Source organism: Cavia porcellus, unplaced genomic scaffold (genome assembly GCF_034190915.1).
Source record: "Cavia porcellus strain 051 isolate PalLab524CR breed Dunkin Hartley unplaced genomic scaffold, mCavPor4.1 scaffold_27, whole genome shotgun sequence".
In the NCBI taxonomy this organism is placed as follows: Eukaryota; Metazoa; Chordata; class Mammalia; order Rodentia; family Caviidae; genus Cavia; species Cavia porcellus.
In genome coordinates this window covers 32,413,414-32,557,592 of record NW_026947510.1, presented here as the reverse complement: position 1 = coordinate 32,557,592, position 144,179 = coordinate 32,413,414, and the positions used below count along the sequence as shown (strand labels likewise).

General features: G+C 36.3%; 1 protein-coding gene and 1 pseudogene across 1 annotated transcript; both read left to right on the top strand.

Moving 5' to 3' along the window:
* Positions 1-10,456: 10,456 nt before the first annotated feature.
* On the top strand, positions 10,457-11,500 carry LOC100718314 (arfaptin-1-like; annotated as a pseudogene).
* A 22,076-nt stretch (positions 11,501-33,576) lies between these two features.
* On the top strand, positions 33,577-118,252 carry Mug1 (murinoglobulin 1; the record flags this gene model as incomplete). Its single annotated transcript, NM_001173061.1, is given in 36 exon segments — positions 33,577-33,683; positions 35,344-35,527; positions 36,606-36,765; positions 36,870-36,922; positions 39,122-39,142; positions 39,399-39,567; positions 39,951-40,035; positions 61,296-61,425; positions 62,283-62,400; positions 62,542-62,651; positions 75,393-75,554; positions 76,962-77,189; positions 77,382-77,445; positions 78,550-78,692; positions 80,303-80,452; positions 82,222-82,374; positions 82,865-82,946; positions 97,357-97,471; positions 98,716-98,944; positions 103,568-103,694; positions 103,926-104,047; positions 105,078-105,129; positions 106,904-106,987; positions 107,259-107,435; positions 107,658-107,745; positions 108,570-108,726; positions 109,026-109,100; positions 109,503-109,683; positions 110,719-110,942; positions 112,534-112,752; positions 112,925-113,052; positions 114,987-115,077; positions 115,699-115,767; positions 117,057-117,159; positions 117,740-117,781; positions 118,110-118,252. Coding segments are annotated over 36 exon segments (4,395 nt in total). The 3' UTR covers positions 118,124-118,252.
* Between the last annotated feature and the right edge of the window lie 25,927 nt (positions 118,253-144,179).

Below are 144,179 nucleotides of genomic sequence, written 5' to 3'. Positions count from 1 at the left end.
GGTGGCTGACTGATGCCACCATGGTGCTGGGCTCTGCCCCACTCCAAGGTGTCTTCAGGCCAGTAACACCTGTGGTGGGATCCAATTTCTAGCACTCACCCTCGACTATTACAGTTCTCTACCTTGGCTCCATGCTGTGCCACATCCTCCCTCCAAGAGCCTGGGACTCACCAATTCCCATTATCTATGTCCATGGCTTCAGCATGACCTTCAATCGCCTGACTCCTCAGTGCTCCCAGCACAGCGTGGACCAGTCTCAGTGAGTGTGTCAGGCTCCAGCCCTCCACTTGCTTTTTTCCTTCCTCTTCCTATTTTTCTTTTTCCTTTAGTTTCCTCCTGGATTTGTGAGAGTCCCTCTCCATTCATCTGGACCTCTCCATGTTGTTGAATTCCAGCGTCTGAGCTGTTTTTCCCAGAGAGGCTCTGCACCCAGCTACCTATCAAGCCACCATCATTTCTAATCTCCAGACTTTTCTATTTTCTTTAATTTTCTTTTCTTTATTTGAAAAAAGAGAACAATATGCAATATAGCAACCATTGTTAAATTTCTTCATTCTGTTTTGAAGAATTGTATTGTTACTATTTTGAGTCTGCTGTTGTTGCTTATGTCTTTTGCTTTTCATTTTTCTTTTCTTATTTCTCTCTTTTTTAAATAAAAAATAAAATGTATAATACATTGTTGTTAACTATAGGTGCAAAGTTGTGGAGTAGATCTCTAGAACTTACCTATCTTGCTGAATACAAAATTTACACCTGATAAATAGTAGTTCCCATTTCTTCAACCTATGCAATTGCTGTTCCACTATTTGATTTTATGAATGAAATTTTATTTAGGCACATACTCTAAATGGAATTATGTAATATTTGTCTCTTATTGTGACTAGTTTATTAGTAGTATAATGTCCTAAGCTTCATTAATCTTTTAAAATGTTGTAACATTTTGTTTTTTTGAGGCAGAGTAATATATGTATATAAATATTTCACATTTATTTATCCATTTATGGTGTTTTTCTTTTTGTTTATTCATAATAATCCTGTAAAGAACAGAGAGTACAAATATATATTTTAAGTTGTTATTTCAATTTTTAAAATTTAGAATAAGCATCTAAAGATAGAATCGCTAGATCAAATGGTGTTTGTACTTTTAATTTTTTGAGGATTGCTTATGGTTTTAAAATTTATTTATTTATTTTTAAAAATTTTGTTTAAAGAAAGAGTAAACAAAACAGAAACTGGGTAGAAATAATAGATACTTCAATGAAAAAAAAACAGTAAGAAATCACTAGTTGATGATTACAGATTGACCTCTTAAAAATAGTTATTCAAGATACTAGAGTAGAGCATATAAAGTGGGAATTCAAACAGTGAGACTACAACCAGTTCTGTGCAACTATCCAACAAAAACTTAGAAATATGGTTATCAATCCTATACACTTAAACATACATGCAGTTATCCATATCTTCAATTATGTTGAGATTGAACAAAACCAGGAAGGCTAATATCACTCTGAATAAAGAATAATACTATTGCTGGGTTTTGCATTATTACAGTCCAGAATCAGTGCTGGGTACTTTTGTGTCTCCTTTTCTTCAGAGTATCTGTTCATTTCATCATGTGTCATAGATGAGTTCTCATAAACTGTTTATAGATTCTACACATGCATGAGTCTTAACATGTATTTCTGTCTTTTCTATATTAGAGGGAGAAACAAAACAAAACAACACAAAACAAAACATATTCCTATAAGCACATGAAATGAAAAAGACATATAAGACTATTGTACACGGAGTTCTACCATAGTTCCTGTGCTGTCTCTTGTTATCTTCAATAGAATTGGCTATATCATCAGAGATAGTATAATTGAATACATCAGTACATAATATTGTTAATAAAAACACAACTTTGTATATAATATAACACTTCAAAAACAGGCAGTTATCAAACCAGAATGTGTATTGTAGAGTCCTGTCATCTTCAGTATAGTTGCCTATACTCTCGGACTTGATACTATCAATCATATCAGTTTTGAATAAAATCAATCATATCTGTTTTGAATAAAACCAAACAGCAATCAAACAAACCAGATTTAACTAAGATCACTCATAATAAAACAGTATAAGTGATACAAGGCTCCAGATTAAGATAATAGGAAATTAAAGATGATTACTGTGCTATGTCCTTATGTTTTTGTGTTAGCTGTCTGTGCCCTCAAATCTAATGCAAGTAGACAAACTGGGACAGAATAAAATCTTTCCAAAAAAAAAAAAAAAAAGAATAAAATATATCTAAGCAGAGTGGTGTGCGTAATGTGGGTTCTAAATCCTGATACACTATTCATAAAATCTTCTGCCATCTTTTTTAAGACTTTCCATCCCCTTTCGCTTCCCCAGAGTACACTGTGAATTTTTGGGTCTGGCCGAGACCCTTGGTTTTAAATTGGGGGCGGGGGGCAACCTGCTATTCACCTAAGTGGTTCTGAACCTTCTCACTCCTGGACATGATCTCCAGTTGTATTCCTTTACCTATTAAAGCCTGTCTTTCCAATCTGTCCACAAATACTGGACTAGTTGCCCCTGTTACTCTCTGGTTCTCTGTCACATAGAGCATTGTTTTCTTAGGCCATGATTTTCAGTCCATGTACTCTTTTTCATGTTAATTGTATTTCCTATCAATAGCATCTTTAAAAAAAAAAAAGAACCACACATGGCGCCTTTGGTCCTCCTGATCTGTGCCATGTGTGGTTCTTTAAAAAAAAAGAACCTACCTCCTGATCTACTCCATGTGTTGTTCTGTTTTTTAAATTTAGTGCATTAAGGCCATCTATATTAGAGATTATAACCAACCTTCTCTGCCTCATTTCTGTAATGCTCTTTTTTTGCCATCAGTTTCCAGATTATCTTCTTCATTCTGCTCCATTCATTGAGGCCTCTCTGCCACTGTTCCTGGAATCCTAGTACTTTTCTCTCTCTCTCTAGAATGCCCTGCAGTTAGATTGGTGGTTGTGAATGTCCAGAGTTCCTCTTTGTCTTGGAAGCATCTTTTTTCTCCATTAATTTCTAGTGACAGTTTAGCAGGGTATTATCTATCTGGGATGGAAGTTATTTTCTTTCGGGGCTTGGAATATTTCACTCCAGGCTCTTCTTGACTTGATGGTTTGTGTTGAGAAGTCTGCCATTATGCTGATGGGCCTTCCTCTATAGGTTATCTGTTTCTTGTTTCTAACAGCTTTTAATATTCTGTTCTTATATTGAATTTCTGGGATCTTGATTATTATATGCCTGGGTGTAGCTCTGCTTTGGTTGTAGGTGGCTGCAGTTCTGTATGCCTCATACATCAGAATATCATTTCCTTTTCCTGTGTTTGGGAAGTTTTCCTTAATTATTTTGGTGAATGGACTTTGTAGTTCCTCTGTTTGTACCCCTGCTTCTTCATTCACGTTCTTTATTCTCAAGTTACAGATTCTCTTGTCATTTTCTAGCCTTCATATTGTTATTGCTTGTTTCTTTGTTATTTTAAAAAAGTATTTCCTTTCATAATCCCACATTGTAAAACTGTCCTCTAATTTGGATAATCTATGCTTAGTTTCTTTCAAGCAGGTTTTGCATCTTTCCATAGAGTATTGAATTTCCTGGTAATCTCTTTGAATCTGCTTCACGTATTCTTTTTTTAAAAATTTTATTTAAGGAGGAAAAGAAAAAAAAACAGAAAAAGGGTACAGGTTATACAGAATTTCAGAAAAACTAAACAGTAGGAAATCACTAGTTAATAGATTACATATTGTCCTATTAGAAATAGTTGTTTAAGTTACAAAATTAAAGCATATATAGTGGACATTCAAACAGTGAGAATGCCAACAGTTCTGTTCAGTGATTCAACAAAAACTCAGTAATATGGCTATCTATCTTATATGCTTAAATATACATGCAGTTATATCCTTTAGAGTACTTTCCTTTCTTCTCTTTTGTACAATGACAATTACATATTTTGGGTTTCATTACTCCCACAGTTCTTATTACTTTTTTTGAAGAGAGTAAAACCAAATGTGACCTAACAAACCAGAGTCAGTCAAATCAAAAGGCTGGACATAATACATAATGTAAAACAAAATACAAGGTGATCAACAATGGTTACCATAATGCTTCTTGCTATCTTAAAAAGAATTGCATATATCATCAGTTGTAATAAAATTGAACAAAACGGTAAAGAACAAAACCAATAAAACCAAAACATTGGAGATATTACAGAACTACAAAAGAAGATAATAGTCAACAAGAATGGGTGTCATAATGAATCTTATTGTCTTACAGTTGTTGCCTATACTCTTGAACTTGGTACTATCAAGCAAAACAGAATAGAGGAAAATCAGTCAAAACAAGATGGTGAGAGCAATACAGGGTTTCAAATCAAGTTAATGGGAAGTCAAAGTGGGTTACTATAATATATCCTGGTATTTTTATTTTTTTTGGTAAAATAAAAGGTAAAAATAAAAAAGTAAGTAATAAAAAAGGAGATGGAGACAAAAGAAGGCATAACAACAAAACAGCACAGGTCAAAACATGACCATTTAAGCAAAATAGTGTTTCACCACAAGATATCCCAACATAAAAGTAGTTACCATAGTGTCTCTTTTCTTGAAATCTTTGAGTACAACTTCGTATACTCTAGTATCAAACTTATCAAGACAATGTAAATCCATTCAAGAGAATGACAGTATTACAGGGTATTTAGAATCAACTAACAGAAAATGAACAATGGTTTCTGTATAATCTCCTTGTCTATAAAAGTTTTTGTTTATATTATCACATATAATAAAATCCAATGAAGATACAACATGTTAAGACTGATGGAGACAGAAGAACAAAAGCTTGATTGGACTTCAAAATAAGATGATATTAAATCAGCACTAGCTATTATGATGTCTTGTTTTCTCCAAAATAGCTATTCCTATCATCCAACCTTCTCTGCCTCATTTCTGTTGAGCTCTTTTTCTGTCATTAGTTGTCAGTTTGTCTTCTTCATTTCGCTTTCTGCTCCATTGTGGCCTCTCTGCCACTGTTTCTGGAATCTTTGTATTTTTCTTTTTAAAATCTCCTGGAGTATTCTCTGTAGAGTTGAATTGGTGGTTGCAAATTCACCAGTTCCTCTTTATCCTGGAAGCACCTTGTTTTCCCATCAATTTCAAGGGACAGTTGTGCAGGATATATCAATCTTGGCTGGAGGTTATTATCTTTCAAAGCTTGAATTATTTTGCCCCACGCTCTAGTGATTTCATGGTTTGTGCCAAGAAGTCTGCTATATTTCTGATGGATGTTGTCTTGTAAGTGATCTGTTTCTTGTCTCTGATGGCTTTTAATATTCTGTTCTTATATTGTATTTCTGGAATTTTGATTATTATATGCCCAGATGTAGCTCTGTTTCGGTTGTAGGTGGCTGGGTTCCTGTATGCCTCATACTTCTGAGTATCTTTACCTTTTGCTAAATTAGGGAAATTCTCCTGGATTATTTCTGTGAATAGCCTTTGTAGTTCATTTGTTTGTGTCCCTACTTCTTTTATGTTTTTAATTGTTAAGTTATAGATCCCCTTATCCTCTTCTAGCCTTTGTATTATTGCTGTTATTTTTTGTTATTTTTAAGAAGTTTTTCATTTCATGCTCCCATATTACAAATCTGTCCTCCAGTTCAGATAATCTATTCTTAGTTTCTTTCAAGCTGTTATGGCAGCTTTTAATAGAGTTTTTAGTTTCCTGGTAATCTCTTTGAACCTGCTTCACGTATACTATGTTTTCTCTAATTTCTCCATCAAACAATTCTCCCCTTTTTTTCTGTTCTTCCATTCCACCATCTGTTTTTTTCTTGGCTGGTGCTTTGCATTTCTCTAACTATTCTACTTATATCTTGCTTTACTTCATTAAATACTTCACTTTTGAACTCGTCTATGAGGCTCTGGAGATATTGCTTTATGTCTATTGGTGCTGTGTCTGATATTGCATGTTTTCTGTCCTCATTCTCCTTTGCATTTACCTTTCCTGGATCAGTCTTCTCAGAATTGGGGACTCAGGACCCTTTCTTGTTGCTCCTTCTTCCCGTACTTTTTGTCCCTTCCCTACAAGCATGAACAGGATGCCCAGTTTCTGTCTTTGTTGGTTATGGTTTGTTTGAATTGTGCCGGCTAGGTGTTCCCACCCACTGCAGTGTACTAGGGAGACACAGACCTGGAAAGCCTCTGCTGGGCCCACCCCTCCAGGTCAGTCAACCTACTGAAGGCTTCACTGCTAGGGTGCACTGCCATGTGCTGGGACCTGGTTTGGGCTAGCCTACTGGGTCTTAGTCCATGGCATCACCCAGGCCAAGCGCTCCCCACCAATCCTGCTAGAGAGGGGAATATGTGACTAAAGTCACTGCAGCGTCCTGTTCCGGCTAGTCTGCCCCATCCCAGAATGTTCTGTGTTGAAGCCTCCTTATATATGGAGGGGTCCCAGTTCCTCTCACTCACCGTAGGTTGATCCAGAGCTCCCCACCAGTCCTGCTCTCAACTCTATTTGCCAACTCCTGCTCTCAGAGCTTTTGCTTCTCTGTGCCTGCCGTACTGATTCAGACACAGCAGCGGTGGCAGGAAATTCAAATTGCGTGGGTTCCAGCTTTGGTGCTGAGATTTTATCTGTTCCTGTTATAGCACTGGGATTGCATTTCCAGTTGGTTTCTCTCAGCTTAGTTTATTCCTGGGTTGGCAGGGTATATCTCCCCTTCTTTGGACTCCTCACACTGCACCATTCTGGGATTCTAAGCTGGCTTTCTCAGAGATCCTCCATAGCTGCTGTTATCTATCTGCATGTTCTCCTAGAAGTCTGCTTCATGTGTTCTATATTTTCTTTATATTCTTCATCAAATGGTTCTCTCCTTTGAGTTCCTCCCTTCTTCAATCTGTATCTGCTTGAGGGGTACTGAATATCTCTTTTATTAATCTTCTTATATCTTGTTTTACTTGGCTAAATATTTCCCTTTTGAACTTGCCTATGAGGTCCTGAAGATATCTCTTTATGTCCACTGGTACCAAGTCTGATATTGCATACTTGCTGTTCTCATTCTCTTTGCATTTACCTGTCCTGGGTCAATGTTCTCAGGGTTGGGGCCTGGGGACTTTTTGTTCCTTTCTCTTCCCATGCTTTTTGTTTCTTCCCGGAGGCCCCAGTTTCTTTCTTTGTTGGTTGCAATTCTTCTGAAGCACACTGGCTAGGTGATCCTTCCCACTGCAGTGTGCTAGTGAGTTGCAAACAGGGGCAGTGTATACTGGCCCCTCCCCTCTGGGTCAGTCAACCTGCTGATGCTTCCACTGTATTACTATTCACAGCCTCTCCTCTGGGTCAGTAAACTTCTGAAGCTTAACTGCAACCACCACCATAGGGAATTGGTTTCAGATAATCTATTGGGTCTCAATTAGGTCAGGTGACCCAGGCCTAGCTCACTGCACCAATCCCGTTTGAGAAGGGAATAACTGACTGAAGTCACTGCTGCCCCTTGTATTTGCCAGTCCTGTCTTGTCCCAGAATGTCATCCGCCGGTGTCCCCCTTTCTGTGGAATGGCTCCACTCATGTCACTCACCACAGGTCCATGCAGGCTCCCCACCAGCTGAGCTCTCTGTTCAGCTGGCTGACCCTCGACCTCAATGTGACTGCGCCTCCAGTGAGTTGAAGTGGTGGGACCTCGGATGGCTTGGCAAGTTGCCTGCTGTGGCAGGAACACTGAACCTTTAGCTATTCCAATAATAGCACCGGGACTGTATGTTTGATTGGTTCTTCTCACCTTAGTTTCTTCTTGGTATGAGAGAATCCATCTCCCTCTGTTTGGGGCTCCCTACACTATATTTTGTTGAATTCTAAGTTGACTATCTCAGGGGGCCTCTTTAGCAGCTGTTATCTATCCTCCATCTTTGCTCTGCTATTTATTTATTTATTTTTTAAAAAGTGAGACCATTTTTATTTTATTTATTTATTTATTTATTTGATACTAAGGGTCAAACTCACAACTTTGTGTTTACCAGGTGGACACTTATACCACTGAGCTAAATCCCTGACCCTTAAATTTATTTTTTATTGGTACATGTTTGTAGTATATGTTTACATTTATATGTGAAGTTGACACATGTACATAATACATCTTAATTTTTTCTTCCCCTGCCCTTCCCCTCCCTCCTTACTCTTTCCACCTCTTGTTTTTTTCCATTTGCAAGTGCATGCTGTGTACAGCAGCAATACCATCTTGCGTTCTCCTCCACACTGTGCAGAATCTAATGTCTCTATGTTTTTGCCAATGTTTGCCTTTTGATAATGAACATGTTGACATGTGTGTTTGTCGTTTTAATTTGCATTTAGCTGATGACTAATAACCTAATTTTTCATATGTCTTTTAGCTTTTCATATTTTCTTTTTGTACATGTCTATTAAGTACTTTTTTCACTTAAAATCTTTTTTTTGTTGTTGTTGGGTTGCATATGTTTATATATTTTGGATACCATCCTCTTATCATAGATAAAGCTTGCTAATATATTCTCTCATTCCAGAAAATAATTTTGTCAGCTAATCTTCAGACAGAGGAATTTTATCTAGAATATATAAAGAAGTTAAAAAAAGGAAAATCAGTCCCCACAACAAAATGTCCAGTCAAAAATGGTTAACTGAAAAGAATAGACTATTCTCTGAAGTACAAATGATCAATAAATACATGAAACAATGCTCAATATCTGCAAAGTTTTGCAGGCTAAAAAGTAGAATTCTTGAGTGAGATGGGTCATCATGCATCTGAGAGTGAAGAGCTTGGTCTAGCAGAGAGCTTCTGCTGATATACGTGGTGGAAGACCCAGGAGGGAGGACACAGAGGTGAGACAGATGAAGGAGAGGGCTCAGTGATGGAAGCTGACAAAGACCAGAGTGCTGGGCAAACTATTTCAAATTCTCCTTTCACCAAATTGATTGAGGTGATTGGCTGCTAAGACAGAGACAGAGGTCTGCAGATAATCATAGCCAAAGCCTGGCTTGCTGCCAGGAGGTGGATTCCAAGAGTCACTGTCTTCACCACTTCCAAGCAGGGAGTTAAGCAGCTCACAGGCAGGGAGGAAACTATATTGCTGCTTGCAAGTGACTGATGACTACAGTGGAAGGGAACTGAGTAGACACTTTGTGTGGTGTAGCTGTCGTGTGTGTGTGTGTGTGTGTGTGTGTGTGTGTGTGTGTGTGTGTGTGTGTTCTTCTGTGACTGTTTTGGGTTCCCTTTTTTCTCTTTGTTTTTTGCTTCTGCACCGATGATTTTCTTAAACTTTTTGATGTTTCAAATTTCCCCTGTATTCTCTACACACCCTCTTTCTCAGTGTTCTTTCTTTTATGTGCTTTTTACTCACATTCTGTATTCTATTTGGTTTGGGCTTTCTCATTTTGCCTCTCCCCCTCCCCTTCCCTTGCTTTTTTCTATATCTCTCACATGACATACATATGGTAGGTGTTTCTTTATGTGCAAAGAGATTAAGAACAGACCAGTGCTTCAACTTGAATGGAAACATTTATAGTCACATTAAGGCAAAATGTAATTGAATTGATCTTAGAGGATTCTTACAAAACTAACCAAAAATGTATTAACAGATTACACAACTTCATTGCTTCACTCAATCTCTAATTCCACCTCCCTCCCCTCTGCATCTATCCTCCTACTGCCACAAACCCTTTCTGAAATGTCCTTGCCACTAACCCTTTACTCCATTAAAAAAAACCTCAACAGAGCCTGAAGTCCTATTTTTTTTACCTATTAGTATTTCTCTCTTCCTCCACACATACTTATGACTTACCTTCTTCATTTTCATCTTTCTCTTTCTTTTCCTTCTCGAATCATTTCCCAGAAAAATCACCACTAACAGTACAGTACAATCTGTGGGGGACACTGATAAAAGAGTGAAAATATCAGGACAAGTTTCAATGTGTATGACTGATGTATGGTTGGATCTGTGAATGTGTTGGTATCAGTAAAAAGCATCTCCTTACAACAGAGTGATTTGTGACTGAAGAATATCCATTGTGTACATATACCACATTTTCTTTTCCCATCATTTGTTGATGGCCAGCTAGGCTGGTTCCATATTCTGGTTACTGTGAATTTGCTGAAATAATTATTAATGTGTAGATATCCATACTCTATACTGACTTTAATTCCTTCAGTATATGCGTAGTAGTGGAATAGATGGGTCATATGGTTATTGTGGTTTTAGTTTTTGAGGAATCTCTGTACACATTTTTATAGTGATTGCATTAATTTATATGCCCATCAGCATTGTGATAATATTCTTTTTTAAAAATTCATTTTATTCTTGCATTTTAGATATATGCAATGATCACATTAATCATAGGGAATTTGTAACTGTACAACATATATGTTGAGTATTTCTTCTCACCTCTTGCCAGGTTGAGGCCAGTCCAGAGAGTGGTGGCAGGGATAATCCTTGATTTGGGAGGTGCTGGGTTCCATGCAGACAAGTCTACCATGGCTCAAAAGTCTCCCAGAAATTCAGCAGCAGAAATTCCAGTCACTAGTAAGGGAGAAGTTGATGATGCTCACAAGCATAGTTTTAACAGGGATTTGAAACATGCATTGTCAAGTTGACTCCATCTGTCAGAAACTCAAATAACACCAAAAGGTGCTATTGAAGCAGGAACATATCACAGTGGCCAGAGAACACAAACAAAAAGCAGAGCAGTATTCTAGCAGATGAAACAGAAAATCCTGCATTGGAAAAGTTAGAACTTGTCCAAAAATGGAATCTGAACACATACAAGTGTACTCAACAAATTATCTCTGAGAAGCTAGGCTGTGGCTCAAGAACTGTGGACTTTGAACTTAGAGCTCAGATTGATATATTAAGAGATAATAAGGAAAATATCCTCAGACTGGCTCAAAACTGTCAACCTAGCTTTTCCAGATGGTACACACTCAGAGGCAGTTCAGAGATGCATTTGCTAACCTGAATTTGAAGTCCAGAGATCACAAAGAAGCTGCATATAATGCAGATACCAAGATGTTGCTGGATAAAAATGGAGAGACTCTTCTTGGGGCCATTAATTTTTTTTATTGCCAGCACAAACATTTTAATGAATAAAGCAATTGAAGATACAGTAATGACTGAAAAAATACAAAAGTGCCAAGATGGAATAAGTTGCTTATAGCACTGATTTGGAAGAACTGAATCTTGGATCACACGCAGCAAACACTTTGCCAAAAACTGAACAGTCATGACATCTGTTCCAAGCACATAAGGAAAAATATACTAAAATGCACAATGATATTTCCATCATATTGGAATTTCTAGAAGAAAATAAGATTAAAATATTGCACTATCAGCTGGCCCTTTTGCATAATGCCATTGCTGCTTACTTTGTTGGGAATCAGAAGCAGCTCAAAAGGCCCTTAAACATATCAAATTGAAAACCCTCATAGTGGATGTCTCATCTTGGCTTGAATAACGGTAATGACTCACCTGGAAAGAAAAGAAAGCTATATTGTTATATTTCTAAACAAACCTAGTAAGAATTAAGTGGAGTTGGGGGAAGCGGTGAGGAGTGACAACCATTGTAGTAATTCTTGCACTACACCTTTAACTTTTCCCTTTTTCATACCTTTACAATCGAACTGTTCATTTTGATAGAAAGATGGGTGGCTTAAATGTAAACACTAGTTCTATATAACTTGAACACAGTCATTTTCCTTTTTGAGAAAACTTTGCATTGTGAGGGTTGATGGCTATTTCTGTAGTTTGACAATATCTAATACAGATTTGCACTGACAAGTTAAAAATTTAAGTTTTTTGGTCCTAGAAATGCTTTTCAGTTATAATTTTTTGAAAGGGAAGTTTATGTGATTTATATCAACATCAGATATTTTATGAGTATATTAAATGTCTTTATTAGAGACATTTGTATGTATTGTTTTAAATGAAAAAGAAATTATGTTACAGAATTAATTATATAGGTTGTATAGCGTCCACAGAGATGGTGATGCTAATGAATTATTGGTTGGCTCATGAGGTTGTGGCAGACACTTTTTAAAAAATGACCCCTCCCACTAGGGGCATGAAATAGGAGAAATGTGGAAGTATTCTTTTTCTCCAGCATCCTCACCAACATTTATTGTTCAAGTGTTTTTGGTGGTTGCTATTTTGATTGGGCTCTGGTGGATTTTCCCAGTTGTTTTGATTTACATTTCCCTATTGACTAGAAGTGTTAAACTAATCAGTTTTATAGTTTTCTGAGTTCTTTATATATTCTGGATGTAAATTCACTGTTGGAAGAGCAGCTGGAAATTATTTTTTTCCCACCCTGTAGTGTGTTTCTTTACTCTGTTAGTTGCTTTTCTTGCTATATAAAAACCTTTTGATTTGATGTAGTCCCATTGTTGGCTCCTGTTATTACTTCCTGTGCCTTTGGAGTCCTATGCAGGGTGTTTTTGCCTGTGCTCATGACAGAGCTCAAGTGTTCCCACTTTTTCTTTTTAGCAGTTTCAAAATTTTCAATTATAGCTAGGTCCTTGATCAATTTCAGAATTATTATTTTAGAGTGTGAAGTAGAAATCAAGTTTTAGTCTTCTAATATGAATATCCAGTTTTCTCCAGCATGTGCCTTTTCTTTATTTGTTCAGAATCAGGTGGTCATAGCTGTGTGAATTTTCTTCTTCTATGTCCTTGGTTCTATTTTGTTGGTCTGCACATCTATTTTTGTGCTAGTATCATGCTGTGGTTGTTATGGTTTTATATTATAATTTGAAATTGAATCTTGTGATGCCTCCAGCCTCACTGTTTTTTTTCTTAGAACCACTGTGAGTATTTTGTTTCTTCATGGTTCTAAATTAATTTGGGGATTTTTTTCTAGTTCTGTGAAAAATGACATTGATATTTTGATGGCCATTTCACTGAATCTGTAGATCACTTCTGGTAATTAGTCCATTTTAACAGTATTAATTTTGTTAATCTGTCAGCAGAGGAAGTTTTTCCATCTTCTCACATCGTCTTCAATTTTTCAGTGTTTTGTAATTCTAATTGTAGAGGGTTTTCACTACCTTGGTAATTCTTAGATTGTTTTGAAAGTTACTGTGGATGAAATTGTTTTCCTGATTTTTTTCTCAGCTTCCTTATTTGTGTAGAGAAAAGCTATGATTTTTAATTCTGATTTTGTATTCTGCAACTTTGCTGAATTATCTTATTAGCTCTAAAAGTTCCTTGGTTAAGTTCTTAATATATTCTAATTATAGGACCATATCAAGCACAAATAAGAGTAATTTTATTTCTGTCTCTATTTGTGTTTATTTAATTTATGTTGCCTAATCGCACTAGTGAATTTTAAGTCTGTCTGGAATAAGAGTAATGTGAACATTCATCATTGTCTCATTGCTAATTTTAGAGCAAATGCTTTCAATTTTGTTTATTGAGTTTGAAGTTGGCTCTTAGTTTGTTGAATATGGCCTTTACTTATACTGAGGTATAACCCTTTAAATTTTTTTTATTTAAAGAAAAAAACAAAACAAAAATAGGGTAGAAACAATACATAGTTTTAAACAAAGAAATCACTAATTGATAATTACGTATTGTTCTCTTACAAATAGTTGTTCAAGTTATAGAAGTGAAGCTTACAAAGTAGACATTCAAACAGCGAGACTGCAAACAGTTCTGTTCAGCTATCCAACAAAAACTTGGTAATATGATTATCAATCCTATACACTTAAACATACATGCAGTTATATTCTTTAGAGCACTTTCTTTTCTTTTCCTTTTTACAATAGCAATTACACATTTTGGGTTTTATTACTCCTACATTTCTTTTTACACTAGAAACACATTTTGATATTTATAAATGTGATTCTTGTTTATTTCAGTAATGAGGATTGCCTCAAGTTGTCTCTATTTGCCTACGAAGGCCTCAAGATCATCCTGTTTTATAGCCATGTAATATTCGATTGTATAAAAAGACATCATCTATTTCATGTACTCTGCAGTTGATGGCATCTTGATTGTTTCCAAGATTTATCTATTACAAATTGTGCTGCTATGAACATAGGTGCATGTGTATCATTGTGATATGACCTTTTCAGTTTTTCTGGGAAAACACCCAGGAGGAGAATAGCTGTGTTGAACGGAAATCCTAGTCTTCAGAATTCTCCATACTGATTTCCATAGTGGTTGCACCACTCCACCAGCAGTAGAGCAGTGTTCTTTTTTCCCCACAGTCTCACCAATATATGTTATCACTTGATTTTTTGATGGCAGCCATTATTTCTGGCGTGAGATGAAATCTCAACGCTGTTTTAATTTGTATTTCGTGAATGACCAGTGATGGTGAACATTTCTTCATGTATTTATTTGCCATTTGTGTACCTTCATCTGAGAACTATTTGTTCATCTCAGATGCCTTTTTTTTTATTTAAGGAGAAAAACAAAAAAACAGAAAAAAGGTACAAGTAATACAAAATTTAAAAAATAAACAGTAAGAAATCACTAGTTAATAGATTGCATATTGTCATCTTAGAAATAGTTGTTCAAGTTGCAAAATTGAAGCATATGAAGTGGACTTTCAAACAGTGAGAAGTGCAAACAATTTTGTTCAATGATCCCAAAAAAAACTCAGTAATATGGTTATCTATCTTATACACTTATACATATATGCAGTTATAACCTTTAGAGCATTCTCTTTTCTTTTGTACAATAACTATTACAAATTTTGGGTTTTATTACCCCCACAGTTCTTATTACTTTTTTTGAAGAGAGTAAAACCAAATGCGACATATAAGAACAGAGTCAGTCAAATCAAGAGGATGGACATAATAGATAATGTAAAAACAAAATACAAGGTGAGCAACAATAGTTACCATACTGCCTCTTGCTATTTTAAAAAGAATTGCCAGTTATAATAAAATTGAACAAAACAGTAAAGAATAAAACCAAAGCATTGGAGACATTATAGGACTTTAAAAGAAGGTAATAGTCAACCGGAATTGGCGTCATAATGAATCTTACTGTCTTCATAGTTTTGCGTATACTTTTGAACTTGGTACTATGAAGCAAAGCAGAATAAGAGAATCAGTCAAAACAAGATGGTGAGGGCAATATAGGATTTCCAATGAAGTTAATAGGAAATCAAAGTAGGTTACTCTAATGAATCCTGCTATTTTTTTATTTATTTTTCCCTTAATTAAAAAGATCAAAAAGGAAATAATTAAAAAAGGGGATTGAGATGGCATAAAGGGGATAAAGAGGGCATAACAACAGAGCAACACAGGTCAAAACATAACCATTTAAGCAATATAGTGTTTCACTACAAGATATCCTGACATAAAAATAGTTACCATGGTGTCTCTTTCCTTGAAATCTTTGAGTATAACTTCGTGTACTGTAGCACCAAACATATCAAGACACTATAAAACCATTCAAGAGAATGACATTGTTACAAGGTATTTAGAACCAATTAACAGAAAATGAACAATGGTTTCTGTATAATCTCCTTTTCTATAAAGGTTTTTACTTATATTATCATATATAATAAAATCCAATAAGATACAACGTTTTAAGACTGATGGAGACAGAAAAATACAAGTTTGATGGGACTTCAAAACAAGATGATACTAAATCAGCACTAGCTATTATGATGTCTTTTTTCCTCCAAAATAGCTGTTCCTACCATCCAACCTTCTCTGCCTCATTTCTGTTGAGCTCTTTTTCTGTCATTAGTTGTCAGTTTGTCTTCTTCATTTCACTTTCTGCTCTATTCATTGTGGCCTGTCTGCCACTATTTCTGGAATCTTGGTATTTTCCTTTTTTAGAATCTCCTGCAGTATTCTCTGTAAAGTTGAATTGGTAGTTGCAAATTCCCCTAGTTCCTCTGTATCCTGGAAGCACCTTGTTTTTCCATCAATTTCTAGGGACAGTTGTGCAGGATAAATCAATCTTGGCTGGAGTTATTATCTTTGAAAGCTTGAATTATTTCCCCCCATGCTCTTCGTGATTTGATGGTTCGTGCCTAGAAGTCTGCTGTAATTCAGATGGGTGTTCCCTTGTAAGTGATCTATTTCTTGTCTCTGACGGCTTTTAATATTCTGTTCTTATATTGTATTTCTGGAATTTTGATTATTATATGCCTGGGTGTAGGTCTGTTTGGGTTGTAGGTGGCTGGAGTCCTGTATGCCTCATACATTTGAGTGTCTTTACCTTTTGCTAAATTAGGGAAATTCTCTTGGATTATTTCTGTGAATAGCTTTTGTAGTCCATTTGTTTGTGTCCCTACTTCTTCTTTTATGTTCTTAATTCTTAAGTTATAGATCCTCTTATCATCTTCTAGCCTTTGTATTGTTGTTGTTTGTTTTTTGTTATTTTTAAGAAATTTTTCATTTCATGCTCCCATATTACAAATCTGCCCTCCAGTTCAGATAAATCTATGCTTAGTTTCTTTCAAGCTGTTATGCCAGGTTTTGATAGAGTTTTTAGTTTCCTGGTAATCTCTTTGAATCTGCTTCATGTATTCTATGTTTTCTCTATTTTCTCCATCAAACATTTCTCCCTTTTTTTCTGTTCTTCCATCCCACCATCTGCTTTTCTTGGGTGATTCTTAACATTTCTCTAACTGTTCTACTTATATCTTGCTTCAGGTGGTTAATAACCTCATTCCTGAACTCGTCTATGAGACTCTGGAGATATCGCTTTATGTCTATTGGTGCCATGTCTGATATTGCATATTTCTCAGTATTGATGGCCGAGGACCCTTTCTTGTTGCTCCCTCTTCCCATATTTTTTGTTCCTTTTATACAAGCATATATAGGAGGCCCAGTTTCTTTCTTTGTCGGTTACAGTTTGTTTGAATTGCGCCGACTAGGTGTTCCCGCCCACTGCACTGAACTAGGGAGACATAGACCTGGGCAGCCTATGCTGGGCCCACCCTCCAGGTCAACCTATTGAAAGATTCACTGCTAGGGTGCACATCCAGGCACTGGGACCTGGTTTGGGCTAGCCTACTGGGTCTTAGTCAGGGGTGTCACACAGGGCAAGTACTGCCCACCAATCCCACTTGAGTGGGGAGTATGTGAATGAAGTCACTACAGCATCCTGTTTCAGCTAGTCTGCCCAGTTCCAGTATGTCCTTTGCTGAAGCCTCTTACTCTATGGAAGAGTCCCAAATCTGCTCACTCACCATAGGTCGATGCAGTACTCCCATCCAGTTTTGCTCTCAACTCCATTTACTGCTTCCCATTCTCAGAGCTTTCACACCTCTCTGCTTGCAGTGCTGATTGGGACACAGCAGTGGCTGCAAGAAATTCAAATTGCAGCTTCCAGTGGCTCGGGGTCCAGCATCCATGCTGAGACCATATCTGTTCCTGTTATATCACCGGGATTGTGTTTCCAGTTGGTTTCTCTTAGCTTAGTTCTTTCCTGGGTCGGCAAAGTATATCTCCCCTTCTTAGGATTTCTAGCCCGGCAGCATTCCTGGATTTTAAGTGCAGTTTCTCAGAGAGCCTCTGATGCTGCTGCTATGTGTCTGCCATGTTCTCCTGGAAGTCTCCAGATGGCCAGTTTTGGAGAGGTTCTTTGAATTTGGGGGCTTGATGTTTTTCAATCAATTTTTTCATTTATAATTTACACATTTTCATCATAAAAGGATATTGAATTTTCTCAAAGACTTTTCTGCATTAATTGAGATGATTATATGATTTTAATCCTTGACTTTATTTATGTGAATATATCATGAATAGATATTTTGGTTTGTTTATGTTGAAGCATCCTTGCATCCCTGGGATGAAACCAACTTAATCATGGTTATGATCTTTCCAGTGGTTTTGAACTCAATTTGCTAGTGTTTCAATAAGAATATTTTACATTTAGTACCTCCCCGGCAAGTGTGAAGTCATGAGTTTGAGCCCCAGTACTAACCCCCCCAAATTTACATCTATATTTATCATAAATATTGAGCTATAGTTTTATTTTTTTCTCTCTTCTTGTCTGGTTTTGATATTAGGGCAATAATGACTGTCTTAGTTACTTTATGCTTGTTGCTGAGAAAAAATACCTGATGCCCAAGTTGGGAAGGGAAAGGTTTATGTCTTACAGTTTTTGGAGGTTTCAGTCCACACTCAGTTGGCTCCAAGACAGGCAGGCATGGTTGGACCGCCATTCATGGTCGCTGCAAACAGCAAGCTCAAACCAGCAAAGAGAAAGACACACCTTCTTCCTGCCATTACATCACATCCTGGCTCCACCCCTATGTGGGTGGTGCACTGACACCATCAATCCAAGCACTGTACAATGGACCATCACATATGAACAATGCAAACTCATGAGGCCTGGGGGACACAAACATAAACCATGACAATGTCTTCACAGGATGAGCGGGAGTGTCCTTTTACATTCTATTTCAGGTAACAGTTTGAAGGGTTTTGTTGTTAGTTACCCTTTAATGGCCTGATAAAATTTAGCAGTGAAGCTATCTATCTGGTCTTGGGCTTTTCTTTGATAGAAGAGTTTTTATTACTTCTTTAATCTCATTGCTTGTTACTAATTTATGTTTTTATAGATACTTTTGCTTCAATTTTGGTATGGTATATATATAAAATTTATATATTTCTTCTATATTATTGGTATATAGGTTTTCAAAATAGTCCCTAATAATTCTCAGATTTCAGGTTTTTCCCTTATAGTATGCTATTTAAAAATTTCTGGTTGTATTAATTTGAATCTTGTCTCTCTCTCTCTCTTTTGGTTAAGTGGGTTGAGGATTTCTCTATCTCATTTATCTTTTCCAAGAAAACTCTTTGTTTCACTGATTATTTTAGTTTCAATAATATCACTAACTTTGACTCTATTTATTGTTTTTTTTTTCTGTTGGATTTTATTTTGGCTTATTTTTCTAAGGCCTTAAGATATATAATTATGTTATATAATTTTTATCTATCTGACTTTTTTGATGCAGCTATAAACTTCCCTCTAAAAACTGCTTTTGAAGTATTCCAGAGGTTCTGATATATTGTTTTCATTTTTATTTGTAATAATTTAAATTTCCCCTTGATATTTCCAGTGACTTACTAATTGTTCAAAAATGAATGATTAAATCTTCATTTGTCTTTAATTTTCTGTATTTTCTTATGCTGTTGATTTATAGTTTCATTCTATTATGATCTACTAAGACAAAAAATTATTCTAATTATTTTGTGTTTGTTAACATTATTTTTAATGAGTTCTGTATTTTTTGTTTTATGGAAAAAAAGAACAAAATTTCATAGCAAAATAATAGGAGAATAGCAAAAGTTACTATGTTGTGTGTTGTTATCTTTAAAGTAGTTGCTCAGAGTATAAGATATGGGCATAAAAATTTCACCAATTGATGTTAGCACAAAACATTCTTTTAATGAACTAAGTAATACTAAAAGTATAACTGACTTGCATGTTTTCCCTTTTCCCTATTATTCTTTCCCCTTTCACACATCTTAGTTTCTTTTTCCTTTTGAACAATGTCTTCCCATTTCACAATATATATTGTATATTTTAGATTTTATTTACTCTTTCAGCTGCACTGTATTGCTGGGCCCAGGATAAAATAAATCAGAGCTGGTTTGTAAAATATGTTTTTGCCTCATTTTTAAACTTGAGTTTGGGGGGCTCATTTGTGGATCATAAGATTTGGGGGCTCATCCAGGATTAATGGGGAACCCCCCCAAATTATTTTTTTACCAACCGATTGTCTAAACATCTGTAAGTATTTGTTTTTTTTGACTGTTTGTAATCTGAGTGCACACGTTTATAACTTCAGATAAAATGAGACAACTTCTGGGAGCTTCCCCCCCTTTTGTATTTTAGGGCTTTTGGGGCCCATTTGTAACTTTGTTGGGCTTTGGCCCATGTGAGGGTTTTTGCCCATTTGTAATTGGATGTGCGCAATGACTGCAGACGAGTTAGGGCTCCTTCTGCACCAGAATCTGGGGGCTATTGCCCATTTGTAATATGGGGCTTTGGTCCATGTGTGTGGGTCTTCAGTCCATTTGGGGCTTCAGCCCATGTGTGTGGCTTTGGCCCTCTACTCCTCATTCTTCTCCTCAAGCTCTGCTGCCACTTTGGGAGCAAGCTGGCCCTGAGGGACTTGTTAATATACATGCGCCTTTTTCTCTTTCTGATCTGTCTCAGATTACCCATAAATTAGGTAGCTTCTCTGTTGACCCACAGAATTATATCGGGCAATTTGAATTTATTATTAATTGTTATGATTTACATTTTAAAGATGTTTATGTGATTTTAAATACCACCCTTAGCTCACAAGAGCAAAATCAGCTGTGACAGGCAGCTCGAGAAGAAGCCGATTGCAGGCATAGGGCAAACACCACTGAAAACGACCCTGGGCCTGTAGCTGTGGCAGACCAAGATCCTGACTGGAACTATCAGAATGGACAAGTTCAAAAAAATTACTTAAGATGATTGAGTGTCTGATTGTGGGCCTTAATAAGATTGCTCACAAGCATACTAACTACAACAAGCTTTTAGAACAGGTTCAGGAGGCTAATGAAAACCTGGCTGTGTTTTGAAATTGGCTTTGGGAAACCTTAAGCAAGTATACTAATGTAAACCCAGAGTCTCATGAAGGGATGATTGTTGTTAACTCTTATTTTATTTCACAGTCTGCTCCTGATATTCGTGCAAAATTACAAAAGGTTGAACATGGCTCTTAAACTCCACAAGGGGATCTTCTTAAATTAGCTTTCCATGTGTTCAACAATAGAGATAAGGTTCAAAAAGAGGAAAAGCAAGCTCAAAAATTAAAGTTTGCTAAATATCAGTCTGACCTCTTACCAGTGGCACTTGGAGCTCCTAAGACAAGAAATCCACAACAAGGTGTGGCTGCCTGAGTCCTGTCTGGACCATGCTTCAAATGCAGCAAACAAGGACACTGGGCAAAAGATTGCCCTAACCCTGGCATTCCTCTAGGACCATGTCCATACTGCAACATTAAGGGGCATTGGAAGAGCGACTGTCCTAGCTGCCAGCAAGCGCATATTGCCATCCTCTAATCCCTCACCCTCACAGGAGACTCCATCAATGCCAGATTTGTCATTGACTGACCTGCTTGGACTTGCTGCAGAAGATTGACAGGGATTGGGACTCACAGCCCCCATTCCGGTAACCTTGTCGGAGTTCTGAGTCTCACTGGAGGTCTCAGGTAAGATAATATCTCTGCTTGTGGATACAGGGGCGGCTTATAGTGTACTTTCTGAATTTTCAGGACCTTGTAGTAAGTCCTTGATTTCTGTTTTGGGCATTGATGGCCAGCCAAATCAACCTTTGTAGACTGGGCCTGTCCCTTGTAGATTCCAGACTCTTTTCTTTACCCATAGCTTCCTAGTAATCCCAACATGTCCCACACCCCTATTAGGTAGAGACCTTCTTCAAAAGCTTAATCTTTCCTTCACTTTCTCTCTTCCCACAGCCCTAATCCTCCAACAGCCTCAGAACATCAACCTTGGCCTCAACTTTTGCCCTTAGCCTTAGCCAAGCTCAGGGCACTTCTCTGGGCTCCTACTTTCTTAAGTCGTTTTGAACTTATGTACAGCAGGCCATTCTTACTCCACAATCTTCCTACTCCCCCAAATCTCCCTCCCCTGGCTGACTATGTCCCAGTCCTCTCCTTCCTCTGACACCTGTTCCCACAACATGCTGATCTCTGCCTCCACAACCCTCTGGAGAAAACAAACGAGATCCTCGCATATCCCCAGGGAATCTAATTTATCTCAAATGTTCTAAATCCACAGGACTACAACCAAGGTGGAGTGGCCCCCATCTGGTCTACTTGGCTACTCCTACAGTGATCAAAGTTGCTGGACTCCCATCCTGGTTTCACATCACTCAGGCTAAGAGGTGCCCTCCCAGCCCTAAATCTGATCATTCTGAGTGGTCATCTCATCTTCTGTCACCCACCCGTCTCTGTCTCACAAAGGCCTCAGAGCCACATTAACAGGCTAAGTCATGTTTTGTTATCCACTTTGGTTCCTAATTCCTTACATTCTATTAATGATCATTTTTACAGCAGGACTCTTGAAAGTCTTTCCTAAAGACTCCCATGTCATGCATAAGATTATCTTTATAATTTTCTATATGATAACATTTGCAGTTGTTTCTACCCTCAGCTGTCTGGTTAAACGTGACATCCCTGAAAGCCTAAGCCCTTATCTTCCCTATACTGGTACAGCCACCACCTTCCCTGCTCCCCCTATTTTTTCCAGTTCAACTCCTGGACCGGAGACAAGTTTTATACACCTATCCTCCTAACTTTTATTCTTTCAGATGGAGTAATCACCTCTCATAACTTCACTCCTCCTAACCCCACATTAAATTTCACAATTCTGCCTTGCCATGGAAATGTTCCTACCTCAACGTCGGCCTGATATAATGACATGTCTAAATCAAAGGCACCTTTTCCTCTACCTCACCTGGGTCCTTAAATATGACAGTGCCATGTCTCCTCATAACATCTTGTCTCTTTGTTTTTCCAGTCTAACATATGTGCAATCACCAGTGAAGTTGTCCTGGCTAAAACACCTCGCACCAGCATCTACCTGGGCATCAACCTTCATCCTGTTGACTCCCCTAGACCACAGTACAGTGCACTCTGCCAGTAGGAAGCAGTTAAAGAGAGAAATCTTTGCCCCTTTTCATAATAATAATCATAAGATGGGATATGAAAGGCTTTTGGCCCAGGCCAGACACTGTAACCAGAACGAGGAAGCTCTTATCTCCCCTGCCCCTAGGAATTTACCTGTGATGCTGTCTTCCCCGCCCCTGGGAATTTGCCTATGGCACCAAGCCTAGGACCAATGGGCTACCTGTGCATCCCTGATGCTCCCTTAGGTTCCACCCCAAATTGAGGCAACTTTCATATCCCCCACGCCACGTGTCCATCAGAGAGATCGCCAAACTCCAGTGGTGGGGGGTGCTGGTCATCTCTCTCTGTGTTCTCAGAATAAAGGACTCTTTTTGTTTTATACTTCTCATCTTTTGGAAATACTTTTAATCTTTTGAAAATAATCCTATCAATGCTATTGGGTCTTGTATTGTAAACAAATTGATAAACTATGTCAAAATCTTAAAGCTTATGATTTTAAAGCTGCATGCAAGGTTATCAGCAGATAACTATGAGTCAATGATTTGACTAACTAAAAATCAGTGGGGAAACCTACACCACGCAATGAGCCCCCAAATCTTATGATCCACAAACAAGCCCCAAAACTTGAGTTTAAAAAATGGGGCAAAAACATATTTTAAAAAGCAGCACTGATTTATTTTATCCTGGACCCAGTGACACAGTACAGTTGGAGATTGCAAAAGCTGTGTGTGTTCTTCCTCTACACTTGCTGCCCTTCAGTACATATCACAGCTCACAAAGTAAAGGTCATGGGCATGGATCAGGAAATGAGAATATCCTTGATCCCCTAAGGAATGAGGAAGACCTTTGTTTCCCTTAGGAGAGGACAGAGAAGTCTCACAGGAATTTACAATTCTTTACAGAGGAGAGCATTGATTAACATATCAATTAGGTCACCCAGAGGAAAAGAAACATGCATATAGAACAGTAGGCCACATTATAGGTATTTTGGTATAATACAAATATAACAAAGCTTTTTGTTAGTGTACAACAGTTTCTGCCTCCTGGCCCATAAGGGTCACGCTTTTGCAGTTTCTTTTGCTGTTAATTTCATATTTCATTGCATTGTGGTCTGATAGTGTACATGGATTAATTTCAATTCTTTTGACTTTACTTAAGCATGTTCTATGGGTTAGCATATGGTCTATTTTAGGTAACATCCCCTGTGCAACTGAGAAGAATATATATTCTGATGTTGGGTGGAACACTCTGTAAATGTCTATGAAGTCCATTTGATCACAGGTTTGGCTCAGTTCTGATATTTCTTTGCTGATATTTTGTCTGGTTGACCTATGTATTTGTGACAGTGAGGTATTAAGGTCCCCCCTTTACAGTGACAGTGAGGTATTAAGGTACCCCCATTACAATGTGTTATTGCTCATTTGATTTTTCATGTCTATTAATATTTATCTTACACAGTTGGGTGTTCCCATATCTGGTGCATACATATTTATGTCTTTATCCTCCACTCAAAGTTTTTCCATAAGTATCTAGTGACCTTCTTTATCTCTTTTGGTCATTCTTGGTTTGAAGTTCATGTTGTCTGGCAGCAGAATAACTATCCCTGCTTTTTTGTTGGTACCTTTTGCTAGAAGTATTGTTTTGTATTCTTTGGTTTTTAGTCTATGAATTTTCCTTTGAGGTGAATATTTTTCTTGTATACAGCATACTGTTGAATCTTGTTTCTATATTCAATCTGTCAGTCTATTTGTTTTGATTGGTGAATTGAGGCCATTTACATTAATGTCTATAACTGATATACATTTGTTTATTTTTGCCACGTTATTTTCCTGATGTTGATTGCATGCTTTTCTCCCCTCTGTTTGTTTTCCTTGCTTGGTGGTTTCTTTCTGCTGTTGTTTTGGGAACTGTGATCATTTTATCTCTTTTCATAATACCTTTCTGTAGCTTTTGTAGTCCTGATTTTGTGGTCATGATTTTCTTTAGTTCTTCGTTGTGGAAATACCTTTATTTCTCCATTAATTTTGAAAGATATGGTTTGAAAGTTTTCATTTTTAGGGTTTTACATACTTCAAGTTTTTCTGGACTTGAGAGTTTGTGCTGAGAAGTCTGCCATGATTCTGATAGACTTTCTATTATTGGTGATTGTTTCTTTTTTCTAACAGCTTTTAATATTCTGTTCTTGTGTTGAAATTTTGAGATGTCTGGCTGTAGATTTATTTTGGTTATGGCTAATTGGAATTTTATGTCTCTTCTCTGTATGTTAGATTTTTCTACACTTGGGAAATTTCTTGCCATTACTTTTGCAAATAGTTTTTTAAATATCACTTGTGCTCACTCTTGCTTTTTCATTGACACTAATTATTTTTATATTATTATTCTTTGCATTGTCTTGCAGCTTTTGAATTATTATTTGGTGACCTTTTGTTATTTTCTTTCCTTCCCATTTGTTATTTTCAAGAGGTCTTTTCTTTCAGCTTGCTAGCTGCAATCCTGTCTTCAAGGTCTGAAAGTCTGTCTTTAGTTTACTTCAAACAGTTTGGTAATCTTTCAATTGAATTTTTAAATTTTCTGGACATCTGTTTAAATCCATTTCTATTTATTTCTTATATGGGTCATTCATGGTTTCCATCCTTTTCCTATAATTATCTATTTTTTATCTATGCTTACTTTAGATTTTCTGAGCAATTCCTTTATATGTGTTGACATTTATTTTTTGTCCAAGAGATTTTTTTGATCTGATTTCCTCTATAACCTCATAAAATTTTTTCTTTATTTCAGTTGCTATCATTTCAGAAGTTTCAGATAAGTGTCTTCCATTTTCCTCTGTTTCATTATTGCTTGGATTTGTTCTGGGAGGGCTGGAGGTCTGAGATTGTATTTGCTTTTTCATCTTGTCATTTTATATTTCAAAAAAATTTCATGTTGTTTTCTGTGATGATACTTATGGATTTTTCTAGTAAGCAGCTACTAGTATCACTAGTTATCAAGGCCTCTTTAGGCAAGGTTTGTCCTTCAGGGAAGTCTTCTGCATGTAGGAAGTTCTGTGGTTTGTGTCTGTTCCAAGATCATACCTTACCAATTAATTAAAAGTGAGATGCTGGTATCTGTTTGGCTCAGTCTCCAGCCCTTTGGTGCTGGGGTGTGGTGAGGCTATTACCCCGGGACTTTTCATTTCTGTTATAAAAGTGAGAACAATTCATTACAATACATGTTGCATCCTAGCTATAGTAGTAAAATTAGCAATAACAATACCGTCAAGCACAGTTGAGAAACTGACAAAATGTTGGCAGCTATTAATTTTGTACCTTTAACCACAGAAGCAATAGCTACAGTTATGTAACAGAACCGAAGTAAATTGGGAGCCTGTGTGCAAAGTGTTTCCCTTTTGTAGGGTAGGTTTACCCTGTGGTAGGGAAATTTAAGAAAAATAGTGGATAGAACAGAGATAACCGAAAAGAAATAAAGTAGAAGCCAAGCAGGAGGCTTGGATGAGGGATGATTACACAAGCTTTGGGAAACTAGAGAAGAGGGTAGAAGAGAAAGAATGAGGGAGTAAACAAGAGATTATTGAAGTTGGCCAGAAAATTAGAAAGATGAGCCACTCACAAAAACATGATTAAGTCTACAGAGGTAAACTGAGGAAAGAGCACAAGTAGATTACAACAAAAATACAGGCAAAAGGCAAAAGGCAAACAAGGCAAGTGATACAAACCAACAACAATAACAAACTAAAAAAGCAAAATTTCTCTGGGGTCCACTGAGTCCAAAATTACTGGATAACACTGCCAAGTCTGCAATAGCATTCGTGTTGGACTTGAGGCTGATCTTAGCACCATCTTAGCAGATCTGAGGGCATGGGGTGAGAACTATCAGCCAATACTTTCTGTATGACCCTTAGTGGTCTCCCACTCTTTACCCTGTTTGTCTTGATAGCCTCTGTCTCTCAATCCCTATGCTTTTTTGAGACAGAGTCAGAGGACTATTCCCAGTCCTGTACATTGCTGGCTCCTCCTGGTCATTGCTCAACCTTCAGTGTTCCTCTTCTACTGGCAAGTGTCTGTCCTCTGAGGGCATTTGTTTCATCACATGCTGTGATGTGGTCTGGTCCTCTGCTCCTGCTGTTGCAGTCCAAGGCTGCTCAGTCCCAATTCTTACTCTGCTTCTGAGGTGGGGTGCTAACTTTCCATTCATTGCTTCTTAAGCTCTGCTGCCACCCACTATCAGCTGCCTCTGCTGAATTGTGTAACTTTATGGTTTAGATGGGGATGGTGGTGTGAGGTGACTTTCTGCCCCTGCCCCAGTAGTTTGGAGACAGCCTGGGACTGCACAGTCCTGAGGTGAAAGGCTGATTAATTCCTTATGCCTCTCTAACTGTTCCATTTACTTAGTTGTTCCTGTAATCTTTAGTCTTTTTCCTGCCAGTTCCAGTTAACATTTTGGTGGACAAAAGAAAAGGGAAGAAAAGAAAAAGTAAATGAAAAGGAAAAGAAAGAGGACAGAAAATAATGAAAAAATGGAAACTTGCTGATCATCAGGGTGAGAGCAGTTCATGTTGGCAGAATTTACTGTTGGACTGCAGTATCTTCTGTTTGGAAGAAGGTAGAAGAGGCTATGACTTGATTTAGCCACAACATTTTAGTACATACTCTCCCCCCGCCCCTCTTTTAAGATTTCACATATGTCAGGCAGTTGTCTCTATCTGGCAACTCCTTGGCAGCTGGGTGGGCTAGCTGAGCATTTTACTAAGTCCTTTATCTATGTTTGGCTTGATCTATTAGTCTCTTATGTCAGATTGACTTTAGTTTCAGTGTGTATGTCCCTGCCCTTTCTTCCAGTTATCTGTGTTTCAGTTGAATTCCTCTGAGTAGTTCTGAATGAGGCTCCTCCTCTGTTTATCCATGTCATCTCTGACACTTGCATGATGGCATAAAACATGATCAAATTTGTTGTACATTCCATGAGCTGCTTAAAAAGTGCATCATAGTTTAATGGAATATTTTGTAGATGCCTGTTAAGTCCATTTGATTGATGATATAGCTTATATCTGATGGTTTCTTTATTAATTTTTAATCTGTATGACCTATCTATTGGTGAGAGTGAAGTGTCTGAGAGGCCATTTATTATGAATCCCTCCAAATCTAGTAGCCTTAGCTTTATGAGATTAAGTGCATTGATGTTTGGTACATATATATATATATATATATATATATATATATATATATTTACAATTATTATTTCTACTTGTCAGATTGTTTCCTTTACTAATAGGATATTTGCCTTCTTTGTCTCTTCGGATTAATTTTGTCTTTAAATTTGCCTTGCTAGATATGAGTACAGTTACTTCTGCTTGCTTTTGGATTCTATTTATGTGGAATATTTCTTTTCATTTTTCACTTTTTTCTTTGTATTTTTTGCTATTGAGGTGTCTTTCTCATATAGAAACAGACAGATACTGTTTTTTAGTCCAACATGTTACTGTTATGGCTTGTTTCTCATGTTCCCCCAAAACCTTGTGCCATAATTGGTAAGACTTTTTCAGAAGTACTTGGATCAATAGTGTGTGATGCTGGGATTAAGTGGGTGATGTTGTGATTAAGGGTGTGTGATTACTTAATTAGTTCACTGATTGATTTGGCATAGTTCTGTATGTGGATAATGGGAAGGTCCATACTGGGTGTGAGTGCTATGCACTTTATGGGGATATAGCCTGGATAGAATCTCAGGACAGAAAGGGGACTGATATTGTTCATGATGCTTTTCTACTTTGCTGTTTTCTGGCTCTGCCTGACATTACTATTTCTCCTCTGTCCTGCCTTGAAGCCAGCCATCTATGGGCTGAAACCTCTGTAAACTGTGAGTCAAAGTAAGCCTTTCCTTCTTTAACCTTAGGTGTTGGGTATTTTGCCTCAGCAATGAGAAAAGTAACTGATACAGTCACTATGTATCTTTTGATTGTAAAATTCAGACCTTTTACATTCTGGGATAATATATATACATATATATATATATATACATACATATACGTATACATATATATAAAATTGTTGTAACTTTGTTTTTCTAATGTTTGAATCTTTCCTAATTCTTAATATCTTATCTATTCTTCCTCTTCTTTGTATAGGATTTTTTTTTAAATTTTTTTAATTTTTTTTGGACCGGAGACTTAACTCAAGACCTTACACTTGCAAGGCCATTGAGCTAAGTCCCCAGCCTTTGTATAGGATTTTATAATTCTGACTTTGAAATTCTTTTTTTTCATTAGATAAAATTCTTGACTTTCACATATCTATTGTAAATTTCATTAACCCGGGTCAAAGAAGAAACGAATCATAGAAAAAAAATCAAAAGAAAATTTTGTGATGTTTCAGGCAAATGGCAAATGCTAAATACAGTTTCTTTTTATTTGCAAGATAAAGTGGCTTATGTGATTTGTTGTACATCTTGGAAAAAATAAAATAGAACTGGGATTATATTTTTTTTAGTTTTGTGTACTGTTATATAACTGACTTTGTTCCTGTGGAATTTTTCAAGAGATACCTCTCATGTGCCCTTAAAAACCATCACAGATACATGAACAGTTTCATGGTCAGAAATATGACAGGGAAATAAACAAATCATTATTTTCCTTGGGTAATAGGATTGAGTCAGTTCAAGTATAACATTCAACAAAAGCCTTTAATTTTTAGATGCTGAAAGTATTACAAATGTATTCTATATTTTAATCATTTTTTCAAAATCAAAGAAATTAATAAAATCATTTACAAAGAAATAAATTATAACTATAGATTCCAGTAACTTGAGAAATATTATTTTTCACTTTGTATGTTCTAATTAGTTTCTAAATAAAACTAGTTAAATGGGTTAATGTGATTACATAAGTGGGCTCATGACCAAGAAAAACTGGTCATGTCCAGTAACTGAGGTTTCTGCACTTGAAGATTGTTAATATTTAACCAGACAAAATGACACTCAGCAGTTTGTTCTCAGGCCAAATACAGTTAAATGTACCCTGGTGTGTGATTCATTTGGATAGAATTCAAATACAATATTCAGATTTGTGGGCTACAAGAAGACAGGAGAGTCAATAAATCACTGCTAACAGTTGTGGGAGAAGTTCACTTTTTAATGTTGATTTATGGCATTTAATTTCATAATCTTTATTTTGTCTCCATATCGAAACACAGCTGCTTTCTGTTTCAGGACAGTGAGGCACATATTAATTCAGCAATTATTTATTGCACAGCCACTAGGTGATGTAGTAGGAAATACAGCTAACAAAATTTCCACTCTCAGAGATTTTCTTCATCGTGAAGAATGATAGCAATTCAAATAAGAAAATAGAGTTGCATGCAAAAGGAGTTTAAGGCTTTGGCAAGCTAAACAAAAATAAATAAGAGAATTAGGGTGGTGATTGGTTACAGCTCTAAACACAGAGCAGAAAGAACCCTATGAGGGTTGACTTTTATACAAAGGTTTGTAAGAGACAAAAACAAAAACCCATCATGAATTTTTTCCTTGTCTATGGCTCTCTAATTTTTTTTGTTTTTGACTTCTTTTTTTCTTTTCCATTTTCTCTTCTAGAAAATTCATGTGATGAAATACAGTAATACTCTGGTTCATGAATGCTTCTGCTCACCAACAATTTCATTCACAAACTGAAGATTAGGCAAAATTTTGATTCCATTTGCAAGCTATGCATTGGGTGATGAACACGACTACAGTCATCTTCCTCAGAACTGTGGAAGAAATAAAGTTTATGAACCAAGGTACCACAGTTACTGTTCCAAATGTTCTAATCTTTGTTGAAGTTATACTATCCTATTTACAAAAGTAATCTAATTTATGTTTTCTGGAGTTGTGCTGATATCAATAGCAAATTGATAATTATTCCCTTATCAACATTTGAGAATGGTAATAACTATTTTATGAGTCTAACAATATTATTATAAAAAGAATATTATTATCAGGGGGAGGAGTGAGAGACACTAACACCACTTGCTCGTCCCGAGTATATAAGATGACACTACTACAGTCTTACTGAAGTAATCCTTGACATTGGAAGATAAGAATTCAGCTTCTTTTTTAACCAATTATTTTCAGTAATCAATTGTGATGAGCACTTTTTCTGACAACTATAGTCTATGTAATAATTTGCTGATACTCATGATCAAATTAAACTTTGAATCTGAAGCATATAATTCCTTCCCTGTGTTAAGTACATTTCATGATGGTTATGGTTTATATTTCAATGTTGTCACAAAGCCTTATACACTTACAAGTGGAGCTCTGGGGAGGTGAATGCATCATAGGAGTGTGACACTCCTCAGTAGATTAGTCCATCAAAGAGTTTGTAGTTAAATGTGATACTCATCAATGGATTAGTCTGCTGCTAAGTTAGCTCAATGTGATATTGGGAGGTGAAGCCTGGTTGGAGGATGTGGGTCACTGTGGCAATGCCCTGGAAGAGTCCTTTTCCCTCCTCCTCTCTTGATCTTTCTCTTCTTCTTGCTGCTAGACTATGAGTGGTTTTTCCTCTGCCATGCTGCACTCCCTTGGAGCCAGTAGACTGTGGACCTAAACCTCTACAACCATGAGCCAAAATAAACTTGTCTTCTAAAGTGTGGGCTTTGGGTATTGTGTCTCAACACTGAGAAAGCAATGCAAACTATGACTTTCTTCCTGGAGCCCTCTTCAGACTTCTATTTGGTGAATGCTACTATTACCTACATTTTGGGTTTGAGGAACTAAGACATGGGGACTGTAAGTAAACTGGAAGAGTTAGGAATGCAGTCCTGGCAGTCTAATTCCAGAGGCTACATTTTCAATCTCTATGCTGTTCTTATACTTTCAAAATGAGTTTTTCAGAATTTTCATTAAATAAAACCTGGAGTTTTATTTGTAGGGTAGAGAAAAATACTGCTGTCCCAATGCAGTTGTTCAGAAAGCTGAAGCTCAGGAAGAGGTCAAAGCCTACTTCATTAGAAGTTCGTGGCAATGGAGAGGTAGTGAAGCATTCAGATGCTGGTGCCACACGACCTGACTTCTGATGTTAACTCATTCACTTAGAGCTGTGAAATCTGCAGTAGATTACATAATCACTGGTTACTCTGTCTGCAGAATAGGAGCAGGAATCGCTCTGTGATATTGAGAGAGTTAAATTAGGTTACATTAAAAATAGCATATTACAACAGCTCAATAAATAGCAGCTAATGAGTGCAAAATCAGAAGCAAAACAGTCGAATTTCCAGTTTAGTGAGGTACACTTAACACTGTATTCCACAGACCTGATGAAGAAAGGAATCTCAGCTAGTTAGTTTCCTGTCACTGTGATGAAATAATTGAAATAAATGCCTAAGAGGAAGGGGTTATTTTGGCACTTGGTTCCAGCCCATGGTTATTTGGGCCTGCCCTGTTAGGTCTGTGGTGAGGCAGAACATTATGATGGGGAGCAGGTGGCAGAGCAAGTCTGTTCACTCTGTGGTGGCTGAGAAGCAAAGAAAGGGGAAGAAGGACCCAGGTCACAATGTCCTCTTCATGGCGATGTTTCAGAGACCTAATTTCTGCTCATTTAGCTCTATCCCTAAGGTTCTACCACCTCCCAATAGCGCCACCGCCTGGTGATCAAATCGTCAACATATGGACTTGGAGGAATATTTAAGATCCAAACCCTAACAAGAAATGAATTTTTCTACGCTGCATGCCTTGTCTCCAGGATTATCCAATTGCTTCTCCTCTGAATGTTACCTTTGCTTCCCAGTTAGCACATAGCCCACTCTGCCTCCATAGTTTTATTTCTCACCTTTCTTAGCAATTCAACCTTTAAATTTCATCAGCCTTTAAATACCTTTCAGTAGGGAAGGATATGGAAAAATTTGCAATCCCTCTCCTGTGCCTCCCCTTCAAGAAAACTTATTGAAAATCTTTTAAGTTGTGAAATTTGCATATGTAGGCTGTCTCTGTCTTTTGTGTAATCCTTAGTGACTATTTCAGCAATGTGGTTTAAGCCCCCCAAAACTGCAGTATTAGTGAAATAATTTCTGATGGCACAAAGTGGTGATAATGGTAGCTTCCATTTATAATCAAGTATCTTTGATAACCATTTGCTAAACTCACTTCCTAAGATGTAAATATATAATAGAGTGAAATTTGTATTTATTGCATCACCTATCAATCCTACTTCTCTAGGTATTTCTCCAAGAAAAATGAAAAATATATCTACTTGAATATTCATGCATCATGCATGTGGCTTCATTAATAATTCTTACAAACTAGAAACAGCACAAATGTACAGGTAGAGATTGAAGTATAAATAAACTGTCATATGGTTATATAGTAGATGTCTATTCATCAGGAAATAGAAATCCACTACTGATTCAAACCACAAAATGTGTGAAAACCTAAATGCATTTTGCTAAATAAGCCAGATTCAAAAGGCAACACATATTAGGTTTCCATGACTCCACACATACAATGTCATAAAAAGCTGCCCCTAGAGAGACAGAATACACATTATTGGTGGCCAGTAGGGAGTGGAGGTATTGCGAAGTGGCTTAAAAAAACTTTTTGGGGTAATCAAAATACTCCATGTACTGTATCTTGATAGCTGTGGGTAGGTACTGACCATAATTGAGTCCTGGGTGAGCAAGTTATTTTTGATGGACATTTCATAGTTTCTAATTGAGATGATGAAAAAGCTGTGATACACAACTATTCCAGCACCACTCCTGAGCCTGTTTCGATTCATCCTGGGATCACTGTGAGAGCGATGACTCTCAGAGAATGCTTGCCAAATTTTACATGCTGTTTGGAGGTGGAGAACTGAGCTTCCTGTTTGCACACAGCACACTCACAAATAAATCCCTGGGATTCAGGGAGTCAGTGGGGCCAGGTGCCATAAGGAGGAGGACGCCATGCTCTTACCTCTTGCACTTTTCTCTTGCACCATGGGGAAAGGCAGACATGCTCTGCCACATTTTGTTCTCATTTTTCTTGCCCTCCTAATGACAGCAGCCTCAGTCCATAAAAAACCGTGAGTAACATCAGGGCTCATTCCACTGTCATTTTCTACCCGAACCTCTCCTACATGCTTTTTTTTTCCTCCTTAAGTGACAAGTACTAATTATATGTTTTTATGGAATAGTGTAATGTTTTGATATTTGTGTACAAAGTGGATTAATTAAATAACCAATGAACATAATAATACTCTCATTTACATATATTTTTGTGGTGGAGTTTAAAAATATTGGTTTTCAGTAGTTTTGAAATATAGGGTATAATATGCCTAATTTTAATCACCATGATGCCTGATTGATAGTCAGACTCTATTTTGTCCTCACTAACTGAAGCTTTGTGTCCTTTGAATAATATTCCCTACCGCCTCTCTCCAGCCTCTGATAGTCACCATTCTACTTGTTTCACTTAAATTCTTTAGCATCCTTTCCAGCTTTAATATTTCATGATTTTTTTTGTCCTTTCCCTTTTTATTAGTACCGGGGATCGAACTTATGACTGCCTGCTTACAAGGCAGGTGCTTATGCCGCTGAGCTAAATCCCCAGCCCCCTATTTCATGATTTTGTAGAACTGTTTTTTCAGCTTTAAAGTAATTAAAGTAGGATTAACTTAGAGGTGATTTGACTTAGGAAAATGCCTTCTTTTTCATCTGCGACTAAGGCCTAAAATTCCAGGGTTCAAGACCCATTTTCTTGTGCTCAAGCCATTTCAATACAATAATCCTAAAATGAATAGTAAGGACCGGGGGTTTAACACAGTGGCACAGTGCCTTCGTGGCAAGTATGACCTCGTAAATTCAATCCCAGGTACCAAAAAAAAAAAAAAAAGTAAATACCATTATTGTTTGTTAATGGATTAAATATTAGGACTGGACTTCAATCTGAGTCAGATAAACTTTAGGCAATGACTCTTGGGTCCTGGCTCTGTGTCTATTAAATATTGTTACCAGGTGTGCAGGTTTATAGCAAGTTTCAGAATACCCTGACAATTATGAAGTACCAATAGGCCTTATATTTTGTGTCAACAGGAACATTAGCAAGAATTGACACATCACTCCCCCTTCCAGTGGGTTGAAGAACAAGAATATTTGACTTTAGAAGAGGTATAAAGGAAGATAATCTAGTAGTACTTAATATGCTTTAAGAGTGTCAGTCACTGGCTTCCTTACAGACAATTCAAGGACTTTGAATATCTCTAAAGATGGAAAAGAATGCCTCTGAAGTCCAGTTTTGTGTATTCCTCAGTCAGGACTTGGGTCAATTATACAACCCTGAACTCTACTCATGATGACGTGAGTTTAGGTTGGAGACACTGAGGATAAGAAGGAAGCATTGGGTTTTCCCCCCAAGAATTAAATATAGCATTTGAGAATAATTCTAATGGAATATCTTTATGTAGTGAATAATTATTTCTCTTGTTTTGTCTTTAAAATGTAAATTTAGGGGTGTGAGGTGTGGTGGGAAAGTGTAGAAGTATCATGCTATTATCACCTATCTTGAATGGGCCCCCACTGCTGACGCTGCTAATGTGTGTAGATTTCCTTGCCACTCACCACACTGCCATGCTGTCAGCCTGCTCTGTCAAGGTATGAAAGTAAGGGTGGTAATAATTATTGAGATGAAATTATAGTCATGAAAATATATCTCCCCTGTCTTGGTCTGAATTGCTCCCTTTTTAGGCAGTACATGGTGCTGGTTCCCACCCAGCTCTACACTGAGGTTCCTGAGAAAAGCTGTCTCCATTTGCACTATCTGAAGGAGACAGTGACTGTAAGTGCTTCCTTGATGTCCAGTATGGGAAAGAAGAGCCTGTTCAGTGACTTTGAGGTCCACGAGGACTTGTTCCAATGTGTATCCTTTACTGTGAGTACACCTGCTATATATGAGACAGGGGACTGATTTTTAATATCAGAGAATTAATCTAGAAAGGTATCAGTGATCTCAAAGAACACAACATAGAAAATTTATCACAGCCAAAGGGGAAAATACAGATTTTCCCACTCAAACCTGAAGCAGTTAGTAGTTATATGTATGCTAATTTTTATTTAACTTCTACTAAAATTTGGTATTTACCACTAAGGTGTGAACTGAAATACTCTTTCTAATAAAGGCTGAATCTTCAATGTATATTTGATACATTGAATTTATTTCTAGCTTCTTCAGGCAATCTATTTTCAAGATATAGCTCTTACCATTATTAGCATATTAAAAATTCTCCTTTCCATTATTTTCAGGGTTGGATTTAATTTTTAATTAAGATATATTTATTCCACAAAGTTAACTATGTTTTCTTTTTTTAATGAAAAAAGTTTAAAAATGATATAGAATTTGAAACAAATAATAGATTAATAGTGGTTAATAGATGTTGTGCATTTTTATATTCAAAATAGTTGCTCAGATTACAAGATACAGGCATGAAAAAATGATAAAACAATGAAAAGACAAATCATTGTTTTTGATGAACTAATAGAGCTTAATAGAATAGTTATCTAATATATATAATACATATATCTATATCTCCATCTATGTCTATCTATATCTATCTCTATCTCTCTCTCTCCATCTTTTTCCCTTCTTTCTTTTCTCCTTTCCCCCATTCCAGTTCTTTTCTTTTGAGCAGTTTCTTCCCCTTTCACTTTCACAGTGTCTGTTGTACATTTTGGTTCCTGTTTACTCTTTCAATTTTTTTACACTAGGAAGACAGTAGGGTATCATAGGTACTGTTTTAGTCTCATGAAATTTTGGGCTTTATTTGTTACACCTCTTTCTGACTTGCTCTTCTTTACCTTATATTTAAATAATATTCATAGAAAATAAGTAAGTAAATAAATAAATAAAATGCTGGGGCTCACCTACAGTCCTAAGCAGCGAGAGGCAAATAGGTAAAAGGGAAATGCTAAGGCAAGATGATGATGGTTCTTTTGATTTGTTTTGTTCTCAGCTTCCGAGAACCTCATCTCCTAATGAGGTAGCCTTCCTGTCTGTCCAGATAAAAGGACGAACACACACATTCAGTGAAGAGATGGCAGTGGTGGTGAGGAATACGGAAAGCATTCTCATTGTCCAGACAGACAAACCCATGTACAAGCCGGGACAGACAGGTACAGGGCTCAGCGGTGGCTGGCTTCATAGATGAGCTGTCCCAGGCTCATCTGCCCTCGAGACCTGGATCTCTGGGTCTACTCAGAAAGCTTTTCTTTTTCAGTTAAGTTTCGAGTTGTGTCTGTGGATAGAAATTTGCGCCAACGGCATGAGTTGGTGAGTATTTTATGACTGTGTGTCTTTCAGTGCTATGAGTGGCAGAGGGGAGAAGAAAAAAGATGACTGGATGGACTTTTAACTTCAACAAACTTGGAGTCAACTGCAGAATTTTAACTCAAGCAGAAAATCAGGTTGTCATAGAAATGACATCAAAGGGAAGGAGACAATGAACTCTCTTTTGTACCTTTCAGGCACTCAGATATCAGTTAATGCACTGACTGTGTAGGAAGCTCTGTAGTGCCAAAGTGTGAGCATTGTAACACACATGGCTAGGTGCTTCATATCATTTAAGGACACAGTTCCTCAACACTGTTTACATCTCTACTCTTTTATAATTTCACTTACACTTCTACAAAACTATATTAAACTAGGTGTTCCTTCTTCAAGATGAAAATGTTATTATTCACCAGAAGTATCTCTTGTGTGAATCTTTCTCTGTGAGTTCAGGGATGCAATTTGGGTAGAATTATTTTAAACCAATTAAACCTAAGAAAAGCTGATTATAAAAATTCATCATTTGACATTTAAAAAATGCTTCATCTTCCCCAGAACACAAAAATAATCCAGAAGTTTTATACAGAACTTAGAGAAAAAGTCCACTGGAATTCAGTTGCTGTATTATTCTTTGTTGACTTTAACTCAAAATTCATAAAAAATATAAGATTACATCCCAGTTCTTCTAACAGTTCTATTTTTTTGTACCAGGGATAGAACTCATGACCTTGTACTTGCCTTGTTATGCCACTTAGCTAAATCTCCAGCCCAGTTCTATGTTTTTACCCATATTCTCTTCTCTGCTTCCTTTAAAATTAAAAAGTATTCATGTACTAATCAGGGTGAACTCCTCATGCTTTTGGGTCCATCCTATTTTGCTTGTTTATCAACTCCCTAATAATCCTTTTTCTTTCTGTCATCATTGTTATTCCCTTTTATGGGATAATTCCCTGTAGACTACACATAGTTGCTACTGTCACCTATCTTATGAAAAAGTTAAATATGGGCATTTTCATTGGCCTGCTGCCCATCTCCAGATGATAATTCATTTCCCTATCCTTCCAATTGAACACACTCTCTATTTCCTTCCTGCAATATAGGAGAGTAGAAAATAATGCACTTAGCTTTTATAGTCCTCAAATAGTACCCTTTGGGGGCAGGGAGAGTGTTAAAGGTAACTTTCATTTTCATAGTTTACTTTCTGTGGACACTTCAGAGACTGTCATTAATATATAACCAACTGTCCATGCATATTGCCACAGTGCTCTTGTCCAATGATTGTTTAGTCCTTCCCCAGCTGCCCCAAATCCACAGGTCCACATCCAATGTAATCTAAAATGATGTTTTGCCGGCTTTCTCTTCCTTATGGTATTTATGTGGTCCATGGGAAGTGCTCATGACTTCATTGTTTACAAAATCTCTGAAGCTGCAGCCCAATCTCAAGCAGTAGCAATTCTCTACTGCTTTTCATCCATAAGAAGTAGTCAGTAATTTTTGTGTTTACATTCTAGGGTAAGAGTTAGGTGCTGGTTCTTAGTCTGTTCAAGTAAGTGCTCACAGGAATCCATTTTTTTTGGAGAGGGTCTCTCAGTGTAGTTCAGGCTGTCCTGAAACTCACTATGGACCCAGGCTGGCCTCAAACTTGCAGTGATTCTTCTGCCTCAGCCTCTCAGGTAACATTGGGATTACAGGCATGCGCCACCATGCCCAGCTCATAGGAATCCTTTTTGAGTTCATTAGATTGTGAGGGGAGTTTTTTGCCTTTCTTAGGATAATCAGACATACTAGGTTGCCCAACACAGCCCCAGTTTATGTATGTTGTCTAGAAATAATTTCAATTATGACACATTTCACTCTCAAAAAATTTTCTGATTTGTGCAATAAATTACATAAGCACTTTAATCTTATGGCTAGCGATGGACCTCAGTGTACTAGAGAGAGCCTCAATTTCCATTCCTCCTTACTTTTAAAATTAGCAATGTAGTGTGAATTCTCCACCTTAATCCTTGATTTCTACTTAAACTTTTTTTGGTGGTCTATATTACTGTTAACTTTATTGCCTGACAACAATTTGATGAATTTTAACTAAAACTCCCATTGTAACATCTGGTTCTTTTAGTGAATTAGAGTTTGGTGTACCTGTGAAATTTCTGTTTGGTGTATCTGTGAAATTTCTAACATATTGTTTTCCTTTTGTTTTAGTTTCCTCTGGTTTATATTGAGGTAAGAAACTGAAAGCATTTCATGTTCAAAAGAAATCAGTGTACTGAAAATAAATTGATGTTTGGAAAGTCACAACAATATGCCCAGAGATTAAAAGACTGTATCTGAAAATTTCCCACATTCCGGACAACTGATTTGTTATATCCCACACTTCTATTTCTTTCTTTCCAAGTAAAATTATCCAAAACTTCCCATATAATTAATGATTAATACAGCAGTCTCCTTACATGTATTATTGTATCATTTTATTCTGTAGGATCCCAGAAAGAATCGAATTATGCAATGGCGGGATATTACATCAGAGAATGGAATTAAGCAGTTGTCCTTCAACCTATCATCGGAGCCTATTCAGGGTTTCTACAAGATCATGGTACTAAAAAAATCAGGAGAAAAGAAAGAACATGTCTTCAGTGTGGAAGAATATGGTATGGTTTTGGAAGATTGGGAAGAAAAAGTGGATGTCATAGTGTCTGGCAACCAGAGTATGAATCTACTTGAATGTATTTACTGTATATGGATAGGGATGAGCTTCAATTAACTCTATGCAGTACTCTTACCTATGAACCCAGAATTTCATATTTGGGATTTTTGAAAGCAAATTGCATCCCCTCATTTGATATTTTTTATTATTTAAGTGGAAGCTCCTAGGATTTGTTAGAATTAATATAACATATGACTACTCATTTTAGTAGCTTTGTATGGTGTTACCTTACAATTATAAAGTCACCATTTCTGAGCACTGGTTTTTCATTTAACCAACCACAAGAATATCTTGCCCACATGCTGCATTTCTGATATCTTTCCACAGTACTCCCCAGATTTGAAGTGCAAGTAAAGTGTCCAAAGGCAGTCACATTTCTGGATGAAAAAGTGAATGTTACAGTGTGTGGAAAGTGAGTTAATTTTGCTTTCTTTCTCTACAAATTAAAAGATTCTCATATATTTAAAATGTTCAAACGTTTGTTACTAGTATATGTTTATAACACAATAATTACATTCTCTTAAAGAATTGGTTGTATCATACAATAATTACATTCTCTTAAACAATTGGTTGTATCATTTTTATTTCCTCTTCCATCATTCTTCTTGAGGTCCTTTTCCAATCTACATATAGTCTACTTTCCTGGTTCCTACTATATCTCTTTTATTTTGTCCTTTAAATTACTTATGTTTTGGGTTTCTCATATAAGAGAAACCATGTGATATTTAACTTTCTTTTTTTAAAATTTTATTTAAAAGTAAAAAGTGAAAAAATAAAACAAAACAAAGTGGTGCAAGGGTACAAGTAATACATAACTACAAAAAAAAAAAAAACCAGTAAGAAATCACCAGTTAATAGATTACACATTATCATCTTATAGATAGTTGCTCAAGTTTCAGTATCAAAGCATACAAAGTGGTCATTCAAACAGTGAGACTGCAAACAGTTGTGCTCAATGATCCAAGCAAAAACATTAATATGGTCAGCCATTTAACACCCCTAAACACACTTGCAGTTGTATCCTTTAGAGCACTTTTTTTTCCTTTCTTTTTTACAACAAAATTTACACATTTTGGGTTTTATTACTCCTTAGTTCTTATTACTTTTTTTGGAAGAGAATAAAGTGAAATATGGCAAAACAAAGCTGTCAGTCAAAGCCAAGGATAGACATAGCACATTATGTAAAAACAGAGTCCAAGGTTATCAACAATGATTACAATAATGCCTCTTGCTTCCTTAAAAAGAATTGTCTACCTCATTAGGTATTATAAAGTTAAACAAAACAGTAGAGAACAAGACCAATACAACCTAAACCTTGTAAACATTACAGGACTTCCAAAGAACATAATAGTCAAACCAGAATGGGCATCATAGTGAATCTTATTGCCTTTAAAATAGTTGCCTATACCCTCAAACTTGATACTATCATACAGAACGGAACAGAATCTAATCAGTCAAAACAAGATAGTGGGAGTATTACAGGACTTCAAAACATGTTAATAGGAAATCAAATAAGTTACTATAATATATCCTGCTAATTTTTTTGATTTTTCCCCTTAATTAAAAAAATCATAAAAAATAACTAAATAATTTTTCAATGAATAAGGGAGAGGTTGAGATAAAAGAGGACATAAAAACATAACAGTACAGGTCGAAGCATGACAGTTTCAGCAACCTAGTGCTTCACCACCAAATAACCCGACTTAATAGTAGTTACCATAGTGTCCTTTTCCTTGAAATATTTGAATAAAACTTCATATACTATCGCTTCACACATATCAAGTCAGTGTAAAACCATTCAAGCAGATGAAAGCATTGTAGGGTTTTTAGAACCAGCTAACAGATAATGAACAATGGTTTCTATATTATCTCTGTGCTTATAACAATTTTTGTTTATACTATCACATATAATAACATCCAGCAAGATACATCATGATACAACCAGTGGAGACAGAAGAGCCATAGTTTGGTGGGGCTTCAAAACAAATCCAAAATGTGTAAATTTTGTTGTAAAAAAGAGAGGGAGGGAAAAAAAAAAAGAGCTCTAACGGATATAACAGCAAGTGTGTTTAGGGATGTTAAATAGCTGACTATATTAATGTTTTTGGATCATTGAACACAGCTGTTTGCAGTCTCTCTGTTTGAATGTCTACTTTGTATTCTTTGATACTGTGATTTGAGCAACTATTTCCAAGATGATAATATGTAATCTATTAACAGGTGATTTCTTACTGTTATGTTTTTTTTTTGCAGTTCTGTATTATGTGTAACCTTACACTGCTTTGTTTTGTTTTGTGTTTTTCTCTTTTTCCTCTTAAATTAAAAAAAAAAAACCGGATGATAGTAAATTATCACTAGCTATCATGATGACTTATTTTCTTCAAATTAGCTGTTCATTTCATCACAGGCATTAATATCAAGCAGCCCAGAATAAAGCCATTCCAACTAATAAGTGAAAACTTTATATGGCTTCAAGGCCACATAATGGGGAATCATGATCACCACATACTTTTATATATTTGAATCATTACTTACATAGAGAAACTATTCGGTATTCACACATGCGAGATTGATTTATTTCACGTATGAGTATGGTCTCAAGCTGCACCCATTTATTGATAAATATCTCAATACGATCCTTCTTTATAGCTGAGTAATACTCCATTGTATAGAAATAACACAACTTTTTTTATCCATTCCTCAGTTGGTGGACACTTGGGTTGTTTCCAATATCGGGCGATTACAAATTGTGCTGCTATAAATATAGGTGCACATATGTCACTGTGGTATGATGAATTCAGTTCTTCTGGGAGTATGCCTAGAAGTGGAATAGCTTGGAACAAATGGGACTTCCAATCCCAGCTTTTTGAGAAATCTCCAGACTGACCTCCACAAAGGTTGTACCAGTCTACACTCCCACCAACAGTGTAGGAGAGTTCCCTTTTCCCCACAGCCTCTCCAGCATTTGTGGTTGTTAGTTTTCTTGATCCTGGCCATTCTTTCAGGAGTGAGATGGAATCTCAGTGTGGTTTTAATTTGCATTTCTCTAATGAACAATGATGATGAACATTTTTTCATATATTTATTTACCATTTGTATTTCTTCATCTGAGAAGTGTGTATTCATCTCAGATGCCTATTTTTAGATTGGAACTTTGAATTTTGGGAGTCTGAGTTTTTTTTAATTCTTTATATGTTTTAGACAGAAGTCCCTTGTCTGAGAGAGAGTTCACTAAAATCTTTTCCCAGTTTGTGGGTTTTCTTTTCACTATGCTGGAGATTTCGTTTGACATGCAGAAATTTTTAAGTAAGAAGTGGTCCCAGTTATTGATTCTGGGAAGTATTTCCCGTGCGGAGTCCTGTTCATGAATTCTCTACCTACTTCTATGTCTTCAAGGTTTCTACCCAATTTCTCTTCCAATTCATTTAGTGTTTTTGTTTTAATATTCAGATATTTAATCCATTTAGATTTTAATTTAGTACATCGTAATAGACATGGGTCTAGCTTTAGTTTTTGGCAAATGGAGAGCCAGTTTTTCCAACACCATTTATTGAAGAGTGTCATTCTTCCAGTGAACCTGCTTGGCTCCTTAGCAAAGATAAGGTGGTTGAGTGTGTTTGTAGTTGTGGTTGTATCTTCTAATCTATTCCATTGATCTTCGGATCTGTTTTGATTCCAGTACCATGTTGATTTACTGTTGCTTTGTAGTATAACTTCAAGTCAGAGATTTTGATGCCTCCTGCCTCGCCTTTGCTGCTTTGAATTGCCTTTGCTATTCTAGGTGCCTTCTGGTTGCAGATGAATTTTAGGAGTGATTTCTCTAGATTTATAAGGTATGTTGATGGTATTTTTATTGGGATTGCATTGAATCTGTATAACAATTTTGGGAGAATGGCCATTTTCACAATGTTTGTTCTTCCTATCCATGAGCAAGGGATGTCTTTCCATTTTCTGAGATCATCTTCAGTTTCTTTTTTCAGCGTATTACAATTTTCCTTGTATAGGTCTTTCACTTCTTTCATTAGAGTATTTCCTAAATATTTCATTTTTTTGCTTACTAGTGTGAAGAGTGTGGTTTCTCTTATTTCCCTCTCTGTGAATTTATTGTTCGTGTATAGGAATGCTATTGATTTCTGAGTATCGATTTTCTATCCAGCCACATTGCTGAATTTATTTATTATATCTAGGAGTCTTTCAATGGAGTTTAGGGGGTCTTCTATGTAGAGTATCATGTCATCTGCAAAAAATGATAATTTAACTTCTTCTTTTCCTATCTTTACCCCTTTTATTTCTCTCTCTTGCCTAATTGCTCTGGCTAGTACTTCCAGTACTATATTAAATAGGAGTGGTGATAAAGGACCTCCTTGTCTATTGCCTGATTTTAAAGTAAAGGCTTTCAATTTTTTGCCATTTAGTATGATGCTGGCTGTTGGTTTGTCATAGGTGGCCTTTATTATATTGAGGTAAAGACCATCTATTCCAATTTTCTCTAAAGTTCTTATCATGAATGAATGTTGGACCTTATCAAAAGCTTTTTCTGCATCTGTCAAAATACCCTTGTGATTCTTATTTTTGGCTTTATTGATATGGTGGATTACATTTATTGATTTACGTATGTTGAACCACCCCTGCATTCCTGGGATGAATCCCACTTGGTCATGGTGTATAATATTCTTGATGATTTGCTGCATCCTTTTTGCCAATATTTTATTGAGGATTTTTGCATTTGAGTTCATGAGGGAGATTGTTCTATAGTTCTCCTTTCAGTTGGGTCTTTCTCAGGTTTTGGTACTAGGGTAATATTTGCTTCCATGAATGACTTAGGAAGGATTGCTTCCCTTTCAATTTCATTGAATAGTTTGAGGAGTGTCGGCATTAGGTCTTCTTTGTATTTCTTGTAGAATTCTGCAGTGAATCGATCTGGGCCTGGGCTCTTCTTTGTAGGTAAGGACTTAATTACATTTTCAATTTCATTAACAGAGATTGGGTTATTCAGCAGTTTTACATCCTCTTGATCTAGCTTTGTTAGTTCATATATTTCTAAGAATCTGTCTATTTCTTCTGTTATCAAACCCTTGAGGGTAGATGTTTTTGAAACAGGTGTTGATGATCTTCTGTATTTCTGTAGAGTCTAAAGTGATTTCACCTTTTTTGTTTCTTATTGCATGAATTTGAGCTTTTTCTTCCCTTTTTAAAATAAGGTTGGCTAGTGGCTTATCGATTTTATTTATTCTTTCAAAGAACCAACTCTTTGATTCGTTGATTCTTTGGATTGTTTTCTTAGTCTCTATTGCATTGATTTCTGCTCTGATTTTTATAATTTCCTCTCTTCTTTTGTCTTTGGGCTTGACTTGCTCTTCTTTTTCTAGCTGTTTGAGGTGTAGCATCAAGTTATTTATTTGTATTTGTTCTGTTTTCCTGATGTGGGAACTCAGTGCAATAAATTTTCCTCTGAGGACATTTTTCATTGCATCCCACAGATTCTGGTAAGTTGTATCTGCATTTTCATTTGGTAGGTATTATTTCATTCTTGTAGGTATTGTTTAATTTCTTGTGTGACCCACTGATTACTAAAGAGTGTGTTATTCAGTTTCCATGTGTTTGTGGGATTTTTGCTGTATCTTTTATCATTAATTTCTAATTTCATAGTGCTACGATTCGATAACATGCAAGGGATGATTTCAACTCTTTTGCATTTGTTTAAATATGTTCTGTGAGCTAATATATGGTCTACTCTAGAGAATGACCCATGTCCTGCTGAGAAGAATGTGTATTCTGATGTTTTTGGCTGGAACATTCTGTATATGTCTATCAATTCCATTTTTTCGCAGGTGTAATTCAGTTCTGTTATTTCTTTGCTCATCTTCTGTCTGGTTGATCTGTCCCTTGGTGTCAATGGCGTATTAAGGTCTCCTGTTACAATTGTGTTACTGATAATTTGAGTTTTCATTTCTGTTAACAGTTATTTTATATAACTGGGTGCTCTGGAGTTTGGTGCATATATATTTAAGATAGTTATCTCTTCCTTTTGGAGTTTTCCCCTAACGAGTATGTAGTGACCTTCTTTGTCCTTTATGATCATTGTTGGTTTAAAGTTCATGTTGTCTGCAAACAGAATGGCTACTCCTGCTTTTTTTTTTTGGATTCATGCTGCATGAAGTATTTTTTTCCATCCTTTGACTTTCAGTCTGTGAGTATCCTTCTGGGTTAGATGGGTTTCCTGTAAACAGTATATGGTTGTATTTTGTTTCTTGATCCATTCTGCTAGTCTGTTTCTTTTGATTCGTGCATTGAGACCATTTACATGAATAGTTAGAAGTGTTATATATTGGTTTATTGTTGACATGTTATCTCTCTGATGTTGTATCTTTATCTTTCTGTTCTGTTTAATTATCTCCTTTGCTTAGTGGTTTTTTCCTTTGCGTATCTAAACTGTCTCTCAATATTTTTTTTGCAGGGTTGGCTTGGCATTCATGAAGTTCTTCAGCTGTTCTTTGTCATGGAAGTACCATATTTCACCATCAATTTTGAATGATAGTTTTGCAGAGTACTTCAGTCTAGGTTGGAAATCATTTTGCTTTAGGATCTGGAATACTTCACTCCATGCTCTTCTTGACTTTATTGTTTGTACTGAGAAGTCTGCTGTAATTCTGATAGATTTTCCTTTATAAGTGATCTGTCTTGTCTCTCTGACAGCTCTTAATTATCTATTCTTGTGTTGCATTTCTGGGATAGTGATTATTATATGTCTGGGTGCAGTTTTATTTTGGTAATGACTATTTGGAGTTCTATAGGCTTCACTGATCCTGATGTCGGTTTCTGATCTCATGTTTGGGAAATTTTCAGCTATTACTTCTCTAAATATCCTCTTGATGTCCTTTATGTTGTCCCCTTCTTTTTCATTCATCCCTGTCAATCTTATGTTTTTCTTTACATCATCTTGCAGTTGTTGAATTGTTATTTCCTGATTCCTTGTTATTTTTAAAAGATCTTTCCTTTCCTGTTCACTAGCTGCAATCTTGTCTTCCAGGCCTGAAATTCTATCTTCACTTTCATTGATGTGGTTTTTACAGCTTTCAGTGAAGTTTTTTATTTCCTGCATATCTCTGTGCATCTGCTTTATGTATTCTGTTTGTTTCTTATATTGCTCATCCAGAGATTCTATCTTTTTGTTTAGTTCATCCAATTTTTAAACTGTGTTTTCTTTAGATATATTCGGAATCTTTTTCATTTCTTTTATCATTTCTTGTTTTACCTGGGAGATTATTTCGAGTTTGAATTCCTTTAAAGCTTCCTGGAGTTGCTTGTTAATTTCAGTAGCTATTATGTCTGATATTTGAGATGTATGGCATATATTTTCTTTTATATACATCGCTCCTACGGTTTCTTGAGATGGGCTGGAGGTTCGAGGTTGTAATTTGCTCTTTCATTTTGTCATTTTCCTATGTTTCTATGTTTCAAGTGTTATTCGAAAGCTTCCTCAGGCTCTGTTGGAAATCCACTTCTATGTTCGCAGCTCCTGGGACTCTGGCACCCAGTTCCCCCAGGCACCTGGGCCTCTGGAACCAATGGCCGTCTTCTGCCTGTTTAGAACTCTGTACTTCCAGATAAGCTGGACTCCAAGGACACTGTGCACCTGCCTGCTTGCTGGAAACTCCACAGTTCTCCGAGAGCAGCCAGGAATGGGGAGGTGGATGTCGGCGTCTCAGACCCACTAGCCACTTCACTGTACCTGGAAGCCTGGAGGGTCCCGAACAGTCTGGGCTTGGGGCAGAGTGCACTGGGTACTTACCACAGGCTGTAGGACTGCTGGAACTGGTGATGCTCTACTGCTTGCTGAGAAATCCACAGTCCTTCAGACACATGGGGAGGCAGGTTCAGGCTCCCCAGATCCAACCAGCCTTCACTCTGCACCCAGCCGGTGCAAGATTCCCAAATAGACTGGGCTCCAGGGATAGTGTGCGGCAATATTTAACTTTCTATATTTTATTTTTTTCACTTAGCATTGTAGTCTCAATATCCATCAATTTTTTTCTTTAAGGCTAAGTACTACTCAGTTTTGTATATATACAATTTCTTTATCAATTAATATTTTCATAAACATCTGGCCACTTACTCTAGTTTAGTTATTGTGATTTGTGATGCTGTAAACATGATTATGCATGTATCAATGTATAAGATGTCTTTTAACTCTTCTAAGAAGATATCCAGAAGAGAAATAGCTCCATCAAATAGCATTTCTACTTTTAATTTTTTGAGGAATCACTATACTGATTTTCATAGTGACTGTACTACTTTACATTTCCAAAAATAATATGGAAGAGTTCTCTTTGCTTCATAACCTGGACAGCATTTGTTTTTTGATATCTTAATGATACATTCTGACTAAAGTGGACTCACACTGTTATTTTGACTTTCATTCTCCAATTGCCAAATACGTTGAACATTTTTTTCATATACGTATTAGCCTTTTCTACATCTTTTGAGAAATGCCTATTCATTTAAATTGCCATTTTTGATTGGGTCTTTTATTTAATTTATGTACATATTCCAGATATTAGTCCTCTGTCAAAGGAGTAGCTGGCAAAGATGTATTTCCCCCATTCTGTAGTTTGTCTCTTCAAACTTTGTTTCTGTATAGATGCTTTTGAATTTAATATAACACCATTTGTTATTTCTTGGTATTTTTTTTTTTTTGCATAATTGTGTTTCTATTTAGTAAGTCCTTGGTTGTACCTGTCTTCAAGAGTTCTCACAGTTTTTTTCTTCTATAAGATTCAGTGTTTGTGATTTAGTATTTATGTCTGAGCCATTTTGATTTGATTTGGCAGTGTGAGAAGTATGGATTTAGATTATACTTCTGCATGTGGATAACCAGTTTTCTTACTACACTCTGCTAAAAAGTCTTTTTTAGCATCATCAAAAATCAGTGAGTTGAAGGTGCTTGAGGTTGATCATCATGCCGTTTCACTGGTCATCACATCTTTTTGTGCCAGCATCATGCTATTTTGTCACTGTAGCTTTGTAGTGTAACTTGAAGTAGGGAATTGTGGTGCTTCCTTTTTTGTTCTTGTAGCTCAGAATTGCTTTGGCTACTTTAGGTCTCTTCTGCTTCCATGCTTTTTCCAGCTATCATGGTTTATGTTGGTGGTCCCCAGGCCTCATGCATTTGCATTTTGCATTTCTGGTTGGTTCATTATCTAGCACTTGGATTGGTGATGTTAGTGTTACACCCACCTAGGAGTGGAGCCAGCATACAATGTAATGGCAGGAAAGAAGGTGTGTCTTGCTCTCTCTCTTGCTGATTTCCACCTTGCTGTTTATAGCCACCATGAACTGTGGCCCTGCCATGCCATCCTGCCTTGGAGCCAACTGTGTATGGACTGAAACCTCCAAAAACTATAAGAAATAAACCTTTCCTTTCCTAGCTTTGGGCATCAGATATTTTGTCGCAGCAATGAGTAAAAAGTAACTAAGACACAAGAATTGTTACAATTGCTGTCAGTATTTTGATTGGGCTTTTATTAGATCACATGCAATTTTTGGTAACTTGGCCATTAGATAATATTGATTATGGCTATCTAGGAAAGCGAATGTCTTTCTGTTTTGTGATAGTCTCTTCAATACCTTTTTTTCAAAGCAGTACGGTTGTCATTCTAGAGATCTTTCATTTCCTTATTTAGGTTAAATTGTAAGCATTTAGTTTTTTTTTTTCTGAAGCATTTGTGAGTGTTATTGATGTCCTGTTTTCTTTCTCAAGTGGGCTCATTGTTGATGTACAGAAATGGAATGTGAATTGTTTAATCACTTGCAAGAGTATTGCCGTGGAGCTTTGATGTGCTAAATGTGAAAGATTGTGTTCTGTGCAAATAAGGATAGTTTGATTTCTACCTTTCCATTTTATTTATTTACTTTTTGCCTGAGTGTTCTGATTAAAGGTTTAGTACTATACTAAACATTAGTGGTGAGAGTAGACATTCTTGTTTTTTCCTGATTTTAGAGAGAAACACTCTCAGTTCTCCTGTTTAGTATAACATCGCCATTGGGGTTGTCATTAATTGTTTAGTTTGAAGTAAGGTTCTGTACTTATTTTATTCAAGTTTTAAAAAAGAATTTAAAGTCATGAATGAATATTGGATTTTGTCAAAGGCAATTTCTTCATCTATTGAAATGGTCATGAATTTTTACTTACTGCTATGGCAACGATTACTTCTTGGAAGTGTCTTCCAACTGAAGCTGGCTTTTGGGTTTTGAGTCTGCTGCAAGATCCTACTGCTTCAATTTTTTTTTGGAATGAGAAGTTGCTCTCTACTTTGTCTAGCCCCTGTTTATTTGGCACTGGATGATAGTAGTTTTTATGATTGTTAGGTAATCTTAATCTTGATATACCAAGAACAACTGATTAGGACAATTATGTCACTTTGATTATAATGGTCCAAATACCAGTAATGATAGCATCACACACAATGTAGAAAATGACAGACTGTGGTAACTGTTAATTTGCCAACTTTAACTGTATAAACTAGATTCATGGTTATATAACACAATCTAAAATGAACCAAAAAAATTGTACATAATAAACAAGCCCTTCATATGGCAGCTTAGCCTCAGGGGAGAAAATTTAAAATTGGTTAGGAGAAAATAGAGAAATAGAAGAAAAAGAAGAGACTAGAAGCAAACCTAAAATACAAGGGAAGATCACGTAAATTTTGGGAATCTGATGGAAAAGACAGGCGGGAAAGAGAAAAGAGAAACAAAAATTAGAACAGCAACAATAACAATGAACAGAAGCCATATTCTCACTCATAGAAAAATAAGAACAAACAATCAAGTAAAAACAAAATAAAACAATAGACAAGAATAGACAAATTAAAAAAAATGAAGAAAAATGTCCACTTTGAGGTTGTCTTTGGTGCCATTGTAGATAACTTGGGCAGACAGTGGCCAGATTCAAATTTCTTAATCCCAGGAAGCCGGGTGTAGCTTTATGGTGGGGAATGTTATTTAATTTTCATGTGCAGTGAGTCTGCACCTCTAGTTCCACTGATACTGAGATCTGGCCCTGAGATTAGAACAAGACCTATTAAGCCTGAAGCAGTTCCTGTGCCTCCTGCCAGCTTGAACTCAGCTCCTTGATGGCTCAAACTTGGCTCTCTGTCCCCTTGCTGGGTTGAAATGCCCTCCTTTAGCCAGACATTGGGAATTACTTAATGGAACCAGCAGCTGCTCAGCTGACCTACCTTCAAGATGGCTGCTGGTCTCTTGTCCTCTCCTGAGAGACATCTGAACTCAAATAACTTACTACAGTCCACTGACTTCACTCATCCATTCCACTAGTATGTGTCTTCTTTGGAGGCCTCTGAGGTTCCTGTAGTCACCCTGTGTTTGCAGATTTGAGTCATCCCTCTTATGCAGTGAGTACTGTCTGCCACAGTTTCTCTCTTCACTCTCCCTGTGGACTTCAATTCTTGCTTCAGATCCTTTCTAGTTCACAGAGATCCAGTTCCCTCCTTCTCTTCATGCTGCCATATTTTATTGTCTGGACACCACATCCCAGGGAGGCTGTTTCCCTGTCACTCTGCTATATTCCAGAAATTTCTCTCATTCTTTTGGGCTTGGCTTTATAGGATACTTACTGTTTTTCTCTAACAACTTTCAGTATTTTCCCTGTACTTTTTGGGATTTTTTTTCTTTTTATCAGTACCGGGGATCGAACTCATGACCGCCTGCTTGCAAGGCAGGTGCTTATGCCACTGAGCTAAATCCCCAGCCCCTGCTTTTTGGGATTTTTGACTGTGCTTTGTCATGGAGAATTTATTTTTTGGTCATGTCTATTTTAGATTCTATGTTCTTTGTTTACCTGTAATATTTTTAGTGAATACATTTTTATATCTTTTTTCATTCTCTAATCTTTCTATATCTTTTAATTCTTAGGTTGAATTTTTTGAGTCATCTAGCAGATGTTGGATTTAGTTTACATGGTGTCTTATTGCTTTTAGGATATTACTGAGTATGTGATCTATCAACTTTGTCTTCTAGTTCTAATACTGTCTCTTCACACTGGTCAGCTTTGTTGTCCATACTTTCAACAGAATTTTTTATAGTTTGAATTTTTACTTGATTTATCTTCATGATCACTAATTATTTAGTACAGTGGTCGTTTATATTTCTTACTGTTATTATTGTGTTTAATTCAATCAACTTTTTGTGTCTTAATAATTATTGAACATTTTATTGATTTAACCTTTCCCTGTTATTTACACACTTTTTGAGCTTGCTAATATCTTTTGGATTTGTTTGTTTGTTTCTTCATTGATCTCTTCAAATTTCTTTAAACCATTTGGTTTTTTGAGTTCTTTGCTGTGAATTACTCCACGTTAAAGCCCATGAGATCCATTTTGAGTGAGTTTAAGGGGGTCAGTTTTGGAGGTATCTTTCTGTCTTGTTTTCTCATGTTTCTATTGTTTTCATGCTGGAGGATCAGTTAGGATAGAAAAACTGTTGCTATTGTGGATATCTCTTTAGTAAATGTATGCTTCCATTTGATGTGGCATTGGCTTTGTTATATTTTGGTATTTATATGCTTGTATATAACCTACTCAACAGAAATTTAAAATGTTTTGTATGACATCATTGTACCACCATAATAATATACAAATACCTAAGCTAACTTTTCCTTTTTAAAATTTTATTTTGAAAGCAGTAAAAATGCAACAGCACAAGACAGAACAAAGCCAATGGAGACAATGCAGTGAAATTGGTACAGGATTTCACAGTAGGATACTGGGATAGTAGTAATAGCTACTATGATATATCTCTTTAACTTCACAATAGTTGTCTAGTCAATTAGCTATAGCAAAATCAAACCAAAACTAGAACATTATAAGACCAATTGAGATTTTTGAGATTACTGAATAGAGCAAAAGAAGCATAACAAAACAAACAGTGAAAACAACCTTTGCCTTCAAACAGAAGATAGAAGAAAATCCCCCATATTTGCTATACTGCAAATGGTCATCCTCCCAAGAGATGCTGAGACCTCTATCCTCAGTATAAGCTACCTCTTCTCAAAAAACTTCCTTTTCATGACAATCTTTATTATTCCTCATCAATTATAATTTCTGCTTTACATCATTAAACCAAAATAGCCACTGTATCACTTGAATGAAAAAGCAAGTTAGGGTAATTTCAGTAATGACATAGATTTAAAAATGATGAAATGAATGGTTTCAGGCAACAGTACACTCTGGAGAAGTAAAATATACTTGTCCTAGCATGCAAAGACATTCAGGAAACAAATGTGGCATTGCAGTGACCCATCATTGTGTTGAGACAGAACGTAAATCTCAGAGATCACAGTTCCTTGGTTCAAGTATAGCATCTATAACTAAGTCACTTTAACTATAAGCACATTTCTATCTTGATTTCATGCTTCATTCACATATCAGAAAATATTGGTCTCAATAATTACAAATTGCTATTAAAGCTCACAGGAATGGAAATTCAGAACAGAGCTATTAGATTTAACTTACACATCTCACTAAAGAACTAACACTAAAAACTTCAGTCACCAATTCTGTTTTAAAATTCTTTCAAGATTCTAAGAGGAATAAAGAGAAAGAGCAGAAAAGAGATATAATAGACTAAAGGAGAAAGACTGAGAGGTTTTTAATGAGTGATTATGTCTATGCCTTATTTTCAATTAATATGAACCATGTTCCAATAAGACTTGAAGGCACAGACAGCTAAGAACTAAGTTGCCCAAGTTAAAATCTCAGCTCTACGACTTTACCAGATGAGCAGCTTTATTGGGTTATATAACCTCAGAGTGTACCTCATTTTCCAGAACTCCAAAATGGAGAAAGTAATATCATTTCCTTCAAGGACATTAACAAGATGAAATTATGAAAAGTACTCAGAAAAAATTTTATTCATAGTCATTTACTTTAGCTATTGTTATTATCATGAAACTACTTGGAGTAAATTTATTTATTTATTTATTTTTATTTAAGAGGAAAAAGAGAAAAACACAAAACAAACCAAAGCGGCGTAAGGGTACACGCAATACAGAACTACAAAACAAAACAAAACAAAACAAAACAAAAAACCATAACAGTAAGAAATTACCTGCTAGTAGATTACACGCTATTTTCTTGGAAATAGTTCCTCAAATCACAGTATCAAAGAACACAAGGTGGACATTCAAACAGGGAGACTGCAAACAGCTGTGTTCAATGTTCCAAAAACATTGATAAAGTCAGCTATTTAACACCCCCAAACACACTTGCTGTTATATCCGTTAGAGCTCCTTTTCTTTTTTTTTTTCCCTCTCTTTTTTACAACAAAATTTACACATCTTGGATTTTATTACTCCTTAGTGCTTATTACTTTCTTTGGGGGGGGGAAGAATACAGTCAAATATGGCAAAACAAAGCTGTCAGTCAATACCAAGGATAGACGTAGCACATGGTGTAGAACAGAGTACAAGTTTATCAACAATGGTTATCAACGTTGTCCCTTGTTTCCTTAAAAAGAATTGTCTATCTTATTAGATATTATAAAGTTGGACAAAACAGTAGAGAACAAGACCAATAAAACTTAGGCATTGTAAACATTACAGGACTTCCAAAGAAGACAATAGTCAAACCAGAATGGGTGTCTTAGTGAATCTTATTGTCTTCAAAGTAGTTGCCTATGTCTTCAAACTTGATACTATCATATAGAATGGAACAGAGTCTAATCAGTCAAAACAAGATCGTGGGAGTACTACAGGACTTCAAAACAAGTTAATAGGAAATCGAAAAGAGTTACTATTTATATATCCTAATTTTTTTGAATTTTTTCTTTAATTAAGACAAACATAAGAAATGACTAAATAATTTTTTTTTGAAACAATAAGGGGAAGATTGAGATAAAACAGGACATAACAATATAACAATAGAGGTCACAGCATGACTGTTTCAATAACCTAGTACTTCACCACCTTATAACCTGACTTAATAGTAGTTACCATAGTGTCTTTTTCCTTGAAATATTTGGGTAAAACTTCATATACTCTAGCTTCAAATATTTTCATATCAAGAAGCCCAGAATACAGCCTTTCTAATTGATGAGTGAAAACTTTATAAGGCTTCAAGGGCACCTAATGGGGAATCATGATTACCACATATTTTTATATATTTGAATCATTACTTACATTAGGGAAACTATTCGGTATTCACACATGCGAGATTGATTTATTTCACTTATGAGTATGGTCTCAAGCTGTGCCCATTTATTGATAAATATCTCAATGTGATCCTTCTTTATAGCTGAATAATACTCCATTGTATAGAAATACCACAACTTTTTTATCCATTCCTCAGTTGATGGGCACTTGGGTTGTTTCCAAGATCTGGCGATTACAAATTGTGCTGCTATAAACATAGGTGCACATATATCACTGTGGTATGATGCTTTCAGTTCTTCTGGGAATATGCCTAGAAGTGGAATAGCTGGAATAAATGGGATTTCCAGTCCCAACTTTTTGAGAAATCTCCAGACAGATCTCCACAAAGGCTGTACCAGTCTACACTCCCACCAGCAGTGCAGGAGAGTTCCTTTTTCCCCACAGCCTCTCCAGCATTTGTTGTCGGTTTTCTTGATCCTGGCCATTCTTTCAGGAGTGAGATGGTATCTCAGTGTGGTTTTAATTTGCATTTCTCTAATGACCAATGATGATGAGCATTTTTTCATGTATTTATTTGCCATTTGCATTTCTTCATCTGAGAATTGCATATTCATCTCAGATGCCCATTTTTGGATTGGATCTTTGAATTTCGGAGGTCTGAGTTTCTTTAATTCTTTATATGTTTTAGACAAGAGGCCCTTGTCTGAGAGAGAGTTCACTAAAATCTTTTCCCAGTTTGTGGGTTTTCTTTTCACTATGCTGGAGATTTCTTTTGACATGCAGAAACTTTTTAATAAGAAGTGGTCCCAGTTATTGATTCTGGGAAGTATTTCCCGTGCGGTTTGAGTCCTGTTCATGAATTCTTTACCTACTCCTATGTCTCCAAGGTTTCTACCTATTTTGTCTTCCAATAGATTTAGTGTTTCTGTTTTAATATTCAGATCTTTGACCCATTTACATTTTAATTTAGTACATGGTGATAGACATGGGTCTAGCTTTAGTTTTCGGCAAATGGAGAGCCAGTTTTTCCAGCACCATTTATTAAAGAGACTGTCATTCTTCCAGTGAACCTGCTTGGCTCCTTTATCAAAAATAAGGTGGTTGAGTGTGTTCGTAGTTGTGGTTGTATCTTCTAATCTATTCCACTGATCTTCAGCTCTGTTTTGATTCCAATACCATGTTGATTTTACTACTGTTGCTTTGTAGTATAACTTCAAGTCAGGGATTGTGATGCCTCCTGCTTTGTCTTTGCTGCTTAGAATTGCCTTTGCGATTCTAGGTCTCTTCTGGTTCCAGATGAAATTTAGGAGTGATTTCTCTAGATCTATAAGGTATGTTGATGGTATTTCTATTGGGATTGCATTGAATCTGTATAACAGTTTTGGGAGAATGGCCATTTTCACAATGTTTGTTCTTCCTATCCATGAGCAAGGGATGTCTTTCCATTTTCTGAGATCATCTTCAATTTCCTTTTTCAGTGTATTATAATTTTCACTGTATAAGTCTTTCACTTCTTTCGTAAAAGTAATTCCTAAATATTTCATTTTTTTGCTTGCTAATGTGAATAGTCCAGTTTCTCTTATTTCCCTCTCTGTAATTTTGTTGTTCATGTATAGGAATGCTATTGATTTCTGAGTATTGATTTTGTATCCAGCCACATTACTGAATTTATTTATTGTATCTAAGAGTATTTCAATGGAGTTTAGGGGGTCTTCTATGTAGAGTATCATGTCATCTGCAAACAATGATAATTTAACTTCTTCTTTTCCTATCTTTACCCCTTTTATTTCTCTTTCTTGCCTAATTGCTCTGGCTAGTACTTCCAGTACTATATTAAATAGGAGTGGTGATAAAGGACATCCTTGTCTTGTACCCGATTTTAAAGTAAAGGCTTTCAATTTTTGGCCATTTAGTATGATGCTGGCTATTGGTTTGTCATAAATGGCCTTTATTATATTGAGGTAAAGACCATTTATTCCAATTTTCTGTAAAGTTCTTATCATGAATAAGTGTTGGACCTTATCGAAGGCTTTTTCTGCATCTATAGAGATGATCATGTGATTCTTATTTTTGGCTTTATTGATATGGTGGATTACATTTATTGATTTGCGTATGTTGAACCATCCTTGCATTCCTGGGATGAATCCCACCTGGTCATGGTGTATAATCTTCTTGATGATTTGCTGGATCCTATTTGCCAATATTTTATTGAGGATTTTTGCATCTGTGTTCATTAGGGAGATCGGTCTATAGTTCTCTTTTATAGTTGGGTCTTTCTCAGGTTTTGGTACTAGAGTAATATTTGCTTCCAGGAATGACTTAGGAAGGATTGCTTCCCTTTCAATTTCATTGAATAGTTTGAGGAGTGTCGGCATTAGGTCTTCTTTATATTTCTTGTAGAATTCTGCAGTGAATCCATCTGGGCCTGGGCTCTTCTTGGTGGGCAAGGACCCAATTACCTTCTCAATTTCATTAGCAGAGATTGGGTTATTCAACAGTTTTATATCCTCTTGATCTAGCTTTGGTACTTCATATGCTTCTAAGAATCTGTCTATTTCTTCTGTGTTATCAAACTTTTGAGAGTAGAGGTTTTCGAAATAGGTGTTGATGATCCTCTGTATTTCTATTGGGTCTGTAGTGATTTCTCCTTTTTCATTTCTTATTGCATGAATTTGAGCTTTTTCTTTCCTTTTTTTAATAAGGTTGGCTAGGGGCTTATCGATTTTATTTATTCTTTCAAAGAACCAACTCTTTGATTCGTTGATTCTTTGGATTGTTTTCTTAGTCTCTATTGCATTGATTTCTGCTCTGATTCTTATAATTTCCTCTCTTCTTTTGGCTTTGGGCTTGACTTGCTCTTCTTTTTCTAGCTGTTTGAGGTGTAGCATCAAGTTATTTACTTGTATTCGTTCTGTTTTCCTGATGTGGGAACTCAGTGCAATAAATTTTCCTCTCAGAACGGCTTTCATTGCATCCCACAGATTCCGGTAAGTTGTATCTGCATTTTCATTTTCTTTTAGGTATTGTTTAATTTCTTCTTTAATTTCTTCTGTGACCCACTGATTACTCAAGAGTGTGTTATTTAGTTTCCATGTGTTTGCGGAATTTTTGCAGTATCCTTTGTCATTAATTTCTAATTTCAGAGCGCTATGGTCCGATAATATGCAAGGGATGATTTCAACTCTTTTGCATTTGCTTAAATATGTTCTGTGAGCTAATATATGGTCTATTTTAGAAAATGATCCATGTACTGCTGAGAAGAATGTGTATTCTGATGTTGTTGGGTGGAACATTCTGTATATGTCTATCAAACCCATTTGTTCACAGGTGTGATTCAGTTCTGTTATTTCTTTGCTCATTTTCTGTCTGGTTGATCTGTCCCTTGGTGTCAGTGGTGTATTAAGGTCTCCTGTTACAATTGTGTTACTGATAATTTGAGTTTTCATTTCTGTTAATAATTGTTTTATGTAACTGGGTGCTCTGGAGTTTGGTGCGTATATATCTAAGATAGTTATCTCTTCCTCTTGGAGTTTTCCCCTTACGAGTATGTAGTGACCTTCTTTGTCCTTTATGGTCATTGTTGGTTTAAAGTTCACGTTGTCTGCAAACAGAATGGCTACTCCTGCCTTTTTTTGGATTCCTGCTGCATGAAGAATTGTTTTCCATCGTTTGACTTTCAGTCTGTGAGTATCTTTCTGGGTTAGATGGGTTTCCTGTAAACAGCATATGGTTGGATTTTGTTTCTTGATCCATTCTGCTAGTCTGTTTCTTTTGATTGGTGCATTGAGACCATTTACATTAATGGTTATTACTGTTAAATGCTGGTTAATTGTAGGAATGTTATCTCTCTGCTGTTGCATCTTTATCTTTCGGTTCTGTTTAATTATTTGCTTTGCTTAGTGGTTTTTTCCTTTGTGTATCTAAACTGTCTTTCAATATTTTTTGCAGGGTTGGTTTGGTGTTCATGAAGTTCTTCAGCTGTTCTTTGTCATGGAAGTATCGTATTGCACCATCTATTTTGAATGATAGTTTTTCAGGATATATCAGTCTTGGTTGGAAATCATTTTGCTTTAGGATCTGGAATACTTCACTCCATGCTCTTCTTGACTTTATCGTTTGTGTTGAGAAGTCTGCTGTGATTCTGATAGGTTTTCCTTTATAAGTGATTTGTCTTTTCTCTCTGACAGCTTTTAATAATCTATTCTTGTGTTGGATTTCTGGGATGGTGACTATTATATGTCTGGGTGTAGTTGTATTTTGGTTATGACTGTTTGGAGTTCTATATGCTTCACTGATCCTGATGTCAGTTTCTGATCTCATGCTTGGGAAATTTTCAGCTATTACTTCTCTAAATATCCTCCTGACATCCTTCATGTTGTCTCCCTCTCTTTCATTAATCCCTATCATTCTTATGTTATTCTTCTTTGCATCGTCTTGCAGTTGTTGAATTGTTGTTTCCTGGTTCCTTGTTATTTTCAAAAGATCTTTCCTTTCCTGTTCACTAGCTGCAATCCTGTCTTCAAGGTCTGAAATTCTATCTTCACTTTCATTAAGGCGGTTTTTACAACTTTCAGTGGAGTTTTTTATTTCCTGTATATCTCTGTGCATCTGCATTATGTATTCTGTTTGTTTCTTATATTGCTTGTCTAGGGATTCTATCTTTTTGTTTAGTTCCTCCAATTTTTTATCTGTGTTTTCTTTAGATATATTTAGAATCTCTTTCATTTCTTTTATCATTTCTTCTTTTATCTGGGAGATTATTTCGAGTTTGAATTTCTTTAAAGCTTCCTGGAGTTGCTTGTCAATTTCAGTGGCTATTGTGTCCGATATATGAGGTGGATGGGATATATTTTCTTCTATATACATCGCTCCTAGGGTTTCTTGAGATGGGCTGGAGGTTTGAGGTTGTAATTTGGTCTTTCGTTTTGTCATTTTCCTATATTTCTGTGTTTCAAGTGTTACTTGAAAGCTTCCTCAGGATCTGTTGAAAATCCCCTTCTATGTTTGGAGCTACTGGGACTCTGGCGCCGTGCTACTCCAAGCCATTAGGCCTACAGAACTAGTGGCCCTCCTCTGCCTGCTCAGAACTCCGCAGTTCCAGACAAGCTGGGCCTCAGGGACACTGTGCGCCCACCTGCCCCTTGGAAGCTCCACAGTTCTTCAATCGCAGCCGGGTTAGGGTACTCACCACAGGCCGCAGTGCTTCAGGAACCTGTGGACCCTCCCTGGTTGCAGAGATATCCACAGTCCTCCAGACACACAGAGAGGCCAGTGAGGGCACCCCAGATCTGCCCAGCTCCTCCTCTGCAGACCTGTGGCCAGGCGCGGCAGCTAAACAGGCTGGGCTAGGCTGGTAGTGTGGGCCAGCCCACCTATTGGGAGCTCAGCAGGTCTCCAAATGAAGCCGGGAATGGGGAGGCTGATGTGGAAGCCTCAAACCCACCTCTCGCCTTCACTGCACCTGGAAGCCTGAGGGAACTCCAGCAGTCTGGGCGCAGAAATCCAGAGTCCTCCAGACACGCAGAGAGGCCAGTGAGGGCACCCCAGATCTTCCCAGCTCCTCCTCTGCAGACCTGTGGCCAGGCGCGGCAGCTAAACAGGCTGGGCTAGGCTGGTAGTGTGGGCCAGCCCACCTATTGGGAGCTCAGCAGGTCTCCAAATGAAGCCGGGAATGGGGAGGCTGATGTGGAAGCCTTAAACCCACCTCTCTCCTTCACTGCACCTGGAAGCCTGAGGGAACTCCAGCAGTCTGGGCGCAGAAATCCAGAGTCCTCCAGCCGCGCAGAGAGGCCAGTGAGGGCACCCCAGATCTTCCCAGCTCCTCCTCTGCAGACCTGTGGCCAGGCGCGGCAGCTAAACAGGCTGGGCTAGGCTGGTAGTGTGGGCCAGCCCACCTATTGGGAGCTCAGCAGGTCTCCAAATGAAGCCGGGAATGGGGAGGCTGATGTGGAAGCCTTAAACCCACCTCTCTCCTTCACTGCACCTGGAAGCCTGAGGGAACTCCAGCAGTCTGGGCGCAGAAATCCAGAGTCCTCCAGCCGCGCAGAGAGGCCAGTGAGGGCACCCCAGATCTTCCCAGCTCCTCCTCTGCAGACCTGTGGCCAGGCGCGGCAGCTAAACAGGCTGGGCTAGGCTGGTAGTGTGGGCCAGCCCACCTATTGGGAGCTCAGCAGGTCTCCAAATGAAGCCGGGAATGGGGAGGCTGATGTGGAAGCCTTAAACCCACCTCTCTCCTTCACTGCACCTGGAAGCCTGAGGGAACTCCAGCAGTCTGGGCGCAGAAATCCAGCGTCCTCCAGACGCGCAGAGAGGCCAGTGAGGGCACCCCCGATCTCCAGTACGAATTTCTTTGAACAGTGTCCTGGGTTAGAAAGGTACATACTTGACTGTTTCTACAACTGTTCTCTGGAGTAAATTTATATGACCATACTATTATGGAAGGAATAAAGTGGCTCTGTGTTTTTGGAAAAACCCCTGGTTCCTGTGAATTTTTCTTGTTACAGGTACACCTATGGGAAACCTGTCCTAGGACATGTGAAGTTGAATATATGCCATCTTTTCAAGTCTTATTTTGGATCTGAGTATGGTCATAACTATGGTGGTCAAGACCCATGTGAGGAAATCAGTCAACAGGTGAGTGAAAACTTTTCAGAGGTTTATAATATCCAAAAGAAACCATAAAGTGTGAATAAAGAAAGAACATCTGCAAGGGGAAGCATGAGATATCAAAAGAGGGTATTTAAGGGCTAGGACCACTGTTCAGTGATAGAATATTTTTCTAGTAGATGCAAGGTTTTGGGTTTGATTTTCAGCATTGTCAAAAAAGAAAACAGAGAAGACTTATGGTAGTCTCATAATCTACTATTACTGAAGGGAGATTTCCAGAGATTTAGAACTAAACTTGTCTATTATATATTAGTCAAAAGTGTGAAATAACATTGTTAATCATAGTTTATTTTATTGGTGCCTTGACTGAATTTAGGGCCTCCAATATGCTGGGCAAGCACTTTATCAGTTTCTAGCCCATGGTGGTTGTTTTAAATAATAGCAAATATCTATTATGTTCTTAATACATATAGTCAATATTCTAATATATTATATATGTTAATATATTTAATCTCCATAAATCGTTATGCAAATATTTTTTTGAAACAGGGTCTTACTATGTATTACAGGCTGGCCTCAAACTAATGGCAATTCTTCTGCCTCAGTATCCTGAGTGCTGCTTGGATTATAGGCATGTGCTGCCATGCCCAGCTTCCCTATGTAGATGAGAAACAGGCATGAGAATATTACTTATAATGTGTTCAACACCATGTTACCTGGCAGCTAAATTTTAGAGCTGACCTCAATGATCACAACCAGAATACTAGGTTGTACAGTTCTAAGCAGTTGGTCATCTCCAAAGGAAGCCTCACATCTAGGTTTGAATTGACCATTTGTCTGATCAGTATGTCATGCTGTTTGGTTGTGTATTTCTCACTTACCAGCTGAACAGCCAAGGCTGCATCACACAAGCAGTGAGAACTTCTAGGGACTTTATGAACTGGAACATGAGTCACATTTTTAATCTTCAAGTGAATGCTAAAATTACAGAAGAGGGGACAGGTATGTGGGGAAGATAAAATTATGGAAAAAGCCCTGTGAACATTGATAACTTTATCTCATCAAGAGCGTAAGGTGGATTATGTGGAAAAACAATTTGAAAACTAGTGATTCATCTCCACTCTATACCAACCTCTTTCTCAGGGCTGGAATTCACTGGAACTGGGACAACTGAAGTTAGGAAACCCAGAACCAATCTTGTACGTGTGAGTACAGATTCACACTTCAGACCAGGGATTCCATTTGTTGTTCAGGTAAAGTACTCCATGATTCACAGGTATTTAATTTGTTCTGTAACATCAAAACAGCTTAGACTTTTCTGCTCAAGATGTTACCCGGTCAAAATTATTGTTTGCAAGGGGAGAGTGTCGCTCATTGGTAGAGGAAATGCTTAGCATATAGCAGGATCTGACTTCACATCCCAGCATCAATAAATAAAAATTAAAAAAAATTTATTGCTTCTTAACCAAATCTTATAATCATACATAGAAGATCTTTTTATTTAAAATATTACTTATTACAAAACAAAAAATCTCAAAGCATTAATACATTTTCATTTGTCAGATAACAGGCAGAAAATAAAGACCAAGTATTCTAATTCCTAATTCCAATAAAATTTAATAAACCAATTTTCTGTAGGGTTTTTATCATAAGTGGGTGTTGGAATTTGTCATGCTTTTTCTGCATCTGTTGAGATGATCATATGATTTCTGTCTTTGGTTCTATTAATATAGTGTATGACATTTATTGATTCATGTATGTTGAACCATTCCTGCATTCCTGGAATGAATCCTCCTGGGTCATAGTGTATAATCTTCTTGATCACTTGCTGTATTGTTTGCTACTATCTTTTTGAAGATTTTACTGTGTTCATTAGGGAAATTGGCCTGTAATTTTCTTTTTTAGTTGCATCTTTCTCTGGCTTAGGCATGAAGGTAATACTTGATTCCAGGAATGATTTTCAAAGTATTACTTCGCTTTCATTTTCATTAAAGAGTTTCAGCATTAGTGACATTAGATCTTCTCTAAATTTCTTGTAGAAGTCAACAGTTAATACATCTGGGCCTGGGATTTTCTTTTTTTGGCAAACTTTTAGTTACATTTTCAATTTCACTGACCAATACTGGGTTATTAAGAATATGTATATCTTCTTGATTCAGTTTTGGCAATTCATATGTGTTTAGGAATCTTTTATTCTGTGTTTCCCATCTCATTTCCTAGGTTTTTGAAGGATGTAATGAGATTTTTATGGATTTCCTCTAGATCCTTTGTGATTTCACCCTTTTCATTCTTAATTGCCTGAATTTGAATCTTATCTTTCCTCTTTTTGATAAGGTTATCTAGGCACTTATAAATGTTATTTAATTTTTCAAAGAACTAACTTCATTTATTCTTTGTAATGATTTTTAGTTTCAGCTATATTAATTTCTGCTCCAATCTTTATAATTTTCTGTATCATGTGAGCTTTGGTTTTTATTTGTTCTTTCTCATCTAGAAATTTGAAGTTAAATATTAAGTTGTTTGAGCTCTTTCTGTTTTCCTAGTGTGAGAATTCATCACTATATATTTCCCTTATAGGATTGCTTTCATTGTGTCCCATAAATTCTGGTATGTTTTATCAACATTATTATTTAATTTTAGATAATGTTTAATTTCTTTTTTAATTTCCTTTGTGAACTCCTGGTTGTTCAAGAAGGTGTTAATTTCCACGTGTTTATGTAGTTTTGTGGTTTCTTTGGTCCTTGATTTCCAATATCATTGTAGTATTGTCAGATAATATGCACAGAATAATTTCAGTCACCCTGAATTTACTTAAACATGTTCTATGGGCTAATATGTTATCTATTTTGGAGAAAATTCCATGTGCAGCTGAGAAGAATGTGTATTCTGATACTGTGGGGGGTAGAATGCTTTGTAGACATCTACAAAGTCCATTTTTTACATGTTTAATTCTGATATTTCTTTGCTGATTTTTGTCTAGTTGATCTATATAATTGTGAGAGTGGTGTATGAAGGTCACCCATCACAATTGTGTTTAACACTTATTTGGTTTTTCATGACCATTAATATTTGTTTTGTGTAGTTGGGTGCACCAATATTGGTGCATACATATTTACGATTATTATCTCTTCTTAGAGTTTTCTCTTAGCAAGCATATAATGAACTTCTTTGTCTCGCAATCAGTTTTAGCTTGGAGTTCACATTGTTTTTGAAGAGAATATCTAGCTACCCTTGCTTTTTTCTAGGTTTCTGTGGCATAAGGTATTGTTTTCTATTCTTTGACTTTGAGTCTCTAAATTTCTTTTTGAGTTAAATGTGTTTCTTGAATTCAGTCTACTGCCGGATCTTTTTCTTACTCCATACTGCCAATTTGTTTCTTTTGACTGGTGAACTGACCTTACACTGATGGTTGTAATCAATGTGTATTATCTTTCCCACATCATTTTCCTGTGATTGGTCCCTGTCTTTCTCCTGTGTTTAATTGCTTGCATTACCTGGTGACTTCTTTCTATTGGTGTTCTTTGGTATTCATTTTCTCTTTCTAATATATCCTTTAGAGTACTCTGTAGAGATTGCCTAGTTGTACTGAATTTCCTCAGTTGCTCTTTGTCATGAGAGTATTTTACTTTTCCCTTCATTTTGCAAGATAGTTTTGCAGGGTACCTCAATCTAGTTGGAGGTTGATTTCTTTTAAGACTTGAAATACCTCACTCCAAGCTGTCTTTGATTTGTGGTTGGCATTGAAAAGTCTGTGATTCTGATGGCTTTTCCCTTATAAGTGGCTTGTTTCTTTCACCTAACTACTTTTAATATTGTTTTTATGCTTTCTAAGATCTTGATTATTATATGCCTTGGTATAGATTTTGGTTGTGGATGTTTGGGGTTCTATATGCTTTATTTATTTGTATGTAAAGTTATTTATCCATATTTGTGAAGCTTTTGCCATTGTTTCTGTGAAGTTTTTTTTTTAAATTTTATTTAAGGAGAAAAGAAAAGCAGAGAAAGGGTACAAGTTATACAGATTTATAGAAAAAAATAAACAGTAGGAAATCACTAGTTAATGGATTACATATTGTCATCTTAGAAATAATTGTTCAAGTCACAAAATTAAAGCTTGTAAAGTGGACATTCCAACAGTGAGACTGCAAACAGTTCTGTTCAATGATCCAATAAAACTCAGTGATATCATTTTCTATGTTATACACTTAAATATACATGCGGTATATCATTTAGAGCACTTTCTTTTCCTCTCTTTTGTACAATGACAATTACACATTTTGGGTTTTGTTGCTCCCACAGTACTTTTTTAGGGAGGGAGTAGAACCAAACGTGATCTAACAGAACAGAGTCAGTCAAATCAAAAGGGTGAGCATAGTAGATAATGTAAAAGCAAAATACAAGGTGATCAATAATGGTTACCATAATGCCTCCTGCTATCTCTAATAGAATTGCCTATATCATCAGTTATAAAATTGAACAAAACAGTAAAGAACAAAAATGACAAAACCAAAACATTGGAGACATTATAGGTCTTCAAAAGTAGATAAAAGTCAACAAGAATGGGCATCATAATGAATCTCACTATCTTCACAGCTGTTGCCTAAACTTTCGAACCTGGTACTATCAAGAAAAACAGAATAGGGTGACATCAGTCAAAAACAAGATGGTGAGAGTAATACAGGGCTTTAAATCAAGATAATGGAAAGTCAAAGTGGGTTACTATAATATATCCTGCTAGTTTTTATTTATTTTTCTCTTAATTAAAAGGATAAAAATAAAAAAGTAAATAATGAAGTGGAGATTGAGATAAAAGAGGGCATAACAGCAAAACAGCGCAGATAAAAACATAACCAATTTAAGCAGAATAGTGTTTCACCACAAGATAATCCTGACATAAAAGTAGTTATCATATTGTCTCTTTCCTTAAAATCTTTGAGTATAACTTCGTATCCTGTAGCATCAAGTTCATCAAAACAATGTAAAACCATTTAAGAGAATGACAGCATTACAGGGTATTTAGAATCAACTAACAGAAAATGAACAATGGTTTCTGTATAATCTCCTTGTCTTTAAAAGTTTTTGCTTATACTATCGTACATAATAAAATCCAATAAGATACAACCTGTTTAGACCAATGGAGTCAGAACAAAAGCTTGATGAGACTTCAAAACAAGGTGATACTAAATCAGTATTACCTATTAAGACGACATTTTCTCCAAAATATCTGTTCCTATCATCCAATCTTCTCTGCCTCATTTCTGTTGAGCTTTTTTTCTGTCATTAGTTGTCAGTTTGTCTTCTTCATTTTGTTTTCTGCTCCATTCATTGTGGCCTCTCTGCCACTATTTCTGGATTCTTTGTATTTTTCTTTTTTAGAATATCCTGCAGTATTCTCTGTAGAGTTGAATTGGTGGTTGCAAATTCCCCTAGTTCCTCTTTATCCTGGAAGCACCTTGTTTTTCTATCAATTTCCAGGGATAGTTGTGCAGGATATATAAATCTTGGCTGGAGATTATTATCTTTGAAAGCTTGAATTATTTCCCCCCGTGCTCTTCGTGATTTGATGGTTTGTGCAGAGAAATCTGCTGAAATTCTGATGGGTGTTCCCTTGTAAGTGGTCTGTTTCTTGTCTCTGACAGCTTTTAATATTCTGTTCTTGTATTGAATTTCTGGAATTTTAATTATTATATGCCTGGGTGTTGCTCTGTTTAAGTTGTAGGTGGCTGGAGTCCTTTATGCCTCATACATCTGAGTATCTTTACCTTTTGCTAAATTAGGAAAATTCTCCTGGATTATTTCTGTGAGTAGCTTTTGTAGCTCATTTGTTTGTGTCCCTACTTCTTTTATGTTCTTAATTCTTAAGTTATGGATCCTCTTATCATCTTCTTGTCTTTGTATTATTGCTGTTTGTTTCTTTGTTACTTTTAAGAAGTTTTTCATTTCATTCTCCCATATTACAAATCTGCCCTCCAGTTCAGATAGTCTGTCCTTAGTTTCTTTCAAGCTGTTATGCCAGTTTTCGATAGAGTTTTTAGTTTCCTGGTAGACTCTTTGAACCTGCTTCACGTATTCTATGCTTTCTCTATTTTCTCCATCAAACAATTCTCCCCTCTTTTTCTGTTCTTCCATTCCACCATCTGTTTTTTCTTGGGTGGTGCTTAGCATTTATCTAACTATTCTGCTTATTTCTAGCTTCAGGTCATTAATAACTTCATTCCTGAGCTGATCTATGAGGCTCTCTAGATGGTGCTTTATGTCTATTGGTGCGGTGTCTGCTATTGCCTGTTTCTCAGGATTGGGGGCCGAGGAGCCTTTCTTGTTGCTGCCTCTTCCTATATTCTTTGTTCCTTACATATGCAAGCTTATATAGGAGGCCTAGCTTCCCTCCCTGTCAGCCACAGCCTGATCGAATTGCGCCGGCTAGGTGTTCCCACCCACTGCAGCACACCAGGAAATTGTAGACCAGGCAGCCTACGCGGGGCCCGCCCCTCCAGGACACCCTCAGGCTCTGGCATCTGGGTCTCTGCCAGCAGTGTCATGTAGGCTAGGCACTTCTCACCAATCCCGCTTGAGAGGGGGATACGTGGCTGAAGTCGCCGCAGCGCCCCACTCCCGCAAGTCTTCCCAGTCCCAGAATGTCTTCTGCTGGAAGACATTAAACTGTGGGAGAGTGTCAGTTTCTCTCACTCACCCCACCACAAGTCAATGCATGGCTCCCGCCTGTCCTGCCTTCTACTCCGTTCGCCGATTCCCATTCTCAGGTCTCTTTCCCTGCCGAGCTGATGTAGACGCAGCTGCTGCATGGTGGGAAACCCAAATCGTGGCTTCCAATGCCGCGGGCTCCAGCCTCCACACTGAGGCCCCTCTGTTCCTGTTCTAGCACCAGGACTGCATTCCAAGTTGGTTTCTCTCAGCCCAGTTCCTTCCTGGGTCAGCAGAGCATATCTACACCTGGTTATCACTCCTTAGTCCGCACCATTCCTGAATTCTAAGCTGAGTCTTTCTGAGAGCCTCCGTAGCTGCTGCTATCTGTCCACCATGTTCTCCCAGAAGTCAAAGAAGTTTTTTTAAAAAATGGCATTTAGACTGTTTTCCACTTTCTCATTGACTCCAACTTCTGTATTATTGTTCTTCTTCAATTCATCTTGCAGCTGTTGAATTGTTTTTTCAATATTTTTTGCTATTTTTAAGATATCTTTCTTTTTATGGTTGGTAACCACAATACTATGTTTTAGATCTGATATTTTAACCTTGCCTTTGTTCTGTCTGTTTTGTATATTTTCAGTGTAGGTTTTAATCTCTTAGATTTCTGTTTCATGAATTCCATTTCTTTCCTATTTTGGTTATTCATGGTTTCCATCATTTTCCTAATTTCTTCTGTTTTTAAAAAATCTGTGTCTGCTCTAATATCTTTCATCATTTATTTTTGTACCTGGAACTTTTCCCATTTTTTTCACATGTATTGCTATAATTTCAGAAAATTCCAATGTTTGACTTTTGTTTTTCTCTGTTTTATGATGCTCTTGAGTTTTCCTGGGTGGCTGGGAATCTGGGGTTGCATTTTGGTTTTGTGTCTTGTCATTTTCTATTTTTCATTTTATTTTCTGTGTTGATGCTTGACAATTTATTATGGTAGATTGCTTTATTAGTAGTATTGAGTCTTCCCTAGGAAATGTCTGTTCCCCAGGGAAGTCTTCTAGATATAGGTGATTCTTGGTCTTTAGGTCTATCCCAAGAACCTACTTTCCAAATTTATTAAGGAAGAGCGATTGCTATTCAGCTAAGCACCCAGCCCTGTGGTACTGGACTATGGTGGTGATTCTGATCCCATACAATCACAGTGTAGTCATACAAGGGAGAAAACTGGTTATATCATGTATGACATCCTGGAGTGATTTTACCCTGTTACACAGCAATGGTGAGTATGGATTTAAGAAGGACAGGGGAGAGTTCAATTCCCAGTACCGATGGAAAAAAAAAAAAGGACAGGGGTTAAGATAGAGAGGTAAATGAGGTTAAATATAGTAGAAGCAAGAAGAGAGGGTAAAGGATGACCACTGAAGTTTTGGAAAGCTGGAGGACATCGAAGAGAAAGAATTAAAGGAAAAGGGAAGGGATATTGAAGTGAACCAGACAGAAAAAATATTTACTCATAAAATCAAGAGATAGCTGAGGAAAGAGAAAAAAGACAAACAGAATAAAACAAAAAGAAAGACAAGAAATCTAAATAATGAAAAAAGGAAGAAGAAAACAAAAAACAAAAACAAAACAAAAATAACCATAAACAAAAACAAAACAAAAAACCTCCACCAGACAGAAAGAGGATAACCAATCAGACCAAGAAAGTAGTAAAATTCTTCTGCTGTCCACAGTTTTGTGGTAGTGTCCAAGCTGATCCCAGAAATATGTACTCTAGCAAGTTTGCCATGGAATTTGTGTGATATGGGGCTGATCTTGGCCTCTGGATGTGGGGCTGGGATTGGTCTTTTGATGCTCAAGTTCTCTCAGAGCCCTTTGATATAGATTGGCAGCCCTGCCCACCCATTTCTGTTCCGTGTGTGTGTGTGTGTGTGTGTGTGTGTGTGTGTGTATGTGTGTGTGTGTGTGAGAGAGAGACAGACAGACAGACAGACAGAGACAGAGAGCTAGAGAGAGAGAGATAGAGGTGGGAGAGAGAGAGAGAGAGAGAGAGAGAGAGAGAGAGAGAGAGAGAGAGAGAGAGAACAATGCTTGTTTACCTAATTTACCAACTCCTGGCTCATATTCTTATTGTTGCTTCTGACATTTCCATGCCAGGGCCTGTTCTTGCTAATCCATCTTAGTTACCCATTTTTTGATTGGGTCTTTTATTTTTTGGGGGGTATATAACATTTTTGAGTCTTTTATGTATTCTAGATACTAGTCCTATGTCCAAGTAATAGGTGGCAGACTATCCCTCCCATTTTGTAGGTTGTTTCTTCACTCTGTTTGCTGTATCCTTTGCTGTAGAGTAAATTTGCAATTTGATATGATCTCATTAGTTGATTCTTGGCATTAATTCTTGTGCACCAGAGGTTTGTTTAGAACCTTCCTTCCTATACTTATGTCTTCAAGAATTTTACCTATTCTGTCTTCTAGAAGATTAAGTGTTTCTGCTTTAACATTTAGACCTTTAATCCATTTTTTGATCTTACTTCAGTACACGGTGAGAGATACATGTTTAGACTGTCTTTCCAATCTGGATAGCCAGTTTTACCCATTTAGTAAACAGACTATTTTTCTCCAGTAGTGTTCTTGTCTCATTTTTCAAAGATTAGGTAGCTGATTGTACCTGGATTTTTTTTCCTCTGCATCCACTATTCTGTTACTTTGATCTATGTGTCTGTTTTTGTGCCAATATCATGCCATTTTCACCACTACAGATTGTGATATCTTTTACTTTGCTCTTGTTGCCAGGGTTGCTTCAGCTCTTCTTGATTCTCTTATCATTCCATATGAATTTTAAGATTGCTTTCTGTAGTCCTTTGTTACATGCCACTGGTATTGAGGTAGGGATCATATTATGTATCAGTTTTGGAAGTATGGCCATGTTGAGAATATTAGTTCTGCCTGTCCAGAATCAAGGTATATCTTCCCATTTTCTTGTCTTTTTTGATCTCCTTTTGAAGAGTATCTCAGATTTAATTGTGCAGTTCTTTTATTTGCTTGCTAGGTAATTTCAAAATATTTAATTTTTCCTGATGCTCTTGTGAATGGTATTATTTGCCTATATTCTCAGTGAGTTCATTAATGGTATATAGGAATGCTTTTGATTTTTGAGTGTTAGTTTTGTATCCTAGTACACTAGTGTATTTGGTTATTAATTTTAGGAGTCCTTTGTGGAATTTTCTGGGACTTCTGTGTAGAGAATAATGTTATCTGCAAATAATAATAATTCTAGTTTTTCTTTCCTTTACTTATTCTTTTTTTTTTCTTTCTTTTTCTCTGACTGCTCTGGCTCCTGATTTGAATATTGTACTGAGCATAAAAGATGATATCAGAATATTTGTCTTGTACCTGATTTTATGGTGAAAATTTTCAGTTTTTTTCTCATTTATTATAATGTTTGCAGTAATTTTGTCATAAATGGCTTTTATTAGATTGCAAGTTCTTCTGTGCCTATTTTCTTCAGCATTTTTATCATGAATGGGTGTATACTTTTGCCAAAAGTTTTTCTGCATCAATTTGAGATGATCGTGTGGATTTTGTCATTGCTTTTGTTTATGTGGTATATTACATTTATTGATTTATATGTAGTGAATCATTTTTGAATTCCTATCATTAAGCCTTATTTGATATGACCTATGATCTTGGTGACTTTTTGCTTTCCATTTGCCAGTATCTTTTGAAGGTTTTTGTGTCAGTGCTGATTATAAAGATTAGTTTGAAGTGCTCTTTTATGGTAAGAGTCTTTTTCTGGACTTGGATAATTTTAAAGCTAGCTTTTAGGAATAACTTTGGGGTACTGCTGTTTCACTTTCATCAAAGTGTTTAGAGAGTATAAACATTAGATTTTCTTGCAGAGTTCAGCAGTCCTGGGATCTTCTTAGCTAGTAATTTTTAAAAAATGCTTCCATTTAATTGCCTATTATTGGATTATTCTGGGAGCTTATATCTTCTTTGTTCAGTTCCTATAATTCTTCTATTTCTAAGAATCTATTCATTTCTTCTCTGTTATTTGTTTTTTTGGGAATATGGGTTTTCAAAGTAGTTGCTAATACAGATTTTGGCAAAGTCCATTGTAGCTTAGCTGTCTTACTTTCCCACTGCATTGATGTAGGTCTTTTCACTTTTCCTTGCCTTTGTCCTTTTCCTTTTGCATCTCCTTCTTCTCCCTCTCTCCGTCCACTTCCCTCTTCCTCTTCTACTCCCTTTTCTATCTCTCTCCCTTCTTTTGGTAAAACTGACTAAAAATTTATCAATTTTCAATATTTTTAAAGAACTAGCTCTTTTTTATTCTTAATATTTTATTCTTAAAAATTCTTTTTTATTTTTATTTAGTATCAATTTCATTACTTTGATCTTTATAATTTCCTTCCTCATATTAGGTTTGGACTCTGATTGTTCTTGTTTGTGTAGGACCTTTAGGTGCATCATTAGGTTACTTTGGCTCACTTTTTTTCTGAATGTGAGTGTTCACAACTATAAGCTTTCATTTTAGCACTATTTTCATTGTGTTTCATAGGTTTGGTATGTTGTACTAGCATTTCAGGTGATTGTAGGAGGTACTTTCTTGTATTTCTTTTGTGACTTGTTGGTTATTCAATATAGTATTGTTTAATTTGTGTGCATGTGTGTGATTTCTGTGGTTTCATTCACCATTAATTTATAGTTTTGGTTCAATATAACCTGATAATGTGCACAGGATAATTTCAATTCTTTGGGCTTTATTTAATATGCTTAATGAGTTAGTATGTACTCTGGAGGAAAGTTTTTGTGCTTCTGAAATGAATTCTGCTGTTGAGTGGACCACTAAGTATATATCTGTGAAGTCCAATTTTTTTTCAAAGATTTGATTTAAATCTTTGTGTTTTTTTTTTTTTTTTGTTGTTGATTTTTCATTCTGTTGATCTATTTGTTACAGTGGGATATGGAAGTCTCCCACTGTAATTGTGTTGATTTTTAGCTGATCTTTTATTTCCCATAGTGTTTGTTTTATGAAGTTGTGTTTGCCAGTGTTTGATGCATATATGTTTATAGATGTTATAATTTCCTGTTGATTTGTTCCCTTAACTAATACGTAGTGACTTTCTCTGCTTCTTGTGATCAATTTAAGCTGGAAGTGTGCTTTGAAAATAGCTACTCCTGCCTTTTTGAGTTAGCATTACATGGAATATTGTTTCCCATCCTTTGATTTTTAGTCTCTGAAATTCCTTTTGGATTCAGTATGTTTCTCATATATAGAATACCGTTGAGTTTTTTTTTTGATCCATTTTGCCAACCTGTCTTTTGATTTGAACTGAGATTATTCACATTGCCATTTTTGAATGCTATTTACTTAGTTCTGTCATTTCATTATTTACTTGGTTCTTTTTTCCCCCTCTTCTTGCCTGCTGCATGCCATTAGACATTCTGGCATTGTTAATTTCATTGTCTCTTTGTAGGATATATTTGAGAATTTTTTGTAGTGCTAGTTTAGTGGTCATGAATTTTTAAAAAATGCTCTTTGTCATGGAAATACCTTATTTCTCCATTAATACAAAGATAATTTGGCAGGATGTTTCAGTCTGGATTGCAAGTTGTTTTATTTTAGTGCTTAAAACATGTCACTCTATACTGTCCTGGCCTTTGAATTTTGTGTTGTAAAGTCTGCTGAAATTCTGTTGAGTTTACCTTTATTCAGTGCTTGTTGCTTTGCTCTAACAGTTTTTAAGATTTTGGTCCTTGTTTCAGAAATCTGGAATTTTGACTATGATATGTCACAGAATTCTTTTCTGATCATGGCTATTTGGAGTTCTAAATGAATCAATTATCAGTATGTTAAAATTTCTACTCATATTTGAAAGTTTTTATGCTGTTATTCTGCAAAAATTTCTTCAAGACGTTCATGCTGTCTTCTGATTTTTCCCTAATTCCAACTAATCTTAGATTAATCATTGTGTCACCCAACAGCTGTTGGGTCTATTTTTCTTGTTCTATTACTGTTTTTTAAGGTACCTCTGGTCTCTGGCAGCTGCCTGATCTCACTGTTCTGATACACTGTCTCACATTGATGGCTTCTATTGCCCATGGTTTCAACAGAATTTTTAATCTTCTGAGTTTCTGCTTGGTGCTTTTTCACCACCCTAACAAAAGCAATAAAACCAGTAACAGCATTAATAGAGTCAGAGACAAACTGAATATTTATATACCATAAGAGCCCATAATGTACTAGCCTTTATCCCAATGAAGAGTTCTATAATTATATCATAAACACAAAAGCAAACTAACTACTGACATGTAGCAAAAATGTACATACAACAACTATAACTCCACCAACAAAAGAAAAGAATTCAATGGTAATAACATAATTAACAAAATATCTACCTATTAATAAAGCTTATTGATTATACTGATTGGGTGGGGAATTGAAGAATGAAAGAACAAAAATTTGAAAATTTAAGGATCATGAAATGAGAAGGTAGAAAGTGAGATAACAGATCCTATTAAAACATAAAAGGAAATTGTAATTAGATAAAAGTAACAGATAATAACAGACAAGAAAAAGAACAAAAAGAGAAATCAGAAAGATAAAGAAACCCTACACCCAAAAGGACAAATGGGAAAAAGAGTGATGCATCCAAAGGGAAAAATGTGCTGTGGTTTTGAATGAGTGGTTTCTTTCTAGGATCTGCAGTCTTGAAATCACGTAGATATGGGGAAAGGGTAGTAAGTTACTGCTAAGATCTATTTTCGTTTGATATTTAAATTTTAGTGAATGTTGGAACCTGCTCTGCATTTCCTGTTGTGTATGGTTAGTGGTTGTGTCTGCCTTATGGCTGGAGTCATTCTGCTCTCTCTCTGTTGCTCTCTTGTTTGCTCTGACTCTTCCATTCCTCATATGTGTATAGATGCAGAGAAATGCAAACAATAAGAAAATGTGACCATTTGATGTTATAGTAATTAATGATTAACAGATTCATCAAAGTCCAATAGAAAGCACTTTTGGTGTTTCTGGTCTCGCTCATAATTACAGAGAGAAGATTATCCTAGTTATTTTGTGGTCCTACATTTCTGTAGTTTGAAATATATTTAATATATACTACTACATATATAATAATTGTACTTAGAATATACTTTTTACTCATCTGGAAAAAACAGGGAAATAGTGAATTTCTTTGATATACACTTGGAAGAGATAAAAAAATCTCACCTGGAAAATAAAAGCAGACTTAGGATAATAAAGGAAGTTCTTTGGCCTTCATGCAATGTCAGAAAAGAGTTCTGGGTGGAAATATCAAACCTAATTCACAGTTTCCTTCATTGTTCTATTACAGTTTCGCCTCGAGGATGTAAAAGGAGTTCCTGTGGCAGATAAACATATCTTCCTGAAAGTATTCACAACAAAGTACAACAGCAGTGCTACCACTGATGAGCATGGCCTGGTAGAGTTCTCCATCAATACCACCGACATTGTGGCTCCCTCCCTCACTTTCAAAGTGAGTTTGATAGTCAGAACGAAGGAGGAGTCTTGGAAAAAGCGTTGCCTCTGAATAGTTCTTGTCTCAAGAAAAAAAGGAGATTTGTATTTTTAATTTCCTTAATTTAGAGTGAATTATGAGACATTTTTGATAAACATTAAAAGTGTTAGAAGGACTAGTGAACTAACTGCTATACCTTAAAGATGTCCTCCTAAATCTTATATTTTTGATTATTAGCTTCTTTTATTTTGGTTATATTCTATATTTCTCAAGTCATTATTTTGAAATAAGTGATTATGTTTAACAGACTAACTTTGTTTTTTCAATTATATATGTAAGTGTTGTTATATTGCCCCAAATTTTATGTTCATTTCTCTAGACAGCAGACATTCATTGCATAATTTTTTATAAGTACCTTTCTTTTTATTTGCCTTTTGGAGACAGAGTCTCACTACGCAGTTCAGGCTGGTCTTGAGCTCACTTTGTAGCCCAGGCTGGTCTCGAACTTGCAATGATCCTCCTGCTTCAGCCTCCTGAGTGCTGGGATTACAGGCATGAGCCACCCTGCCCAGCTCTCATTGCATAATTGAGTTTCTGGGGTCTGTGCTAGACTTGCATCATTAGTGGTAGAAATCTCTATGAAATATGGTAACACATGTGAATATTATAACCAAATACAAACCAAGTAGACAGAAGGTTGAGAGTAAGGATAGTCATTTGATGAACAAAGAGGAAGATGAGAGGGCATGTGGCTTAGATCTAGAGCACTTACCTAGAATGTTCAACCTTCAGCACTACAAAGAAGCAAGCAAACAAATGAGCAACAAACAAACAAAAACTCTACAACAACAAAACAGAAAACAAAACTCGAGTTAGTAGGGAGCCAATACTGTATGAGAGCAAAAATACAATTGCTTCACAAGTAAGTTCTGCAAGGCTGAAGGGAATAGACATTCAGAAATTTACACCACCAGTCCATGGTATTAGAGAAGAGGTAACATTTACCTGCACATGGCTTCTGCTGTTTATGTACAGAATTTTAGGAAGCTTCAATATTTAGAGACATCTATTTGCTGAAGATCAATTTAACACCTTAACACAATTGTTTTCCTCAATGAGATCCTAGTTGTTCTGGATTTGTTAAATTTAGATAAGTCTATACAAAAGATATTATCCCCTCTTCCATATATATATATATATATATATATATATATATATATATATATGCTTTCCAGAAACATCTTCTGAAATTAAGGGAAGTAAACACAATTTCATTTAATTAGCAGTAAGGAATGGTTTTCTCCAGTTTTCATTAAGAAGCCAAAAAAATGTCTAACAATACAGCCAGGTAGACTTACACCATTTAGAACAGGACTTCTTTCTGATAGGTCATCTACAACACAGTACTTCTTTTTGTTTTTCCAGGTCTACTACAAGGAACAGGGTCATTGTTTCAAACACTATTGCATTGAAGAAGAACTCAAAGAAGTAGATTTTGTGTTTTACAGTGTTTTCTCCTACAGCAAGAGCTTTGTTTACCTTGAGCCTGTCACTGGTGCCTTACCCTGTGGCCAAATGCATACAGTTCATGTACATTATACTCTGAATGGAAAAGTCTTGGGAGAGCTGAGGGAGATGGTTTTCTATTACCTGGTGAGTTCTGCCTTCTAGCTGCGAAACTGGACTCTGATACCAAAAATAACGAAATCATTTGATTTCCTAATTGTATGTCTCTTGACCCTTTGATTTCTCATGGTGCTGGATATTACTGTTTGAGCCTCACTATAGATGGGAGACGGGTCACTGAAGTGGGCATATAAACTAAGAAAATGCTTTTTAATTTAGATCATGGCCAGGGGCATCATTGTTCAAACTGGAACTCATGCTTTCTTCATGGAACCAGGAGAACGTGAGTGTTCTGAATCTATCAGTATGTCCATGGATGTACCCCATACACACTCAGCAATGGATGCTCGACAATTGAGCAAACTAGGGATGTCAGGATGCTTCCTGTGTGTCACTATGAAACAATCTGCCTCCTAATGAATGCTGTCATTCATATTATTAACTCAGTTTGAGAGTTGTGGAGTCTCAGACCGTCAACCTGAACATTATCCAACATCATTAAATATAAATTTTTGTGGCATAATACAAAATTATATATATGCATATATTTTATGTATTTCTTATATGTACCTTAAGTGAGTAATTCATGTAGTCAGACCAAGAACCTCACCAAAAGGCAAAATGGATGTTGTTTCTTTGTCCAATAAGATCTAAATATTGTCTGTCTTGGTCCTTTGGTCATTTTAGTGACATTAATTTTTGAATGATCTAAAAAATGAGTGGAGGCCTAAGAGTGAAGCTCAATGCTTGCTTAGGTTGTATAAGACTCTGTGTTTGATCCCCAGACTGAAAAAAGAAGGAAAGAAAGAGATATCACAGAGTCCTTTGGAGACGTATTATCATCTTTGATTTGAGTAATGATAAAGGAGATATCTGTATTTGCATAATTTTCCCTTACAAAATGTGAGTTCTGTGAACATTTGGTTAAACAAGAAGTTGTAAAGAAAAGTATGTTTATTTCTAAGCATTGACACTTCACTGCAATCACGTGTACTGTGAAGTCCCGTCATTGGGCTTCATCAGGGCTTGGTCATCATCTGCACTCTTGTTTCTCTTCCCTAAGTTACAAATGTAGTGTCAGTTGAGATGGCTTCATTATTTGATATCACTGTATTGTAATAAGAGCTAATGATGATATTTAGCATTGCTAACGTATAAAAGACACAAGAGATTATGATTATTCAGAAAGGAAAAATAATGTGGACACATTTTCCCACTGCTAAGTATGTTTTAGAGAAAGATAACCTCACCAGACCATTAATACACAGAGCACTAGCCTCTGCATACACATAGTAATGTTTTCAGTGTGAGGCTGGAGTTCAGTCATTCAGCTTCCTTTCCACTATCTGGGTCATGACTCTTTCTTTCCTTCCCATCCGTGCCACAGTGAAAGGTTACTTCAACCTGTCCATCCCTATCGAGTCATACATGGCTCCTGCCCCTCAAATGCTCATCTATGCCATTCTACCCAGTGGGGAAGTGATTGCAGATTCTGCAAAATTTGAGATTGAAAACTGTCTTCTCAGCCAGGTGGGTAATTTATTTTAAAAATATGGATGACAAAACTTTTAAAAGCAATACAAATAGGAGTTTAGCAAGGACATAAATTACTTTACAGATAAAATAGAGGTCTTTGTAGTAACTCACTGAAACCATACAAATTTTATGGCAGGACCAAAGCTAAGATCTACGTTTCCCCACACTTTGCTTAACACACTTTTATCCTGTTCCGTCTTCTTTACTATTTTTGTATGTGTATGATAATAATACTTAAGGTAAAATATCCTGCTTATCAAATTCTTAAGGGCACAATATTATATATCAGTAAATATGTGGTGGACAGTAGATCTCAAGGACTGATTCATCTTGTATAATTGCAACTTTGTAACCCTTCATTATTGTCCTTTCTTTCTCCCCTTTCGCTAACCTCAGACAACCACAGTTCTACTCTTTTCCTCTTGGATCCCCTGAATCACAGTCTGCTGTGTATTCTGTATACAACCTAGTCGAGAGCCACGTGAAATGAAATGGGGAATGTAGACACAGAATGACAGATGATAGAGATATAAAGAGAGAGAGAGACAGAGAGAGAGAGAGAGAGAGACAGAGAGAGAGAGAGAGAGAGAGAGAGAGAGAGACACAGAGAGAGAGAGATATCCACAATTAGAATCAATAACATTTCACTTGGAGAAATACAACAAATATATAAATAGTCCTTAAAAATAATGAACAAGATATCTTAGAAGAATTAAACATATTGTACCACAGCAAAATATGTGCACCCCATGTGTATAGTAGCATGATTTGTAATACAAAGATCTTGGAAACAACTCAAATTACCATCAACCAAGGAATGGATAAAAAGATATGATCTTTTTATGCAGTGGAATACTATTCAGCCATAAAGAAGGATAAACCTGAAACTTTTATAGGTAAATGGATGCAATTTGAGACTGTACTCATAAGTGAAATAAACTTATGCATAAATATTGTATTGCCTCCCTAGTGTGAAAAGCTTAAAGAGTAAATAAAACCCAAAATGTACAATAGATATTGCAAAATGGGAAGAAATTGTTCAAAAGGAAAGAGAAACTGGGATAGAGGAAAGGAGAAATAAGAGAAGGGAAAAGTCAAAAAAATACATATGACCATTATACTGCTAATTCCTCTTAGTTCATTGAAAGGAAAAGTTTGTGCTAATATTGTTTGCACAATTAAATGCCTATATCTTATACTCTGAGTAATTTAAAGATAACAATATGCAGTGTATTAACCATTGTTATTCTCCTATTATTTTGCTTTGAAATTTTTACTTTTTTTCTCTTTAAAATAAAATTTAAAAAATAATGAACAAGAATATCCATCATTCCCAGTAGTTGTTTGTTGCTTCAGAATATGACTCTCCCACGTACTAATTGCTCAAGTAAACCTGGGTGAAGGAAAGGAAGCAAAATCCCTCAGGACTAACTCTCTGCAGACCATAACTTAGCAATATAAATGCATTATAATTTAGTAATATGAATACATCTATTTTAGCACAGTAGATTGCATATTGAATATGTCAGTGACTCAAAGCTGGGGTGGGCTTTAGGTCTGCAATACCAAAGTAGTATGCAGCTTATGATTTCTCTTTCTCACAGGTGGGTTTGAGCTTCAGGCCGGCACAGAGTCTCCCGGCCTCACAAACTCACCTGCGGGTCACAGCACCTCCTCAGTCTCTCTGTGCCTTAAGAGCTGTGGACCAAAGTGTGCTGCTTATGAGGCCCGAGGCCGAGCTCTCCCCTTCCTCGGTGAGTTCCCATCCACCTCTGACCAAGAAGTGTCTCAGGAGGGGCACAAAGCAGGGAGCAACCCCATTTAGAAAAGAGAATGATAATTCAGAATGCTTTATAGTAGTTTGGAGATTAAGAATTGTCAAATTTCTTTAATATATTATTGTATTTAATGATCACGGCATTATAAAGTGATATCTTCACTGTCAGATATAATAGCATAATTCAGAAGAATTTATCAAAGCATTGTGCTCAAGATAAAACAGAAATTAAAACAAACAGTAAATTTCAGGGCTTGTATCTGACTTCCAATATTGCCTATTTGTCTATAATTTATTATACCACTTTTTACCCCTATTTTCCTTTGTCTTTCTGTTTTCTGGAGGATTTAATTTATTTTACTTTAATATTTTAAATATTTTTAAGGACTTTGTTTTAAATTAGCTAGCTCTACTAGTTTTGAAAGCTATATGTCATTTCCTAATTATTTTATGTTTTTAATGTCTTGTTCTAGTTTCATGGATGTGACATTTTCTATGCCTAGGAGAGTTTTATAGGGCTTTATGTTGTGATTTGGTTTTTGTTTTGGTGTTTTCTTTTGGTCTCTGATTTGCTGGTATGGCCTCATTTTGTTCTGTTTATTTGTTTTGGTCTTTGTCATTCATGTTGCAAATTTACTGATGACCTTAGCTGTTTATTTGTAATTTAGACTGAAGCAGTAAATGCTGATCCCTGATTTTATGGTCTTCTTTTGAGAGTAATACTGGTCAAATGATGGGCTGTATAGTTGATTTGTAAGATGCCCAGCAAGAACTTTGAAAGGGAGTAGTCATAACATTAAAGGTGCTTGTGAAATGTGTTTTCCCCTGAGAGGGTCTGTTCCATCTCAGGAACAAGCTTTCATTTGAGACGAAGTCTGCTAACATTCTCCAGGGCGCATCAATCATTTTTCCTTTGGCTTGTTGCACACTGTACTTACCCATCTTTTCCTTTCTGAGGGACCCTATGGCTCCAAATCCTGGAGGTTTTTTTTTTTTTTTTTTTGGTACCTGGGGTCGAACTCATGACCTCACATTTGCCAGGCAGGCATTTGTGCCACTGCACTAAAACCCTGGCCCCAAATCCTGGAGCTTTATGAGGCTTCTTGGCAAATATACTTGCACCTCAGCCCTATCTCATGTAGTTTCATTATTGTTCCATTTGGCCAAATCATTTGTAATTCCTCTTTTTGAATTTCATGAATTGTATTTGGAGAATTAAATGCATGCTAATGTTATTAAAGAGGGAGGTTCCCCCCATCCCCTTGTTTGGGAAGGTGGCTATTTAAAGAAAACAAAAATCAGAGAATTCTCTTGTCAGATCTTTTTTAGTTACTTATACTTTGATTAATCCATCTGTCATTTTTTAAAAAAAATCAATATTGAACTAAAAAGTGTGACCTTGATATTTTATATTTATTGGTTAACTGATATTTTATAAATCTACTAACACAGATTTAATATATTTTACATTAATAGCACTATAAATATAATTTTTCTCAAACGTAAGAACCAGAATTTTAAATTTCTCTTGATGTTAATGTGATTCTTGGATGGGAAAATTTTTACTTTTTCTTGAAGATGATAATCACCTTCAGAATGAAACACCAAAACAAAGTATCTAGAAAATCGCTACTAAATTATGAACAGACTTAAGAAGTGATTTATAATAGTGACCATAGTGATTCTTTTTGGTTAGTGTATTATCCAGGAAAAGAGATTTTGCCATTTGTTTCTTGTCTTTCACAGATATATAATCTGCTGAGTATAAAGGACACTGACTCCTCTTCAGATTTAAATTGGTTGGCTAACTTCCCAGAAAATTGTAAAGACATAAATTATGATAAAATCAAGTACTCATCATTACACAGAAATGACAAGGATACTTTCAAATTCATAGAGGTAAAACCTAGATTGTTAACGAATATTCTTCCCTGTTAATTATTTAAAATTAACACAGTATATTGGCAATGAATTTCAAGAGTGAGGCTACTGAGGTAGCTCAGTGGCAGAACGATTACCCACCATGAGCAAAACCCTGGGTTTGCTCTCTAATATCACGTAGAAAAAAAAGAACCTTAGAAATTGCCCAATTTAGACTTTTTTTTTCTGTTAAGGAAACAGACATAGAGAGTTTCAGTGGCTTGCTTTGTAACAGAGCTGTTTGTGCCAGAGCCAAGAGCAAGACAAACATTTGTCTTCTTTTTCTTTTAAACATATTCTCTGCTTCTACAACACTGAACTTTATACAGTTGTACTCAGCGAGCATGAGAAACACATCTCCAAGAGCTGTTCTTTATGATATGTAAAGTTATGTCCCGGATAGGTATTCTAATCTTTTTACATAATTTTTAACTGTTTACATTTGATTGGATAATCATTGTCTTTTCAGAGCATGGGCTTAAACATATTCACTAACTTGAAGATCAGAGATCCTAACTTATGTCCTGATGATCTGTTATTTCCACAAGCAGGTAAGATGATAAACCAGCTTGTTTTGGAATAGTGGAAATTGAATTAATTAACAAGGATGATGAAAATAAAATGGTAGATCAGTTATGTTGTTCATATCAATGGAAAAGAAGCCAATATTACATGGGTAAATTGACAAATTAGTCATCAAAACATTGCAAACAGCTTTTTTATGCGTCATAGTTATTCATTTATTGTATGTTTTATATACGTGCTTTAATAATTACTATATGTTAACTTACTATCTTTTTTGTTTTGTTTTTGTTTGTTGAATGGCAATTAATTGTCTAACCAATCAAAACAAATGGCCCCAGTCTTGTCCTTGACCCTTATTGTCCAGATAACTTTGGATGACTAATTTGGAATAAAGAGAATTTTTGCAAGTGTATAGGAGGTAGAAATTGGTGGAAAAAATCATTTGAAGTAAAGAAAAAGTACCAAAATAAATGTCAAATTACACTACAAAATGAATATAGTCATTCTGTTTCCTCATTTTATCTGCAATGTTTTGAAACATTTAGTCTTGCTTCCTCTCCTTCTTCCTCTGTCCTTCTCCTCTTTTTCTTCCTCTTCCTCCTTCTTCTTCTCCTTCTTCAGTACCAGTAATCAAACTCAGGTCCTTGTGCTTGTCAGGCAGGCACTGTGCCTCTGAGCTACATCCTTGGCATTAAATTCTCTTCATACTTAATAATACGATGGAAAATATCATATGGTGAGTGATGTGATTGTACTATATCCCCAGGGTAATGACCATTGAAAGAAATGTTCCCTCTAGTCTTTGATATCTAAGCAACACGTGTAGCAGATGAACTCTTTGCATATTCAATTCATGTTTAAAACAGCATTTCCAAAATATTGTCTTATAAAATTCATTACTAACAAAGATGATGCAGGCTTTGGACTTAGGATTCTCAAAATCGTTGATCACAGGGATATAAGTGTGATTAGGCTCCAAGATAAAGCGTAAAGGGAAGTAAAAGGACTCAAGTTCAGAGTGAACTAGATTCAATCCAGAAAATTGGGTATTTAATTTACCATAATTAGTTTGATATATGCATTTTATGACTGTTTAACAAAAGATCAAAGCAATTGCAAATATGAATGCACATGAATAATAAGACTTTAAAACAGGTTTGATGGATGAGCTGATTATAGATGTATATGAATATACAGAAGTGAGTTAATCTGAGTCCCTAGTGAGATTTCTTGGGAAATATTGGTTGAACATCTTTATAAAAAATACATACTACCTTCAGTCATAACACTACATAGACAACTTTGCTCTTTTTAAAAAGTCTTTGAAAATATGTATTAAATTATGCCTAAAGATGAAATCAATAAACACTCCATTAGGAATGTAGGAAAGAACTTATTTACCATGTACTTGCCAATTGCTGAGTATGAAGTCACTTTGCCCTTGAGGCGCAAAGACAATATTTGGTGGGGAGTGCCTGTCTTGGGTGACGCTGCTGACTAAGACCCAGTAAGCTAGCCTAAACCAGGTCCCAGTGCCTAGAGGTGCACCCTAGCAGTGAAGCCTTCGGTAGATTGACCTGGAGGAGTGGACCCAGCATTGGCTGCTCAGGTCTGTGTCTCCCTAGTACACTGCAGTGGGCAGGGATACCTAGCCAGCGCAATTCAAACAAATTGTAACTGACAAAGAAAGAAACTGGGCCTCCTATATATGCTTGTATAAAAGGAACAAAAAATATGGGAAAGAGTCCTTGGCCCCAATCCTGAGAAACATGCAATATCAGACACAGCACCAATAGACATAAAGCGCTATCTCCAGAGCCTCATAGATGAGTTCAAGAATGAAGTTATTAATACCTGAAATAAGATATAAGTAGAATAGTTAGACAAATGCTAAGCACTGCCCAAGAAAAAACAGATGGTGGAATGGAAGAACAGAAAAAAAGGGGAGGATTGTTTGATGGAGAAAATAGAGAAAACATAGAATACGTGAAGCAGGTTCAAAGAGATTAGCAGGAAACTAAAAACTCTATCAAAAACTGGCATAATATCTTGAAAGAAACTAGGATAGATTATCTGAATTGGAGAGTAGATTTGTAATATGGGAGCATGAAATGAAAAACTTCTTAAAAATAACAAAAAACAAACAACAACAATACAAAGGCTAGAAGATGATAAGAGAATCTATAACTTAAGAATTAAGAATATAAAAGAAGAAGTAGGGACACAAACAAATGGACTACAAAAGCTATTCACAGAAATAATCCAAGAGAATTTTCCTAATTTAGCAAATGGTAAAGATACTCAGATGTATGAGGCATACAGGACTCCACCCACCTACAACCCAAACAGAGCTACACCCAGGCATATAATAATCAAAATTCCAGAAATTCAATATAAGAACAGAATATTAAAAGCCATCAGAGACAAGAAACAGATCACTTACAAGGGAACACCCATCAGAATTACAGCAGACTTCTCAGCACAAACCATCAAATCATGAAGAGTGTGGGGGGAAATAATTCAGAAAGATAATAACCTCCAGCCAAGATTGGTATGTCCTTTACAACTGACCCTAGAAATGGATGGAAAAACAAGGTGCTTCCAGGATAAAGAGGAACTGGTGAATTTGCAACCACTAATTCAACTCTATAGAGAATACTGCAGGACATTCTAAAAAAGGAAAATACCAAGATTCCAGAAATAGTGGCAGAGAGGCCACAATGAATGGAGCAGAAAGCTAAATGAAGAAGACAAACTGACAACTAATGACAGAAAAAGAGCTCAACAGAAATGAGGCAGAGAAGATCGGATGGTAGGAACATTTTGGAGAAAACGACATCATAATAGCTAGTGCTGATTTAGTATCATCTTGTTTTGAAGTCTCATCAAACTTGTATTTTTCTGTCTCCATTGGTCTTAAAAAGTTGTATCTTATTGGATTTTATTATATATGATAATATAAGTAAAAACTTTTATAGACAAGGCGATTATACAGAAACCATTGTTCATTTTCTGTTAATTGGTTCTAAATACCATGTAATAATGTCATTCTCTTGAATGGTTTTATAGTGTCTTGATACGTTTGGTGCTACAGTATACGAAGTTATACTCAAAGATTTCAAGGAAAGAGACACTATGGTAACTATTTTTATGTCAGGATATCTTGTGCTGAAACACTATTTTGCTTAAATGGTTATGTTTTGACCTGCGCTGATCTGTTGTTATGCCCACTCTTATCTCAATCCCTCCCTTTTAAAAAAATATTTAATTTTTATTTTTATCTTTTAATTAAGGGAAAAATAAATAAAAATAGTAGTATACATTATAGTAACCTACTTTGTTTTCCTATTAACTTGATTTGAAATCCTGTATTGTCCTCACCATCTTGTTTTGACTGATTTTCCCCTATTCCACTTTGCTTGATAGTACCAAGTTCAAAAGTACAGGCAACAACCATGAAGACAATAAGATTCGTTATGACCTGCATTCTAGTTGACTATTATCTTCTTTTAAAGTCCTGTAATGTCTCCAATGCTTTGGTTTTATTCTTTACTGTTTTGTTCAATTTTATTATAACTGGCAATTCTTCTTAAAATAGGAAGGGCAGTATGGTAACCATTGTTGCTCACCTTGTATTTTGTTTTTACATTATCTATTATGTCCATCCTTTTGATTGAACTGACTCTGTTGTGATATGTTGCATTTGGTTTTACTCTCTTCAAAAAAAGTAATAAGAACTGTGGGAGTAATAAACCCAAAATGTGTAATTGTCATTGTACCAAAGAAAAGCAAAGAAAGTGCTCTAAAGGTTATAACTGCATATATGTTTAAGTGTATAAGATAGATAACCATATTACTGAGTTTTTTTGGATCACTGAACAAAACTGTTTGCACTTTCACTGTTTGAAAGTCCACTTTATATGCTTTAATTTTGTAACTTGAACAACTGTTTCTAAGATGAGAATATGTAATCTATTAACTAATCATTTCTTATTGTTTATTTTTAAAATTTTGTATTACTTGTACCCTTTTTCTTTTTCTCCTTAAATAAAAAAGGTATAAATTTAAAAAAAAAAAGAAAGACAATCTTAGAGGTACCAAGATCATCAAAGAAGCCAAAGCTGCTTTTGGCAGAGATACAAAGAGTAAGTTTTGAAATAGTTGAACATACAAAAGTGTCAGAATTTAGCACTTTATGAATAGTGACAGATAAATAGTTAGATTATGAAAGGAAGGTGAATGACCCATTTTGAATCTATTTGAACACTAAATACAAAAGCATTTGATGATATTTCATATAAACAGTATAGTACTAACCTTGATTCAATTGTAGGTCACATTTAGTCGGTGAAGAAAGAAGCCCTCCTCCACCAATCAAAATGAGATAAAGGCATGGGGGATATCATTAATAAAGGTAGCCAATTTTAATGCAAAAATAATGTTAAGACTTTAAAGTGAACACTGTGAAATAATTGGTTAAAAACTGAAGGTAACATTATTTGTAGAAAATGAAGTCAGTTGTGTTGGTGCATGCTTGTGATCCCACTGCTTAGGAGACTGAGGCAAGAGGATCCCCATGAGTTTGAAGCCATTCTGGGCTACATAGTGAGTTCAAGGCCACCCTGAACTACATAGTGTTTCAAGAAACAAAAACAAACAAACAAACAAACAAACAAACAGAAAGATCAAAGAATAGAGCGGTGATTTTACAGAGCAAGATTAATGATTGCAAAAATTATTACAAATGGTTCTTCCTGACCTAGGGACCAGGTGGGCTCCCTACTGGACTGGTGAGTGGAGCAGCAGCAGCTGGGAATCCCGCCCAGCCTGAGGGAACTCTCTTCCTGGCCTGGGGAACACGCCAGTTCCCTGCCAGGTTCAGTGAGTGGGGCCACCGCAGGGAAGCCCATCCCAGGCTGGAATAACTCTCTCCCACACCTGGAACAACACTTGAAGCTCCAAAATACAGGAAAATGACAAAATGAAAGACCAAAATGCAATCTCAAAAATCCAGCCCACCCCAAGAAAGCCTAGGAGCCATGTGCATAGAAGAAAACACATGCCACATAACTGAAATACCTGAAATAATAGTAACTGAAATAAAGAAGCAACTCTGGGAAGCCTTAAAGGAATTCAAACTAGAAATAATCTCTCAGGTAAAAGAAGAAATGATAAGAGAAATGAAGCAGATGCTAAACATAGCTAAAGAAGACGCAGTTAAAAATTTGGAGGAACTAAACAAAAAGATAGAATTCCTGGATGAACAATATAAGAAACAAACAGAATACATAAAAGAGATGCAAAGACATATACAGGAAATCAAAAACTCCATTGAAAGTTGTAAAAACCTCCTCAATGAATGTGAAGATAGAATGTCAGACCTGAGAGACAAGATTGCATCCAGTGAACTGGAAAGAAAAGATCTTTTAAAAATAACAAGAAATCAGGAAATTACAATTTAACACCTGCAAGATGATGTAAAGAGAAACAACATAAGGTTGATAGGGATAAATGAAAAAGAAGGGGACAACATAAAGGATGTCAAGAGGATATTTAGAGAAGTAATAGCTGAAAATTTCCCAAAACGAGATTGGAAACTGATATCAAAATCAATGAAGCATATAGAACTCCAAATAGCCATAACCAAAATAAATCTACACCCAGACATATAATAATGACCATCTCAGAAATTGAACAAAAAATAGAATATTAAAGGCTGTCAGAGGGAAAAGACAGATGACCTATAAAGGAAAACCTATCAGAATCAGAGCAGACTTCTCAGCACAAACAATAAAGTCAAGAAGAGCATGGAGTGAAGTATTTCATATCCTAAAGGAAAATGATTTCCAACCTAGGCTGATGTACCCTGCAAAACTGTCATTCAAAATCGATGGAGAAATAAGACACTTCCATGACAAAGATCAGCTGAAAAACTTCCTGATCACCAAGCCAACCCTGCAAAGTATACTGAAAGATAGCATAGATACATTTAGGAAAAAAACCACTAAACAAAGCAGGCAATTAAACAGAGCAGAAAGGTAAACATGCAACAGCGAAAGATAACATGCCAACAATAAACCAATATATAACATTTCTAACTATTAATGTAAATGGTCTCAATACACCAATTAAAAGAAACAGACTGGCAGAATGAATCAAGAAACAAAATCCAACCATATGCTGTCTACAAGAAACCCATCTAACCCAAAAGGATACTCACAGACTGAAAGTCAAAGGATGGAAAACAATACTTCATGCAACAGAAACCCCCTAAAAATGCGGGGGTAGCTATTCTGTTTGCAGAAAAGTGAACTTCAAGCCAATAAAAATCAGAAGGGATAAAGAAGGTCACTACATACTGGTTAGGGGAAAACTCCAAGAGGAAGAGATAACTATCTTAAATATATATGCACCAAAGTCCAGAGCAGCCAGTTATATAAAACAAGTACTAACAGAAATGAAAAACCAAATCAGCAGTAACACAATTCTAACAGGAGATCTTAACACACCATTGACACCAATGGACAGATCAACCAGACAGAAAATCAAGAAAGAAACAAAATAACTGAATCATACCTGTGAACAAATGGACTTAATAGACATATACAGAGTATTCCACCCAACAACAACAGAATACACATTCTTCCCAGCAGTACATGGGACATTATCTAAAACAGACCATATATTAACTCACAGAACGTATTTAAATAAATGCAAAAGAGTTGAAATTATCCCTTGCCTGCTATTGGACCATAGCGCTATGAAATTAGAAATTAACAATAAAAAATACTGCAAAAATCTCACAAAAAGATGGAAACTGAATAACATACTCTTGAGTAATCAGTGGGTCACAGAGGAAATTAAAGAAGAAATTAAGCAATACCTACAAGAAAATGATACAGATACAACTTACTGTAATCTGTGGGATGCAATGAAAACTGTCCTCAGAGGAAAATTTATTGCACTGAGTTCCCACATCAGGAAAACAGAATGAATACAAATAAACAACCAGATGCTACACATCAAACAGCTAGAAAAAGAAGAGCAAGTCAAGCCCAAAGCCAAAAGAATAGAGGAAATTATAAAAATCAGAGCAGAAATCAATGCAATAGAGACTAAGAAAACAATCCAACAAATCAATGAATCAAAAAGTTGGTTCTTTGAAAGAATAAATAAAATCAATAAGCCCCTAGCCAACCATATTAAAAAAACGGAAGAAAAAGCTCAAATTCATGCAATAAGAAACAAAAAAGGTGAAATCACTAGAGACTCTACAGAAATATAGAAGATCATCAACACCTATTTTGAGAACCTCTACTCTCAAAGGTTTGATAACACAGAAGAAATAGACAGATTCTTAGAAACATATGAAGTACCAAAGCTAGATCTACAGGATGTAAAACTGCTGAATAACCCAACTCTATCAATGAAATTGAACATGTAATTAATTCCTTACCTACAAAGAAGAGACCAGGCCCAGATGGATTCACTGCAGAATTCTACAAGAAATACAAAGAAGATCTAATGCCAACACTCCTGAAACTCTTCAATGAAATTGAAAGTGAAGGAACCCTTCCCAAGTCATTCCTGGAAGCAAATATTACTCTAGTACCAAAACCTGAGAAACACCCAACTAAAAAAGAGAAATACAGACCAATCTCCCTAATGAACACAGATGCAAAAATCCTCAATAAAATATTGGCAAATAGGACGCAGCAAATCATCAAGAATATCATACACCATGACCAAGTGGGATTCATCCCAGGAATGCAGGGGTGGTTCAACATACGTAAATCAATAAATGTAATCCACCATATCAATAAAGCCAAAAGTAAGACTCACAAGGGTATTTCGATAGATGCAGAAAAAGCTTTTGATAAGGTCCAACACTCATTCATGATAAGAACTTTAGAGAAAATTGGAATAGATGGTCTTTACCTCAATATAATAAAGGCCACCTATGACAAACCAACAGCCAGTATAATACTAAATGGCAAAAAATTGAAAGCCTTTACTTTAAAATCAGGCAATAGACAAGGAGGTCCTTTATCACCACTCCTATTTAATATAGTACTGGAAGTACTAGCCAGAGCAATTAGACAAGAGAGAGAAATAAAAGGGGTAAAGATAGGAAAAGAAGAAGTTAAATTATCATTGTTTGCAGATGACATGATACTCTACATAGAAGACCCCCTAAACTCCATTGAAAGACTCCTAGATATAATAAATAAATTCAGCAATGTGGCTGGATAGAAAATCAATACTCAAAAATCAATAGCATTCTTATACACTAACAACAAAATCACAGAGAGAGAAATAAGAGAAGCCACACTCTTCACAATAGCAAGCAAAAAAATGAAATAGTACTCTTACAAGAGAAGTGAAAGACCTATACAGGGTAAATTATAGTACACTGAAAGAAGAAATTGAAGATGATCAAAAAAAAAAATGGAAAGACTTCCCTTGCTCATGGTTAGGAAGAACAAACATTGTGAAAATGGCCATTCTCTCAAAACTGTTATACAGATTCAATGCAATCCCAATAAAAATACCATCAACATACCTTATAGATGTAGAGAAATCACTCCTAAAATTCATCTGGAACCAGAAGAGACCTAGAATAACAAAGGCAATTCTAAGCAGCAAAGGCAAGGCAGGAGGCATTGCAATCCCTGACTTGAAGTTATACAACAAAGCAACAGTAGTAAAATCAACATGGTACTGGCATCAAAACAGAGCCGAAGACCAATGGAATAGATTAGAAGATACAATCACAACTACAAACATGCTCACCACCTTTGATAAAGGAGCCAAGCAGGTTCACCTGAAGAACGACAATCTCTTTAATAAATGGTGTTGGAAAAACTGGCTCTCCATTTGCCAAAAACTAAAAATAGACCCATGCCTATCACCCTGTACTAAATTAAAATCTAAATGGATCAAAGATCTGAATATTAAAACAGAAATACTAAATCTATTGGAAGAAAAATTAGGTAGAATCCTTGAAGACATAGGGGTAGGTAGAGCATTCGTGAACAGGACTCAAACTGCACGAGAAATACTTCCCAGAATTAATAACTGGGACCACCTCTTATTAAAAAGTTTCTGCAAGTAAAAAACAAATCTCCAGCATAGTGAAAAGAAAACCCACAAACTGGGAAAGTATCTTAGTGAACTCCCCCTCAGACAAGGGAGTTTTGTCTAAAACATATAAAGAATTAAAAAATCTCAGACCCCCAAAATTCACAGACCGAATCCAAAAATGGGCATCTGAGATGAATGCACACTTCTCAGATGAATTACAAGTGGCAAATAAATACATTAAAAAATGTTTGTCATCATTGGTCATTAGGGAAATGATCATTGAAACCACACTGAGATTCTATGTCACTCCTGAAAGAATGGCTAGGATCAAGGAAACCAACAACAACAAGTGCTGGAGAGGCTGTGGGGAAAAAGGAAGTCTCTTACACTGTTGGTGGGAGTGTAGAGTGGTACAACCTTTGTGGATGTCAGTCTGCAGATTTCTCAAAAAGCTGGGATTAGAAGTCCCATTTGTTCCAGCTATTCCACTTCTAGGCATATTCCCAGAAGAACTGAAAGCATCATACCACAGTGATATATGTGCACCTATGTTTATAGCAGCACAATTTGTGATTGCCAGATCTTGGAAACAACCCAAGTGTCCATCAACTGAGGGTCTTCCCTCCACCTGCATCCTCACCTGCATTTATTATTTTTTTGATTTCTTGATAATAGCCTTTCTTTCTGGAGTAAGATGGAATCTTAATGTTATTTTAATTTACAGTTTTGTAAAGGCCAGAAGTGTTGAACAGTTTTCATGTACTTATTGATTTTTAAAACCTTTTCTTTGGTGAGTTTTCCATTTTGACAGGATCTTTCATTTTCTTGGGGTAGGGTCTAATTTTTTGTGTTCTTTTTAAAGATATTTAGTTCTCTGCCCATGGAATAGCTGACAACTTTTTCCATTCTTCAATTTGTCTCTACACACTGTTAGTTATTTCTTTCATGAAGGAGCTTTTAAATTTAATATGATATTATTTGTTGTTTCTTGGTATTACATATTTCTTGTGCAATTGGGGTTCTGTTCAAAAAGTCTTGGGCTACATGTATATCTTCAACAGCATTACCTATTTTACCTTCCAGAAGATAGTTCAATTTTAATGTTAAGATATTTTGTTCATTTTGATGTTAGTTTCATACATGGTAAAATATATGGATCTAGATGTATTCTTATGCATGTACATAGCAGATTTTCTTAGCACCATTTTCTTAGCACCACCATTTCTTAGCACCATTTGGTCAAAGGACTAACGTTCTTTCAACATATGTTTCTGATCCCTTTGTCAAAGTTCAGACAGCTGAATGTTTATGCATCCTCTATTCTGTTCTATTGATCATATGTTTGAGTCCTTCCCTATATCACACTGTTTTTACCCTTGTATTTTTGTAATATAACCTGAAGTCTGAGATTGTGATGCCTACTTCCTTGGCTCTTGTTCAAGACTGCTTTTACTCTTTCTGTGTCTCTTCTGGTTCCATATGAATTTTAGAACTGTTTTCTCCAGTTATGTGAGTAATTGCTATGTTTATTTTGAATGGAATTGCATTAAATCTATATCTTAGTTTTGGAGGTGTGATCCTTTTGACTATATTGATCTGCCTATCCAAAACAAGGGTTAGCTTTCCGTTTTCTTATATCTTCTTTGATTTCCTTTTTCAGATTCCTGTAATTTTTATTGTAGATGTCTTTTACATCCTTAGGTTAATTATGAAATATTTATTTTTTGATGCTATTATTAATGGTATTGACAGGGACACTGTTAATTTTTCTGTATTGACTTTGTATTCTCCTGTGTAGTGTTTCTCAAATTAATTTAGTTATTAATTCTAGGAATAATCTTATGGAGTTTTTGGGGATCTTCTATGAAGAGGATCATGTGATCTTCAAATAATGTTAACTTCTTCCCTTTCATAGACACATCCATTGTATTTCTTTCTGTTGCCTGATTGCTCTAAGTAATGTTTTCAGGACTATATTGAACAGGTATAGTGATAGCAGACAGTCTTATCTTGTTCCTGATTTTGAGCATAAAGCCTTCAACTTTTCTCCATTTAATATGATGTTGCCTATTGGTTTGCTGTATATAGCTTTTATCAGTTTGAGATAAAAACTTTTACATCTATTTTCTTCAGTTTTTTTTTCATAATGAGTGGATATTTGATTTTTTCCAAGGGCTTTTTCTTCATCTATTGAGGATGTTCATGTAATAAATTAAACTTATTGATTTGCATGTGGTGAACCATTCCTGCATCCCTGGAATGAATCTTACTTGGTCATGGGGTATCATCATTTTGATGATTTCTTCCATCTTGCTTTTCAGTATTTTGTTGAGGATTTTTGCATCTACTTTCATTAAGAGATTTGCCTGTAGTTCTCATTTTTGGTTGGGTCATTTGCTAGTTTAGGAATCAGAGTAATATGAGATTTTAGGAATGATTTTTAGAGTACTTGCTCTTTTTCAGTATCATTAAAGTGTTTGAAGACTAATGGCATTAGATCTTCCCTAAAATTCTCCCATAATTCAGCAGTGAATTCTTAAGCTTTTCTTGGTAGTTTGTTTTTAATTACTTCTTCAGTACTTAATTACTTCTTTCATTGTTTGTTATTGGAATATTTAGGATTTTTGTACATTTTTGGTTCCATCTTAGTAGTTCATATATAATAAAAAATGTATTCATGAATCTATCCATTTCTTCAGAATTCCCCTGTTTATTGGAAGGCAGTTTCTCAAAATAGTTATAAATAATTTTCTGTCTTTTGGCAGTGTCCATTGTGCTTTTTCTCATTTCTCATTGCATTTACTTGGAGGCTTTCTTTCCTTTTTTTGGTAAGCCAGGAGTTGGTCTATGGATTATTCTTGCTTATGTTGAACTCTGAAGCACATCATTATGATATTTATTGTGAATCCCTTTGTTTTTCTGAATATAGTCTTCACAGTTATAACTTTTCAACCTAGGATGGCTTTTATTGTATCCTATAGGCTCTGTTATGTCATACTGGGATTATCATTTGATTCTAGGAACTAATTTCTTTGATTTCTTCTTGACACACTGATTATTCAAAAGGGTGCTGTTTGATGTTCATATGTTTGCTTAATCTCTATGTTCTTGTTTGCTGTTGACTTCTAGTCTTTTGCACTGACTTGAGAATATACACAGGATAATTATAATTTTTTTGTGTTTACTGAAGCATGTTTTATAGGCTAGCATGTGGTCTATTTTGGATGAAGTCCCATGTGCTGTTGAGAAGAATGTGTGTTCTATTTTTTTTTGGTGGAATATTTGGTAGATACCTATTAAATTTATGTGTTTGAAGATTTGGTTTATATTTCTTGATTTTTCATTCAGTTATTTATTAGTGAAAGTGGATTATTGAGGTCCCCCACTATAATTGTGTTGATGTATGTTTGGTAGTATTTGATGCATATATGTTCATAATTATTATCTTTTCATGTTGAGTTATTACCTTAATTTATACATAGTGACTTTTTTCCCTCTTGTGATCAGTTTTGGATGGAAATCCACTTTATTTGAAATTAGAATAGCTACTCCTGCTTTTTTTTGTACTCCTACTACGTGAAATATTTTAAAATTTCCTAGAAAAATCAGCAGCCTTAGGCACTACAGCCCCTCTAATTAATGAATAATTGACTTGACATTGCTTAGAGCTTCAACTACTGAAAGAAAAATTGAGACACCAGATCCATTGACTATGGAAGTCAAATAGAAAGTAAGAGAGAAAGTTAAAAGTTTGGTGCCCTTTATAGAGAAGGACTCGGGAACATGAAGCTATATAAATGCCAAAACTTTTGCATGAATAATAAGGAGAAGTAATCTCTGGAAGGAGCTTCTTCATTGCAACTGCTCTTCACAAGCTATTTCTGAAAATAAGTCAATTATAAAATACAATACTTGGCGAGAATCCTTAACTCTGAATCTGTGTATGCAAGTGTTTTAAGAAAATTAAACAAGACCTTTGTTACCAGTCCTGATTTTCATTACATGCCAGTAGAAATCCAAGCCAATATTTTGATTCTTGTGTTGTAGGTTTCTTTAAAAATTTTTTTAATTTTAAAGATAGTAAAATACAACAAAGCAACACAGAACAAATCTAATGAAGACAACGAAGCAAAATTGGTATAGAACTTTAGAGCAGGATCCTGGGAAAACAATAATAGCTTCCATAGTATATCTTATCTTTTTATCTTCACAATAGTTGTCCATTTCATTGGCCATAGAAAAATCAAACCAAAAAGAAAACAGAATAAAACCAATCAAAACAGAATATTCAGTAAAGCAGAATGAATAAGAACAAAACAAAACAACAAAAACAGAATTGGATTTCAAAGACAAGATAGAAGGAAATCCCCTATATTTGCTATACTGCATACTGTCATCCTCTGGAGGGATGCTCATACTGCTGGCCCCAAGCCTGCATTCTCAATTTAACAATTCAAGTATTTAGATTCTTTAGTATCTTAGTTGCTATCAACTCAGGGCTGTCCTCAAAACCATCTGCTTGCTAATGGGGCGGAACAGGGTGTTGATTCTCAACTGGTGTACCAGTAGGCTTGTGCTACTTACCAGGAAGGCTGGATTATTGATTTCTTGGTTGGTCCCCCAAGACTTGGCATGGAGGATTCTCCAGCAATGGTAACTTTTCCCTTGGTACCCATGCAGCTTGTGCTGCTTACCAGGAAGGCTGGATCGTTGATTTCTTGTTGGGTCCTCCAAGGCCTGGCATGGCAGATTCTTGGGAGATGCTGGCTTTTTTCCCATTGTAGGTTTCTTTCGCTTCATCAAAGAAAAATACTTGTTAGGGATTTTGTGAATGAGTGTGTGGCTTTTGGTTCATAGTTTATATTTTTTCCATTTTTCTTTTTATATTAATTGTACAGATAATTTAAGATACCAGGTTTGATAGATATGTCTATAAAAGAAAAATATTAGCAGACTCAACTGATAATGTTGGCTCTGGTCATTAGATATCAAATTATTTATTCTAAAGATACATGATATCTTTGTGAAAGTCACTGTTGTGACTTTTCTTTCCCTCTGGAGTAAAAGCCCTACATTTTTTTTTTTTTAGAAGTATTCACTCTCTCTTCAACCCAAGTAAATCGACTTCATCTTTCCTTGCAGCTTCAGCTACACTAGGGTCTGCTTTCTTAAAGATTTTACAGTTTCTACTTTTGACAAAGATTTAACTCAACAAAATTGGATAAACACATAGTTTCCTGTTCAGCTGTATTTATAATATTTTAATGCCAGCAAGTGAAGACATGTGCATATCAATGTAGTATGCAAATAGGCTCAAAGAAATATTTTTCTCTTTCACTGTGACATTTGTAGTGGCTATAAAGTACACCGACCATACGGTTCCTGCAGAAGTAGATGAAAAGCCACTCAGTGAGACTGTGCGAACCTACTTTCCTGAAACATGGATCTGGGACTTGGTAGAGGTGAAGTAAGTAACTTTCATTTGAATAATCTGCTTTGGATATGAAAACGTTATTTTATTACTTTCATCTATTTTTAAAATTTTTTATTTTAAAAAGCAATACAAATATAGGATAGAAATGATACAGAATTTCAAAGAGAAAAAAAGTAGGGAATTAACATTAGTTAATGTATTGTATATTGTTATCTCAGAACTAGCTGTACACCCATGTTTGTAGTAGCATGATTTGTAATAGCTAAATCTTGGAAACAACCAAAATGCCCATCAACCACAGAGTGGATAAAAAAGATGTGGTTTTTTTTTATACAATGGAATATTTCTGAGTTATAAAAAAGGATAATCTTGAGTCTTTTATAGATAAATGGAGGCAACTTGAGACCATACTCATAAGTGAAAAAAATCAAACTCACATGTATAAATATCATATTGTCTCCCCAGTATAAAAAATAAACATCATAAAAAGTAATAAAATCCAAAATATACATTAGGTATTGTAATAATGAAAGGGAAATAAAGTTCAAAAGAACAGAACTACTGGGATAGGGGAAAGGGAAAAAGGAAAAGACTATATGTATGTTGATAAACTTTCATCTATTTTTCTAATTAATTTATCTCAATGAAAGGAAAGAAAGGATAATTTACAAAGCTGTGGCCTAATTATGTCAAAGCACCAGTAATAAATATTTGTATTCTTGTCTATCCTGTAAAGCAAATGTAATAATTATGCTATAATTACAATTAAGCACTGACAAGCCTGCATAAAGTAAACTATTTGGAGAATTATAATTTATTTATTTTGATACTGGGGATGGAATTCATGACCTTGTGCTTGCCAGGCAGGCAGTTGTGCCGCTGTGGAGAATTATAATTTATAAGGTAGTTAGATAGTACTTACACGAGATGAGTTCAATGGCAATTTCAAATTTGTCTTCAGATTCTTTTGCTTTCTTTTTATTTTAAAGGGGAAAACAGCAAAAACAATGATACAGACTTTCAAAACATGCTAATAAGGGATTAATAATGGTGAACAGCCCAGAGTTTGAGGTGGTGTGAGAGGGTGATTACAGTTGGAAAAGCAGAGCTATCAAAAGGCCTTTAGTTTTCTACCTTGACCCCTGAATACACCGATCATTTTCTATAACTTTGGAGAGGGCTCAAAAGTGTACCATTAGGTCATGCTTATCAGTTAACATTTCAGCAATAACCAGTTCATCAGCTTCTTTCTGTCCCTAACATCACCACCTTCCTAGCTCATCAGGTGTGGCTGAAGTAGCAGTGACAGTCCCGGACACCATCACAGAGTGGAAGGCAGGGGCCCTCTGCCTGCCCAGTGATACGGGGCTTGGTCTTTCCCCCACCGCCTCCCTCCGAGCCTTCCAGCCCTTCTTTGTGGAGCTCACGATGCCTTACTCTGTGGTTCGCGGTGAGGTCTTCACATTCAAGGCTACTGTACTGAACTACCTCTCCAAATGCATCCAGGTAAGAGGACCATGGAACGTGCAGCATAACCAGAAGGGAAGAAGGGCAATTATTATGTGTGAATCAAAACAACTCAAACTTTAAAAATGAAGAGGAAATGAAAAATTGCATTTATCTCATTAATACCTCTTCCAGATCATTAAATAATTTCTGATGTGCTACTTGCAGTGGAGACACATCCTGCGAAATGTGTCATCAGGGGATTTTTGTCATCATTGCAACAACATACATTAACCTAGATGGCACAGATTAGCCACTTTGTGTGGCTTTCTGATGCAGTCAGGATACACAGTAAGCACAAAACGTACCAATCTACCACTGGAGAAACACTGTTTCCCGTTTTACAGTATTTTTTATTAATAGAAAGAGGAGTACAGTTTAACAAAAAGAGAAAACTGTAGTAGGTTCATAAACCAGTAATCTGTATAGTCAGCCGTTTATTGTTCTTAGCATGTACTGTGTACTTACACAATTGTGCTATGTTAAATACTATATAAAAACCTATAGTGAAGAAGGTTTATTTTCACGAGCATCAACACAAACGTATGTATAATATATTCTTACAATTTTCAGTCCCATTATCGCTTTTGAAACCACCACTGAGTGTGTAATGTTAACTTAGGCATGGGACTGTTTTACCACTCCAGTAATAAGCAAAAGCTAAGTTAGAAGGGACATAATGTTCGATCCTTGGTATGGATTAAAAAAAAAAAAAGGAAAAAGACAAAAAAAAAAGAAGGGTCATAATGAAGCGTTTTTTCTCTCAAGATATGTAAAACACTAGTTATGAAATCACAGTGTAGAGATTCTAAATTTCAACATGTTAAAAATTTACAAAAATATCTTATCAAGTAGGTTGCATACCTAAAAATCACTTCTGTTCAGCTCCATTGGGTTTTTTAAAAAATCATTTACCTGTATATAACGTAATTCTTTCTGCGCATCTTATGTGTCCAGCAACAAAAAACTTGAGAATGGGAACCACTTATACCTAGAAATTCCTTGTGCATGTAAAGCTTGCAATGCATTTTCAGTCCAATGGATGGGTGAGAACATAGGTTAAAAAAAGAAGAAAGTAACTCTGACCACACTGTAATCATACAGAAACCTGAGAGAATTCGTATCAATCTAAATCCTTAGGTAAATTTCATAAGGATAACCTGTTTTTGTTGCCTTTCTTTGTCCTCCGTTACTAATACCAAAGTAAAATAAATAAATACAAAGAGATACATATTTATCTCAATATATGTTGGCATATATCTATTTATACAATATGTATCCAATAAGAAATTTGTATAGTTTTTTAATCAAAATAGTCAGTTTATGTATTATTTTCATCTCTATTTTCTAAAAATACTCCTGCCAGTCCGTTTTTATAGTTCTTTTTAACAGCCTTTTAGGCTGTTTCACCCCATTTACCCATAGGTTGTCCTTCTAAAGTCATGTCTTTTGTTTTTGTTTTTTTTTTTTCTTTTTTTCTTTTTTTTTAAATTTTATTTAAGGAGAAAAGAAAAAAAACAGAGAAAGGGTACAAGTTATACAGATTTGCAGAAAAAAAAATGAACAGTAGGAAATCACTAGTTAACGGATTACATATTGTCATCTTAGAAATAATTGTTCAAGTCACAAAATTAAAGCTTGTAAAGTGGACATTCCATCAATGATACTGCAAACAGTTCTGTTCAATGATCCAATAAAACTCTGTGATATCATTTTCTATCTTATACACTTAAATATACATGCCGTTATGTAGTTTAGAGCACTTTCTTTTCCTCTCTTTTGTACAATGACTATTACACATTTTGGGTTTCATTGCTCCCACGGTTCTTATTGCTTTTTTGGAAGAGAGTAAAACCAAATGTGACATAACAGAACAGAATCGGTCAAGTCAAAAGGGTGGACATAATAGATAATGTAAAAACATAATACAAGGTGATCAACAATGGTTACCATAATGCCTCCCGCTATCTCTAATAGAATTGCCTATATTGTTAGTTACAATACAATTGAACAAAACAGTAAAGAATAAAACCGACAAAACCAAAACATTGGAGACATTGTAGGTCTTCAAAAATAGATAAAAGTCAACGAGAATGGGCGTTATAATGAATCTCATTATCTTCACAGCTGATGCCTAAATTTTCAAACCTGATACTATCCAGCAAAACAGAATAGGGGAACATCAGTTAAAAACCAGATGGTGACAGTAATACAGGGCTTTAAATCGAGGTAATGGAAAGTCAAAGTGGGTTACTATAATATATCCTGCTATTTTTTTCCTTTAATTAAAAGGATAAAAATAAAAAAGTAAATAATGGAGTGGAGATTGAGATAAAAGAGGGCATAACAACGAAACAGCACAGATCAAAACATAACCATTTAAGCAGAATAGTGTTTCACCACCAGATAATCCTGACCTAAAAGTAGTTCCCATATTATCTTTTTCCTTGAAATCCTTGAGTACAACTTCGTATACTGTAGCATTAAGTATATCAAAACAATGTAAAACCATTTAAGAGAATGACAGCATTACAGAGTATTTAGAATTGACTAACAGAAAATGAACAATGGTTTCTGTATAATCTCCTTGTCTTTAAAAGGTTTTTGCTTATACTATCGTACATAATAAAATCCAGTAAGATACAACCTATTTGGACCATTGGAGACAGAAGGACAAAAGCTAGATGAGACTTCCAAACAAGATGATACTAAATCAGTATTAACTATTAAGATGTCATTTTCTCCAAAATAGCTGTTCCTATCATCCAATCTTCTCTGCCTCATTTCTGTTGAGCTCTTATTCTGTCAGTAGCTGTCAGTTTGTCTTCTTCACTTTGTTCTCTGCTCCATTCGTTGTGGCCTCCATTATTTCTGGACTCTTTGTATTTTTCTTTTTTTAGAATATCCTGCAATACTCTCTGTAGAGTTGAATTGGTGGTTGCAAATTCCCCCAGTTCCTCTTTATCCTGGAAGCACCTTGTTTTTCCATCAATTTCCAGGGACAGTTGTGCAGGATATCTCAATCTTGGCTGGAGATTATTATCTTTCAAAGCTTGAATTATTTCCCCCCACGCTCTTCGTGATTTGATGGTTTGTGCAGAGAAATCTGCTGTAATTCTGATGGGTGCTCCCTTGTAAGTGGTCTGTTTCTTGTCTCTAACAGCTTTTAATATTCTGTTCTTGTATTGAATTTCTGGAATTTTTATTATTATATGCCTGGGTGTTGCTCTGTTTGGGTTATAGGTAGCTGGGGTCCTGTATGCCTCATACATCTGAGTATCTTTACCTTTTGCTAAATTAGGAAAATTCTCCTGGATTATTTCTGCGAGTAGCTTTTGTAGTTCATTTGTTTGTGTCCCTACTTCTTCTTTTATGTTCTTAATCCTTAAGTTATGGATCCTCTTATCATCTTCTTGTCTTTGTATTATTGCTGTTTGTTTCTTTGTTATTTTTAAGAAGTTTTTCATTTCATTCTCCCATATTACAATTCTGCCCTCCAGTTCAGAGAGTCTGTCCTTAGTTTCTTTCAAGCTGTTATGCCAGTCTTCGATAGACTTCTTAGTTTCTTGGTAGTCACTTTGAACCTGCTTCACGTATTCTATGCTTTCCCTGTTTTCTCCATCAAACAATTCTCCCCTCTTTTTCTGTTCTTCCATTCCACCATCTGTTTTTTCTTGGGTGGTGCTTAGCATTTCTCTAACTATTTTGCATACTTCTAGCTTCAGGTCGTTGATAACTTCATTCCTGAATTGGTCTATGAGGCTCTCTATATGGTGCCTTATGTGTAATGGTGCGGTGTCTGCTATTGCCTGTTTCTCAGAATTGGGGGCTGAGGAACCTTTCTTGTTGCTGCCTCTTCCCATATTCTCTGTTCCTTATATATGCAAGCTTATATGAGAGGCCCAGCTTCTCTCCCTGTCAGCCACAGCCTGATCGAATTGCGCCGGTTAGGTGTTCCCACTCACTGCTGCACACCAGGCAGCCTATGTGGGGCCCGCCCCTCCCGGCCTCTGTCGGGTTCTGGGATCTGGGTTGGGCTAGCCTACTGGGTCCGCCGGCAGCGTCACGCAGGCCAGGCACTTTTCACCAATCCCGCCTGAGAGGGGAATGTGTGGCTGGAGTCGCCACTGCGCCCTGCTCCCGCAGGACTGCCCAGGCCCAGAAAGTCCGCTGGAGTCAAACTGTGGTGGAGTGTCAGTTTCTCTCACTCACCTCGCCACAAGTCAGAACATGCCTCCCTGCCCGTCCTGTTTTCGACTCCGTTCGCAGACTCCCATTCTCAGAGTTTCCGTGCGTCTCTCTCCTTGCCGAGCCGATGTAGAGGCAGCCAGCCACCGCGCGGCGGGAAACCCAAATGGCGTGGGGTCCAGCCTCAGCAGCGAGGCTTTTCTGTTCCTGTTTTAGCACCAGGACTGCATTCCAAGTTGGTTTCTCTCAGCCGAGTTCGTTCCTGAGTCAGCAGAGCATAACTCCACCTGCTTATGTCTCTTTAGTCCGCACCATACCTGGCTTCTGAGCCTAGTTTTCAGAGAGCCTCCAGTAGTTGCTGTTATCTGTCCGCCATGTTCTCCCGGAAGTCGCAGTCATGTCTTTTGTATCTTTCTGCCCCATGTGGGATGACAGGTGAGCGTGCAACTGGAAGCCTCTCCTGCCTTCACAGCTGTCCCCCTAGCAAAAGACCAAGATTCTTACTGCCTGTGTGAGGATGGGAGGCAAACTGTGTCCTGGCTGGTGACTCCCAAAGCACTCGGTGAGTAAAAATGCTTTGAATGAACTCTCTTGGTTCCTTTAATTAACTTTTCCACTTTGGGTCCCAAGAAGAAAATGCCAGGCCATGGTGCAGCTGACCCTGTACTTGCCAGCTTCTTAAATAAGCAATTGAATGGCTCACAGAACTGAGGATACTTTGTAGGTCCTGGGGAATTAGAGATCACCTAGTCCCTGCATATCCACACTCAGATCCACAGGCCATTTGTTTCAGGGAATGTGAATTTCTCTGTGAGTGCGGAAACACAACAGCCTTCTGAGCTCTGTGGTACTGAGGTAGCTGCGGTTCCTGAAGCCAGGAAGAAAGACACAGTCGTCAAACCCCTGTTAGTTGAGGTAAGTCCTGCTTTTTTGACAGTGAAACTGAGTCCAGGAAATGGAGCACTAGATTTCCTATAAAAATTTAAAGAGCAAAGTAAAACATAGCTAATAAGAAACAGGGAAATCTTTTACAAATGGGAAGGGTACCAAAAGATGGGAGGGAGGAGAGAGGGAGAGGAGAAGACAAGATAAAAAGAATCATGATGTGTTATGCTGACTCCCTAGGAAGAATGTAATGAATGCTCTGCAAACAGGTAGTAGTAAAAAATAAAACAAAAAATGCACCCACTTAGCTGACAATGCAGTATCCATACCATTCAGTCCCAATTGTATGTTTCTCAAAAACTGCTCCTTTAACTCAATGACTGTGTCACTTTCCATCTGCATGTCTTTTGGATATGTTACAAATAACATGATAACAATAAATTCATTTCATATATCTTTGAAAATAATTATAAGAATAGTGCAAGAGATCAGTATATTTCAAACCATATGATAAAATCATGCCTTAATATTAGAAGAGTGAAGACTTTTACTTTTTCCTGCTTGATTTTCAGCTGTTTTCTCTTTAGTTAAAAGTTGGACTGGGATATTCTATAACATTTTTGTTTTTGGTACTGGGCATTGAACTATATTTTAGCCCTCTTTTGGTTTTAACTTTTAATTTTTAGACTTGATCTTACAAATTAAGAAAATTGTCTGAGTTGAATGCATCTTGTAATTTTCTTGTCTCTGCCTCCAGGAGTGCCAGGATTGTTGGCACGTACCACTTTGGCTGGCTATGTACCAATATCTTTTCTTTGAACTACATCTTTGTTTCCATCATATTTTTTAAAACTTTTTCTCTTAGTTATCCTTCTAATTCACTTCTTTTTTTTTAACCTGGTATACCCCAATTTGTCAAACTTTATTCTTATACTAAATGTAACAAATTAGAAATCATCTAACTCAAGTCATAAATAAAGGGGGTAACTTTAATTGTAACTCGTTACTAATAAATACTCGGAATCTTCTCATCTCTGAATTTTCCTTTTTCCCATCCAAGCCTGAAGGAATCAAGAAAGAATATATGATTAACTCATTTCTCTGTGCATCAGGTAAGAGTTATTCAAAACAACAATAAGAAGAAAATAGCATTTTAAGTTACCATAACTTTTTGCCACATAAGTCACCTAAATGATATTTTGCAGTCACTATGTACCTTATGTCCATTAAACAAAGAATGTGCATCCTATAGAGTAGCAAGCTTATTAGCTATACTAATATATTAGCTATACTGTTTATAGGTATACTGATATAGCTATAAACAGAACACCATATGGGACATCTTAGCTCTTCATGAGAGATCTTGTTTTTAGAATATAGGAATGTTTCCCTCTAGTACATATGAAGGCCAAGAAGGGAGGAGTAGCTTAAGAAAAGCTAGGAAGATGTCAGAATTAAAATGTACCTAAAATAATGTGAACAACCTATAGAGTATTTGGTAAAGGAGTATATATTTCTGTTCTTATACTTTATGTAAGTATTACATTTTTCTGGCCAGGAAAATTTTATATAAATACTATAAAAATACACATGAAAAAATATTTACCATAGTATTTTTCTCCCATTGTTGTGATATTGATTGTTCTTTTACCACTGTATATATACTCCAAAATGATCATTTGAAAAGAGGTTAGAGGCATTTATTGTATAGGTAAATATGATCTTCTACTAAATGAGAACTTAAGAAAAGTACAAAGTCGATATGGTGGCCGGCACCTGCAGTCTTCAAATTTTAGAAGGCTGAGGCAGGAAGATTAAAAGCTCAAGGCCCTTCTGAGCAACTTAGAAACTTAGCAAGATCATGTCTCATAAAAAGGAGTAGGCGTGCGCTTAGTATGAAGGCCTTGCGTTCAATCAATGCCTGGTACCATTACCAAACAAAACAAAAAACAAACGCACAGCAACAGAAACAAAACGAAACAAAATAAAACAAAACAAAAAAGTGATATAGATAGTGTCTGCTTTTTGTTCATAACTGTATTCCCAGAATCTATACTAATACCTGCCACAAGATGCTTTTCCAATGTATAGCTGTTTAAAGAGTTAATAATTTAAAATGAAGTTTTAAGAGTAAAGTCATGATCCGAAATCCATTATTACAAGAAAATTCACAAAGCATAGATAAGGGAAATGATTTCTCCAAAGTTATAGGAGATGAAAAAAATTCTTACAGTTATTGAAAGTCTTAAATTATTTAAGGTTATGAAAAGATAGAAAGTTTGAAATGGGTCACTAGAAAGGAATGATAATTATTTTTGAAATACCCACAAGTAGGGTAACAAAATACATATCATTGGTCAATTCTTGTCTTCCTAGTACTTCATTGTTATAACGTAATCTCCTAACCACCCCTCCTACACAACATTCATAACAAGGACTCCCATGAATGGGGTATTCTTGAGTAGTCAGCGAAATATACCATGCTCAGGGCAAGAGTGTGGAGACCCTTGCAAGGCAATTGCATAGCTTGTTCTTTTACTTCTGCCAGGTTGAGTGTCTAATCATACATGATCTAACTTTGAGACAAAAAGACATTATTTTCATATGTCAATAAAGCATTTTAAAAGACCCCAGTAGAAGCAGGTTATCACAGATCTCAGAAACTTAGAGCCTTCTTTTGAACAGTTGTTCAGTGCAATGGGTAATAAAAGAGGAAGAGAGAGCCTGGAAAGTCACTAGGAAATGTGAATTTTGAATATTAAAATCAAAAGTATTTTCCAAGGAGACAGCTAATCAAAGTTTAAGGTGTATATATGCAACCACCAACCTTAGAATTTTAAAAAATATGGGCATCAAATATAAAATCTATGTATTTGATTTATCAAGATGCTGTGATATCTGAAAAATTATCGCTGAAGCTTCCACCAAAATTAGTGACTGATTCGGCTAGAGCTTTCTTCTCTGTGTTTGGTGAGTTATTCAGCCCTTAGAGGACTTGGGACAACATCTACTCCTATGTGTCACATAATCACATTTTTTGTGTTGTTTTCAAACAGTTTTTAACCATGTTTCAACTCTAACTTCTTTCTCACACTTTTGTTTCCTCACTATCCACTTGTTTTCTGACCTTCCAGTTATGTTAAAGTTCTTCCTCTTCAGCTATTTTTTCAGATATAAATATCATAAATATGAACATTATTGGTTCGTGATGATAGTGGTTGTTCTCATATCTCATTTCCAGGTGATATATTAAGTTCTTCCATAAAAAACACACAAAACCTCCTCCAGATGCCTTATGGCTGTGGAGAACAGAACATGGTTCTTTTTGCTCCTAACATCTATGTACTGAAATATCTGAATGAAACTGATCAGCTGACTCAGGAGATCAAATCCAAAGCTATTGGCTATCTCAGTGCTGGTGAGTCAAAGGAAGAACTTCTCTTTTTCTTATAAACTTTCTCCCCTCAAGGAGGCTTAACATTCAGTAGGATAGGAGAGCTGTCCTTTTGTTTGTCTTGCATGCTAGAGAAGCCAGAGCATGATTATGGTCTCTCCCCCATTGTCTGTAAGTGTGGGGATCCTGTTTATCTCTGACACATCACTGATTCCTCATGAATCATCTGAGACGTTTCCATTGCAGGTTATCAGAGACAGCTGAACTACAAACACCCAGATGGCTCCTACAGTGCCTTTGGGCATCAGAATGGCAGGAATCAAGGCAACACTTGGTAAGAAAAGGGTACCATGTGTCAGGCCTTGTACAATACTTGCATTTTGTGGCATCCCCAGATATTTTATGAGCCTCCTTTCATAGAAGTGGAAACTTTTACCTAGTACCGTTCAGTAAATATCACTTAAATATCTCAAATAACAAGTGACAGGATTGTGACTCCCTCAAGATTATCATCTCTGTCTTCCAAACACATTTTGATTCAATTCAGTCACCAATGCTTTCTCATTTCTCCCAAAGACCTATCCTAAATAAAATCTCTGGTCTACTGAAGTTATTTTCCAGCACCCAAATGTGCTGGAATATGAGACTTAAAGCTTTAAAAATAACACTGTTTTTCTAAGAAAAGATGCACAGGGAAATAGCACATAATAAATGAAAAGGAAACTAGTGGAAAGAACAAGATATATGCTAATAGGATGTGGGCAAACTTAATTTTTGAGACAGAAAAATTGACAGGATGCTAGTGCATATAATGGGAGATTCTAGTTTTTAAAAAAAACTACAGAAGAAAGTCAAGGAAAGCAAAAACCTCCGCAAAAAAAATGGACGTGTCTTCATCAATCACCTGAGTAAGCAAAGGTAGAGCTGAATATCTGAAACAACAAGGTAGAAAATCAGGTAAGGGTTGAAACCACTTGGTAGTGTATTAGTGATAGGTTGCGTCCAAAGAGAAACAACCGGTCCTGGAGATTCCCCAGCTATGAGCATAAAAAAACTCTGGTACTGACCCATGAGTGCTGCAGGGTCCCCATGAAGCCCATGTATGTGAAGGTGCTGAGTGAAAGCCAGTGGTTCACATCTCAATCTTCTTCCCATCAGGCTCACAGCCTTTGTGCTCAAGACCCTTGCCCAAGCTCGAGCCTTTATCTTCATTGATGAAACACACATTAGCCATGCTTTCACCTGGCTCTCCCAGAAGCAGAAGGACAATGGCTGTTTCAGGAGCTCTGGGACACTGTTCCACAATGACCTGAAGGTGATCTCTGTTGTGAGCTAGTTAGGATTACATGGCTCATTCATCTATGACATTTTTTCTAAAAATAAAGTCATAAGAAGAAGGGTGTGGAAAGCATGGAAGGATAACAGTGGGAAAACAAACCCACATACCAGAGGGGAGAAAGACATGGAATCTGGGTTGAGAATGGACTTCATGCAGAGATGAGAAGAACTTCCAAGGAACCATAGAAGAGGAAGGATTGGCCATGAGCAAAATGCACATCTTTAAAGGGCTTCCTAAAGTGGAACTCATCTCTTTTTCGTCTCTTGTATTTATAGGGTGGAGTAGACGATGAGGTGACCCTCTCAGCCTATATCACTATTGCCCTTCTGGAGATGCCTCTCCCTGCCACTGTAAGCACCACGTTGTCACTCCAGCTCATCAGACTGTTTTGAAGTCTACTGACCTGTGGCTGTACCACTTCTCAAAATGCTAAATGGCCACTTTCCTTCTGCACAATTCTTCCCATTATAGTGAATTTCTGACGTGAATATTCTTGTTCAGAAATACTGGATCATGCTGTAAAATTAATCCAAAACACAGGGTCTCTGATCCAGTCCTTATTAGTTTATATTTTAATTGTAAAATAATCTTTTAAAAAGTGTGTTTTAGAAAAAGATGGTGAGAGAATGAGTGGATGGGTGAATAGATAGATACTGAGTACTGGTATTTCTATCCTACAGTCTCTGTGTTTATTTTAGGACCTCTAGGAGCCCTTTACCCCAAGTTCACAGTACTGTTTCTCTTCCTCGTAGCACCCTGTGGTCAGCAAAGCACTGACCTGCCTGAATGAATCCTTGGAAATGGCAAAGGAGGGGTCCAATGGCAGCTATGTCTACACCAAGGCACTCCTGGCATATGCGTTTGCCCTGGCTGGGAACCAGGATAAGAGGAAAGAAATACTGAAATCACTTGATGAGGAAGCTGTGAAAGAAGGTCGGGATATTTGCCAAGATTTTTCTCTCCACACATTTCCAATGGGAGGTCAAGGAAAAGTGAATTCCTGAAAATAACTTTCCTTTTTGATTTGCTCCATTATGAAATAGTAAGATTTCTAAGACAGCTCCTCCCCTCCCAAGATGAGTGTTCCTTTTATACTCACGCTTTTTCCCAGAAATATTTTGTTATGTAATATATCAGCCTTCCTGTCATTGGTGCAATATACATGAAACCTGCAACTTAGAGGAGAAAAGATTTAATCCAGTCCAAGATTTGGGGTGCCAAGTCTCTCTTCAGCAGGCTCCCAGAAAGAAATATCATGGTAGAAGGGCAAGGTGGAGCAAAGGTCCTCAGCTTATGGCCGCAGAGCAGAAGAGCAGAGAAATCAGAGAGGAAGGGCTCAAGGATCACATGCAGTAACCAGTGTTACACTTCCATGACCTGCCAAGGTTCAGCCAGAAGGATGCCTTTCTAATTCCTTAGGTGACGCATAAGCCAATCAAATGGCCAATCAACATTAATTGTCATACACAGAGAACAAATTTTCTAAAAGCAGTATTACATGAAAGGTCAGTTATTTCAATCTCACATAGGCAATGTAAGTTGACATACTTTTCCTTATGACTCATGTAGATATGTCAAGATGAATGAAAGCTACTAAGAAGCATAGGAAAGGAGGTATAACCCATTACAATAGCTTCTAGTTTTATTACAACATCAGTTGGTAGGTTTCATCTTTCATTTCAACTAAATACTGAACAAATAAATTCAGATTGGAAGTAAGGGAGTGAACCAGTGATAAACCATGCCATATTTTCCTCATTAATTCTATTAGAACATTTGATAAAATAACTCAGTTGTTACCTTATGAACATTGTCCTCATAATTTTCCTCAAACACAGAAAATAATCTCAATGTTTTACCCTATATGAATAAATTTGAAAAGCAACTTCAACATGATATATGGATTTATTTCTATATGGAAACATATTTTAAACCTTAACAATTTTATTCTTTTTCCTTATCCTGAAGACAACTCAATTCATTGGGAGCGGCCTCAGAAACCCAGGAGACCAGAGGCACTTTTGTACCAACCCCAGGCGCCCTCTGCTGAGGTGGAGATGACGTCCTATGTACTCCTTGCCCACCTCACAGCCCAGGGGACCCCGACCCCAGAGGAGATGACTTCTGCAATGCGCATCGTGAACTGGATCACAAAGCAGCAAAATTCCTATGGCGGCTTCTCCTCCACTCAGGTGTGTGGCTTTCATCAGTCTCCATCCTTAAGAGTCCGTGTGTGCCAAGAAAGTCAGAACAAAAGATTAATGAACAGTAACAAGGGAAAGGAAAAGACAGAAGAGTCTAGGAAAGATCACTTAGCAGTATTTTGATTCTACAAAAAATGAAAAAAGAACTCTTTCCTCCAATTTTCCTAATGTCTGTGCTGGAATTCTAGAGTTCTCTTTATACTTTAGTTACAATACCAGGCTTGCACCAATGAGACATTTTAGTAAGAAAGCAAATCTTGATTTATGAAAGTAGTAAAGGTACTGGGATGTCTAGAATCCTAGAACTAATTTCTTAAGTTGAACTAGCACAGTGTGTTATCTAAAGTAAGGTATGTGAACCAAACTTGCCATTTTAGCATTCCTGCTACCCTAGGTAAATCTTCTTTCACTCCTCTCCTAAAAGACTCTCCGATCTTACTTTTAAGTAGGTTATCCTTGACTTTTCTCAGAAGTAACAGAAATTCACGCTTCTTCTCACCACCTCCTCATATTTGTATTAATCAAGGCTATAAACCTTTCACTGATCTCCTAGCTACTAATAGCTCTATCAATAAATGTTTTTAAAAAACACACTCCTAACAATGTAGCACTACAATTTATTTTTGGTATCATGGGATACATATCAGAACTTTAGAGAAGTTTGGTGCAATGGTAGATTTTTTCAGAGGAGGCAAAAAATTTCTGGGAGAGGAAATTTCTATTATTTATAGCATTTTGTAATTCAGTTTGCTTTGTAATTTAGTTATCTCAATCTTTCCTTGAAGTGACTATTTGTAATGATGAAGATGCTCTCTGCATGTTTTTCTTTTTTCTGTTGTCTGTTGTCTAAAGGACATCATAAACATCCATTTCTAATGAAAAATAGGGAACCTAATAGGAGAGATCCTTTGGGAGGCATGAAGCACATTCTTTTTTTTTTTTTTTTTTTTATCTTTTTCCTTTTTATCGGTACCGGGGATCGAACTCACGACTGCCTGCTTGCAAGGCAGGCGCTTATGCCACTGAGCTAAATCCCCAGCCCTTGAAGCACATTCTTTAGGGTGGAGGGAGTAAAAAAAAAATCATTGTAGAGGCTGAAAAATCATGGACAGCAATAGAAATAGTTTTTCACTTAATTTGATTAGAGAGCTTTATGACCAGTACTTGGCGAATATCTTGGCATCTCTTAAATTCACAAAGAAAGCCAGAGAATGTTTGGCAATGAGAAAAAACAAGATCATAACTTTGTGGGAAGATGGTGAGTCTTACTGCAGATGTCAGAGGCAGCAAAGGGAAAAGTAGAAAAATATAGGAAATGACCTTGCTTTATTTGTACATTTTTTACTGGTTATGGAAGAATTTGTTTATTCTAGGAATAAGAGTATAGTGCAATAATGTGAACATTTTGATTATCAGATATATCATAAGTTAACATCAGTCTTTGGATTAAAATCCAGAGTTCAAATAATAGGAGACAAAAACCTCTTTGCATCTTTGTAATACAAAAAATGGACTTCGGGAAGAATCCAAACCCCTAACAGCTGAGGCTTTTTTGAACATGGTGATTCATCTCTTCCAGGACACAGTAGTAGCTCTCCATGCTTTATCCAGATATGGAGCTGCTACTTTTGGCAGAACTGGGAAAACTGCTTTGGTGAAAATCCAGTCTTCAGGGACGTTTTCTACAAAATTCCAAGTGGACAACAGTAATCGTCTGTTATTGCAGCAGGTCTCATTACCACACATTCCAGAGGAGTACACCATAAGTGTGTCGGGGGAAGGATGTGTGTACACTCAGGTAAGATTCTTGGGGTAAGTTCAATAGATTTAGAAGTTATGCCCTTCCCCCAGTGGAAACTGTACCTATTCCTACCTGTATGAGTAAAGGACAAATCAGGAGACATGGCATGGTGACAGGTTGAAGGCTCCTCTCATATGGAGATAACTATTTCTGTCCTTTAATTCAACAGACAGCTTTGAAATACAATGTGTTCCTGGAGAAGGAAAAATACGCATTTGCTCTACAAGTGCACACAGTACCTCAGACTTGTGATGATCCCAAAGCCCACAAGAGATTCCAGATCTCACTAGAAGTCAGGTAAGAATCTGCCTCTGCTGCCTAGCTATTAAAACATTAGCTACCTGGAGCCTTTCAGAATGTAGATTTGAAGGTATCTAAACTAAAGCTTTTTACTAAGATTTTATCCGTATGTAAAACATTGTCTTCACCAATGTGGGCAGTGATACATTGGTAAAGTTGTGAGCTCTAATTAGTCAGCCTTCAGGGTAGTACATTCCCACCAGCATGGTTGGAGAGTAAATCATTCCTTTCAGTAATATTTTAAGAAAAGTTCATTTTACTTGTAAAATACTCTCAATCCTTTAAAATTCCATTTTTCTAGAGCAGAAAAACTCACTACCTCTCATAGGTTTTAGGTAGAATATACCTAGTGATTTCTGGTATAAGTACAAAATCTTATGGATTTCAGATGAAAAGAGAAAATGATATTAATAATTTGATTCATAATAGATTAAATAATTAAATGTGTTTCATAAAAGCATGATATATTAGGCAGAATTTGAATGCAGATACAATCTTTTACCTAAAGAAATCTTATAGCCTAGTTATGAAGATAATCTTCACATGCAGAAAAAGATCATTCATCAATCTGACACATGTAAATTATAAAGAGGTGGCATGTCCTAGAGACTTAAAAATTTGTTTTTTAAATTTTATTTAAAAGGAAAAAGAAAAAACAAAACAAAATAAAGCTGTGTAAGGGTACAAGTAATACAGAACAACAACAACAACAACAAAAAAAAACAGTAAGAAATCACCAGTTAATAGATTACACATTATCATCTTAGAGATAGTTGCTCAAGTCACAGTATCAAGACATACAAAGTGAGCATTCAGAGAGACTGCAAACAGTTGTGTTCAATGATCCAACCAAAAACATTAATACGGTCAGCTATGTAACACCCCTAAAAGCACTTGCAGTTGTATCCTTTAGAGCACTTTTTTCCCCTCTCTTTTTTACAACAAAATTTACACATTTTGGGTTTTATTACTCCTTAGTTCTTATTACTTTTTTTTTTGGAAGAGAATAAAGTGAAATATGGCAAAACAAAGCTGTCAGTCAAAACCAAGGATAGACATAGTACATGATTTAAAAACAGAGTATAAGGTTGACTTAAAAATCTTCTCAACTTGCATATAAGAGTTACATTTACCGATATTATTAGGTTACTATACATGGCACGTCTTTTCTTCTTGTTTCTCCTTCACTTCCTCCTCATCCCTTCCCCTTTTCCGTTGGGCCACTGCCCAGTTGCAAGAATTTCATCCTCTTGCCCCTTTCTATCCATTTTTAGAAGTCATCTTCTGTGTACTTGCCTCACTCAAATGAGAGATACCATTTGGTAATTAAGCTTGTGCATCTGGTTTTTTGATCATTATATATTCCAAGTGAATCCATTTTCTTGCAGATATATCAAATTTTCCATTCTTTATAGATGAGTCATATTTCATTATAGACAGATAATATCAACAAGAATGAAAAATGGAACAGAAGAATTGGGGAGGAAAAAGGGAAGAGGAGGCAAGAGGATTATAAAAGACAAAAGAAGCATGCTGTAATATGTACATATAGCCATTCCCCAAATGATTGTAAACTACATGAACTACAACATGAACAACAACAACAACAACAACAATCTGCTTAACATCCTGTGTAGAATTTGTTTGAAAAGTGGGCATTTCCAGGTTTCCCTCTGGAATGTAGTTTATTAGGCCTTAACTGTGTTCAGATGTGTGGATTTGTAGTGGATTCTTTAAGTGTCCTACCATGCAGGGACTTTCCAGAACTATTCCTAATGAATGTGAGGGCTGTTTGTTTTGAAGGGTGGAAAGATCCCTGGGGAACAAGGCAGTAATTAGGAAGTTACTTGAAGATGTCATGATTTATGCTGAAAAGAAGGCAAGGTTTGAAATCTGGTGACGCCTGTTCCCTTTCTTTGTTTTTTCTGTAGTTATACAGGGAGACGTCCAGCCTCTAACATGGCGATTGTTAATGTAAAAATGATATCTGGCTTTAGTCCGCTGAAATCAACAGTGAAAATGGTAAGCAGATGCTAGATGTTTGGTTTTGTGTATCCTCAGCTTAATAATGGCAACCTGTACCAAAGTCATATTTTTGGTCCTAACCTAAGGTAATTTAATTTATGTGATACCAAGTTTAAGTTTAGCATTGTTCTAGGTCCCCATACAAAAAAGAAAAAAAAGAAAGGTTTTGTCTGTATTAATGAGCCTACATTCTATTAATATTAAAAACATAACTGAAACTGTTAACTACAATCTCAGGAAAAGATATACTAAAATGGTTGGCATACACTTTAGAACAATAGTGTGAAATCTAGAGAATAATAGGATTAATCTCTGTGGAGAAAGATCACTTGATAGGTTATATCAGATGAATAACTTTCCGATTTTAGGATACTTGTCTCTTACAACAAAAAAAGTCAAAAATTCTCATTAGTCAAATGAATATTCAGTCTTGCATCTTATTCGATGTGGTCACAATTTTTAATGTGTTTTTATTTTTACTGAATTTCAAATTAATTCAAAAGCATTTAATCCCAGCTCCTTTTAATATAATCATGACTCCCACAGTTCAGTTGTGTCTTTGTACCCCAAGGGCTGCATTTATACAGTAACATCAGTGATTTCTCTCATTTTCTTAAGCTTGAAAGATCTGACCATGTGAGCAGGACAGAAGTGAACAAGAACAATGTCTTGATTTATGTGGATCAGGTGAGTGACTCATCAGCTTTATAACCCAGTGGGTGGTCCTTTTCTGTGGATCTCTTACCCTGGAAAGCCTGTGGTGTGAGATGAGCAGATCTAAACAAAGTTTTGAAGTAGGACCTCCTTTCTGTTCACATTGATGGTATTTTAAAGTCTGTTTTCTAACTATAGGCATCCCTGGGACTTGGGATATTAGAGATGAGAGAGTTGGGGGGAGGCAAGTGGGTTATTGATTTATTTATACTAAAATGGGAATATGAATGTTTCTTGACTTCAAGTAAACATTTTTAAAAATAAATAAACTGAATTACAGCAAGAGGCATTATGGTAACCATTGTGGATAACCTTGTACTCTGTTTTTACATCATGTACTATGTCTATCCTTGGTTTTGACTGACAGCTTTGTTTTGCCATATTTGACTATATTCTCTCCCAGAAAAAAAGTATAAGAACTAAGGAGTAATAAAACCCAAAATGTGTAAATTTTGCTGTAAAAAAGAGAGGGAAAGGGGCTGGGGATTTAGCTCAGCAGCATAAGTGCCTGCCTTGTAAGCAGGCAGTCGTGAGTTGGATCCCTCTTACCGATAAAAAGGAAAAAGACAAAAAAAAAAAAAAAAAAAAAAAAAAAAGAGACAGAGGGGGAAAAAAAGTGCTCTAAAGGATACAACTGCAAGTGTGTTTAGGGGTGTTAAATAGCTGACCATATTACTGTTTTTGATTGGATCATTGAACACAACCGTTTGCAGTCTCACTGTTTGAATGTCCACTTTGTATGCTTTGATACTGTGACTTGAGCAACTATCTCTAAGATGATAATGTGTAATCTATCAACTGGTGATTTCTTACTGTTTTTTTTTTTTTTTTTTTTGTAGTTCTGTATTACTTGTACTGCTTTGTTTGGTTTTGTTTTTTCTCTTTTTTCCTTTTAAATAAAATTTTAAAAAATAAACTGAATTATCTAGAAGCCATATTAAAAATCGCTAATTAAGGATAAGAAATAGCCAGGTGCGGTGGTGCATGCCTGTAACTCCAGTGTTCTGGGTGACTGAGACAAGAGGATCACAAATTATAGTCCAGTCCAGGCAGTTTAGTGACTTAGCAGCTGTCATAAAGTAACTAACAAAAAGACCTGGTGTTGCAGCTCCTCGTGAAGCCTCTAGTTTCAGTCCTCAGTACTACAAAAGACAAGACACAGCAAAACAACACAAGCTAAAACAGGATAAGACGTATTTCCAGGGGCGGATCAGCAGTAATATCAATCCCTGGTTCTGAACCATTACTCTTTCCTTTCTCAGGTTACCAATGAGACACTGAACTTTTCTTTTGCTGTTCTGCAAGACGTTCCTGTAAGAAACCTGAAACCTGCCTTTGTGAAAGTCTATGACTACTATGAAACAGGTGGGCAAGAGAGGACTAAGGACCCCAAATAAACTCAATTCCTCATCAAGGAATTAGAGTAAAGTAAACATTGTATATCCTCCTTTCAACTTATTCCATCATGGATGCCTTATTTCTGCTTCTGTGGCCTACAAAACTACAAATAATAGCCTTCATGGTCTCTAAAGACCAAACAAAGAAAGCAAAATTCAGTTGGAGGATAAACATGGAGGATAACATTCTGATTAGGAAAGAGAAATATATCAGTTTTTTTCAGACTAAGAACTATCAGAAATGTAATGAAAATGAAAGCATAAATATAGAAAAAGGCAGGGGAAAGGATACTTATCTATAGAAATATCTCTTAGGACTCAGCTTGACCACTGTAGAGTGAGCAGGCTTTAATGTTTCTCCAGAGTAAAAGAGCATTATACCAGCAGTTTCAAGAATGGAAATTCCTTGAAATTTCTCATTTCTTTCCTAAGGAGATGACTTCAGCAAACATTCAGTCAATGGTCAGGAATGCAGTCTAACTATGTGGAAGACTCTCCATAAAACCGATTAAAACTCCCATTTTCAACGATCCCATTGTGTCTTTCAGGTGAAGCAGCCTTTGCTGAATACAGCGCCCCATGTAGCACAGGTAAACAACTTGCAGTTCCTGACCTCTGTCTTCACTTTGCTCTCCAAACCAGTCTCCCCAAGTGTAAAGTCATGTACATCTTTTATTAGCTGGTGTTGGACTTTCTAAATCACGTGATAATGCAGAAATGCACATGTGGGGAGCAGAGCACTAACTGTCTGGAAGACTCCTGTAGTTCCCCAATTATATTTTAGGATAGATGTCTGATGGTGTCCATTCTTCATCAGAACCAATTTGGTGCCCTTTAGCAAAATCTGCTGTCTACATTAGAATCATATTCACTCCTTAGCAAACTCCAAATCATTCTGTTTTTCTCTTCTCTCTATAGACACAGAGGAATAAAAATTTTGAGGCTCATCTCTATAAACAGTGGTTTGCTGGAATCCCCCCAAAGACCTTTGAAGAGCACTATTCTACTTCTGCAATATAGATACTCAGAAACTTGGTAAATAAATCTGGAGAGCCTCTGTCGTTGATTCTTTCTTCATTCAATACAGATTTATTCCACGCCAACATGCGGGGCCCAGGGCTTTGCACTATACCTTCTATTTGCAATGAGCAACAACAACAAAATGACACTTTAATTGAGGAGACAGCCTATTGTAGAATTGGGAACAGTTAAAAATAGCATTAATATTTCAGCACCACAGACTGGGCAAAGTAATTTAATGGCAATCTGAAAAAGGTACACTTGCAAAAATCCCCTTTTTTCTGGGCTAGCTAGTGAGAATAAGACTGTAATGCATATCTGGGTGTGATTATGTTTTGAGAAGGAAAGAATGGTATTCAATGCCATGTATAATGACTTCCTAACTAGACAGGAATTTCAGCTCTCTACAAGCAGTGCAAAATTATATATATGTGTGTGTGTGTGTGTGTGTGTGTGTGTGTGTGTAACAACACAATTTTTAAATATTAAAAATAAAAAGAAAAAAACAAAAAATTAACAATAGTACATATATCATAGTATGATTATATGGTATTACATGATATAAAAAAATGATTAGATCCATGCCAGCAGATGGTGGATAATAAGAACTACCTATTAAAAAATATTAAGTTGACCTTTATAGTTTATTTGTGCTAACATATCTTTTTTATTTTGAAGAGAATAAAACCAAATGAGACAAAACAAAATAGAGTCAATCAAAACAAAAGGATCAACATGGTACATGACTTAAAAACAAAATACAAAGTGATCAAAAGTGGTTACCATAATGCTTCGTGTTTTCTTCAAAAGCATTGCCCATATCATCAGACATAATAAAATTGCACAAAACAGTACAGACCAAAACCAAACCAGTGAAACAAAACATTGGAGACATTATAGGACTTCAAAAGGAGATAATAGTCAAACCAGAATAAGTGTCATAGTGAATCTTACTGTCTTCAAAGTAGTTGTCTATACCCTCAAACTTACTATCAAACAAAACAGATTTGAATAAAATCAGTCAAAACAAGATAGTGAAAGTAATACAGGGCTTCAAATCAAGTTAGTAGGAAATCAAAAATGGTTACCATAGTATATCCTACTTCTGTGGAATATCTGTCCATGTCATCATATCTAGTACAAGTAGATAAACTGGAACAGAATAAACCAAACCAAACAGAACAATGAAAACAATGTGGGTTTCAGATCATGATACAAGATTAAAACTGGCCTCTGACTTCCCTTTTTAGATAATTCTTCCCCTTTCACTTTCACAAGGTGCACTGTACATTTTGTATTCCACTAACTCCTTTAGTTTTTAGGTTAGGGAGGCAACCCACTATTCACCTAAGTGATTCTGAACGTTTTTACCCCTGAGCTTGATCTCAAGTTGCATCCATTTACCTACAAGATCCTTAAGGCTGTCTTTCTTTATAGCTGAGTAATTTTTCATTATATAAAAGTGTCATGGCTTTCTATCCAATCTGCAGCTGATGTGTGAGCTACCCCCACTTTTTTCTGGTTTGCTGTCACATAGAGCATTGTTTTCTCATCTTTGACTTTCAGTCTATAAACGCTCTTTCAGGCTAGTTGTGTTTCTTATATAGAGCATATTGATGGATCCTATCTCCTCATCACTATGCATGTGTTTCTTTTTATTGGTGTTTCAAGGTCATCCATATTAGTAATTATGGCTAGCTTTCTCTGCCTCATCTCTGCTATGTCATTTTTCTGCCATTGGTTGTCTGCTTTTCCCCTTCATTCCACACTCTGCCCCATTCAGTGAGACCCTTCTGCAGCTGTTCCTGAAACCATGGTCTTTTTCTTTCTCTCTAGAATGTCCTTAAGTATTTTTTGTAGGGTTGTTTTGGTGGTCATGAATTCCCCCAGTTCCTCTTTGTCATGTAAGCATCTTGTACCTCCATTAATTTTGAGAGATAGTTTTGCAGCTACATCAATCTTGGTTGGAGGTTATTTTCTTTCAGGACTTGAAATACTTCACTCCAGGCTCTTGATTTGATGGTTTGTGTTGAGAAGTCTGTCATGATTTTGATGGGTTTTCCTTTATAGGTGATCAGTTTCTTTTCTCTGACAGCTTTTAATATTCTGTTCATGTGTTGAATTTCTGGATCTTGATTATTATATGTCTGAGTGTAGCTCTGTTTTGGTTATAGCTGGCTGGCATTCTGTATGCCTCACTTATCTGAACATCATTTCCTTTTTCTATGCTTGGGAAGTTTTCTTTAATTATTTCTGTGAATAGCTTTTGTATTTCATTTGTGTTTACTCCTGTTCTTCACTCACATTTTTTATTCTTAAGTTATATATCCTCTTGTAATCTTCTAGCCTTTGTATTGTTACTTCCTGGTTCCTTGTTCTTTTTTAAAAATTTCATTTAAAAGGAAAAAGAGAAAAAACAAAACAAAACAAAACAGTGTAAGGGTACAAGTAATACAGAACTACAAAAAAAAACAGTAAGAAATCACCAGTTAATATATTACATAATATCATCTTAGAGATAGTTTCTTAAGTCACAGGATCAAAGCATTTAAAGTGGACATTCAAACAGTGAGACTGCAAACAATTGTGTTCAGTGATCCAACCAAAAACATTAATATGGTCATCTGTTTAACACCCCTAAACACACTTGCAGTTGTATCCTTTAGAGCACTTTTTTCCCTATCTTTTTTACAACAAAATTTACACATTTTGAGTTTTATTATTCCATAATTCTTATCACTTTTTTTGGAAGAGAATAAAGTTAATTATGGCAAAACAAAGCTGTCAGTCAAAAGCAAGGAGAAACATAGCACATGATGTAAAAGCAGAGTATAAGGTTGTCAACAATGGTTACCATAATGCCTCTTGCTTCCTTAAAAACAATTGTCTATCTCATTAGGAATCATAAAGTTGAACAAAACAGTACAGAACAAGACCAATAAAACCTAAACCTTGTAAACATTACAAAACTTCAAAAGAAGATAATAGTCAAACCAGGATGGGCATCATAGTGAGTCTTATTGCCTTCAAAGTAGTTGCCTATACCCTCAAACTTGATACTACCGTGCAGCATGGAACAGAGTCTAATCAGACAACACAAGATAGTGGGAGTATTGCAGGACTTCAAATCAAGTTAATAGAAAATAAAAAAGTTACTATTATATATCCTGCTAATTTTTAAAAAAAATTTCCCCTTAATTAAAAAACCTTAAAAAATAACTAAGTAATTTTTTTAATGAATAAGGGAGAGATTGAGGTAAAAGAGAATGTAACAACATAACGCAGGTCAAAGGCAAGACAGTTTCAGCAACCTAGTGTTTCACCACCAAATAACCCGACTTAATAGTAGTTACCATAGTGTCTTTTTCCTTGAAATATTTGAATATAATTTCATATACTATAGCATCAAACATATCAAGTCAGTATAAAACCATTCAAGTGGATGAAAGCATTGTAGGATATTTAGAACCAGCCAACAGAAAATGAACAATGGTTTCTATATTATTCTCTTTGCCTATAACAATTTTTGTTTATACTATCACGTATAATAAAATCCAGCAAGATACATCATGATAAAACCAATAGAGACAGAAGAGCCATAGTTTGGTGGGGCTTCAAAACAGGATGATAGTAAATCAGCACTAGCTATTTTGATGACTTGTTTTCTTCAAAATAGCTGTTCATTTCATCATAGGCAATAATATCAAGCATCCCAGAATAAAGCCATTCCAATTAATAAGTGAAAACTTTATAAGGCTTCAAGACCACATAATGGGGAATCATGATTACCACATACTTTTATATATTTGAATCATTTCTTACATTAGGGAAACTATTTGATATTCACATGTGCGAGATTGATTTATTTCACTTATGAGTATGGTCTCAAGCTGCGCCTATTTATTGATAAATATCTCAATATGATTCTTCTTTATAGCTGAGCAGTACTCCATTGTTTAGAAATACCATATCTTTTTTATGCATTCCTCAGTTGATGGACACTTGGGTTGTTTCCAGGATCTGGCGATTACAAATTGTGCTGCTATAAACATAGGTACACATATAACACTGTGGTGTGATGCTTTCAGTTCTTCTGGCAATATGCCTAGAAGTGGAATAGCTGGAAAAAATGGGACTTCCAATCCCAGATTTTTGAGAAATCTCCAGACTGACCTCGCCAAAGTTGCAACAGTCTACACTCCCACAAAGAGTGTAGGAGACTTCCTTTTTCCCCACAGCCTCTCCAGCATTTGTTGTTGTTGTTGGTTTTCTGGATCCTGGCCATTCTTTCAGGAGTGAGATGGAATCTCAGTGTGGTTTTAATTTGCATTTCTCTAATGACCAATGATGACAGAAGTTTTTTCATCTATTTATTTGCCATCTGAGAAGTGCGTATTCATCTAAGATGCCCATTTTTGGATTGCATCTTTGAATTTTGGGGGACTGAGTTTTTTTTAATTCTTTATATGTTTTAGACAAAAGTCCCTTGTGGGAGGGGTAGTTCACTAAGATCTTTTCCCAGTTTGTGGGTATTCTTTTCACTATGCTGGAGATTTCTTTTGACATGCAGAAACTTTTTCGATAAGAGATGGTCCCAGTTATTGATTCTGGGAAGTAATTCCCATGTGGTTTGAGTCCTGTTCATGAATTCTCTACCTACTCCTATGTCTTCAAGGTTTCTACCCAATTTTCTTTCCAATAGATTTAGTATTTCTGTTATAATATTCAGATTTTTGATGCATTTAAATTTTAATAGATTTAGTATTTCTGTTTTAATATTCAGAAATTTTGATGCACTTAAATTTTAATTTACTACATGATGATAGGCATGGGTCTAGCTTTAGTTTTCGGCAAATGCTCCATTTTGTTTTCCAGTTTTTCCAACACCATTTATTAAAGAGACTGTCATTCTTCCAGTGAACCTGCTTGGCTCCTTATCAAAGATAAGGTGGTTGAGTGTGCTTATATTTGTGGCTGTATCTTCTAATCTATTCCACTGATCTTTGGCCCTGTTTGATTCCAGTACCATGTTGATTTTACTATGGTTGCTTTGTAGTATAAATTCAAGTCAGGGATTGTGATGCCTCCTGCCTTGCCTTTGCTGCTTAGAATTGCTTTTGCTATTCTAGGTCTCTTCTGGTTCCAGATAAATTTTAGGAGTGATTTCTCTAGATCTAGAAGGTATATTGATGGTATTTTTATTGCGATTGCATTGAATCTGTATAACAGTTTTGGGAGAATGGCCATTTTCACAATATTTGTTCTTTCTATCCATGAACAAGAGATTTTTTCCATTTTCAGAGATCATTTTCAATTTCTTTTTTCAGTGTATTATAATTTTCCCTGTATAGGTCTTTCACTTCTTTCATAAGAGTAATTCCTAAATATTTCATTTTTTTTTTTTGCTTACTAGAGTGAAGGGTGTGGCTTCTCTTATTTCTCTCTCCATGATTTTTTTTTAGTATACAGGAATTCTATTTATTTGTGAGTATTGATTTTTTTATCCAGCTATATTACTGAATTCATTTATTATATCTAAGAGTCTTTCCATGGAGTTTAGGGGGTCTTTTATGTAGAGTATCATGTCATCTGCAAACGAAAATAATTTAACTTCTTCTTTTCCTATTTTACCCCTTTTATTTCTCTCTCTTGTCTAATTGCTCTGGCTAGTACTTCAGGTACTATATTAAATAGGAGTGGTGATAAAGGACCTCCTTGTCTTGTGCCTGATTTTAAAGTAAAGGCCTTCAATTTTGGGCCATTTGTATGATGCTGGCTGTTGGTTTGTTGTAGATGGCCTTTATTATATTGAGGTAAAGACCATCTATTCCAATTTTCTATAAAGTTCTTATCATGAATGAATGTTGGACCTTATTGAAGGCTTTTTCTGCATCTATAGAAATGATCATGTGATTCTTACTTTTGGCTTTATTGATATGGTGGATTACATTTATTGATTTACATATGTTAAACCATCCCTGCATGCCTGGGATGAATCCCACTTGATCATGGTGTACAATCTTCTTGATAATTTGCTGCATCCTATTTGCTAATATTTTATTGAGGATTTTTGCATCTGTGTTCATTAGGGAGATTGGTCTGTATTTCTCTTTTTTAGTTGGGTCTTTCTCAGGTTTTGGTACTAGATTAATATTTGCCTCCAGGAACGACTTATGAAGGATTACTTCCCTTTCAATTTCATTGAATTGTTTGAGGAGTGTCGGCATTAGGTCTTCTTGGTATTTCTTGTAGAATTCTGCAGTGAATCCATCTGGGCCTGGGCTCTTCTTTGTAGGTAAGGACTTAACTACATTTTCAATTTCATTAATAGACTTTGGGTTATTCAGCAGTTTTATATCCTCTTGATCTAGCTTTGGTACTTCATATGTTTCTAGGAATCTGTCTATTTCTTCTGTGTTATCAAAACTTTTGAGAGTAGAGGTTTTCGAAATAGGTGTTGATGATCTTCTGTGTTTCTATTGGGTCTGTAGTGATTTCACCTTTTTCATTTCTTATTGCATGAATTTGAGCTTTTTCTTCCCTTTTTTAATAAGGTTGGCTAGGGGTTTATCAATTTTATTTATTTTTTCAAAGAACCAACTCTTTGATTCGTTGATTCCATTGGATTGTTTTCTTAGTCTCTATTGCATTGATTTCTGCTCTGATTTTTATAATTTCCTCCCTTCTTTTGGCTTTGGGCTTGACTTGCTCCTAGTTTTCTAGCTCTTTGAGGTGTAGCATCAGGTTATTTATTTGTATTCATTCTGTTTTCCTGATGTGGGAACTCAGTGCAATGAATTTTCCTCTGAGGACAGATTTCATTGCATCCCACAGATTCCGGTTAGTTGTATCTGTATTTTCATTTTCTTGTAGATATTGTTTAATTTCTTCTTTATTTTCCTCTGTGACTCACTGACTACTCAACAGTGTGTTATTCAATTTCCATGTGTTTGTCGGATTTTTGCTGTATCTTTTATCATTAATTTCTTATTTCCTAGCTCTATGATCCGATAACATGCAAGGGATGATTTCAACTCTTTTGCATTTGTTTAAATACATTCTGTGAGCTAATATATGGTCTGTTTTAGAGAATGCCCCAAGTATTGCTGAGAAGAATGTGTATTCTGATGTTGTTGGGTGGAACATTCTGTATATGTCTATCTGGTCCATTTGTTCACAGGTGTGATTCAGTTTTGTTATTTGTTTGCTCATTTTTTGTCTGGTTGTTCTGTCCCTTGGTGTCAATGGTGTGTTAAGGTTTCCTGTTACAATTGTGTTACTGGTAATTTGATTTTTCATTTCTGTTAATAGTTGTTTTATATAACTGATTGCTCTGGAGGTTGGTGCATATATATTTAAGACAGCTATCTCTTCCTCTTGGAGTTTTCCCCTAATGACTATGTAGTGACCTTCTTTGTCCTTTCTGATCATTGTTGGCTTAAAGTTCATGTTGTCTGTGAACAGAATGGCTACTCCTGCTTTTTTAAGGATTCCTGTTGCATGAAGTATTGTTTTCTACCCTTTGACTGTCAGACTGTGAGTATCCTTCCGGGGAAGATGGGATTCCTGTAAACAGCATATGGTTGGATTTTGTTTCTCGATCCATTCTGCTAGTCTGTTTCTTTTGATTGGTGCATTGAGACCATTTACGTTAATGGTTGTAACTGTTATATGCTGGTTTATTGTTGACATGTTATCTTTCTTCTGTTGCATGTTTATCTTTCTGTTCTGTTTAATTATCTGCTTTGCTTAGTGGTTTTTTCCTTTGTGCATCTAAACTGTCTCTCAATATTTTTTGCAGGGTTTGCTTGGCATTCATGAAGTTCTTCAGCTGTTCTTTGTCATGGAAGTATCATATTTCACCATCAATTTTGAATGATAGTTTTTCAGGGTACATCATTCTAGGTTGGAAATCATTTTGCTTTAGTATCTAGAATACGTCACTCCATGCTTTTCTTGACTATATTGTTTGTCCTGAGAAGTCTGCTGTGATTCTGATAGGTTTTCCTTTATAAGTGATCTGTCTTTTCTCTCTGACATCTTTTAATAATCTATTCTTGTGTTGGATTTCTGGGATGGTGATTATTATATGTCTGTGTGTAGTTTTATTTTTGCATATGACTATTTGCTGTTCTATAGGCTTCTCTGAACTTGATGTAGGTTCTTAATCTCATGCTTGGGAAATTTTCAGCTATTACTTCTCTAAATATCTTTTATGTTGTCCCCTTCTTTTTCATTAATCCCTATCAACCTTATGCTGTTTTTCTTTGCATCGTCTTGCAGTTGTTGAATTGTTATTTCCTGATTCCTTGTTATGTTTAAAAGATCTTTCCTTTCCTGTTTACTAGCTGCAATCCTGTCTTCAAGGTCTGAAATTCTATCTTCACTTTCATTGGTGTGGTTTTTACAGCTTTCAGTGGAGTTTTTGATTTCTTGTATATCTCTGTGTGTCTGCTTTATGTATTCTGTTTGCTTCTTATATTGCTTTTCTAGGGATTCTATCTTTTTGTTTAGTTCCTCCAATTTTTTAACTGTGTTTTGTTTAGATATATTCAGAACCTCTTTCATTTCTTTTATCATTTCTTCTTTTACCTGGGAGATTATTTCTAGTTTGAATTCCTGTAAAGCTTCCTGGAGTTGCTTGTTTATTTCAGTGGCTATTATGTCCAATATTTGAGGTGTACGGCATATATTTTCTTCTATATACATCACTCCTAGGGTTTCTTGAGATGGGCTGGAGGTTTGAGGTTGTAATTTGGTCTTTCATTTTGTCATTTTCCTATATTTCTGTGTTTCAAGTGTTATTCTAAGGCTTCCTTTTGGTCTGTTGGAAATCCACTTCTATGTTCCCCGCTCCTAGGACTCTGGCACCCAATTCCCCCAGGCCACTGGGCCTCTAGAACCAGTGGTGGTCTTCTGCCTGCTTAGAACTCCGTAGTTCCAGATAGTCCGGGCTCCAGGGACACTATGTGCCCACCTGCTTGCTTGAAACTCCAGAGTTCTCCAAGCGTAGCTGGAATGGGGAGGCCGATGTAGGCGCTTTGGAGCCACCTAGGCACTTCACTGCACCAGGAAAGCTCAAAGAGTGTCCCCAACAGGCTGGGCTTGGGGCAGAGTGCACTGGGCACTTACTGCAGGCCGTGGCCCCTCTGAAACTGGTGATGCTTTCTGAGAAATCCACAGTCCTCCAGACACATGGCGAGGCGGATGCAGGTGGCCCAGATCTGCCCAGCCCTTACTCTGCACCCAGATGGTGGAAGAGTCCCAAATAGGCTGGGCTCTGGGAATAGTGTATGCCCACCTGCTTGCCTGAAACTCCACAGTTTTCCGAGCGCAGCCGAAATGGGCAGGTGGATGTAAGTGCCTTGGACCCACTTCTGGTTCCTTGTTCTTTTTAAGAAATCTTTCCTTTTGTGATGACAAGCTGCAAATCTGTCTTCAAGGTTTGACAGTCTATCTTCATTTTGTTTTAAGCAGTTTTGCCAGCTTTCAATCGAGTTTTTATTTTCCTAGTAATCTCTGAATCTGTTTCATGTATTCTAAATTTTTTATATTCTTCATTGAAGATTTCCGTTCTTTTTCTATATTCCTCCATTCTTCCATCTGTGTCTTCTTTAGAGGTGCTTAGTAATTCTTTTATTATGTTTGTTATATCAAATTTACTTGTAATAGCATTTGTCTTCTAAGTTATTTTATAGTTTCATGATGCTGTTTCTTTATTTCAGTTGATGTTACATCAGAAACTGCAGGTCTGTGACTCCTGATCTCTTCTGTGTTTACATCTCCTGGGCCGGTACTGCTTAGGTTAGAGGCCAGAGATTGCCTTTTGCTTTTTACTCTAGTCATGTTTCTGGTTTCTTCTGGACAAATAGTAGTGGGGTCCCCGGCACTTCCTGTATTGGTTATAATTACTCTTAAGTGTGTTGGCTAGGGATTTCTGCTCTTTACTGCTTCTCTCAGTCTGCTGATGATCACTGGAGTGTAAGCAGGCATGGGGCAGGCTGGCTCTTGCCTTCAGAGCTGGTTAACCACAGGGAGTTCACCACATTATTATATGCCAGGCAGGTGGGGTTGGTTATGGATAGCTTTAGGAAAACCTTGGTGGTGGCTCTTCTACTGCACACAGGCATGGGACTCAGTCCAAGCAATTTCCACCAGTCTGCTCTGTGCTAGGAGTAGCTGAATAAAGCCAGCTTCAGTTCTGGTTCCAGGATTATACTGCCCAACTCCAAAATGGCACCTTTCCACTCCTGTGGGAGGACTGAGTCACCCACACTCACTGCCAGGCAGTGCAGTTCTCTGGTCCACTGCTCCCCTCAACAACTGTGTGTCTGTACCAAGGCCAGCCACCAGCTTCACTATGACTGTGTTCCAAGGGTGCATTTGCACAGTGGGGCTGGCTCTGGTGAAAGCACCACTGGCTACCACATTCTGTTTAAGTTTTTCTTTCTTCCTTTTTAAAAAATTCTCTCTCTGGGCTTCAGTTCTCACTTTAGTTTCTTCCTTGTTCAAGGGGATCACTTCTTTCCTTCTTGTTTTCTCCAGGGTGGTATATTCCACCATCCGAGCTGTTCTCTCAGAGAGGCAGTTTACTCTGCTGCTTACTGTTCTTCCATCTTCCCAGACTCAACATATCTTTTTTTATCTTCAGCAAACCTTGTTTCTATACATATTTGTCACTTCTTCAATAATTTCAGATTCCCTCTGACACATGAAATCGATATCCAGATGTTATTTGAAGTCAGACAAATGATAAATTGTAAATTTAGGACTAAAAGCCAAGCCAACTAATTTCCAACTCACTGAAAATGACATCCCACTTCCCACCTTAACATAACTTATTTGTTAACAAACGACAAAACAAAAGTAAACTAAAAGTAGCAATTCCATTCAACCCAGCTAGTTCCTTTTAGGTATATTCTTTCAGAAGTTAAAGACATACTATTACAATCATATAAGCATATCCATGTTTATAACAGCACAATTCATAATAGCTAAATCATGGAAGCAGCCAATATATCCATAAATGTATGATGAGTGGATAAAGAAAACATGGCATTTACATACAATGGAGTACTACTCTGTCATAAATAAAGATATACTTGAGTCATTGTAGGAAAATGGATGTGCCTGAGACCACATTGTTAAGTATTGCATCGTTTAACTGGGGGAGGAGTGGTACATATCTGTAATCCCAGAACTTTGGAGGCATAGACAGAAGGATCACTGCAAGTTTGAGGCCAGCAATAGTGTATCACATGTTTTCTCTTACATGAGAAACCAAACACTTTAATTATTTATTATTCTCTTACATGAGAAACCAAACACTTTAATAATTAATTAATTATTAAAAATTAAAAGAGAAGTATAGAGAAGTATAGAAAAGATACAGTAGAAACCATCCTAAGCTCAAATAATAAAGAGGTAAGATCTAAATTTTAATACTCTAGCTCAAGTTTATACCTGTTACCACTGCCCCGTACTACAGTTTTTGTGTGACTGTTTGTGTACTGTTTTCATCACAGTAGTTATGTAATATAATTTGAATCTGGGATTGTAAAGCCTCTTACTTGGCTCTTGTTGGTTAAGATTTTTTTTTTTATTTGGGGCTTTTCTTGTTCCATGTGAATTTTAGGATTATACTCTATAGTTTTATGAGGAATGTAGTTGGTATTGTGAATGAGACTGCATTAAATCTGTATATTATTAGTTCTAAGATATATATGGCCTCTTCGGTAACATTGATTCTGATTATACAGGAACAGAGTATAGCTTTATATTCTCTTTTTTCTCCTTTTTAGAGTACTATAGTTTTTTTTAATGGAAGTCTTTCACACCTTTGATTAGGGTAGTTCATGAGTATTTAATTTTTCTTGATGCTATTGTGAATGGTGTTATTTTCCTAATTTCTTAGTGAGTTTGTTATTGGTGTACAGGACCACTATTAATTTTTGTGTCCTGGTTCACAGTGAATTTATTTATTAATTACAGGAGTCCTTTGGTGAAACTTTTTGGGTCCTCTATGTAGAAGATCATGGTATAGGGCAAACAATGATCATTTGATTTCATTCTTCCCTGAACATACTCATTTTATTTCTTTTACTTGCCTGATTATTATGGCCAGTGTCAAGGACTATATTGAACAGAAGTGGTAAAAGTGGGCATCATTGTTTTGTGCCTACTTTAAAGGGGAAAGCTTACCTATTTTCCCCATTTAATATGATGTTGGTGGTAGGTTGTCATCAATAGCTTTAATCTTGTTGAGATAAAGTCCTTTTATTTCTACTTTCCTCAGGCCCTTGGCCACATGAGAAGCAGAGTGCAGCAGGAGTTGGGAAATTCTTAGATAAGTTAGCATTTTCAGGTGGGTAGAGCAGCAGCTGAAAGTACAGTGCTGCCTCCTAGTCCTGTCAACAAGAGACACCTGAATGTGGTGCCAGAAAGTGGCACAATCAGAGCTGTGTGAGCACTGAAGTTTGTGGCACTGGTGTGAGTCTGTGTGTAGCTGTAGACACCTGGGCCACAGAGGGCAGCATCATCTGCTTCTCACGTTGCAATATCTTTCTATGTCTGTGTGATATTCCAGCAGGCCTGAGTCATAGTTGCTGTGCTGAGTGTACTAGAACTAAAAGTTTTCATTCTGTTTTCCTGGCAACTTTTAGCTTGACATTTCCTTTTCATCCAAAACCCTGTGAATTCATGCTAAATTTCTCCCTTTCAACTAATTCTTCCCTAAACCTTACCAACAGCTCAAAAACTATCCTTATTTCACTCTTTTGTAAATCTCAGCCAGCATCATTGTAATGTGAGCCAGTACCACGCTCTGTGTTAGTGCCTTAAAAGAGGCAAAATAAATCCTTTAAAGTGGAAGTCTAATCATGTCACGCTCTGGGAAATCCTTTCAGCCATTCCCCTTTATCCTGCAGATAGAATCCAAAATATTTGCCAAGGTTCAAATGATCCTGCAGAAGTTTTCTACTGCCTTCCCTGGCAGAACTTGGTCTGTTTCTACTTAACCTCCATCCCATGCCCTCTCCTGCAGTCACACCTGCCTGTTTCTTGTGCATAGAATACATTTATCTCGCTTTTGACTCTGGGCCTCTCTAATCCTTGGTCTCTCTTTTTGGGGATCTGGAAGGTGTACATGGTTGTCTTCTTCATCCATTTCTCTGTTCCATTCTTCTTCCACAAAGGTCTTCCTGGTCACCACATCCAAAATCGTAGCCCCCTACCACTCTCCTGTTCTTTCACTCATGCTAGTTTATATCTATATGACATGTATAAAAATGTTAGTATTTGTATTATATATCTAGTGTATTTAATATATATGTATATTAGTGTATAAAAAGGTATCAGGATGTTCCTAATGCATGTTTAATGAATATTTATTAATAATTAAAATCAAGTCAATGTATAGAAGAACATTGCTTTCCTAAAGTCTTTGCCTAAACCAATGTCTTCAAGAGTTTTACCTAGTCTCTTTTCCAACACATTGCTTGTGCTTTAATATTGAGACCTTTGGTTCATTTGATTTTAGTTTAGTGCATAGTGAAGGATGTAGATCTAGTTTTGATTTCAGCATGTACAAAGACAGTTATTCCAGCACCATTTATTAAAAAGGCAACTTGCTTCCAGTGAATGTACGTGGCTCCTTTGTGAAAGATGCGGTGACTGAGTGTGTCTGGAGTTGCTTCTGTTTCATTGATCCTCAGGTCTGTTTTTCTTTCCTGCCAGTACAATGCTGTTTGTGTTCACGTATATGCACATGCATGTGCATGTGCATGTGCATGTGCATGTGTGTTTTACTCTCAGTAGCTCTGTGCTAAAATTTCAAATCAGGAATTCTGATGACCCATATTTTGTCTTTGTTGCCCAGAATTGCCTTTGCTATTCCAGATCTCTTCTGGTTCTAAGTGAATTTTAGGATTGTTTTCTCTAATTATGTGAGATATGCTGTTGGAGTTTTGATTGGGATTGCATAAAATCTGTGTAACAATTTTGGAAGTATGTCCATTTTCACTATATTGGTTGTTTCTACCAAAGAGCAAGGCATATCTTTCCATTTTCTGATATCCTCTTCAATGCCCCTTTTCAGAGAACTGTAGTTTTCAGTATAGAGTTTTTACTTCATTCAATTTATTCCTGTTTTTTTTATTTTTTAAAATGCTATTGCAAAGATTCTTTTCAAATTCAATTTGTCCCTCAGTAAGTTTATTATTCGTGCACAGGAAGGCTATTGACTTTGTATCCAACTATGGTACTAAGTTTGGTTATGAAATCTAAAAGTCTTTCTGTGGAGATTTTCGCATCATCTATGTAGAATAGCATATCATCTGCAAATAATGATAATTTAACTTCTACTTGGTATGTTCTGGAAGAATTAAAACCATCACACCACAGCCATATATGCACACCTATATTTATAGCAGCACTGTTTGTAATAGCTAAGTCTTGGAAACAGCCCAAAGGTCTATCAGCTGATGAATGGATAAAGATTGTTTTTTTACAGTGGAATGCTACTTTGATTCACCAAGATAAACTTGAAACATTTCTAGCTAAATGAGTACACATTGAGGCCATACTCTTAAATGAAATAAACTGAACACACAGGTTTAAACACCAGATTGTTTTTCTGATGTGAGAAATCAAAATGTATAAGAGATATTGTGAAATGGGAAGAAAGTGTTCAAATGGGAGGGAGAATTAGGGAAAGAGAGAGGGAAAGGAAGAAAAGAAAAAGAAAAAATGAGAAAAGAAGGAAAAAATGGAAACAAAGCTCTTGTAAATAAAGAGGAGAAGAAGGACTGAAGGGAGGGTAGGAGAATGGGAGTAAAATAGAATCAAGTTATATCATAGATAGGTACAAATTCCCTAGGATGAATGTAATCATTATGTATAACTGAAATGTATCAATAAGCCTAATTAACAAAGAAAAGAACATTGTGAAATAGCAAATGATGGCCCCTGTCTTTAGTTTTTCAAATGTGATTCCAATGTCCAGAATTTTTGTCTTTCCCTTCACATTGCTGTTTGCAAAACTGATAAGCATTCCTTTGGTGTGTTTAATAACTCACAGAGCATGTGGACTGAAAAGACTAAATACTGAGGATGTGCAGTTTTCTACCAGAGAACACTTTCTAAATTAAAATTTGTAAACCAAATTTTATCTGATCTCTAGATATAGTTAATCATTTGATTTGATGTTAAGATTTTAATATGCAATTCACATTTCTCTAATTTTTCCACATAAAAATAATGATTTCATTAGATTGTCAATATTTTTTTGTCTTTTTTCATTTTTATCGGTACCAGGGATCGAACTCACTACCGCCTGCTTGTAAGGCAGGTGCTTATGCCGCTGAGCTAAATCCCCAGCCCCTCAGATTGTCAATATTGTATGACATAATCCCTGCATCTTTATCCTATGCTACCAGGAATTAGTTCCTTTTTTTTCTTTCTATTTTATACCCATAGTATTTATTTATTTTAATTTTGTTTTGAAGGTAGTAAAAATACAACAGAACAACACAGAACAAAGCCAATCAAGACAATACAGTGAACTTGACACACAACTTCACAGCAGGATACTGGGTACTGTAGTATATCCCGTTATCTTCACAATAGTTGTCCAGTCAATTAGGTATAGTGAAATCAAATCCAAAACAGAACTTTATAAAGCCAATTGAGAGAGAGTATTGAATAGAGCAAAAGAAACATTCTTCCTTTTTGAGCTCATATGGGCATAGAAACATTGGCCTTTAGCTATAGTTGCTATTGGCAACCCTATGTCTCTGTTGCCGTGGCTGCAGATGTGTGACAGGGCACCTCCAGCTGGTATGCAGTTCCCCTAGGTGAAGCAGCTCCTCTGGCAGTTTCGGGAATGGTGCACCTGGCTGTGGCATTGGGTGTCTGTCAGTTTCTGAGAGTTGCTGGAGGGTGGGCCACCCTAGTGAGCCTAGAGGAGTATAGTAAAGTGAGGCTTCTCTCAATGTCTGAGGACTGCATGGGAGTTGTGTTACACCAGTACTCCTAGTTGGGGAAACTCTCAGGCTCTGTGGCCTACACTGGTAGTTCTATGGGATTTCCAGAGACCAGTGTCCTCAGAGAGGCTTGCTCAACTCCTCCTGAGGCTGACAGTGAGTGACCAAGGCCAAGTATATGCTTCAAAGGACTTTAATGGGCTGAGGACCTGAAATTGGGCTGCTCATGTGCTTCTTACTGCCACAGAAATGTTGGTGAAGTAGTCAGATTACTTAATAAGAGTGCTACCTGGATGTGCCACTCAAGAAAGCTGGTTGGCTACTTGCTAAATTTGTGGACAAGTGGTTGGGTCATTTGCCTGCTTCCCAGGATTTCACTGGGCCAAGATGATCAGGAAAGGTTGCTCAGCTATGTTTAAAGAATAAGGATAGGTGAATGGGACCATATGGCTCCTTCCCAGCAGACTGGCAGGCTGAACCACCAGGATGGTTTTCCAGTTTCTTCCTAGGGCCAAGTTTGCATGAGTGGTGTCACCAACTACATTTGGAGCAGCAAAGGGTGGGCAGGGCTTCCTGGCTTCTTCTTAGGGATTTCTGCAGACCAAGCTTCTTATGGAGAACCATGCACTTTCCTACTAGGGCTGTGGAAAGACAGGTAAGGCCTCTTGTATGGTTTGTAGCAGTGGAGGGGGTTAGAATTTCCAGAAGCAGCTGCCTGCTTTTTCATAGTATAGAACAGGGTTTGCTGTGTAAAAAGAGCTTAGGTAAGGAAAGCATGGCATGGGCTTGGCTCTTTCTCGGGCAATACAGAAATGCAGGAATCTGGTAGATACACAAACTGGGCTTAGGACCTGTGAAGGCCACAGAATTCTCCAGCAGTCAGTGCTTCAGATGTTTGTGGATTGAGTGGGTTCTGTTTTGGCTTCCTACTTACCATTCCATCCAAGTGAAATCCCTCTTGGTTCAGGGTTACACTTGAGAGATGGTATGGCATATGCTGTGAGTGTAGTTCCCTTTATATGAGGCCACTTTGTGTCTCTGTCCTCTGCATCATTTATTCCTGTGCTGGTGTTCCTTCCTGTTAACTGGTAGGCAAAGATTTTCTTTATGTTGTGCTGCTTGGGGTCATGGGAGGTGGTGTAGGCCACTCCTTTGGCATCTGGATGAGAGGTTCCAGAGACTCGGTTTATGGGTACTGACCTTTGGATAGGGGTCATGGGACTCTGCTCAGTTTTGGGTTTCACTAGTGGGCCTGGTATTGGGTTTAAATTCTACAATGTGGATTTAATTTCTTCTCCTTCCTCCAGTTGGGAAGGTGTTTTTCTTCAAGCTTCCCTACTTAGAGTTGGAGGTGGGGTGATGTAAGCAGCTTTTCCTTCCTGTCTTCTTCAATGCATCATTTTAAAATTATACCCCCAATGGGCCCATCAACTGGCTTTCTCAGCCTCTGTAAAACACACTGGCAGGTGTCTAGCTGTTCAAATCCATGTCTTTTTGGGGAAAAATTGGTGGAGGATCTTAGCTACCATGTCACCCACCTTCTTGTGAATCTGTTTAAAATGTATCTTGATTTTCAACACATTTAACTTAATTTTATAAAATATAATCCTAAACTTCATTCTAAACAACTCAGCCATTTAGAATGTAATGTTTTAATTACTATTCTGTTCCAAATAAATTTTTAGCTGTCGTTGTTAGTCTTAAATTTTATGTCTGAGATGGAGAGTTTTAAGAGAAACAAAATTAGACAAAATAGTAAAATATTCTTAAATCTACTTGTAGTAGTACAAGTACTACTACAGTATTTGTAGTGCTACAGCAGTCAAATGCGTCCAAAATACCAACCCCAATAATAGGAACTCATTTACAACGTTGTCTTATACATGTTCCTTCTATATTTCCATCTATATTCCACTACCATATCTCTCTTATTATCATTTTGAAGAAAAATTAAGAAATATTTCAGTATACGCTTCTAAAAGATAAGAATTAGTATAATAAAGGTATAACAATATTGTTATTATTCATACACAAGTGGCAAATAAGAGTGACATACACCTCATCTGGGCAGAAGTTTTATGAGTTATTGAGGGATTCATTTATTTCTCTTTCCAAGAGAATAACTTAGCCTCGTAAGCAATAGTATTTTCTGAGATAGTGTGCTGTTTTCCTCATTTCTTGGTGAGAAAACCGAAGCAGAGAGGTAAACTAACTGTCCCAGGGACTCAGATGCTGAGACAGGTATAGAGTCAGCAACCAAACCTCAGATGTGAGGCTCCTGCATCTAGAATTTAACTACTGCACAGTGTTGCATCTCTCCAAAATGTTCTCCAGGTACTCCAAATATTTTAGTCTTTCATTGAGTCTACTTTTGATGTTTTTATTTAGGATATTCCCTTGCAAAAAATATTTATGACTTTGTAATTATTAATTGGCACTCTTTACTTTCCCCTGTGACTCCCAAGGGAAGGTTTCCTAGATTATGAACATATTTTTATTTTAAAGAGAATAAAACCAAACCAAACCAAACCAAACCAAACCAAACCAAAACAAGAGAGAATAAGGCAAATCAGGACAGAATAATGCCAACAATACAGGCCTTTGGAAAAAGACAACAGGAAATCAGCAATGGCTACAATAATATTTCTTGTTTTCTTCAAAATAGCTGTCCATACCATCATATACAATAAAATCAAACAAAATAAATCAAAACCAACCAAAAGAATGAAAATGTTACAGGATTTCAAAGCAACATAATATCAAATCAACAATGACTCTCATGTTTCTTATTTTCTTAAAACTAGCTGTCCACATCTTCACACATAATACAATCAAACACAGCAAAATAGAACAAAACTATAGATTATGAACATTTTTTTCCTCCTTCCTTCCCTCCCTTTCTTTTTTGCCATGGATGGAACCCATGAGCTAAACATACATACTACCACTGAGCTATGCCTCTAATTTTTAAAATAATTGTTCTGAATTCTGGGAGAACATGGCAGACAGATAACAGCAGCCATGGAGGCTCTCTGAGATAGCCAGGTTAGAATCCAGAAATGATGTGGTGGGAGGAGTCCTAAGCAAGGGGAGATATACCCTGCTGACCCAAGAATGAACTAAGCTGAGAGAAACCAACTGGAAATGCAGTCCCGATGCTACAACAGGAACAGATAAAATCTCAGCATGGAAGCTGGAACTTGTGCCACTGGAAGCTGCGATTTGAATTTCCTGCTGCCGCCGCTGCATCCCAGTCGGCACAGCAGGGAGAGAGAGTGCGCGAAAGCTCTGAAAGTGGGAATTGGTGAATGGAGTTGAGAGCGGAACTGGAGGGGAGCCCTGCATTGACCTGTGGTGAGTGAGAGGAACAGGGACTCTTCCATAGACTAGGAATATCCAACAGAGGACATTCTGGGACTGGGAAGACTAGTCAGTACAGGACACTGCAGTGACTATAGTCACATATTCCCCTCTCAAACATGATTGGTGGGGAGTGCTTGGCCTGGGTGATGCCATGGTCTAAGATCGGATAGGCTAGCCCAAACCAGGTCCCAGTGCCTGGTGGTGCACCCTAGCAGTGAAGCCTTCAGTAGGTTGATCTGGAGGGGCAGGCCCAGCAGAGGCTGCCCAGGTCTGTGTCTCCCTAGTACACTGCATTGTGTGGGAACACCTAGCTGGTGCAATTCAAACAAACTGTAACAGACAAAGAGAAAAAAAAACCTGGGCCTCCTATATTCACTTGTATGGAGGAACAAAAAGTATGGGAAGAGGGAGCAACAAGAAAGGGTCCTCAGTCCCCAATTCTGAGAACACTGATCCAGGAAAGGTAAATGCAAAGAAGAATGAAGACAGAAAACACACAATATCAGACATGGCATCAATAGACATAAGCAATATCTCCAGAGCCTCATAGACGAGTTCAAAAATGAAGTATTTAATGAAATAAAGCAAGAAATAAGTAGAACAGTTAGAGAAATACTAAGCACTGCCCAAGAAAAAACAGATGGTGGAATGGAAGAACAGAAAAAAAGTGGAGAATTGTTTGATGGAGAAAATAGAGAAAACATAGAATATGTGAAGCAGGTTCAAAGAGATTACCAGGAAACTAAAAACTCTATTGAAAGCTGGCATAACAGCTTGAAAGAAACTAAGGATAGATTATCTGAACTGGAGGACAGATTTGTAAGATGGGAGCATGAAATAAAAACTTCTTAAAAACAACAAGAAAACAAACAGCAATAACACAAAGGCCAGGAGATGATAAGAGGATCTATAACTTAAGAATTAAGAACATAAAAGAAGAAGTAGGAACACCAACAAATGAACTACAAAAGCTATTCAGAGAAATAATCCAGGAGAATTCCCCTAATTTAGCAAAAGGTAAAGATACTCAGATGTATGAGGCATACAGGACCCCAGCCACCTACAACCCAAACAGAGCTACATCTGGGCATATAATAATCAAAATTCCAGAAATACAATATAAGAACAGAATATTAAAAGCTGTGAGAGACAAGAAACAGATCACTTTCAAGGGAACAACCATCAGAATTACGGCAGACTTCTCGGCACAAACCATCAAATCATGAAGAATGTGTGTGGAAATAATTCAAGCTTTGAAAGATAATAACCTCCAGCCAAGATTGATATATCCTTTACAACTGTCCCTAGAAATGGATGGAAAAACAAGGTGCTTCCAGGATAAAGAGGATCTAGGGGAATTTGCAACCACCAATTGAACTCTACAGAGAATACTGCAGGAGATTCTAAAAAAGAAAAATACCAAGGTTCCAGAAACAGTGGCACAGAGGCCGCAATGAATGGAGCAGAAAGTGAAATGAAGAAGACAAACCGACAACTAATGACAGAAAAACAGCTCAACAGAAATGAGGCAGAGAAGGTTGGATGGTAGGAAAGCTATTTTGGAGAAAACAAGACATCATAATAGGTAGTGCTGATTTAATACCCTCTTGTTTTGAAGTCCCAGCAAGCTTTTGTTCTTCTGTCTCCATCGGTCTTAACATGTTGTGTCTTATTGGATTTTATTATATGCGATAATATAAACAAAAACTTTCATAGACAAGGAGATTATACAGAAACCACTGTTCATTATTTGTTAGTTGATTCTAAATACCCTGTAATCCCATCATTCTCTTGAATGGCTTTACATTGTTTTGATATGTTTGATGGTACAGTACATGAAGTTATATTCAAAGATTTCAAGGAAAGAGACACTATGGTAACTACTTTTATGTCGGGATTATCTTGGGGTGAAACACTATTTTGCTTAAATGGTTATGTTTTGACCTTTGCTATTTTGTTGTTATGCCCTCTTTTATCTCAATCTCCTTTTTTATTATTTACTTTTTCATTTTTATCCTTTTAATTAAGGGAAAAATAAATAAAAATAATAGGATATATTATAGCAATCCACTTTGATTTCCTATTAACTTGATTTGAAACCCTGTATTGCTCTCACCATCTTGTTTTCACTGATTTTCCTCTGTTTTGCTTAATAGTACCAAGTTCGAAAGTATAGCCAACAACAGTGAAGATAATAAGATTCATTATGATGCCCATTCGGGTTGACTATTATTTTCTTTTAAAGTCCTGTAATGTCTCCATTTTGGTTTTATTTTTTACTGCTTTGTTCAATTTTATTATAACTGATAATATTGGCAATTCTTTTTAAGATAGCAAGAGGCAGTATGGTAACCATTGTTGATCACCTGGTATTTTGTTTTTACATTATGTATTATGTCCATCCTTTTGATTTGACTGACTCTGTCCTGTTATGTCACACTTGGTTGTACTCTCTTCAAAAGAAGTAATAATAACAGTGGGAGTAATAACACCCAAAATGTGTAGTTGTCATTGTACCAAACAGAGGAAAAGTAAGTGCTCTAAAGGATATAACAGCATGTATATGTAAGCGTATAAGATAGATAACCATATTTCTGAGTATTTGTTGGATCACTGAACAGAGCTGTTTGCAATCTCACTGTCTGAATGTCCACTCTATATGCTTTAATTTTGTAACTTGAACAACTATTTCTAAGGTGACAATATGTAATCTATTAACTAGTGATTTCCTACTGTTTATTTTTTCTGAAATTCTGTATAACTTGTACTCTTTTTCTGTTTTTTCCCTTTTTCTCCTTAAATAAAATTTAAAGAAGTAAAATAATTGTTCTAATTTACCTTGGAATATAAATTATTTTAAATTATTCTTGCTGTGACCTGGCATTCACATCTGGAATATTAACAGATGTGTTGTAAATCAGTATTCTTCATATCACTTAAAAATATCAACTATCATGTGAATATAATTTATATTTGATGAACAAACTATAAAACAAATATGACTGTTTAACTAGAAAGGCATATTTATTCAAAAATCTGTTTTGATATTTTTTATGGAGACAACCTCATTCTTTCTAATCAAAGAATAGGACAAAGAATCCAGCAAAATATGCATTTAAAGTATGTTCCTTAAACATTTTTATGCTCTGTATGTAGAGACAGAAGAAAAACACCAAAATGTTATATGCTTATCTAAGAATAGCGCTTCAGTTGAGTGTAGTGGTACAATAAGCTGCCACAAGGATCAGCTAAACCTCGCTGAGCCATATGCTAAATATTTTAGCTTTTTGGGTCATGTGGTCTGTGTTATAACTAACCAACTCATTAAAGCATCCATAGACTTTATCAAGAAAATATATATGGTCATTGTGAGGAAAAACAAGTAGGAATCAGTGAAAGAACACAGCCATACTGAATTTAGTGTTCTGGGAAGGACCTCAGGGAGTAACTGCGAAGGAAAGTCTGACTCAAGTTTATTGAGGTGGGTTTCTATGGGGAAGGTAAGGCGGGTTGTAGGAGTGAGGAATCAGTGAAACAAGGATAGCTGAGAGGAAATAGCCATGTGGCCACAGCAGTAGCTAATGTTCTGTTGTAAAATCTTTCAGGTGCACCATGACCTAGCAGGCAGGATGGGTGCATCATGTCCTAGCAGAGTAGGTGATGTGGCAACAGGATGTGGGAATGGACTGTGGTTGTCCTCAAAGCTTACACAGTTGGGAGCAGCCATTCCAAGAACTCAGGCAGCTGGGCACCAAGCAGGGATCAGATTTATTAGCTATTTACTAATCAAATTGCACTTACAGAGCAGATGTTGGACTAGATTTCATTTGAAAGTTGTAATTAGTTGAAATTTGGTTTGAAGGAAACCCAGTTAGCTTGTAATATGAAATGTTGCCTACTACAGAGAGCTGTCCTACAAATAGTGAAGCAAATAAAGGTTATCGGTTTTTCTCAGAAATTAATGTAGAGCCCACTGCAGAACAAGTGCTTTGGTCCACTTCTTTTGTGTGAGAACATGTCATGTGAATTTTCTCAGATATAGAAAAAGACTTGTACAGAATTTAAAGTCAAGAGAATATCAGAACAATTGATGGTATATTAGGATGGCAATAAAATGTAACCTCTCTTTACCTTGTTGTATACTTAGCAATTCTGAACTCATTTAAAAGAAATACAGAGGGGACTGGGGATTTAGCTCAGTGGCATAAGCACCTGCCTGGCAAATGTGAGGTCTTGAGTTCCATCCCTGGTGAAAAAAAAATAAAGAAATACAGAGAAGTAAAAAAATTTATAAAGCAGGGAGCATGTAGAATTTATTCACTGAACTATTGGAGACAAGTGAGTAATGTGAGTGATGTAAGAATTGTGAAAACCTCATGAAAATAGACCTGAATTGATCAGAATTATTAAAATATCTATATATGCTTTCAATATATGGAAGAGATGGCACTGAAGCCTATTTAGATAACTGCTGAAATTTTAAAAATTTAAAAAGATGACTCTCATCATTTTAGCTTGTAGTTTCTTCTTGTATGACTTCTCTGTTTCTACTCACTTGTGTTGACAAGCTTGCATCTTTAATCCCTTATGTAAGATCATTACTGTGTCTTGAAATACTCTTCTCGTTCTTGCCCATTCTAAAATTTGTACTCTTCAGGGTTCAGTTTAGGCCTATCTTTGTTCTTTTTCAGAATCAAACCCCTAGGTTTGCTTTTCAAACTTATTGCCTAAAATTCATTTGCCATTAATTGCCTTTTCTGTTATTTTGTCTTTCCTATTATATCTTATATATAATTATGATATCTGTATTTTAAAATTACTAGAAATCAATGCTCCTGCATTCTGATTCAATCAATTTAATTGATAAATTGGTTCTACAGATGGTTTATATAATATATATCTTGGAAGAAAGAAATAACAATATAATGTCTGCATGAACTAAATATAGGATCAATTGTTGAAGCAAGATTTATTTTTCTGCTCTAGTTGAGACAGTAACTGTCTCAAATTTCTCCCAATTCTCTAATCAAACATAGAATTAAACAATAGCCTGCTTCAGGTTTCTTACTGGAATATCTTGCAAAACTATGAAGGAAAAGGTATCTGATTTGTCACCTAAAAGGAAAAGTAGGAGTGATCATGAGCCTACATTATTCCTTGAGTAAAACATATTTTTTATTAAATCTCTTTTCACTATTGCTTATCTTATTTTTTAGGCAAGTGAACATTGATGGATTCCAAGATGGATTTTAGAATGGGACCCTGGGATTTCTTTGCAGACAACAGAGATGAATGAGATGACTTATTATCCTCTTGCAGGCCCTGGTGCGATTAATTCATTGGGCCTGTGTTGTAAATATTTACTGTGATGCAGACATGACTTTGTTCATTTTTGTAATTATAGTATCACAGCATTCTTTCTGTGTGTCTAAATAAAAATATTTTCTTTGATTCACATTGAGATTTGAAGATTCTTATGAAATGCATATTCTATTTTATGTAGTAATATATTAGAATTTTAACATTGTCATTAATCAAACTGTGATCATATTTATTCTTATGGAAGATCTATAAAATAATACATGATAACATTTTTCTATTAATTTAATAGAAATACTCATTCTAATTTCAATTCAAGTAAAAAGACCACAACATGCTATGCACTTGAGGAAGTTTTTCTTTGTTCTTTTTGGAATAGTGGAACTTTTTTGGGTGGGGATCTCGCTGGTTTCCTAGTGAAGTGACTGACTTGCTTAGACTTATGTGTCTCTAATCTCGACCTGAATGTCGTCAGAGCTTGAGTTCTCATGTGTCCAACATAAATGAGGATGTGGTTGATGCTTGTGCCTGTTCTCTTTGTGCAGCTGTATCTTTTAAGCAGAAGAAAATTAGAGAACTTAAAAAGTTGAGGACTAGATATGAAAATTCTGGGAGGTGTTGAGCAGATTGATGTTTATTCTCTTTTTCTTTATCTGTTTTAAAAATCTCATTTAAAGAGAAAACAAACAAACCAGTAAAAGGGTACAGTAATACAGAATATAAAAAAAAACCAGTAAGAAATCACTAGTTAATAGATTACATATTGTCATCTTAGAAATAGTTGTTCAAGTTACAAAATTAAAGCATACAAAGTGGACATTCAAACAGTGAAACTGCAAACAGGTCTGTTCAATGATCCAACAAAAACTTAGTAATATGGTCATCTATCTTACACACCTAAACACACTTGCAGTTGTATCCTTTAGAGCACTATCTTTTCCTCTCTTAATGTTTAATCGCTAAGTACTATGAGGAATAGGGTTTCTTTTAAGTAATCTTCATGATTAAATAACCAAGGTTTATTAGATAAATAAAAATGGATAAGAGAGGGAATCGAGTTTTGGAGTTCAAATTTTGGGTTCAATAATGTCAAATCTTGGCTGTGAGAAAATCATCTAGATTTCTGTAAAGAGAAGAAAACAAAATATTTTTGTGTCAGGGGTTCCATAATTGTTCTGCATCTAAAGAATCCATCAGAAACTTTGGCATCTTCGATGATCTCAGTTCACATGAATTTTTTCATTTTCCATTTTTTATTGCACATCACTTACTTCGGACTTTCAATAATCATCTTTCTTGGGGAGCT